The sequence below is a fragment of the Panthera pardus genome, unplaced genomic scaffold, assembly GCF_024362965.1.
Source record: "Panthera pardus isolate Hobbes unplaced genomic scaffold, ASM2436296v1 HiC_scaffold_18, whole genome shotgun sequence".
Classification (NCBI taxonomy): Eukaryota; Metazoa; Chordata; class Mammalia; order Carnivora; family Felidae; genus Panthera; species Panthera pardus.
Window position 1 is genome coordinate 18,115,193 of NW_026526743.1, and position 107,466 is coordinate 18,222,658.

Genomic DNA, 107,466 nt, shown 5'->3' on the forward strand with positions numbered 1-107,466 from the left:
TAAATGCCTGAGAGTGGAATACAGGTTAGAGGGAGTCAGAGAGCTGGAGTGGAGAAGATTGGCTGGATTTCCAAGTCTTGTATAACAGTGTGACTTTTTTGAACCTGGCTGTTCATGCTGACATGGGCCATTCTGATTCCACATGGCTTTGCAGCTGAATGTGACAGGCCCAGCATTCTGGGCTTCTCTGGGGAGGGACAGGGATGGCTGACCTTCTAGGCCCACTAACATAGGAGACAACCAGGAATAATCCCCTCTCCAGACACACCCAAAACATGGAGCACTGTCCCATAAGCACATGTAATTCACATAGATACCCAGGATCTTGTAGGAAACAGACACAGCATCATGACCGTTAAGATTAAGGTTAACTATGGACTAAGACCTTTGTTGTTTCCTTCGTTCATTATTTCCTATAAACTGCCCAACAAAATGAGTCTGTCTGTTGGGCATGAATTTCAAGTAGCAATCCCAGATGTCTGAGAAATGTAACTCTATTTTCCAGCATCTTCACTAGTTAGGGTGAATTGAGTTATGAAATAGACCAGACACGTGATGGCAAAATACGTATTTTCTGCTCAACCAGGGGGGCAGTTGGGGAAACAGTGACTGTTCCTACAGTGGTTCAGAGACCAAGGCTGATGGGAGTTCTTCCTCTCTATAACTTGTGGCCTTCAAAGCACCATGGGTGTCACTTGGCCAGTCAGCTAGGGGAAGAAGAGTATGGAGGAGAGTGCCCATGGGAGATGTTTCAAAGCCAGGACTGTTTGTGGCACACATGACTTCTGATAGAAGTGATTCCATAGAGCCAAAGACAGTCTCATGGCCACACAGGGGAACCTAGGAAATGTGGCTGAGTTGTGCTCCTGGGAGGAAAAGATGACCCTTGGTAGAGTTAGCAGTCTTTTTCACAGCTACTTAACCTCCTTTCTATTGGTAATCCCCATTCTCCTTCATTGTGGAAATTTAATTCTACTAAGTCTAGTGTTTCTGGTCTGAATTTGGGGTTGTTCGTGAAGTTAGGGTACCAGTAGGAACCCCTCGATGTTTGTTATCCATTGTGTCAGCCTAGATCTCTGTTTTCCTTCATTCAAGATGGCTCCTGTGTTATCCCTGGCTCCCCTCTGCTAGTCATTCCCACCCTGGTACTTTGCATTTCTGTAGACCCCACCTCCTTCTCACCAAGTTGAGACATGGGCTACCCTACTTGGCTGTCTAAGGTCATTTCTTCCTAGACCTCCCTACCATGCAGCATATTTTCTTTGCGACCTTGGAGCCTCTATAGGACTTATTTGTGAAGAGGTAATACAAATAGTATCTGGGGTGTTTGACACCTCACCCCTTCCTGAGATGCAACTCTCCTTAGGGTTGTACTTGCATGTAATCTCTGTTTCTCTACTTCCTCTATTCCTTTCAGGATTGGGGGGGGGGGTGATCTTCATTAGCTCTTGCACCAAATCTATTGTTTATTTCTTGAAGTCTTTCCATTCTTCCCTTAACAATTTGACTTTTGGATCTCAAAAGTTGAAGGAGGGTTCTGTTTGCCTAGAAAAAGCAGGGATATGAAACACATAGCTCCAGCAAAACACAGACACTGACTCAGAAACAAATAAACACATGCACACACATGAGAAGCTGGAACATTCCCTTCATTTTTTATTGGTTTAAATAATTTTTTTTTTTTTTTTTCTGAAAGAGCATCCAAGTATCATGGAGCTAAGCACATCTAGGGCATGAAAGTGAGGACCCTCAAGGTGGATGACGATGGCTCCAGCAGCGAAAAGGATGAAGTAGTATGATGTCCCTGGGCTAGTGGGTTGCTTGGATGTTGAGTTCCTTGGCCAATAGGTTTTCTGGCTAGAAGATGTCTTGGCTGTTGGTTTCTTGCATGGTGGCTGATTTGGTTGGTTAGGGCCTTGGTGGGTAAGTCCTATTTGAGGTGGACTCATGGACTACTTGGCCTGGCCTTCACATAAATAGGGTATAGGCATAAATGATGCCTAAACCAATGAGTATGGCAAATACATCCAGCCAGCCAGTTCGGCCTGAGTTGAGGTAAGCATCGTCCCATTCGCTGTTCTTGTTGGCCTGCGAAGTCTGTAGGGATGGGAGCTTTAGGTATGGGTTTCTGAGTCTAGCCTTATGATACCCTTGGGGAAGGGCTGGGGACCAATGGTCACTGAGGGAAAGCCCCTATCCAGGTCCCAGGGCAGAAACAGGTGTAAGGGGCAGGTAGAGGGCAGGATGGGCCATCACATAGGTGTTGTTTTACCTTGTAACTGAAGAATATAGCTATTAATCCCAGGGGAGGGAACAAAATTACGGCCAGGATGGTCAAACATAAGTAATTCGGGGCATAAAATGCCAGTTCTTCAGGTGTCTGTGTTTCCTCTGGCGGCTTCTCAGGGTCGCCTGCAGCCGGCGGGGCTCCTGCAGCCGGCGGGACTCCTGCAGCAGGCGGGCCTTTTGCAGCAGCCGCGCCTTTTGCAGCAGGTGGGGCGTGTTTTGGGGGCATGATCTTTCCACCCAGACAAAGACAGATCCTGAGTGTCTTGAAAACAGAGAGCCAAGCCCACTATACCTCCCCTAGTTTAAAACCAAGACTCCAGCATCCCAAGACTCCAAACGTTAAAGGCCACTTCTTCACAATGGAGAAACCAGTGCCTCAAGTCCTGATTGGCTGTCTGCATAAGGGGGCGTGGTCCCACAATTCTCTGCTTCTCCTGGACTCGGAGCTTGGAGCTGGGTTCCATCCTCTATCAGGACATTGGCTCCACCCGTCCTGATAGGGATTTGTTGGAAACTGTAAGATGGGATCCTGGCTCCTCCTTGTTGCAGACCCCAGTCTGCTACAGGAGGGCAGTACCAGAGTTACCTCTCTAGATGGAAGAGAGGAAGTAGACAAGCCTTGTAAGAAAACTAGGAGATTACAAACAGAAGGGAAGGAAAAGGAATAATGTCAATAACAGATTATAAAATATTGAATTAGAAAAGAATTCTTTAGTCTATACTGACTGAAAGAGAAAGAAGGTGAAAAGGGGGAAGGTCTTAAAAGTAGAATGTCATTTAATAAGTGTGGATGAAATGATGGAAATGGGAAATCACCATTGTGGTAGGTAGAGTTCTAAGATGGCCCCAAGATTCCTGCTCCCTGGTGTACACACACTTTTTCCCAGTTGTTCATTCAAGTACTAATCTATGTGCTGCTGTGGAGGGATTTTGTATCTGTAGTTAAATTCCCCAATCAGTTAACTTTAAGAGAGGGAAAATGTCCTCCATGGGACACTAATCCAGTGACTTCTTAAAAGGGACAACATCTTACTGGCAAAAATGATTCAAGGCATGGGATGGAGTGCAGTCAAGGGAGATTCTCCATTGCTAGCTTGAAAGTGGAGGAGACTACATAGCAAGGAATGCAGGCAGCCCCTATCTGAAGTGGCTCCCAACTGATAGCTAGCAAGGAAATGGGACCTCAGTTCTATAATAGTAAGGATCTGAATCCTGTTATGACCATATTTGATTGGGAGATGATCCTAGCTCCAGATGAGAACACAGACTGGTCAACACCTTGATTTTAGCCTTGTGAGATCCTGAGCATTCTAGAGAATCTAGCCATTCTGATCTACAGAACTGTGACTTAGTAACTAAGTTTGTGGTTTGTCAATGACACAGCTGTGTTTAAGCACAGGCAAAGACCTAGAAGCACCAAGAACAGCAGCAACACACACAACCCAGGGGCCAGGAAAGTCTTCGTGAAATGTGTTAGGAAAAGCGATCTCATGTACACAGTCTTCCAATATCCCCTTGCCACATAAGAATGGGTCTTGGGCCTGAAACACTTTCTGACCAAGAGATAAAGAGCCCACACAGTGTATGCAAGGCTTATCACCTTGTGTGGGAATATTTTTCCTTGTTTCAGGCTCATTGTGTATTCCTTTGTTCTGCTTAAGTACCTGTGTTCTCAGGCACAACCCCAGGTTTTAGTATTTCAGACTCCATGAAGGCGGGGATCAGGGTCCTTCCACTGTGGCACAAGAGGAGTTCATAAAGGCTAATTGCACCTGCTGCCCAGACACCCACTATTGGAGCTGATCTTGCTCTTTCTCTTCTTTATGTGAGTAAAAGTGCCCCATCCAGTACTTTACTGTGTTGTATTTTCCTTGGCAACTCTGATACCAAGATGCAGTGGGAAGAAGTGTTTGGACTTCTATTTCTGGTGGTTGGCATTGTAATGATCTTTGCTACCCTCTCCTTGTATTGGTAACTAGTCTTCTGCTTGACAGAATGAATTATCTCGGAGCATTTTAAAGGGCAAGGTGGATATTCCAGATAAAAAAAAATATGAGGTGAGGGGGGAAAGAATTCAATGTGGGTGGGATGAAAAATGTATATTGGTTTCCAGGAGGTCCCTTGGATGGTGAGAACCTTGGGTTGGTGGTGGGTTTCTCTTACCTAGTGAATATTTTGTCTGAGGTGGCTTTGGTATGGTAACTTGTCTGGGTTCTGAATTCCTGAGCCCATGTATCCCTTGTCAGGTGAGTCCTTCAACTGCAGTGATCTTTAGCTGGTGGGTGCCTTGGCTGGAGAGTCACCTAACCAACAAGAGACTGAACATAGAAACTGCATTTATGTACATATAATGGCATAAATACTCAAGAAAAGCATTTGACATGAATTTGTCCTTGCTGTGTAACAGTTTACTTCCAAGGTGCTTTCTCAATCTATTGGGGCATGATGGTAGAAGGAATGTGTGGCTTTATAGAATGAATTGAGAGAACTATTGAGGATTTCCATGAAGATAGCAGAGCCAGGACATCTCCCACCTCCAGTGGTCAGTTCTGGGAAGAAATAGTTGCAGGAATGGGGAGTGGAGAAATAGATGCTCCTGGTATACTCAGGAGGTCAGGTCTTGGGCAGTGGTGACAGTGCCCAGTCTTCACAGTGTAGACAACAGCTGGGATTTCTAAAGAGAAGGTTATGATGACTAAAGACAGTGGGCAGATTTGATGAGTATCCCTCTTTACTGTGTATCTCTTGTTTCCTGTTGTTTTCTTCTTTCATTCTCTCTTTTACTTTTTTTTTTTTTTTTTTTTTGTCCTTCCTGTGCATAGTAGCTTTCTTGGTTTGGGAAGTTGGGTTTCTGTTTCCAGAAAGTGAAGGATTTTGTCAGAGTCCTTAGTAGGAAGGGACAAGCTACCTCCTTCTGAGTTGTAGTCAGCTACAAGTCTGAAGGTATCACTTGCCTTTCCATGATTGAGATAGTCAAACTCTAACTCTATCTTTACTTTAAACTCCTGACTGGTTCATCAAACAACATGCTGACTACTCACCTAAGTATGCCTAGAGGACCTGCTTTCTGATTGGCTTCATCTTCAGGGGCAAGTCTGGAAAGGTATTGGTCCCCAGGAAGCCTCCTCCAGTACCCTTGGTGCCAGCTTTCCAGAGTGCCCCATGGCTCTGGGGAGTGCAAGAGGAAGGGAGGCATCTGGGCCAGAATTGGGAAAGGGCCAGGAAAGGTCTCAGAAAGGAGGGCATGGACAAGCATGTCAAGATACGAGGTGTATCCTCTGGATTTAAGGGCAGAGAGGTGTTAATACCTTTGGTGAAGGCAATTTCAGAGGATCAATGGGCAAGAGGGAACAGGTGCCATATTGTAGGGACCCAAATGGTTTACAAGAAGAGGGGAGTATAGGGGAGCCTGGGTGGCTCAGTCAGTTAAGTGTTGGACTTCGGCTCAGGTCATGATCTCATGGTTTGTGAGTTTGAGCCCCGTGTCGGGCTCTGTGCTGACAGCTCAGAACCTGAAGCCTGCTTCAGATTCTGTATCTCCCTCTCTTTCCACCCTTCCCCAGCTCTCTCTCTCTCTCTCTCTCTCTCTCTCTCAAAAATAAATAAACATTTAAAAAAAGAAGAGGGGAGTGTAGACAGAGTGTAGATATCACTTTCCAAAACTCTGGAGGTGAAGGAGAAAGGAAAGCCTGAGAAGAATGTGGGTTCCAGTTTCTGGGGCACAACAGGGCCAATGCCCAGTTTCAGAGAGCCATGGATTGATTGTGAGGTGTGGAAGTGGAAATGATATAGACATTTTTTTAAAGAAGCTTGTTGATGAAGGGCCAAGAAAGTCAGTAGCAGAGTAGCAAAGTCAGGAGCAGAGGAGTGAGAGTGATTTTTTTTTTTTTTTTAAGATGGGAGGGACTTGGGAATATTCCATTGGATGGAAATTCTGAAAAGATAGTAGCATGGCCCCATGTTCTGCCTCTCCTTTTGTCTCTGTAATTATGAATGAACCAACAATCAAACCCAGATTCATAGTTTGAAGGGGATTCAGGGGTTTAGGGGAGTGGGTTTTGGGGTTTTGTTTGTTTTGGTTTTGGTGGGAAAGATGAGATAGACAATGTGCCAGTGAGAGAGGGGATGGAGATGTGGGAGAGATGGTTTAGTAAAGCTGAGGACATTTGTTTGTTCTCCCTATAGCCTTAATATCTAGAACAGGAACTGACATAAAGTAAGTGCCCAATAAATGTGAACTGAATCAATATGCCTGGGCCTTGGAACCAGGCTACCTAGGCTTGAATTCCTGGCATGCCACTAACTTGATGTGTTGCCATGCGCAAGTCACTTAATCTCTTTGTGCATGTTTTCTTACCTTTAAAATAGGGTTAATAATGCAGCACCTGGATGGCTTTGTTGAGCCTCTGACTCGATTTTGGCTCAGGTCATGATCCCAGAGTTATGGGATTGAGCCCTGCATCAGGCTCTGTGCTGGGCATGGAGCCTGCTTAAGATTCTCTCTCTCCTGGGGTGCTCGGGTGGCTCAGTCGGTTAAGCCTCTGACTCTTGACTTTGGCTCAGGTCATGATCTTGTGGTTCATGGGTTCAAGCCCTGCATCGGGTTCTGCACTGACAGTGCAGAGCCTGCTTCGGATTCTCTCTCTCCCTCTCTCTGCCCCTCCCTGGCTTGTGGGCACATGCGTGCATGGGCTCTCTCTCTCTCAAAAATAAAAAATAAATAAAAACAAAATAAAATAGGGATGATAATGGTTTCTCCCTCATTTAGTTGGATTAATCCTCATTTAGAGGATTAAGTAAGCTAATGTATGTAAAATGCTTAGAACTGTGCCTGGCACATAGTGAGTATTATATAACATGGTGATGATGATGGTCATGATGGTGGTGGTTTTGGTGAAGGAGGAGGAAAAGAGGAAGGAGGAGGAGGAGGAGAATAATGTGATTCAGAGCATATGGGAACCATCCCTCACCCTCTTCACATTGGGAAGGAGGGATGGAATGTGTCTGGATGCAGGTAAAACATGGACCCTATGCCTTAATCACAGATGGTTTCATTGCAAGGAAAAAACACCCCCCAAAACTAGCTTAAGAAGGGAAGCTTCTTATAGGGCTACAGGGCCCTCTCAGAGCCATCTAAAGAGAGGATATTCAGTATAGCAGGCATATCAATCAGAGTTCAGTCAGAAAAATAGACACCATAGGTATTCCCAACAAAGGGGATTTAAAACAGGGATTGGAATCCTGTAAGAGCAAAAGGTAAAGGCTAAGGTAACTCCACTCCTACTTCTAGACCTGGAATACAATAGGGAAGAGGTGGTGTTACAGGACTTAGAGAAGGGGGAGCTGCATGACTGATGCTCAGACCTCTGAAGATAAGGTACATCCTAATGAGTAGGTAGGACCACAAGTAGTGGATGCCCTGCAGTTCCGCAGATGTCCAGTGTGTGGCACTGCTGGCAGGTGAGGGCACACAGGGTGCCTGTTACTGACTGGCAGGGGAGCATGACCTAAGGACTGATGATGACTCTAAAATATCAGTTCTCAAATATTTTGGTCTCAGGACCCCTTTCACTCTTAAATTTTTTGAGAATTCACCTGAAGCTTTTGCTTATATGAGTTGTATCTATTGGTATTTTCTGTACTGGGATTAAACTGAAAAAATTATTAATTTGAAAAATAAAAATAAAAACCCTTTACATGCTGATACAAATAACACTGTTGTCATGAAAATAACTATATTTTTCAAAACATTTGTGAACAGAGTAGCATTGTTTTACATTTTTGCAAATCTCTTTCCTGTCTGGCTGAATAGAAGATACTGGATTCTCATATTCTTCTACATTTAGTCTGTTGCTGTGTATCACACATCATGTAGCTCTTGCAAAACTCTGTATACTCATGAGAAAATGAGAGTGAAAAAAGCAAATCGACATCTGTATAAGGAAAAACATAGTTTTTCCTTCTATTTGTCTCCTTTATTGTTTACAGACCACTACACTTCTGCTATTTCTGGTCACCAAATATGTAGGGATTTTTCCCACAGCAAGAAATTCTGTGGCACCAGCTGCATGTCCTGAAATTTAATTCTCACACTGCATACTCGGACATAGCATCAGATTTCACAGGTTAAGGGCTCAGTCCCTCAAGACTGCCGCTTCTCTTCAGATGCCAATTGCAATTAGTAGGTACCCAGGTTACCCACAACTTGGCTACAAATCGGAGGTTCTTATGACCTCCTCCCTCATGGGACCTCTACACATAAAACTATGCAACATTAGTGAAATATATTAAAAAGACCTAAATACAAGGAAGGATTAGACCATGTTCATGGATTGGAGACCATATTGTAAAGATATCCACTCTTCCAATTGATCTATAGAACATTTTTTTTTTTTTTTGGTGGAGACCGTTAAGCTAATTCTAAAATGTATGTGGAAATCCAAAGGCTTAAGAAGAACCAAGACAATCTTGAGGAAGAAAAACAAAGTTGTCAAACTTATAGTAACAAATGGCCAGTCTTACTAGAATTTTATAATAATTAAGATGTTGTGGTGTTGGTGTAAGGCTAGACATGTTGGCTAATACAATACAGTCTAGACAGACCCACATATATGTGGTCAGTTGATTTATGGTAAAAGTGGCACCAGAGTTTAGTAGGTATAGGATGTTATTTTCAATAAATGATGCAGGGTGTATTGCGTAACTGTATGGGAATAATTTAATCTAGATCCAACTTCACACTATATGCAGAAACAAATTCCAGAATGATCACAGATCTGAATGTGGAATGTAAAATAGTTTACCTTCTAGAAGGTAACGTAGAAGACAATTTCAGGGTTTTAGACAAAGCACAGATGTCCTAAATAGGACACAAAACTAAACATGAGGAAAAGATTGATAAATGGACTACATTAAAATGAATAACTTCTATTCTTCCCAAAATGCCATTAAGAGAGTAAAAAAGCAAAGTCACAGCATAGGGAAATATTCTTGTGCTATGGATATAAGTTGACTTATACCTAGAAAACATGTAGAATTTCTATACCTTAAAAGCAAAAAGAAGGGCACCTTGGTGGCTCAGTTGGTTAAACGTCTGACTTCGGTTCAGGTCATGCTCTCACTGTTGGTGAGTTTGAGTCTTGCATCGGGTTTGTTGCTGTCAGTGCAGAGCTTGCTTCGGATCCTCTGTCTCCCTCTCTCTCTGCCCTCACTCCACCCACTTGCACTCTATATCTCAAAAATAAATAAACATTTAAAAAAAGACATTTGGGGTGCCTGGCTGTCTCAGTCAGTAGAGCTGGTGACTCTTGATCTCAGGGTCATGAGTTCAAGCCCCACATCGGGTGTAAAGCTTACTTAAAAAAAAAAAAAGATATTCAACAATTAGACAAATAACCCAATTTTTTAAAGGAGCAAAGGATTTCAACTGACATTTCTCCAAAGAAGATGTAAAAGTGGCCAATAAGCACATGAAAAGATGTTCAGCATCACCAGTCATTGGGGGAAATGCAAATCAGAACCACAGTGATGTATCAGTTGACAGCCACTAGGATGGCTATAGTAACCCATTTTTTTCTTTAAAGAAAATAAGCAGCATAGGTAAGGATGTGGAGAAATTAGGACCCTTATTCATTGCTGGTGCGAATGTGAAGTGGTGCAGCTGCTTCGTTTAAAATGTGGACTTTATCGGGGCGCCTGGGTGGCGCAGTCGGTTAAGCGTCCGACTTCAGCCAGGTCACGATCTCGCGGTCCGTGAGTTCGAGCCCCGCGTCAGGCTCTGGGCTGATGGCTCGGAGCCTGGAGCCTGTTTCCGATTCTGTGACTCCCTCTCTCTCTGCCCCTCCCCCGTTCATGCTCTGTCTCTCTCTGTCCCAAAAATAAATAAAAAACGTTGAAAAAAAATTAAAAAAAAATATGGACTTTATCATTCTTCAGGTATGGTGGGGCCAACAGATCAGGAGATGACTGCCATTGAAAAGATAGTCTGGTGGGGCGCCTGAGTGGCTCAGTCGGTTGAGTGACTGACTGTTGATTTTGGCTCAGGTCATGATCTCACGGCTATGAGATCAAGCCCCATGTCCGGATCTGGTCTGACAGCATGGAGCCTGCTTGGGATTCTCTCTCCTCTCTCTGCCCCTCCCCTGCTCTTTGCATGAGCTCTCTGTCTCTCTCTCTCTCTCCCTCTCTCTCAACAAATAAATAAGCATTAAAAAAAAAAGATTTTTATTCATAGTTCCTAAGAGGAGAGGGCACACCATACCATGCAGGACAACACTGGGAAGTGCCAGGGTCATCCAGGAGTCAGAGGAAGTGAGGGGAAAATACGGGCAAGAGATTCTTTTTCTTTTAGAGAGGAGAGTGCATGAGCGGGGGAGAGGGGGAGAGGAGAGAGAGAGAGAGAGAGAGAGAGAGAGAGAATCTTAAGCAGGTTCCATGCCCAGTGTGGAGCCCGACACAGGGCTTGATCCCACGGGATCCCCCTGGGGTCATGACCTGAGCTGAAATCAAGAGTCAGACACTCAGCCTACTGAGCCACCATGGCGCCCCAAGGGGCTTTCTTGTGGTTTTGGCAAGAAAGGCATGGCAAAGCATGGCAAGCTGGCTAAAGATTGACTCATTTTAATAATTTCAGTCGGCTCTGAATATAAAGGCTGTTTCTAGTCATCTGGTACATGATGCTGGGATGATGAGGTAGAGGGATAATGGTCTGGCGTGTAAGAGCCCTGTAAGAGCCCACAAAGGAGGTGGTTAGGGGTAGGCTCTGGTTTGGTTGGTTTGCATATCAAAGGCATGGTCCCAGGGGAGTCATTTGCTATCTCCAGGAATTAGCTAGCTCTGGGAGAAGTCTTTCCTGGGTCAGCAAGGCTCCAAGATGTCAAAACATCAAAATAAAAAGACATGCTTAGTACACTGCTGTACTAAAAACAGTTTGGTGGTTCCTTAAAAAGTTAAGCATATAAAAAAAAAAAGTTAAGCATAAAGTTATCATATGAAACAGCAATTCCAGTCCTAGGGATATACCCAAGAGAAATGAAAACAGTCATATCAGTATTATTCATAATAGCCAAAAAGTAAAAACAACCCAAATATCTATGAACACATTAGAAGATAGACAAAGTGTGATATTATCATACAATGGAATGTTACTCAGCCATAAAAAGGAATAGAGTACTTCTCTGTGCTATAATGTGAATGAACATTGAAAACAGTATACAAAGTGAAAGGAGTCAGACATATAAGGCCACAAATTGCATGATTCCGTTGACATGAAATGTCCAGAACAGACGAATCCATAGAGACAGAAAGTAAATTAGTGGTGGCCAGGGGATGGGAGTAGACATGGGAGTGACTAATAGATGTGAGTTTCCTTTTTGGGGTGATGAAAATGTTCTGGAATTAGTGATGATGGTTGTCTAACCTTGTGAATATGCTAGAATCCACTGAATTATCTACTTCAAAATGGTGAAGTCTATGGTATGTGAATTATATCAATACATGAATACATAAATAACCCAGAAAGAGACGACATAAATACAAAGTGGGCAAAAGGCTAGAACATCTGATATACAAAAGAGAATATAAGGGCGCCTGGCTGGCTCAGTCAATAGATAATGCAACTCTTGATCCCAGAGTTGTAAATTTGAGCCCCACATTGGATATGAAGATTACTTAAAAATAAAATCTTTAAAAAAAGAATAAATAGGTTATGATATAGTTATGTAAGGAAATACTGTACAGCAAAGAGGAGGAACAAATTTTTAAAGATATATCCTTTATGATTCCTTTTATATGAAATTCTGAAATAGCCAAATCTATGGTGATATAAATGTAAGTATATTTGTGCAGATAGTGATGGGACAAGAGCAGGACTTTTAAGATATTGGAAATTTCTATTTCTGTGAGTGGTGGTTTTAAGAGTGTGTTACTAGTGAAAGCCATACTAGCATAATAATAATAGTAATAGTAGCATAATAGTGAATAGCATAGTAGCATATAGTTGGGATCTGTGTACTTTTTACGTATGTATGTATGTATGTATGTATGTATGTATGTTAGTTATAGTTCAACAAAATGTACCTAGAAATCAAAAATTGTGAGTAGAGCTAAAGCCATATTTGGAGTTATACGTATAGCTGTGAATGCATACATTAGAAAAGAAAGCCTGAGGGGCACCTAACTGGCCCAGTCAGAAGAGCATGCAGGTCTTGGTCTCGGGGGTTGTGAGTTTGAGCCCACGCTGAATGCAGAGATTACTTACACAAACAAACAAACAAACAAACAAACAAACTTTAAAAAAGAAAAGAAAGGCTGAAAACCAAGAAGTAATTTTTGAAACATTCAAAAAGTTTAAAACAAGCTAATTAGCCCAAAAAATGGTAGAGAGGAAAAATCAAAGAATTGGAAGAAATGAAATCGAAAATACATGTGCAAAGAGAAGGGAAGACAGGGAGGATTTAAAGGAGGACAGATTTGGGGAACCTGGGTGGCTCAGTTGGTTAAGCGTCTGACTTCTGCTCAGGTCATGATCTCACCGTTTGTGAGTTTAAACTCGGCATCCGTCTCTGTGCTGACAGCTTAGAGCCTGGAGCTTGCTTCTGATTCTGTGTCTCCCTCTCTCTCTGCCCCTCCCCCACTCACGCTGTATCTCTCTCTCTCCTTCAAAAATTAATAAACATTAAAATTTTTTTTTTTAAATAAAGGAGGACAGAGAAAATTCACTAGGGACAGAAACAGTATTGGAGAGGACAGGGAGAGGGTCATTGGGTGTCAGGGAGGATTGTGGGGAACAGGAAGGATAAATCAAGAAGAGAGGGAAGTCAGGCAACTTAAATTGCATTCTAGAGGACAGTGAGGAAATGGGGCAGTGGGGTGGTGTGGGGGCCGGGCTGTCCCACCTTGGGGTGGTGCCACCTTTCAGAGTTCCTCTGATCTGCAGAGTTGGTTTAGCCTGGTCCCCATTCATTTAGGTCTCTGCTGTCCATTCTTCTGGCCACTGTGATGAGATCCTTTCCCTCACCCTGATCAACCTCAATCTGTTGCCCTCCTAGCCCTGTAGGTCATGCCACAGAACCCTGGTGATGAGATGTCCCTGGATCTCCACTTTGACAACTACTTGATTCTGTTCAGGGTGTCCCTTTTTCTGCTGCCTGCCCTTTGGGATCACAGACAGCATTTTTACCTGCAAAGTGGGTGTGGTCCCAATTCCTCCCACCCTTCTTGGTGTCTCCCTTGCCTTCTCAATGGAGATCAGCACCCCTGCTTATTTCCCCTCTCCCACAGGCAGCCTTAAACCATCTCTTCTCTCCTCCTTTGGAACTTTATCCTTTTCTATCCAACTTCTTTCCACTTCCTCTCTTTCACAGAGGAACCCTACCTTGCCTCTCTCCACATCCTTCTTTTCTCTTTACAGTGCCCCCCCTCCATCTCCACCTCTCTTTCTGAATTAGCCCCTCTTGCTTCATTCCGGGGACTCTGCCCTGCACTGGTTTCCCTTCTCCCCATCTTCACACTGATTCCCGAGGGCACCCCCACCCATCTTTCTTTACCTCCATAGACCAAGAAAGCATTAGACATGGAAGGAGCAGAAGGTGGAGAAATATTCCAGCTGGCTTTTGCCATGGGCCTCACAGCCATCATCCTAAGCCTGTGGCTCTACACTGCAATAATTTCAGTCCATTTAGCTTGATGACAGAAGTACCCACAAACCAGGAAACTTTCCTCAGAACTCCAGAGACTAGACGTCCCTCTTCATCTCTAAGATCATCTTTGAACTGGGGTGTGCTCTGACCCAGTTCCCACCTTCAGATTTTTTTATGTCAGTAAATCTTGTAGGAAGATCTACCAATGGAAGATGTTTGTGTGAGTTTTCAGCCATTACTTATTAATCCAGTCAGCAGACACTGATTGCTGACCATGCCCAGGTATAATAAAAATATTAGAGTTTCTTTGATGGGAAAGGTTATGGGAGAAGCTGAAGGATCCACCATCAAGAAATATTTTTGTGTAACTTGAGGTGCAAACAGAGTTACTTTCTGTGTGAAACACAGTTAATGAGGGGGGCTATGTCAATTATCTTAGGCTAATTTATGCTCCTAGAACAAATGACTCCTAAGTCTCAGTGGCTCAGTCTGTTTTCAGCTCAGCTCCAGGTCATCTTCATTACAGGATCCAGACTGAAGAAGAAGATGATATTTTTGATCCTGCAGATCTCAAGGTAGAGAAAAAAGAATAGCTGAATCATACAATGGCTTATGAAATGTCTGCTTAGAAATGGCCCCCATCTGTTCATTGGATTTTAGTACATTCGCAATGTTGTGCAACCATCACCACTGTCCAATTCCCGAAAAATCTCACCACCCCAAATAGAAACCTGGGGCATTTAAGTAGTCATTCCTCATTCTCCTCTTCCCCCATCCCCTGGAAACCTCTAATCTGATTTCTGTCCATGTGGATTTTTCCTATTATAGACATTTCATATACACGTACCCCTCACTTTTCAAAAGCTTGTACTACTCCACGTTGCTTTCACGAAAGATCTACATTAGTACCTGTTTTCGCTAGCCATAAGGAATCCTAAGAGGACTTTCACTTTTACAAAAAAAAGGCAAAAAGTGGAAATAGCATTCAGCATCGTTTGGCAGGGAGCCATTAATAGAGGCAGTGGGCACTCCCAGCAGCAAGAGAGGCAACCACCATGCTCCTTCCCTGGGAACTACACTCAGCGTCTTAACATCAAGACTCCAGAGCTTTGAACTATGTCTGTGAGCATCTGTGCTTTTATCTCGACTTATTTTGTGCATCCATCAGCAAGATGCATCCTAAGGTATCAGAAAAGCCTAAGAGAGGTTATTTGTTTGGATATAGGAATGCTCAAAAATTTTCTCATATAAATTAATGATAATTACTTCTTTGCTTTATTTGCCATTTCACTTTATGACACTTTTCATGGGAACACTCTGCTTTTTGAGTGACACGGGAAAACTGTAAATGAAATCATACTTTTTTGTTTGGTTTGTCTCACTTAGTATAATATCATCCATGCTGTATCATGAATCAGTACTTTAGTCCCTTTGATGGCTGAATAATATTCCATTGTATGGATATATGCCATTTTTTTAATTGATTCATCTGTTGATGGACATTAGTACTGTGTCTACTTTTTGCCTATTATGAAAAGTGCTGCTACCATATATATGTATATATATCAAATATGTATATATGTATGGACATATATAACTTATACAAGTTTTTGTTTGAACACCTGCTTTCAGTTCTCTTGGGTTTTATAGGATCCTAGGAGTAGGATTGGTAGGTCATATGCTAACTCTATGTTTAGTTTCTTGCGTGGGTCATATGCTAATTATATGTTTAGCTTCTTGAGAAAGTGCCAGGCTTTTTCACAGTAGCTGTATTATTTCAGCAGTGTATAATAGTTCCAGTTTTTCCACATCCTTTACCAACACTTGTTCTCTTCCTTTTTAAGAATTATAGACTTTATTTACACCCATTAAATATTGTGGCTTGGCTTTGCATTTCCCTAATAGCTAATGAGCATCTTTTCATGTGTTTATTGGCCACTTGTAGATCTTCTTTGAAGAAATGAATGACTTGACTGTCTATTCAAGTCCTTTGCCCATATTTTAGCTGGGTTTTGTCTTTTTGTTGTTGAGTTGTAAGATCTGTTTACATATTCTGAATACTAGTCCTTTATCAGATATATTATTTGCAAATATTTTTCCCATTCTGGGTGTTATTTTTTCAGTTTCTTGATAGTGTTCTTTGATGCACAGAATTTTTTAATTTTGTTGAAGTCCAATTTATCTATATTTTTCCCCCTGTGCTTGTGTCATATCTAAGAACCCATTGCCAAATCTAAAGTCATGCAGGATTTACCTCTGTGAATTCTTCTAAGAGTTTTATAATTTTATCTCTCACATTTGGATTTTTTATCCATGTTGAGTTAATTTTTGTATAGGGTGTGAGGCAAGTATCTGAATTCATTCCTTTACATGTGGCTATTCAGTTTTCTTAGCACCATTTATTGAAAAGACTCTTCTTTTCTCACTGAATGGACTGGGTATTCCAAAACTGACCATAGATGTGTGGGTTTCTTTCTTTTTTTTTCTTTAATTTTTTTTAAGGTTTATTTGTTTTTGAGAGAGAGAGAGTGCAAGCAGGGAGGGGCAGAGAGAGAAGGAGACACAGAATCCAAAGCAGGTTCCAGGCTCTGAGCTGTCAGCACAGAGCCCAATGTGGGGCTTGAACCCACGAACTGCGAGGTCATGACCTGAGCCGAAATCAGACGCTTAACCCACTGAGCCACCCAGGTACCCCTGTATGGGTTTATTTCTATCTCAGTTCTCCTGCAGTTATCTGTATGTCAGTGCCATACTCTATCCTTATGCCAGTGCTGAACTCTTTGTGATTACTGTAGCTTTAATCAAAGTTTTGAAATCAGGAAATGAGTCCTCCAACTTTGTTGTTCTTTTTCAAGATTGTTTTGTTTTTTGTGGTCCCTTGCAGTTCTATGTGATTTTTTAAATCAGTTTGTCCATATCCACAAAGAAGACCTTTGAAATTTTGATAGAGATTGCATTGAATCTGTAGAACAATTTGGAGAATATTACCATCTGAAAAATATTAAGCCTTCCAATTGATGAACACAAGATGTCTCAATTTATTTAAGTCTTCTTTAATTTCTTTAAGAGATGTTTTATAGTTTTTAGTACAGTTTTTAGGTACAAGTCCTGTACCTCCTTTGATTAAATTTATTTCTAAGTGTTCTATTCTTTCTGATGCTTTTGTAAATGGGATTGTTTTCTTAATTTCATTTTCACGTTGTTCATTGATAGCGTAATAAAATACAATTGATATTTATGTGTTGATCTTTGTATCCTGCAACTTTGCTGAAATCATTTATTAGTTATAATAGTTTTTTTCTGTGGATTCTTGAGAATTTTCTATGCATAGAATCATGTCATCTATGAATAGAGATTGTTTAGATTTCTCCTTCCCAATTTGGATGATTTTGTTTCTTTTCCTTGTCAAATTGCTCTGGCTAGAATTTTCAGTACAGTGTTAAATAGAAGTGGTGGGAGCAGATATCCTTGTCTTATTCCTGATCTTAGGGGGAAGGCATCATATCATTAAGTATGATGTTAGCTGTGGGGTTTTCCTAGATACCCTTTATCAGGTTGAGCTAGTTTCCTTCTATTTCTAGCATTCTGAGTAGATTTTTTTTTTTAAATCATGAAGCAGTATTCAATTTTGTCAAATACCTTTTCTGTATCAGTTGAGATAATCCTATTTTCTCCCTGTCATTCTATTAATATGGCATATTACATTGATTTAGCTTTATATGTTAAACCGCCTTGCATTCCTGGGATGAATCTCACTTGCTCATGGTGTATAATTCCTTTAACATGCTGCTGGGTTTAGTTGGCTAGTATTTTGTTGAGGATTTTTGCATTTATGTTCATAAGGGATATTGGTCTTTTTTCTTTTCTTGTGATGTCTTTGTATGGTTTTGATATCAGGGTAACATTGACCTCATACAGTAAGTTAGGAAGGAGTTTCTCCTCTTCTATTTTTTGGAAGAGTTTGAAAAAGATTCATTTTAATTCTTTAAGCATTTGATAGAATTCACTAGTGAAGCTTTCTGGGCCTGGGATTTTCTCTGTTGGAAGTTTTTGTTGTTGTTTGGTTTGGTTTGGTTTTAAACTGATTTAATCTCTTTACTTGTTACTGGTTAATTCAGAATGTCTGTTTCTTCATGAGTCAGTTTTGGTAGTTTTTGACTTTCCAGGAATTTGTGCATTTCATTTAGGGATTTGTTGGCATATAATTGTTCATAAGTATTTTCTTATAATCCTTTTTAGTTCTGTAAGGTTGGTGGTGAATCCTCACTTTTTTTTAAAGATTTTATTTTTAAGTAATCTCTATACCCAATATGGGGCTCAAACTTACAACCCCAAGATCAAGAGTCACATGCTTCACTTACTGAGCCAGCCAGGTGCCCCAATGTCCTCACTTTTGAAAGTGTTTCTGACTTTAGTAATTTGAGTCTTCTCTCTTTTTTTCTTGGTCTGTCTAGCTAAAGGTTTGCCAATTTTATTGATCTTTTCAAAGAACTAATTTTGGTTTCATTGATTTTCTCTATTATTTATCTATTCTCTATTTCATTTGTCACCACTCCAATTTTTAGTATTTCTTTCCTTCTGCTTGCTTTGGGTTTCATTTTTTTCATCTTTTTATAGTAACTTAAGACAGAAGGTTAGGTTGTTGATTTGATATCTTTCTTCATTTTTAATGTAGGAATTTAAGCTATAAATTTCTCTGTGAGCACTGCTTTTACCACATGCCCTAAATTTTGGTATGTTGTGTTTTTGTTTTCATTCATCTCAGAGCATTTTCTATTTCCCTTTGATTTCTTCTTTGACTTATTGGTTGTTTAAGAGTGTGTTAATTTATACATATTTGAATTTTTCAGATTTTCTTCTCTTACTGATTTCTAATTTCATTCCATTTTGTTTGGAGAACATACTTTGTATTATTTCAGTGTTTTATGTATATTTAGACGTGTTGGGGTCTAACATTTGATCTATGCTTGAGAATGTTCCATGTGCACTTGTGAAGACTGTGTATTCTTCTCTTGTTGGGTGGAATGTTCTAAAGATGTCTGTTAGGTCTAGGTAATATAAAATATTATTCAGGTTTTCTGTTTCTGTTATTGAAATTGAGTTGTTAAACTATCCCACCGTTATTATTGGGCTGTCAGTTTTCCTTCACTTCTGTTTTTGCCTCAAAATTTTGAGGCTCTGTGGTTAGGTGAATCTATGTTTTTGACTGGTATATCTTATTGATGGATTTTCCCTTTTATCATTGTAATTATATAATGTTCTCTTTATCTCTTGTAATAATTTTTGTCTTAAGGTCTATTTTTCTGATGTTAGGATAGTGACTCCAGCTCTCTTTTGGTTACTGTTTGCATGGAAAATATTTTCCCATCCTTTAACTTTTTTTTTTTTTTAATTTTTTTTTAACGTTTATTTATTTTTAAGACAGAGAGAGACAGAGCATGAACGGGGGAGGGACAGAGAGAGAGGGAGACACAGAACCAGAAGCAGGCTCCAGGCTCTGAGCCATCAGCCCAGAGCCTGACGCGGGGCTCGAACTCACGGACCCCGAGATCGTGACCTGAGCTGAAGCCGGACGCTCAACCGACTGAGCCACCCAGGAGCCCCCCATCCTTTCATTTTCAACCTGTTTATGTCTTTGGCTCTAAAGTGTAGGCAATATATAGTTGGAGCATGTTCCTGAACCTATTCTGCCAATTATCTTTTAATTGAAGAATTTGATTTATTTACATTTAGTGTAATTGTTGATAATGAAAGACTTTTAACATTTTGCTATTTGATTTTTTTATACATCTTATATGATTTTTGTTCTTCATTTCTTCTCCTACTGTTTTCTTTGTGCTATTTAGATATTTCTAGGGTACCATTTTAATCTCCTTCTTATTTCTCTTACAAAATATAGTTATTTTCTTGGTAGTTTTCCTGGGGATTACAACTAATTTATAACAATATAATTGAATTAATAACAATTTAGTTTCAATATTGTACAAAATCTCTTTGCTTCAATGTAGCTGCATTTCCCTTCACTGGTATTGTTATTTTCACAAGTTATATCTTTTACATTTTGTACTCATCATCACAGATTTATAGATTCTTCTGTTTGGTAATTATCTTTACATCATATAGAAAAAGAAGGAGGAACCAGAAATACATTAATGCTGAATTTTATATTTATGTATACAGTTACTTTTACAAGTATTCTTTATTTCTTTCTGTGGATTCAAGTTATTGCCCAGTGTCCTTTCATTTCAGCCTGAAGGACTTCTTTTAGCATTTCTTGTAAGACAGGTTTACTAGCAACCAACCCTCTGTTTTTGTATATTTAAAAGTGTCTTGGGCACCTGGATGGCTCAGTTGGTTAAGCGTCTGACTCTTGGTTTTGGCTCGAGTCATGATCTCATGGTTCATAGGTTTAAGCCCTGCGTTGGGCCAGAGCCGAACAGTGCAGAGTCTGCTTGGGAGTCTCTCTCTCCCTCTCTTCCTCTCTCTCTGACCATCCTCTGCTCTCTCTCTCTCAAAATCAATCAATCAATCAATCAATCAATAAACTAACTAACTTTAAAAAAAAGGTGTCTTAATCTCTCCATTTTTGTGGAATATATAGTTTTATATATATTTATGTAAAATATATTTCACCGTATAGAGAATTCTTGGTTGAATTTTTTTTCTTTCAGCACTTTGAATATATCATCCAGTGTTTCTAAGCATCCATGGTTTCTGATAGGAAATCAGCTGTAATCTTATTGAGGATCCCTTGTATGTGATGAATCACATCTTTTGCTACTTTCAGGATTCTTTGTTTTTTTGATTGTTTGATTATGGTATTTTGTTTTGTTTTAAATGTTTATTTATTTATTTTGAGAGAGACAGTGCACACATGAGTGGAGTAGGGGCAGAGAGAGAATCCCAAATAGGCTCTGTGCTGGTGGCCCCTAACACAGGGCCTGATCCCACAAACCATGAGATCATGACCTGAGCCAAAGTCAAGTGTTGGTGGCTTAACCAACTGAACCACCTAGGACCCCTATTATGGTTTTTACCAAGGTGGATCTCTCTCTGTTTTTTTAAGTTTTTATTTAAATTCCAGTTAGTTAACATACAGAATAATATTAGTTTCAGGTATACAATATAGTGATTCAACACTTTCATACAACATTTCCATATAACACCATACAACATGAACATTATATGTTCATCATAACAAGTGCACTCCTCATCACCTGTTTAACCCATCCCTCCCCTCCACTCCCCTTCTGATAACCATCAGTTTGTTCTCTATAGTTTAAAGGGTGGATCTCTCTGAGTTTATTCTATGTGAAGTTTATTTAGCTTCTTGGATGTGTAGATTTGCATATTTAATAAATTAGGGAAGTTTTTTGGCCATTATTTCTTCAAATATTCTTCACTCACTTTTGGCGAATGCCCTCAACACTCAGGCAGGTAGTTTACAACTCTGCCTTCACTATCACTTACTGCTTGTACAGGCCTAAAGTTCAGCCAGAGGCGAGAGCTGAGGGTCTTCTCAGGTCTTCTCCAAGCATGCACCCACCCCTGGACAAACACATGGACTTCTAGACTCCCAGGAATGTGTGGGAACTTTTCTACACTGTTTCCCAAGCATCTCATTCCCCAGCTTTTCTTCCACAGCTCTTTGGTTTGTCTGTGATTTGTTATCCAACTGTTAACCCTCTCACCTAGGTGGCAACAGCTAATTCACTTGTCTTTGAGACCTCCCCCACCTCTAGTAGCTGCCTCATCCCTGGGTTTGTTCTCAATAAGAGGAAATAAAGGCGAGCCTTTTGAGCTGATCTTTCAGGGGGCCACCAGACAGATCAAAGCAACAACCATGATTCTTTAAGAATTAATTTTGTATCTAGTACCTAAGTATAGGTTCTGAGAACTTGTACTGGGAATGTAAGCTGTTATCTTCAAGGCTACAACTGGGCTGGGGAGTGGGAAATGGTGCCAAGATAAGTTAAAACACCATAAAGCTCTCTTACTGACACTGCTGGGTTTTTTCCTTGATTAAGCATTCCCTGGTTGCTGTAAGCCCCTGATTCTGATAAAGCTGATTTTGACAGTTTTTGTTAGTTTAATCACTGCTTTTGTGAAGGGATGGGATTTTGAAGTTCCCTACTCTGTCATTTTCATGGACATCACTCTAAGTAAATAACCTTTTAAGAGTGGCTTATTTCCCTCAGCCTAATGACTACGATTTATCCAAGTTGTTGAATATATCACCAGTTTGTTCCATTTAATTTCTGAGTAATATTCCAATGTATTGGTCTATGCGATTTGTTCATCCACACCTTCATTGAGAGACATTTGAACTGTTCCGATTTTTGGAGATTGTGAATAGAGTGTTTATAAATATTCTCATAAAATTTTGTGTGAATGTGTTTTCATTTATCTAGGGTAATTACCCATAAGTAGGGTTGCTGGGTCATAGGATAAATGTGTGTTTAATTTTATAAGAAACTTTCAGTCTGTTTTTACAGAACACTGTACCATTTTTCATTCCCACCAGCAATGAATGAGGGTTCCAGTTCTCCATGTCCTCGTGAATACTTGATATTTCCAGCCTTTTTTTACTTGAATCATCCTAACAAGTAGGCAGTGGCATGTCATCAAAGTTTAATATGTATTTCCAGAATAGCTAATGATTTTGAATATTTTTTCTGTGCTTATTTGATGTTCTTATAGCCTCTTTAATAAAGGATCTGTTCAAATCTTTTGTCCATTAAAAAAAAATTTTAATGTTTATTTATTTTGAGAGAGAGAGAGAGAGAGATGGCAAGCAGGGGAGGGACAGAGAAAGAGGGAGAGAGAGAGAGCGAGAGAGCGAGAGAGAGCGAATTCCAAGCAGGTTCTGCACTGTTAGTGCAGAGCCTGACTCAGGGCTTGAACTCACAAACTGTGAGATCATGACCTGAGCCGAAATCAAGAGTCAGATGCTTAACTGGATGAGCCGCCCAGGTGCCTCTTTTGCCCATTTAAAAAAATTTTTTTTAAGTTTATTTATTTTTGAGACAGAGAGAGACAGAGCATGAACGGGGGAGGGTCAGAGAGAGAGGGAGACACAGAATCGGAAGCAGGCTCCAGGCTCTGAGCCATCAGCCCAGAGCCTGACGCGGGGCTCGAACTCACCAACTGCGAGATCGTGACCTGAGCCGAAGTCGGACGCTTAACCGACTGAGCCACCCAGGCGCCCCACTTTTGCCCATTTTTAAATTGGATTGTTTCCTTCCTGTGATTCTGATAAAAGTATTTTTTTCAGAAATGTGATTTTTAAACATTTTCCCCAGTCTGTTACTTCTCTTTTCAATTTTTTTTCTCTTGCAGAGCAAATATGTTTAATTTTGACAACAGCCAGTTTCAAATTTTTCCTTTTATGACTGTGTTTTTGGTGTCACATCTAAGAATTCTGTATTATCTAACTCTGGTCATGAGGATTTTCTTCTATGTTTTCAGAAGTCTGATTATGGTGTGTGTGTGTGTGTGTGTGTGTGTGTGTGTGTGTGTGTGTTTCTTTAGATTTATCCTGTTTGGGATTCATTGAGCTTTTTAAAATCTATGTCTTTCACCAAACTTGGGAAGTTTACAGCCATTATTGTTTCATGGTTTTTTTCTACAGCACTCTTTCTTCTTTCCTTCTGAAGCTGTGATGACGTGGCTTTTTGATATTGTCCTACAGGTCTCTGAGATTCCGTTAATTTTTCTTAATTTTCTTCTCTATTATTTAAATTGGATAATTTCTATTTAACTGCCTTCATGTTTACTGATTCTTTCCTCTGTCATCTCTATGGGCTATTGAGTTCATCTAATGATTTTTAAAAATTTTTTCAGTTCGTTACATTTTTCAGTTCTAAAATTTGTTTATTTTTAATTTTTTTAATGTTTATTTATTTTTGAGAGAGAGAAACAGAGCATGAGTGGGGGAGAGGCAGAGAGAGAGGGAGACACAGAATCTGAAGCAGGTTCCAGGCTTTGAGCTGTCAGCACAGAGCCTGACGTGGGGCTTGAACTCACGAACTGCGAGATCATGACCTGAGCCAAAGTTGGATGCTTAATCGACTGCACCACCCAGGTGCCCCAATCAATAAAGTATTTTAAAATTAAAGTTATGTACATCATTTTTTTCAGATACAATGGTATTGCACATTTAATAGACTATAGGATAGTATAAACATAACTTTCATATGCACTGGAAAACCAAAAAATTCATTTGACTTGCTTTATTGTGATATTGACTATTGTTGTGGTCTGGAACCCAACCTGCAATATCTCTGAGGTATGGCTGTAATTTATGAGACTATCTCTTAGTTTGCAAACAGAAATTTTTCCAAGTCTCCTTTTTGTTTACTTCCGATTTTTTGGTATTGTTTAAGGAACTCTACATTTTTTAATTTCTATTTGTAGCCAGGTTCTTGATGAATTTTATAAATATTTCTCTATAAATATTTCTATAACTAAAGAAGGTGCAGTAACTACTTTAGAGTGTAACTTTCTAAATAACTCTCTAATTGTACTTACTAGTTAAATTATTCAAATCCTATACATATTTGTACATTCTGTTTCTATTTCATTTTCAAATTTTCTAAGAGGTATATTTAAGTCCTTATATTTCTAGTGGCTTTATTAAAATTTCTTCTGTTTGTTGCTTTTGTTCTCACAATGTAGCTGATTTAGAGTTCACTACATAAATATTTGTGACAGACATGTCTTCTTTTGTGCATTGTACATTGAAAACTTTAGTTTTTATCCCATCCTTCTTTGACACTTTTATCTGCTTTTTGCTTTGATGTGTATATTACTACTTCTGCCCTGTTTGTGTTATGTGCCTGTATTGCTCTTTGTGGCCTCGTCCTCAATCTTCTGTTGTTGGTAATGTTTTCTTTAAGTGGTATACTGCTAAAGGCAACATCTAGCTAAATGTTGGTGTTTTTATTTTGTTAATCTGAAATCTCTAACTTTTAGGGGAATTCAGGAAATTCATATTCAGTATGGTAACTGATTTGCTTACTTTTATTTGTTCCATCATAGTTTATGCATAAAATGTTGCTTTCCTTTTCTACTTATTATTTTCCCTAGCTTGCTCAGCCTATATACATTCCTCTTTCCCCCTCCGAATCATTTTAAATGTCTACTGTTATTAAATTCCCTGTATTTTCTCTTAATCGTCTATAGTTTATTTAATTCCCTCTCCATATAAATAACCTTGTTTGTTCAGTTCGCCAGCTTATAAAATTCTGTCATGTCTTAGAATTGAGGATTTTGATGACAATATACTAGATTTATGTGTCATGTCGATAAGTGATTCCTAAGTACTTTCAACTTGATTTGAAAACTTAATGTCTTTCTTTGGGTTAGGTGAAACTATTTTATTATGTTTTCCCCACTGTTTATGGATATAAAACCCCATGCGGACCCAGCTGGGGAGCTTCCATACCTCCAGAACAAAGGAACATCCTAAACACAAAGGCCAGAGGTCTGAGTGAAGCTCCTAGAAGGGCCTGGGCACTTCCACTCTTTCTCATTCATTCTTCTCATCTGGGAGTTCTCAGTCTTTAGTTTGTATAAGAATTACTTGGAGGGCCTATCAAAACACAGATTGCTGGGCACCACCAGGATTTTATACTCAGTAAGTGTGGGAGTGGGCAAGGATTTGCATTTTTAAGAGATTTCTGGGTGATGTTGACACGGCTGGTCGAGGAACCACACTCGGAAAAATCACTATTTCAGATCTGATTCTTCCCCTAGAGGTCCCATCTCTTAGCTTTCTCTATCAAGGCTGGCCACTCTCTGACCCTTTGCCACCCTCCTGTCCCATGCCTCACCTAAAGTCCCCACCCTCTGCATCTCTTCCATCCTAGGACTTCATGGACTGAAGGTAGAAGGTTGTAGCTCTCAGCCATGGCTTTGGTCCCATCCCCAGTGGTCTCCCAGGGCAGACATCATGAAGGCACATCTCCTTTCCATCTCCAAAGACCAGGGGAGCTAAAAAGAACAAGTGGGTCACAGATGATAAATTTCAGTATGGACCACTTGGCTGAATATATGTGGAATAATGAGTGCTTCCTTCATCATCTTACATTTTTACATCTTTTTCTGATGGCCTGGCAAAGCCAAGAAACACCCAGCCAAAGAACTTTCAAGGCAGGGAACTGCCAGCAGAGAGATCCTTCAGCCATTCAGCCTAACTCTTCAAGGGGATGAGCACAAACACCTCACCCACTTGCTCTGGATCCCTTCCAGCACCACACAGGGCTGTTAATAGAAAGGGGATGTTGAAAACATTCAAAATGAAAAAATTCTAAGGAGGGCTTACTGGCTTGTAGACTGTGTGTGTGTGTGTGTGTGTGTGTGTGTGTGTGTGTGTGTGTGTTTGAATCTGTGCAGCTATATATGCTGTTTATGCATCTAGATCCATCACTGAGTCCAGCTACACTGCCCTCTTTAATGCTTCTGTTCTCACCAACATCCTCCCACCCCAGATCCTTTGTGTTTGCTGTTCCCCATGCCTGGAAGTCTTTCTTCTGAATCCTCTGATTATGGCTCCTCTTGTACTTCAGGTCTCAGCTCAGATGTTCCTTCTCAGAGAGGCCTTTCCTGTCCACTCAGCCCCACCCCTCAGCCCTGTGTGGCCCTCCAGAGCCCCTCTTCCTCATTTTAGTTATTCCCCAGAGCCCTTGGTTTTCCCTTAAATCATTTTGTTTATTTATTTGGACTTTTCCCCTCCTTCTCCCCCATGGGCTGTGGATTCCAGGAGAGCTGCGATCTTGGCTGCGTTAGTCACTACATGGTCCTCAGAGCCCACTGTGGGCCTAGCATACTATAGGCTCCTTGTAGGAATATCAGTAAATGTCCTGTTGCACTTAGATTCAATCTAGAAGTGAGACCCACACCCTTGGTTCTGTTGAACCAATGAAGAATTCAAACTGGGAACAACAACAAAAAGAGCAAGTAACTTAACCCAGTCATTAGGTTCATTGGGTTCATTGGGTTCATTGAATCGATTGAGGGCAGGAAGAAAGGAGAGGGGCTAAGCAATGCCCCTTACACACTGAACCAATCAGAAGCTGGGTCTGAGCACTCGAAACACGCCTATACCAGAGCAACTAATCATAATGAAGTGGTGGCCAACAGAGAAGCCATGCCCCATGATGAAAATTGCCCAGACAGCCTCAGAAACTAAGCCAAGGGAAGTCCCAGGGCCATTAAGTAGGTTTGTGAGGGGTTATTGGAAAAGAGTGGAGAGTTGAAGTGTATGTGGGTGGAGCGGGGTGAGAGAGTTTATTTTTTTAAATTTTTTTTAACGTTTTTATTTATTTTTGAGACAGAGAGAGACAGAGCATGAACGGGGGAGGGGCAGAGAGAGAGGGAGACACAGAATCGGAGACAGGCTCCAGGCTCTGAGCCATCAGCCCAGAGCCTGACGCGGGGCTCAAACTCACGGACCGCGAGATCGTGACCTGAGCCGAAGTCGGACGCTTAACCGACTGAGCCACCCAGGCGCCCCAGGGTGAGAGAGTTTAGAAGAGGAAAGTGAAGCAGCTGAAGGGAGAAATGGGGGGGGGGGGTGGTACAGAGAGGAATTATGAGAGGATAGAGGAAGATTGAATTGTGTCATAGAACCAGCAAGGGTATTATACAGGAACAAGGAGGTGTAGTGGGTTCTGGCTTGGGACAGTGTCCATTTTCAGTGCTTTTCTACGTAGAGGGGTTGGTTCAGCTGATCCTCATTTCCTGGGAATTCAGATGTTCCCTATCTGGGACCCATTTCCTGTCTGCAGATTCTGCCCGTTCAGCGTTTCTTCCTCAGGCCAACGTCCATGGCTACTGTCACTGAACCCACAAACCTGGAGTTCAAAGTCACTCCAACGCAGCCAGTCATCCTGACGTCCTTGAATCCCCCAGAAAAGGATTATTTGTTCCTCTCCATCATTGCCTTCTTCTTCTTCTTCTTCATTCTGTTGGCGATCCCAGGTCTCTTGTTCTCCCTCAAGGTGGGCACCATCTAGCTACCACCAACTCACATTGTTCCCAGATATACCTCCTCTGTCCTTTCCCCCCCACCTGTTCCTCCCCAGGGACCTCTTCATGGTCCTCCTGGAGAAGTTACTCCCTCCTTCTTCATTATATAGCTGCCCTTACTCCTCCCCAGGGCCTCTTCTCTGCTCCTCTTCCTTTTTCCACTGGGGGACTGAACCAGCCCTTACCTCCCTCACACCAGCATTCCTGGACTTACATTCCTCACCTCTCCCCTGGGTTGCCCCTCCCCATCTCACTCCACCCTTGAAACATTCCCACCAGGTTGCCTTCATACCCACAGACCTGGGAAGCCAACTTTCATGGAAATCAGAGGAAGGCACAGATAAATTCCAGACTGGCCTTGGCCTTCAGCATCTCAAGCATCCTGGTGGGCTCCATTATGATCATTTGCTCCATTGTAGCTGCAGTCTTGAAACAGAAAATATGAGGTCATACTGAAAGCTCACCTCCTTCAAAAAGTCATGAACTGTACCTCCTAGAGCCTTTGAACTTGGACATCAATAACCTATTGTAATGGAGGAAGTCTCCCCTCCATTAGCGCTTTTTAAGAGCAATAAAGTTTGAGGAGACTTGTGCTTTCTGCTCATATGCACATGTGTTCACATGCTTTTGTGTGTCCGCTTTGCTGAGTACCATAGGGCTTATCCATATATTCAGTGAACATTTATTGGGCAACCACTTTAGTGTGCCAGGCACTGTTTTAGACCTTGGTGATTCGGTGCTGATTCTGATAAATGAGGTATTTGCTTCTATAAAACTTATATTGAGGGGACACAGAAAAGAGTAATATAAAGCAGCAAGGTAGCTGAGGGCAGCACTGTCTAATAGAACTTTCAGCAACGATGGAGCCATTCTATCCAATATGGTATTTACTGGCCAAGCACCTGGAATGTGGCTAGTACAACTGAAGAACTCAATTTTTTAATTTAATTATAATGTATTTAGATTAAATTTGCCACATGTGGTTAGTGGCTACTGTCCTGGACAGCACAACTCTAGTTGGTGGTCAACATTATGAAAAAGAAAAAAAAAACAGGATAAAATTGGGTGAGCAGGAAGAGGGACTTATGACAGAGTGGCTCAGGAAAGCCTTCACTGGGGACCTAATATTTGAGCTGTGACCTGAAGTGAGAAGAGAGAGCCACAGAAACATCTGGAAGAGAGGGCTAAGCAGAGCAGTTAAGTGCAAAAACTCAGGTAGGAAGGAGCCTGCCTTGTCCCTGGAATAGAAAGATTAGTGGGGCTGGGGTGAGCCATGGGAGTACTATAAAGTGAGGTCAGAGGAGGCCAGGAGGCAAGTCACAGCATCAAGGTCACAGGAGGAAGGCTGGATTTTAAGTGTGAAGTGAAGCCATTAGAGGTATTAAACAGGGAGAACACAGGCTCTGGTTTGTTTTTGTTTTTATTTTTTTTTTGAAGTTTATTTATTTTTGAGAGAGAGACAGAGCATGAGCTGGGGAGGGGCAGAGAGAGAGGCAGACACAGAATCCGAAGTGGGCTCCAGGCTGTCAACACAGAGCCGGACGTGGGGCTTGAACCCACGAGCTGTGAGATCATGACCTGAGCCTAAGTCAGATGCTTAACTGACTGAGCCACTAGGTGCCCGGGCTCTGGTTTGTTTTTAAAAGATTGAGTTCAGGGGTGCCTGGGTGGCTCAGTCGGTTGAGCGGCCGACTTCGGCTCAGGTCATGATCTCGTGGTCCGTGAGTTTGAGCCCCGCGTCAGGCTCTGTGCTGACAGCTCAGAGCCTGGAGCCTGTTTCAGATTCTGTGTCTCCCTCTCTCTCTGCCCCTCCCCTGTTCATGCTCTGTCTCTCTCTGTCTCAAAAATAAATAAACATTGAAAAAAATTTTTAAAAGATTGAGTTCAATGTCTAAATTGAATGCAGGGGCACCTGGGTGACTCAGTGGGTTAAGCAGTTAAGTGTCTGACTCTTGATTTTGGCTCAGGTTCATGATCTCATGGTTTGTGAGATGGAGCCCCCTGTCCGGCTGTGCCCTAGGCGTGGAGCCTGCTTAACATTCTCTCTCTCCCTGTCCCTCTGCCCCTCCCCCACTCGCTCATTTGTGTGTGTGTGTGTGTGTGTGTGTGTGTATGCATGTGCACTTGTATGCACACATACACACTCAAAATAAATAAAATAAACTTTAAAAAAACACAAAAAATCTAAGCACAATATTAAAAAATGTTCATTGGACTTTACAAATTTTAAAACTTCTTCTTATGAAAATGATGTGGTTTGAAGTGGAGCTTGGCAGCCAAAGGCCAAGAAAGAATTCTTGAGAAAATTTCAGTGCAAAAGGGTGTTTTTATTATAGCACAGGGATAGGAAGCATGGGCAGAAAGAGCTACACTGTGATTGTGAGAAGTGACTGATTATGTAAGATTTTCTATCCTTTGGAGGGGAGGGTGATGTTAGGGTTCCAGGAAATTGAGTCTATAGGTTTCTGGAGGTCTTGCTATTGGTAAGATTGTTGTTTTTTTTTTTTTCTTATAAATCATTAAGGCAGTTGCAAACTGATGGAGACTCAGGTCCTGCATGACTGTGATCTCTATCAGTTAACCACTTGTTTTCCCCTTTCTTTGTTCCTGGAGAGCCAGGAATGGCACACATATCCCACCTGGGGGGAGGGGTGCAGGGTGTTAGCTTGTGCTTTGCCCTCAGCCCTCCTTTTGCTCCCTCATCAACAAGACCACTAAGTGAAAAAGCAAGTCACATGCATACACACACACACACACACACACACACACACACACACACACACAAATGAGCGAGTGGGGGAGGGGCAGAGGGACAGGGAGAGAGAGAGAATGTTAAGCAGGCTCCACGCCTAGGGCACAGCCGGACAGGGGGCTCCATCTCACAAACCATGAGATCATGAACCTGAGCCAAAATCAAGAGTCAGACACTTAACTGCTTAACCCACTGAGTCACCCAGGTGCCCCTGCATTCAATTTAGACATTGAACTCAATCTTTTAAAAACAAGGTGTGCAGGGATCTGTTTTTAGTAAGTCCTCCGGGTGGCTCTGATGTATGTATGCTCAAATTTGTGAATCACTGGGCTAAAGTGACCATTTAATAACATCTAAACTGAGCACTGTTTAGACTGGAAGGGGAACTGTCAGTAATATGCTAGTACCTGGCTGATCTGACTGGACAGCACAGGCACAGGGTGTAGTGCCATACTGGAGAGCAGGGGTGGGTCTAGGGAGACAGAGGAAGCACACAGGGTTTCTAAGTTACCCAGAGAGTGGAATATAGGGCCAGCAAGGGTATTATATGGGATCAGGGAGTGTCACGGGGTCCAGTTTCCATCAATGGTGGCCGTGGTCACTGTGGGGTGGGTATTTCCAGGGCCCTCCTGCTGATGTGGTCTCTTCTATGGCCCCCCGTTACTCAGCATCTGCTGACCCTTCTTGGTTTCCCTGAAGACCTCATTCTGTCTGCTAGAGTCCAAGCTACTGATGTCCGAGACCCAGAGTTCAAGGTCACTGTGATGCAGCCCATCTACAAGACAGCCTTCAACATCTCTGCAAAGGACTATACACTGCTTTCCCATTTTTCTGTCTTCTGCTTCTTCCCACTGGGAATACTAGTGTTCTCCTGCTTGGTGGGTGGGGATAAACCATTGTCCCCCCACTCTGGGGAGTACCCCTAACCCCACCCCATCCCCCTTTCCACACCCTGGCACCCCTTGCCCAGCACCCCACCTGCCAGATACTAGCCCCAGCCATTCAGCACCCCACCCTCCTTGCTACCCTGGGCCTTGTTCCCACCCCATTCACCACCCTGCTGACTCTGCTTCCTCCTGAAGATCCCCTCCATACCCCATTCCATCTGGTCCTGCCTGGACCCCCTGCCCCACCCTGCTTCATTGCTTCCTCCTCTCCTCCACCTAATCCCTCCACCCCCAATCCCCATTATAGTCTCCAGCTTCTCTCTTGTGGTTCCTTACCCTGTTTCACCCCTTTTTAGGAAAATATGAGCCTGTCTTCACTTCCACAGGCACAAGAAGCAAATAGTTTGGAAGACAAAGTCATAGCAAAGAAAAATGCTTTGCTGGCCTTGTGCTTCAGCATTGTGGCCTTCATTCCAAGTCTGTTAATGTCCCTGTTCATCTTTATGACACCAGACAATAGAAGAACCACGAGCCAGGACACCTCTTTGGCATGCTCTGTGCCCTCACAGTGCCAAGTCCTTCCTGCTCTCCTGGGAACCTTTGGAGTCAGGCTTGGACATTAGTGAGCTGCCCTGCCCCCTCCACCAGCACTTCTGAGATCAGTACCTACGATGCCTTCTGCATGATTGTGCATATTTGTGTGTGTGGTTGGGATATGCCCTTCCACAGCCCTGTGTACTAACAGCTCCTGTAAGTATCCTGGGAATTTCATTTATTTGTTCAGCAGCCATTATTGCACACTTTCTGTGTGTTAGGTATTGTTCTAGAGCCTAAGAATGCAATGCTGAGCAGGACAGATTAGACCACTACCTCACAAAATACATGTTATTTTGACAGAAGCTAGGACATAAATAAGAAAGTGCAAATCAATGAAATTACTCCAGAGCATCATAAATAATTTAAAGGAAATAAAACAGAGAAGCTGGGGAATGGGAGGTATACATGATAATGTGTTCAGGAAAAGCCTCTCTTAGGAGGTGACGTTTGAGCTGTGGCCTGAAGCATGAGAAGGAGAGGCCTATGAAAGTATCGGGGAGAAGAGAAATCCAAGCAGACAGAATACCAAGTATAACTTCCTGAGATAAGGAAGAGTAGGAAAAAGGGAGAAGCCAGCATGCCTGGAGGACAGCCACGGGAGTATGTTAAGTCCATATAGAATGGTCATCAGGAACAGACCCCCCCAGGGTCATGAGGTCATGGTGCTCATGCCCATGGTAAGGAGTGTGGATATCAAGTGTGAAGAGAAGCCTTTGGAGGTGTAAGCAGGAGAGCCCAAGATGTGACTTCTATCTTAAAATATCCAAATTCCATACCTGTACGATTTAGGGTCATGGAAGACCATTTTCCTCCCATAACAGTCACGGATAAAGGGATAAACTAAAAATTCACATTTTAAAGGCATCAACGAGCTATGGAATCTAAAGAGTAAACTCTGAAGAATTTAAAATCCAACGAGGGAACTATCTCTCTTAAGTAAGCAGAAATCAGCAGCTTTTCTTTCTCGGGATTTTTTCCAAATGTCTGTCCAGATGGATTAAGGACCGAGCCTGTGACAGAGAGACTGTTCTGAAGAAAGAGAAAACAGCAAAGTTTTCCAAGGCCAAGTGGGCTGGTGTGACAGATTGAGAGCTGGAGTGCCCCCAAGTTCACAGCTGATAAATACAATATCTGAAGTCAAATTATTTCCCTGGGCTTAGCAACATCCTGGGTGCAGGAGAAAAGATCAGAAAAATCAAAATCAATTTGATAGAACTCATCCAACCTGAAGCACAGAGAGGAAAAGGAAGGGGAAAAAACCGTCATAGCTGCCACTGGAGTCCTTGGGTTAAAAAATTTCAATATTTGAAGAGATAATGGCTGACAAATTTCCCTAAATCATGAGAAACGTGAACCCATAAATTCAAGAAGTTCAGAAAATCCAGAGAGAAAAACTTAAAGCAGCTGTATCAGTCAGGATTCCCCAGAGAAGTAGAACACAGAGATAGAGATGCAGAAAGAGAGAGAAAAGAGATTTATTTTAAGGAACTGGCTTATGTGGTTGTGGGGACTGGCAAGTTGGAAATTTCTAGCACAGGCTAGTAGGCTGGAAATTCAAGTGAAAGGTTGATGTTGCCCTCTGATGTCCAAAAACCACAGGGCAGCCCAGCAGGCTGCAAATTCAGGCTGGATGTCTGTTTACAGTCTTGAGGTAGAATTTCTAATTTTCCAGGAAACTGCAAGTGTTTTCTCTTGAGGCCTTCAACTGATTGGATGAGGCCCACCCACATTCTGAAGGGTATCTGTTTTACCTGAAGTCAACTGATTGTAAATGTTAATCACATCTACAAAATACCTTTACAGCAACATCAAAACTAGTGTTTTGCCAAACAACTGGGCATCATAGCCTAGACAATTTGATACATAAAACTAACCATCACAGTAGCCGCAGAAAAAAAGATACCTGGACTTCAAAGGAACAAAAATAATTAAGACTATATTTTCCCCCAACTTTATTGAGGTTTAATTGACAAAATTGTAAGGTATTTAAAGTGTAAAATGTGATGATTACATATATATGGAAAGGGTTCCCCCCCATCAAGTTGATTAACACATCGTCACTTGACATATTTATTTACCATTTTTGTGTGTAAGAATATTTACACGTACTCTCTTAGCAAATTTCGATTGTACAATATAGTGTTATCAACTGAGGACTATATTCTAATAATAATTAGAGGGGCACCTGGGTGGTTCAGTCAGTTGAGCATCTGACTTTGGCTCAGGTCATGATCTTACAGTTTGTGAGTTTGAGCCCCATGTTGGGCTCACTGCTGTCAGCATAGAGCCCCCTTTTGATCTTCTGTCTTCCTCTTTCTCTGCCCCTCCCCACTCACGCACTCTCTCTCAAAAATAAATAAACATTAAAAAAATAAATAATTAGAAACCAGGAAACAATAGAATGACATTTTCAAAGCAGCCAAAGAAAAAAGTCGTCACACCTGGAACGAAAAAGACATCAGTGGTGGGTGGCTGGCAAGCTGAGAGAACAGCCAGGTGAAAGTACCTAACATTTAATAACATAGTTTTTGTTTTCCTGTATTTATGTTTATGGTTATTCTCTCTTTATGGTGAAATAGACCATTCTTTTTAAATCATTTAAAATTTTTGGAAAGATACTGGTTATAAAGTGATTTAGAGTTCCCTTGTTAAAAAATTGTTTTTATTGAGGTATAATTGACATATAACATTATACTAGTTTCAGTATTTGTACATATTGCAAAATGATCACCCCAAAATGTCTGATTAACATCCATCACCATACACATACAGAACTTTTTTTCTTGTGATGAGTAAAGTTTCCTTTTGAAAGCAATTTATTTACCTTTTTTTTTAAAGTTAGTTAAAGAGAAGTACTATGTATGTCATAGTACAACTGGGAATAGTGGCAACTTAGACAAGATTGTTCTGCCCCATTCTATTATTCACATTAATCTGACAAACAAGAATTGTACCCAGATGAAGACATGGGCCCAGAGTGGAAAGAAGAATGAAACCCCAACAAAATACATTTCCCTTCTATGCACAATGTATAAACACACACACACACACTGCAAAAATCAGAAAGCATGTGTATTTAGCCAAAGTAAAATGTATTTAGTTGAAAAATGTCCTGATTTCTTTTTTAAAGTAGGCTCCTATGCCCAGTGTGGGGGTAGAACTCATGACCCAGAGTTGTATCTCTCTCAGCTGAGTCAGCCAGGTGCCCCTCTTGGTGGTTATTTATTTATGTAGGCATGTATGTATGTATGTATGTATGTATGTATTATTCCCAGCCTTGCACTGTGGAGTTACAGAAGTGCAGAGCAGGGGAAAGGGAAGGCCTTGAAATGGTGGAAGATACACCCCACGGTGGAGAGTGACTGGGAGGTCAGGCTGGTGGCTTCCATGTCCCTCAGCAGGTGGGTCTCTTGGGTCCTGAATAGTATACTGTTGGCTTGAATCATGGCTAGAAGTTCCCTGGCTGGTAAGCCCCTTGGCTGAAAAGTGCTTTGTTGTGCCCTGGGCTAGTAAGCCAGATACTAAGGGCAGGAAAATAAGATAGACAGCGGCTATGCTCATGGCGAGTCAGCACAAGTAAGAACCAGGGCTAGCTGTGAAAATGTCCCCACTTCCACTCCCTCACTTGTGTCATTTTCCTTGGCATCCCTGGTTTGTGGGGGGTGATGGGTAGACCTGGTTTCAGCATGCCAGCTGATGGGCGGGGATAAAGGTAGGGGGGAAAGGCAGGGCTGGGAGGCTGGAGCCACTAAGGGAAAGCCCAGGTTCCTGCTCATTACCTGATGAAGGAGGAGTTGTGGTAAGCTACAGCAGTTTCTAAAAGTTGAAGTGGTGTTAGTATTTCTATGGAAGGAAGCTAAACAAGACAGGACGGGACCAGATGCCCTGTCAACTCCTCTACGACGTATTTAGACTCTCTGTAGGTGTGCATGTATGCGGAGGAGGCTCCGTGCCACTTTCCACACTTAGGATCCCTTCCCTCCCAGGCCTCCACAGCTAGCCTGGACCTTCCAGGCTCCTGAGAGCCCAGGTGGAACCGGGGGGGGGGGGGGGGGGGGGGGGGCGGGGGGGGGGGAAGCTCTTTCTCTGCTCTGGCTCCTGATTGGCTGGAAGGCCAAGCGCTCCCCCAAGGAACTTGCTTTGGGCTGATGCCACTGGTTCAGCCCCATCATTTTTTTCCTCTTTTCGTGATTGGCTGACAGTGAACAGGGGGTGTGTCCTGGTTAGTTACACCATCCTGATTATGCTGGCTCTGCCCCATTCCTCTGCTGTTTCTGGACTGGCTGACGGTGGTGGACAGAGACGTTCTTACTGTCTTGATTAGGGTGGGCTAGCCTCACTTCTTGATTCCACCTTTGTAGTTGGCTGGAAGTTGGAAGAAACTTTGACCAAAGAAAATCCCATTCCCCCCACCACCTACGAATTTTGGCTCCGGGATTGGACGATTGGATCAAGAGGCTTGTACCCCCTTGTTAACCTTAAGTATAAAACATTATTTTACCAATGCAAATGGGTTTATTCAGGAAACACAGAGCATTACAATTTGGGACATGCAAACTATGACAAAACCATAGGCAAATCTAGCAAACAAAGGAGAGGACCGTTATTTTATGGAGAAGGAGGAGAAAGTTGGGAGGGGTTGTTTTGAACCAGTCCATTGCAGAAAAGGTGTTTCTCATTGGCTGAGTTGCAGGGGTGGTTGATTTCTTGTAGGAGATGCACTGTGCATCTTTTCCCCCTGGGCCTGTAGTTGTGATTCTTTCCTGTCGCTGTGGAGGAGTCCCCTGTTGGGGTCTGTAATTGACACTTCTTCCTGTAATTGACCTGGAGTGGTACAGTGAGAGAGCTCCACCTTCTGGCCTAACATTTCAAACGAAGTTTGCCTTCATTAATTTCCACACCTTTCATCCCTGGCTTTTGAGCCCCGTTATGAGCTTTTGTATACTTCTCCACCCAAGAATACCTTTTCTAACTCCACTTTTCTCAAGCTGCCCATCCAGGGGTGGGGAGTGCGGTGGCCTGTCCTAATCACAAAATGCAGCCCTTAAGTCCTCAGGGTTTGTATCTGTGTGAGCTTTGTCTTCAACTAGCCCATCCATGCATGCCTTCATTCAGCAGAAAGTGAACCATCTGCTGTGTACTGGGCTCTGTGCTGGGCACTGGGCACACTCAAGAAGGCAAAACACTGCTGAACCCATCCCCCTTCTAGAAGCTCCCTTTTCGGTTGCCTCCTGACCCCCCACTGCCCACCCTTTCCTGGTTCTCCTCATACCTCTCAGACTGTGCTTTTATCTTCTTTAATAGCGTGGCTCCCAGAACAAGTCCAGGCCCTGCCCTCTCCTCCTTGCTCTCCTCCCCACCCTTGCCAGAGGCTCTCACCTCCCTTATCTCCCTTTACCCTTTCTGCCCCACAAGGCCCTCATCACACTTCCCCATTGCAGCCTCTCCCGGAAGCTCCAAGACCCCTTATTCCTACACAGGCTTTAGCACTTCCCCAAACCTACCTCTTCTTCCGGGTGCCTCACCACCCCCAGGCCAGATACTTCCGGCCCCAGCCCATGTCTCCATAGGAGGTCTCCTTGAGCCTCCCTCCCCCAGTTGCCCCCTCCTCTCCCCAAGGCCCTTCCCCAGCCTCCTGCCCCAGGTTCTCATCCCAGTCTCCCCCTGAGCATCCTCCACATGGCAACTGGGGGCATCTCCTTGAAACTCAATCCTCACATGCTCCTCTTCTGATCGGACTTCAAATGCCTTCAGCTGCTCCTAGACTAAAATCCTAACTCCTCCTCCTGGTCCACAAGGCCCCACAAGAACCACCCCCTGCCCTCACGTTCTGCTACCCTCCCCTCACTAACCTTATCCAGCCTCTCTGCCTCCCCTCCTTGCTGACCCTCAATATTACCTTGTTCCCAGATCAGGGCCTTTGTTCTCCTGTTCCTTCTTCTAGATTACTCCTGGCGTGTCCTCATCCTTAGGACCTTAAGGACCTCAGAGACCCCTCTGCGATACCCAGTCTAATTCAGCATCGTCCCCTCTGCCTCTCTCCTTAGTACCCTGTTATTTTCCTTCATATTCTTCTCCCAGTTTGCCAGTAAATTTGTAATGCTGCCCCTCCTGCTGGGGTGTGAACAGGACCGTGACTGTTTATTTCACTGCAAATCCCAGTGCTTGGCACCTAGGAGGTGCTCAATAAATATCCCATAAATCATCAAGCAGAGTATAGTTTTAATGTGAGGCCTCTCTGTGAAATGGTGTCTGCTGTGATCCTGTGTGTTCACACAGGAAGACTTTCTAGCCAGGCTGCTTGGGTTCGAATCCTGCCTCTGCCACTTCCTAGCTGTGTGACCTTGGGCAAGTCATATGACCTCTCTGGGCCTCAGTTTCTTCACAGGAAAATAGAGATAAGCACAGTACCTTCCTCATAAGGTTGTTCTGGGGATGAAATGAGCTCACACAAGCGCTTACAGCGGGGCTAGGGCAGTGAACTCTCAACGAGTGTCACTGTTGCCCTGGGCTTCCTGTCATTGTGTCTGTTTGAGTCTGCCCCTCTGCTTTATGTTGGGGTAGTGCGTCTTTGGCGGACAAAGAACAGCATCCCAAGGCAGGACCACGTGTCCATGTTAGTATTTGTGGCTAGGATTGCTGCCACATACATGTCTCTGGGACCCTGAGACTTATTTTATTTCTTTCAACAAAAGTTTATTGAGTGCCTATTTGCTGTTTCCCATCAGTCAAAACAAAACACGGGTGGCTGGGTGGCTCATTGGGTTAAGCAGCTGACTCTTGATTTTGGCTCAGGTCATGATCTCAGAATTGTGAGATTGAGCCCCGCCCCAGGCTCCGCTGGAGCCTGGTTAAGATTCTCTCCCTCTCCCTGTACCCACTCCTGCCTGTAGCTCTCTCTCTAAAACAAACAAACAGACAGACAAAAATCCCTGTCCTCATGGAGTTCACATTCTATCAGGGGGATTCAGAAAACACACAAGAAACCCACTAGATAAGAGCAATTACATAGTATGTGAGAAGGTAGCTGAGACAGAGGTGCAGGGGGACCACAGGTCATAGTTCTAATTCAGCTAGTCAAGGAGCTCACACTGGGAAGGTAACATTTGTGCAAAGACCTGATGGAGGGAGAGAGGGAGCCATGTAGGTGTTGGAGGAAGAGCATTCCCGGAGGAGGAAAAGGGCACATGCTAAGGCAGGAGGCAGGAGGCTGTCTGCTGGGTCTGAGGCACAGCAGGGAGTCAGTGTGGCTGGAGTGGGGGAAGCAGAGGTCTGGGAGACCACAGGCCAGATTGTTGGCCTTGGGCACCATTGTGCAGACTTTGCTTTCAAGAGTCAGGTGGAGCTACTGAAGGGTTCAGCCAGAAGAGCACAGACCTCAGGGGTTCACGGGCTCCCTCTGGCTGTGGGTGGGGAGCAGACGATGGGAGCAGGGAGACTGGGAGGGAGGCTGCTGTGATGTCCAGGCAGGAAGGAATGGAGATGGAACCAGCATGGGAGCAGCGTAGGGAGACATGGTTGGATTCTGGATGTGATTTTAAGATCCCAGATAAGGACAGCTTGGCAGTTTCCCGAGGATGGTCAACCTTCCCACATCTGGATGAAAGTGGGAGAGGAGTAGAGCACGGGAGATGTGGCTGCCAGCTTAGCCAGGCTGGGGCCAGACCTTGTCTCTGCCAAACCCATGTGGCTCCTATACCAGCCTGAAAGGGAGCAAGAAGCAAGGTTCTCTGCCTGCTCTGCCCCTCTCTTCAGTCTTCCCAAGGCCTGGAGATGGTGGGGGTGGGGGTGGGGGGGGAAGGGTGACCTGCCCATGAGGCGAAGGGCATTGCTGAATCCACTATCTTATCTGAGAGACCAAACACAGACCAAACGTCACGGTCACAGTGAGTTCTTTCACTCAGTAAACACTCCCTGGGCTGGGTGGTACAGGGCACAAGGCAGTGACTGAGACTTCGTGGATCCTGTTCTCATGAGGCAGTGGGGGAAATGAGACCAGCCGAGAGTGGCCAGGCTTGTGATGGAGGAATTATGGGCCAGAGGGGTCAGGGCTGGGATGGGGAAGCCCAGGGGCCTGTGGGAGCCCAGGGGAGGTACTTGATCCAGCTGGCAGGTGGTCCAAGGAGGTTCCCTAGAGGAAAGGACATCTGTGCCGGAGCACAAAAGACAAGTAGCTGAATGTGGGTAGGGGGTAGGGGGAGTGTTTCAGGTGGAGGAAGCTTCAGGTGCCAAGATGTTGAAATGACAATTTTGGTAAACAGAGGGGCTGCGTGGGCTGCATCCCAAAGCTTGACAGGGGAAGGCATGTGGGAAGGAGGCGCAGCCAGGGGTCTGAGCCCATCAGGACTTGTAGGGTGCTGAGTCCCTAAGAGTGTGTGTGGTCACGATTCAGGAGACCCCCCAAAACCCACTCCACATTCACCATCCATTTAAAAGTCTATCCTCTGCCCTCTCTTTCTCAGGGGAAAAAAAAAATCACTTCTGACCATTAATTGTTCTTGAAAAAGTCTCCAGTGATCTGTGTGTCTCCGGCTCCAAGAAATCTTGCACCTACTGTGTTCAGTAGATGGTGTCACACTTACAACCTTCTTGTGAGACGTCTTTGCCCCCAAGTTGTGCCGGGAGGTGCCCACCAGACTGAGATAGACTCCACTCCGGGTCCCAACAGCACACCTCCTGCTTTACCCAGATCCTGCCTGTGGGCCACAGCCTGTGTCCCCCAGAGGCAGGGTCAGAGTCGTTTGGATGCACAATGAAAGAATAAATGCACGAGGAAAGACTCCCACAAGACGCAGACCTGGAGTGATGCCAGGGGCGGGGGGGCAGTGAAAGTATTTAACTGTGGACATGGCCAGACACTGAACAGTTGGAGTGGACAAGGCCGTGGGGCTGAGCCAGCAGCCTCTTTAAGTGGCCGGCTGCGGATGTGGTGGGGGGCTCAGGCGGTGACTGTGTTTTCATTACCGAATGCCAGCTTTGCCTGTGACAGCGTTTTGCGTGGAAAATAAAGAGATCATAGAATAGCCCTCTGGTCATTCCCTAAGCCTCTGGATATCCTCCAAATGTCTACCCCGGTCCAGATCACTTAAAGTCTCAAAAATGAGGCCCATCCTGCCACGACGCTCTGAGATGGGCGTGTATCACTGCTATGTTCCTGCTAAAAGCACATGATCTGAATCTAATCATGGGGAATCGTCGGCCAAGCCAAACTGAGGGAAATTCTACAAAATAATGGACTGATACTTTTCCGAAATGGCAAGGTCTGGAAAGACAAGGAAAGAGTGAAGAAATGTCACAGATTGGAGGGGACTGAGGAGACATGGCAACTAAAAATGTCAAGTGTGATCCCGGACCACGAAAAGGACATGAGAGGGAAAATAGGAAATTCACATACATTCCCTAGATTAGCTCATAATGTCATGTCAGTGTGAACGTCCTGCATCTGACCGTTGGACCACGGTCATGTAAGAGAGTGTCCATATTTGTGGGAGACACGTGCCTACATGTTCACGGATAAACAAGCATCCTGTCTCCAAGTTACTCTCAAGTGGTTCAGCCCAAGCTTAAAAAAAAAATCTATTCTCTCTCGCTCTCACTCTCTCTGTGTGTCATCTATCATTCCTCTAGAAACCACCAACTGATAAGATCATTCAATTTAGCTGAAAGGTAGGCAGGTATTCATTTTCTCCCTGTAACGTGTGGGTCTGAAATATTTAAAAATAAAACATTGAAAAGGAACATAGTAAAACTAAGAAATGAAAATAAAGGGACAAATGGAACAGAGACTAGAGGAAGACAGTCCCTGATTATGACAGAGGTCTGCACGTGTCGAGGGTCAGCCATCTGTTGCCAGTGATTGTGCCTTGGTCTCTCCACCTGTGACTTAGGTTGTGGTGGTCCTGAATCATATTTGCCCCAGGCTCTGGATGCTTTCGGAGGTAGGGGCCTGGTGGGCAGGGTGGAAGGGCTAGAGAGAGCAAGGGGAACCAAGGAATTCCCAGTGACTGAGACTTCCTGAGGGCCTGCCCAATACTCCGTTTTTGCTAATGAATATTCCACATCCAACAGTGTCTTCTGACCATCTACTGTGTGTCTGAGGACACTGTTCTGGGTGCTGTGTGTATAGCAGCAAACGCAACCAAGTCCCAGTCTTCCTTCTCGTGTGACAAGATCGACAGCAAACAAATGAGAATAAAATACAGTGTCAGGTTGGGACAAGGGGTGTGAGTAAAGCAGTGTCAAGGGCATGGAGCCTGATCAGGGTGAAATATTGGAAGGACTATCTGAAGAGATGACATTTGAACTGAGACCTGACGGCGAGAAAGAACCATGCAGATTTCTAAAGAAGAGAGCGTCAGGCAGAAGGACCTGCAAGTGCAAAGGCCCTGGGGCAGGAATGACCTTGGCCTGTACAAAGCACAGCAAGAAGGCCAGTGCCTGTTGAACCGTAGTAGAAACTGAGCCAGGTGAGGTGAGCCAGGGCAAGATCTTGCAGGAATGACTTGAGAGTTTATTATGAGCGAGAAGGGAAACCCCTGGAGAGTTGTAAGCAGAGGAGCGACGTGACACAAAGTGCTTCACATGTGCGGTTCAGAGAGCTGAAGCCCCCCAGTGCAAGCAGACTCATTGTAAGGGCACTCAGTGTGACTTCACCCCACCAGTCTCCTCTCTGGGGGTCCCCTGTAGCAGGAGATGGGATGACCAGCTGGGTGGGTATGGGGAGGAGGTTGGGCTGCTCAACAGCTTAAACTTTCCCAGGTGACCTGCCTCAGGAGAAAAGGACGTCGCCAGAGCGATTATCTTATCAGATATACCCGTGCCTGGCCTGAGATACACGTCCGTGCTGTGAGGCCAAGCATGAGATATCAAGAACCTGCCATTCCAGCAGTCCAGATCCTCACTGCTGCCCACAGGGGTGCCCTCCCGGGGGACCTCAAACCTGGCACCAAAACCAACATCGAGCCGGGATCCTTGGAGACGTCTTTTCCCCACTGTGTTCCTTGGTTTCCCCACGCGGGCAGGTTGGGGTGGAGATGGGAGCACCTGTAATGGCTACGGCTGGATGTGCGGGGCACCTCCGGGACCCCCTTGAACCTCTCCAGGCCTTGGTTTCCCCTGTGCACAACGGGAATGTTAATGCCGCCTGCACAGGGGTTTGTTGCAGGGACCCCCACGGTCACATGTGTGCAGGGCCTGGCTCACACTTGCCACCGACTGCTGATGTGAACTGAGGGCTTCTTCACTGGTGGTCCCATACGAGAGCCAGGCTCCGGGGTCAGACCTGGGCTGGAATCCTGCCCCTGGTACTTAGTCATCACAGCCTTAGACCAAGTCCTTAACCTCTCTGTGCCTTGGGTTCTTCATCTGTACAATGGCGGCCAATAAGAGAACATAACTTTATAGGGTGAGGAGCTAATGAAACATCCACACGAAGCACACTGGGCAGAGCCAGAACACGGGAAGTCCTCCCTAAATGACAGTTATTACAGCAACCGTTGTGAGCACACTCCCCCTCCAGGAGTCAGGCATGGGCAGCGTGGCCTGGAAGAGGACCCTGCAACCAGCCTACCTGGTTCTGAGTCCTGACCCTTCCACGTCCGAGCTTGCGGACAACAGGCAAGTGACTTAACCATCCCGTGCCTCAGTTTCCCCATCTCTGTGGTAGGGAGAGGAAAGAATAGTACTCATCTCAAAGGGATGTTGTGAGGTTACATTAGTTAATACAGGAAAGCCCTGAGCCCGGTGCTTGGCACGTGATGAACACCGTATGTTTGCTGTTCTTGTTGTTACGATGGACATCCTCAGTGGTCCCCTGATCTCAGTGGTAGGTTGAGATGGGTCTGGGCAGGTTGGGGCAGCTCAATAGGTAATACCTGAGCTGCTTAGGCCTGGAGGTCACCCCAAGGAGCCCCACAATCAGCTGTAATTGGGGCAGTCTTGCTCCACCTCCTCCCTCCCTGGGTATATCAGGACCAGTCCAGACCCTAGGCTCTGTCTCGGCAAAGGAGGGTGGCTGCACCAGGCACTATGGGGAAGGCAGTGAGTGGGGCCCGGAGTCAGGGGTCGGGAGGCTGGAGGCTGGAGGCAGGAGTTTCAGCAGGACCTGATGCTTCCCCGCTCCTCTCATCCCCAGGAGAATTACGAGATGTACTCAGTAGAGCTGGGTCCTGGCCCTGGTGGGGACATGGCAGCCAAGATGAGCAAGAAGAAGGCAGGCAGTAAAGGAGGCAAGAGGAAGGAGAAGCTGGAGAACATGAAGAAGGAGATGGAGATTGTGAGCAGGGGGCGAGGGGGCTGGGTGGGGGGCAGGAGTGCGGCCGGTGAGAGCTGGACAGTGACTGTCCTGCCCCCACCACGCAGAACGACCACCAGCTGTCAGTCGCGGAGCTGGAACAGAAATACCAGACCAGTGCGACCAAGGTGAGCTGGGCGCAGAGGGAGGGGTGTGCGCAGAGAAGGGGAGAGAGGGAGAGAGAGAGAGGAAGAAAAGGGAGAAATGCATTAGAGAGAAAGGGCCAAATAGAGAGAGGGATGGAGTAGGAGAAGCAGATAAAAAGAGGCAGAGAGGCAGAGACAGAGAGAGACAAAGAGGCAGATAAGAGAGAGAAGCAGAGCAGAGACAACAGGAAGAGAGAACCAGGCAGGAAAATTGAGAGAGACTCGGTGGAGGGCAGGGGGAAGGGGCAGGACAGAGGCAAGGATGACACAGAAACGAAGAGGCACAAGACAGAGGGGAGAAGAGGGGAAAGAGACAGACAGAAGAGCTACCCCCACCAAGGAGCGTGTGGTGAGACGAAAGCCCTTGGAAGCCACTGCGACCACCTGCCCTGTCCCCAGGGCCTGACTGCCAGCCTGGCCGCGGATCTGCTGCTGCGGGATGGGCCCAATGCCCTGCGGCCGCCGCGTGGTACCCCTGAGTATGTCAAGTTCGCCCGGCAGCTGGCCGGTGGTCTGCAGTGCCTCATGTGGGTGGCTGCTGCCATCTGTCTCATTGCCTTTGCCATCCAGGCCAGTGAGGGGGACCTCACCACCGACGACAATGTGAGTAGCAGCTGCTGTGGGCAGACGTGGGACACAGGGAACTGGAGGATAGAGAACATTGAGCATGGACTCAGGACGCGAGGGATACAGGATGGGGACACAGACACGTGGAAATGCAGTTCCAAGACATAGGTCATGGGGGGCAAGAGGAGGGGGAGATGAACGATACTGGGATATGGGGCAGACCCGATGACACAGGTCACAGGGGACACAGAGAATGTATCTCAGATATGGAGGACACGGGTGGGGATGCAAAGACGTAGAAATACAATACTTAAGATATGCAACTTGGGAAACAGAAGACACGGGACAGACCAAGGGCACAAGGGACATGGGACTCAGACATGGGACACAGGGCATAGGGACATAGGGGACAGAAGACTCAGGACACAGTGCCTAGAGAGACATGAAGCAGACAAGGAAGCACAGAGAGAATATTGAAATGTGGGATAAGAGGACATTGGATATATGACAGGGGTCAGAACAAGAGACGTGGGAACTTAGGGACGTGTGGCATTGACAGGGATTTGAAAGTCATAGGACATGTGCCACCAGATGGGGACTTAGAGGTACACAGACATGGGGAGACTTTGGACATAGGGACTTGGAATTTGGAACATGATCGTGGAGTCCACAGAATATGAAGCATAAGATCGACAGCATACTAACATGGAAATGGGGACAGGAGGGTGCACTTTGGGGCACAGGGCACATAGAGGTGGCACACAGATTATGAAAACACAGAACACGAAACTTGTAACACAGGGACTATAGGGCATGAGAACATGAGGGGACAGAGGACAGCAGACATGTGGAATACAAGACTCAAAAGGACGCAGGAAAGGATGCATGGTGACACGGGGCACAAGTCGTAGGATATGGGGACATGGGGGATGTAGGGTTCAGGACCCAGAGAATATGGGATATAGGTACACGACACTGGGAATACAGGGAAGCTGAATGTGGGACGTGGAGAACACAGGGACAGGGAACACAGGCCACGGGGAACAGTGCATGTGGTGGCTAGTAGAGCAGGGAAAACCACAGGGGTGACCCCAAGAACACCGGGGGACAGGGAGCAGGCGGGTGCCCCCGCGCAGGGATCTTCCAGCCCCTTCTCGTCAGCCTGGCCCCCTTCCTGCCTCTACCCAGCTGTACCTGGCACTGGCCCTCATCGCCGTGGTCGTGGTCACCGGCTGCTTTGGCTACTACCAGGAGTTTAAGAGCACCAACATCATTGCCAGCTTCAAGAACCTCGTGCCCCAGGTGGGTCCCCATTCAGTTCCCTGTGTGCACTCGGGCGGGCGCAGGGAGGCTCCTGGCGTCTGTCTGTGTGGGCCTTCCCACCAGGCCCAACCTGCTCCCAGCCTGTAGCCTCCCGCTCCGCCCATAGGTCCTCCACAGCTCCCTCTTTGCATCTCCCCGCCTTCCCCTGCACTCAGTGACCTCCACCCCCACCCCTGCCCACCTCAACCCTGTGCCCCTGCCCCACAGCAAGCAACTGTGATCCGAGATGGGGACAAGTTCCAGATCAATGCAGACCAGCTTGTGGTGGGCGACCTGGTGGAGATGAAAGGCGGGGACCGAGTGCCAGCGGACATCAGGATCCTCCAGGCCCAGGGCTGCAAGGTGGACAACTCCTCGCTGACTGGAGAGTCTGAGCCGCAGACCCGCTCGCCCGAATGTACACACGAGAGCCCCCTGGAGACCCGCAACATCGCCTTCTTCTCCACCATGTGCCTTGAAGGTCTGTGAGGCCCCTGCCCGCCCCCCCGGCTGACCACGCTGCCTCCACACTCCCCACGGCTGCCTCCACTCCCCTTCTTCTGCCATGTATGAAGCCACCCTGCCTGCCCACCTCGCGTGACCACCCCCTCTTCGGGGCGTCCTGCCCCTCTATCTCCCATGACTTCCCCTTCTGCAGTTCACACTGTGTGCACACCCCCATTGCCGCCCACCTGTCCCTGAGGCGCCCTCTTGGCCCCGCTGCAGGCACGGCACAGGGCCTGGTGGTGAACACAGGTGACCGCACCATCATTGGGCGCATTGCATCACTGGCATCGGGAGTAGAAAATGAGAAGACCCCCATCGCCATTGAAATCGAACATTTTGTGGACATCATCGCAGGCCTGGCCATCCTCTTCGGCGCCACATTTTTTGTGGTGGCCATGTGCATTGGCTACACCTTCCTGCGGGCCATGGTCTTCTTCATGGCCATTGTGGTAGCCTACGTGCCCGAGGGGCTGCTGGCCACTGTCACGGTGAGTTGGGGAGACAGAAAAGAGGTGCAGAGAGCTGAGAGGCTCGTCCATCTGCGTGTTCATTCATCCAGGGTTGCCTCCATCGTCTCCCTATTTGTCCTACCACCCCCTCACTTCCCACCCACACACCTTCCCACCAACCATCCTCCCCACCCCCTGTCTCTCCATCTATCCATCCATTCAGCAAACACTCACCAACGCTAGTCTGGGCCATACCCTATACCAAACGCTGAGGACTCACAGATGAACAGGACGCATCCTTGACAGGAGGAGGCTGAGGTCCAGTGTGGGCAGCCCTCAACAGTTAGCACCCAGTCCAAGACCAGCCCCAGAGGAGGTTCAGAGGATGTCTGCTTTCTCAGTTTGGTTGTGTTGATAAGAGAACCTACAGAACCTCAGCCTGGGCAGCTTAGAGAGGGGCCTAGTTATGTCTGTCTGGGCAGATTGGGGAGGTGTCCCAAGTGGAAGAAAGCACAGGCCGGAAAAAACAGAGGCAAGAAAAGCATGGGTTTTGCCGAGGAATGCTGTGTCCACAGTACTGTGGCTGGGATGCAGGCTCCCCGTGCTGTGAGAGAAGGGAAGGACTAGAAGCAAGGATGGGGCCCCCTACCTGCGCTTCTCACCCCTTCTCCCAGGTCTGCCTGTCCCTGACAGCCAAGCGACTGGCCAGCAAGAACTGTGTCGTCAAGAACCTGGAAGCAGTGGAGACACTGGGTTCCACATCAGTGATCTGCTCTGACAAGACAGGGACCCTCACTCAGAACCGCATGACTGTGTCCCATCTCTGGTTTGACAACCACATCCACTCGGCTGACACTACGGAAGACCAGTCAGGTGTGGGGGTGGAACGAGACGGGGCTGGGGCAGGATCTGGTAGACGCTAGAGACCTGGAAGGGAGCTCTGAGGTTACTGAAGGGAGTCTGGGGAGGGATCTGCATTAATGGAGTGGGGCTCCATCCCGATCGGGGCAAGGGTCTGTGAGGCTTTAGGTCTGCAAAGGGGCTTGGGATTGGGTCTCCTAGGAAACTCAGTACTGGGTCTGGAGAGAAGGCTCTGTCCTGGGGTATGAGGAGGGGTTTGGGTCCCACCCAGGTCTGGGAGGTGACCCTGTCCTGAATCTAGAGAGAGGGACTCGGTTCTGGTATGGGAGAGCGCTGCTCCGGGTCTGGGGCCCGCGAGGAGTCCCCTCGCGGCCCCAGCCTGGACGCCTGGTCTGCAGGGCAGACGTTTGACCAGTCCTCGGAGACGTGGCGGGCGCTATGCCGCGTGCTAACGCTGTGCAACCGCGCTGCCTTCAAGTCGGGCCAGGACGCGGTGCCGGTGCCCAAGGTGAGACCATAGGGTACTCCGGGGGATCCCGGGAGCCTGGTGCAGCCAGGCTCGCCCCTGACACCCGCCGCCGCTTCCAGCGCATCGTGATCGGGGACGCGTCCGAGACTGCGCTGCTCAAGTTCTCGGAGCTGACCCTAGGCAACGCCATGGGCTACCGTGAGCGCTTCCCCAAAGTCTGCGAGATCCCCTTCAACTCCACCAACAAGTTCCAGGTGTGCGCCCGGTCCCGCCCAGACCCCCTCCCACAGGGAGGACCCCGCCCATCTCAGGCCCCACCCACACTCGGGGCTGGCCTACCGCAGGGTTTCTCTCTTAGTTCCCTCCCCCTTCCTAGCCAAGCCCCGCCCACAACCACTTCGCCCCCTCCCCCCCCCCCCCAGCCCCTTAGCTGGGGGCTCACCGTCGGCTCTCAGGCCTTCCGTGGGGGTAGCTCGCAGTCCAAATTCCGTCCCAGACCAACTCCGACCCTAATTCTATCCATTCTCTGCGCTCAGGCTCCTTACTGCGTCCCTAACCCTCAGCCTCTACGAAAGACCTGTCCAGCACGCTAGCCCCTCACCCCCAGCCAAGCTGCACCCTCCAAAGGTTCCTCCGGCTGCGCCCCAGCGCGGTCAACCCCGCCGTTCTCCCAAGTCCCGCCCCCTTGTCCTGGTCCTTAACGCCGTCCCCTTCCTTGCCCGAAGCTGTCCATCCACACACTGGAGGACCCGCGGGACCCCCGGCACGTGCTGGTGATGAAGGGCGCCCCTGAGCGCGTGTTGGAACGCTGTAGCTCCATCCTCATCAAGGGCCAGGAGCTGCCGCTGGACGAGCAGTGGCGGGAGGCTTTCCAGACTGCCTACCTTAGCCTGGGAGGCCTGGGTGAACGCGTGCTTGGTGAGACCCCCAGGGCTCGGTGAGACCCCCACAGTAGATGGTAAACCAATCTGTGAGGAGGAGCTAGCACAGACCCTGCCCAATCTTCCCTGCCCAACCTTCCCCGCCCAGCCCTGACCATGACCTTTCCCATCCCTGGCTCACAGCTGACCTGCCCAAGTGCACACATTCATCTTTGACTTTCCCTGTCTCAGTCCTGACCCTTGTCCATCCTCAGTTTCTGTCTTGACCCAGCTCCTTCCCACCTGTCCTCCCTGGGACCTTCCCATTCCTGACCTGACATCCCTGGATTTTTCCCAGCTCTTGCCCCAACCTTGACCTGCTTTCGCATCCACCTGTCAGTGTCCTCCTCTTGACCCTTTGACCTCCAATCCTTGCCTCAACTCAAGACTCCCCAATCCTTGTCCTGACCTCTGATCTCCCTCAACATTTTGTCCCGATTCCTAAATTTCCCTAACCCCTGCCTCAACCCTGGAAGACACAAACCTGTGGTTCAATCCTGGATCGTTTATCTTACTTGTGTGGGACCGCTGGCAAGAAATGCCCCTCTCTAGGCCTCAGTTTCCTTATCTGCAACATAAGCATGCTAACAGTCTCACAGGTTGGTTGTAATAATAGACTCACATCATGTGAATGAAGTATTCAGCCATCTGATGATGGTCAGGCATCTGTAGGTGCTTGGTACAAGGGGCCTTGTTATTTTACTCATCACCTGGCTTTGCTAGAGAAGGGCTTCCTGGACCCCTCTCTGACTCCCCTGTTTTCTGGTCAGGATTCTGCCAGCTCTACCTGAGTGAGAAGGACTACCCTCCCGGCTACGCCTTCGATGTGGAGGCCATGAACTTTCCAACTAGTGGCCTGTGCTTTGCGGGACTTGTATCCATGATAGATCCTCCCCGGGCCACCGTCCCTGATGCTGTGCTCAAGTGCCGCACAGCAGGCATCCGGGTATGCAACCAGGAAGGGGAGCAGGCAGGGGTGAGAACAGAAGTTAGCAGTATTTGGGGGTGACAAACCCTGTGACAGAGAACTACCTGAAAGTGGTTTGAACCAAAAAAAGAATATATTGATTCATGAAACTGAAAAGTTCTGGGGAATGAAGCTTCAGGTATAGCTGGATCTAGGAGTTCAGTGTCATTAGGAATTTGCCTTTCTCCATGTCTTGGTTCTACTTCTCTCTCTGATGGCTTTATTCTCAAGCAGTCCCTGCACTTTGGTCGACAAAGATGACCACCCCCCAGCAGCTCCAACCGACATCCCACCTGTTTAGCCACCCCACAGAAAAAGAGTGCCTCTTTTGCTGTTGTCCCGGATTGGGTCACATGTTCCTCCCTGAACCAGTCACTGTGGCTAGGGGTGGGATGCCTCGGTTGGCTAGGTCTGGGGTTACTTGCCCATTCTTGGCTAGAGACCTCACTTCAACTCTGGGGGTGGGGGATGGTTCCTGAAAGACAAATCAAGAGTTGGGGAGCCAAGACTGAGCAAGCAACAGCCATGTCCTTCTCATGGTCTCTAAGACCCAGTCCCTAGAAGAGCTTGGCCCTGTTACCTTTCTAAGCTTATTGCTTAGCCACCCCCCTGCCTCACTTCTTTGTTTACTGCTTTCCAGTCATGCTGGTCTTCCCTCTACTCCTCCAACAGTTCAGGCATGTTCGCACCCCAGGGTCTTTGCATTGCCTGTTCCTGCTGTCACGAACACTCTTCCCTCAGTTTTACATGTGGCCAGTTCTCTCACCCCTTTCAGACCTCTGCTCAGATGTCACTTTCTCAATGAGGCTTTCCCTGGACACACTTAAAATTGACACCACTTTTTCCATCCAACATTTGCCATTCCCTTTACCCAGGTTAATTTTTCCCCTCTCCTAATATGCTGTATCATTCATTCCTTTACTTTGTTTATTTTCTGTCTCCCACACTAGAGTGCCAACTCCACAAGAACAGAGATTTTTGTCTGTCTGCTTTGTCCCTGACATTTTCCAGGCACACAGCAGGTGGTCACGACTGGTTGAATAAGTGAATGAGTGTATCAGTAGATGTCCACCAGGGAGGATGAGGAGAGTGGGCTGATCTGAAGGCAACAAGGGTCTGATGGTCCCCTCCCCAACAGGTGATCATGGTGACAGGTGACCACCCCATCACAGCCAAGGCCATTGCAGCCAGTGTGGGTATCATTTCAGAAGGCAGCGAGACAGTGGAGGACATCGCTGCCCGCCTCCGCGTGCCTCTGGACCAAGTTAATAAGAAGTAAGCCCCTTCTGCCCACCCCCCATGGTTCTCTCCACACCCCAGGCCGACTGAGGCCCTGGTGATGCCTTCCTACCTCCTTCCCAGGGATGCCCGTGCCTGCGTCATCAATGGCATGCAGCTGAAGGACATGGACCCGTCTGAGCTGGTGGAGGCACTGCGTACTCATCCCGAGATGGTGTTTGCTCGCACCAGTCCCCAGCAGAAGCTGGTGATTGTGGAGAGCTGCCAGCGACTGGTACGACTCTGCCGAGGAAGGCGGCCCATGGGCTGGGCTGGCCCTGGGTTGGCCTCTCACTGACCACCCCTTACCCGCACCCACTCCCTGCAGGGCGCAATCGTGGCTGTGACAGGGGATGGCGTGAACGACTCCCCAGCCCTGAAGAAGGCAGACATCGGCGTGGCCATGGGCATTGCTGGCTCGGATGCTGCCAAAAATGCGGCTGACATGATCCTGCTGGATGACAACTTTGCCTCCATTGTGACGGGCGTGGAGCAGGGTCCGAGCTGGGCTGGAGACTGGGGGAGGCAGTGTGGGCACAGGAGGAACTGGGCAGCGAGGAGTCTGAGATGTCTTCTGTAACCCCACAGGCCGGCTGATCTTTGATAACCTGAAAAAGTCCATCGCCTACACATTGACCAAGAACATTCCAGAGCTGACGCCGTACCTCATTTACATTACTGTCAGTGTGCCCCTGCCCCTCGGCTGCATCACTATCCTCTTCATAGAACTCTGCACTGACATCGTGAGTCTACAGCCCCAACGCTCCCACCCGTGCAGTGCCCACGGACAGACACTCTTGGACACAACGATACAGACGTGTGTACAAAGACAGGCAGATGCGGATATGCAGGCAGGCAGATAGGTAGTCCCAGACAGAACTACAGACGTGGACACACAGGTGGGCACTCAGGCATAGACACGTGGACTCAGACGTTAACACACATATCTGGTGAAAGTTGGATGACAGACAGACACCCTTCAACAGCCTTGACAGATAAACACTGTCAGGCCCCAAGGCAGACAGACAGAAAAAGAACCACAGATACAGGGATGTATGCAGCCAGATGCATGGCCACGTTGACTTATTTATTCAACAGCACTTGCCTAAGTGCCTTCTTTGGGCCAGACACGCGTTAATTAATTTTGTCCTCACAAACGCTCAGTGGGATGGGCTTTATTTATTATCCCCATTTTACCGATGAGCTAACTGAGGCATAGACAGGTCGAGCGGTTTGTCCCAGGTCACACAGCTAATAAGTGGCACACTGGGATTCGAGCCCAGGTAGTCAGGTGCCCCAGGGACTCTGCTCTTGATCAGTATACTCTGCTGCCATTCTGCAGTGATGGACAGATGGCGTGGGGGATAGGGAGGAGGACACAGGGACACAGAGACAGAAGAGATGCAGAGATAGTGACAAGGAGAGATAGGAACACAGGGATACAAAAGCAGAGACAGTCACAGAGAAAGAGACCAGAGACAGGGACAAAGAAACAGTAAGGGGGAGAGAGAGAGGGAGAGAGAAGGTGGGGGAGGGAGAGAGAGAGTGAACAAGAACATGCCATAGTGGAGGTAAATCCAGATGTTCTGATGGAGGTGGATATCAGGTCAGATGTGGCACGGATGTGGACCGGACAAGACAACACACCTTTGTTGGAGGGATGGACCAAACATTGCTCTGTTGGATGGACTGGCTGATCCGTGCTGTCTAGGCAGGTCTGCCTGTGTGGTCACCTGCCTCGTAACCTCAGTCCTATCTCTGTCCGCTGGCAGGAGGTGGGGGGGAGGGGGACCCCAACAGGTAGGGGGCAGGGGCTCAGGCCAACCCTTAACCCCAGTTCCCTCTGCTCCTGGCCAGTTCCCATCTGTGTCTCTGGCATATGAGAAGGCAGAGAGTGACATCATGCATCTGCGTCCCCGGAACCCAAAGCGCGACCGATTGGTCAACGAGCCCCTGGCTGCCTACTCCTACTTCCAGATCGGTGAGCGTCTGTGGGGCCAGGGAGCCTGGGGCTCCCTGCGGGGCTGCCCACCTGCCTTGGAGTCTCTAACTGGGGCTCTGGCTTGTTCTAGATCCTGGGGTCTGGATTCGATCCTGAGTCTCTGTTGTTCTCTGAGTCTGTGTCTGCCGTGATCGCTCCCTGTGTCCCTTCTCTGTCTCTGGCCCTGCTCTACATGACCCTGTCTCTGGGTGTGTGTCTCTGTCTCTCTCTGTGCCTCGTCTCTTATGTCCCTATTGATCTCTCTTGGGATCCTTGTCTTTGTGTCTCTCCATGTCTGTCACTGTCTGTGTCCCTGTGTTTGTGTCTCTGTTCCTCTCTGTGTCCCTACCTTTCAACGTCCTTGTCTCTCTCCATGTCTCTGTCTGTGTCTCATCCCTGTCTCCCTGTGTCTCTTTGCATCTCCCCCAGGTGCCATCCAATCATTTGCTGGCTTCACTGACTACTTTACGGCCATGGCCCAGGAGGGCTGGTTCCCATTGCTGTGTGTGGGGCTGCGGCCATACTGGGAGAATCACCACCTACAGGATCTGCAGGACAGCTATGGCCAGGAGTGGGTGAGCCCTCGCCCCACCCCATCCCATGTCGCCCTCATTTCCGGTGCCACCTACCTTGTGGGTGGGCCCACACTCAATCCTCCACGTGTGATTGAGCTCAGGCAGAGCATCCCAGACTCTCTGCCAGTTCTGGGTCCTTTCCCACCACTGTCTTGAGCTCCAAACTCCTGCCGCCGATGGTCACAGCTGCAGGTGTCCCCTCCCTGCCCTCCAGTAGCATGTCATCTCTGGTGTGGAGCCGGGCCCCTATTCTGTTATTGTCACTGCAGTATCATGTACACAGAGTGTTTGCACGTGTGGCGGGCTTTAATGAAGGTTTGGAGCCCGGAGAGGCTCGATTCGGTTAGCAGGTGTGTTTAGTGTGCCCTGCGGTGTTAGAGGTCAGGATATTCCCCTTAAACATTTGCCATCACGGTTAAGAATGCAGACCTTGGAACCAGACTGCCTGGATTCATGGTTTGCCACAATTCCTCACATGCTGTGTGACACGGGGCAAGTTGCTTTGCCTCTCTGTGCCTCAGTCTTCCCATCTGTAAGTGGAGATAATACTAATATCTACTTCAGGGACTTCACACTGTGGTCCTCAGGCCGACAGCATCCCCTGGGAGCTTGTCTGAAATGCAAATTCTCAGTCCACACCCCAGGCCTGGAAGGCTGTCATAACCAGCCTTTCTGAGGATTCAGAAATGCTGAAGTGTGAGCACCACCAGTCTCCCTCCTACGCTTACCGGGGGGGATTAAGTGAGATATACATGTGAGACGCGTGGTACCTGAAGCAGAGTTAGCGTTCCTGACACAATTAGCTGGTATTATGAATAGTTACACTGAAGAAATGGTCTGAAGAGTGGTTGCTCCTTTTATTTATTTATTTATTTATTTTTTAATTTTTAAAAAAAAAATTTTTTTTTTAACATTTATTTATTTTTGAGACAGGGAGAGACACCATGAATGGGGGAGGGTCAGAGAGAGAGAGGGAGACACAGAATCTGAAACAGGCTCCAGGCTCTGAGCTGTCAGCACAGAGCCTGACGCGGGGCTCGAACTCACGGACCGCAAGATCATGACCTGAGCCGAAGTCGGATGCTTAACCGACTGAGCCACTCAGGCGCCCCTGGTTGCTCCTTTTAAACGGGGCACGTGCTCTCTTCCCCATAGGCTCTTCTGGCCTACTTCACTCATTTTTGCCATCTGCCTGGGCACTGGAGTCACCGGACGTTGCAAATTCTGCCCTAGGAGCCCGATTCCCTTTTCCCAGGGGCCTTCTTGTGGGTGTCCGGAAGGTTCTACATCCCTCCTTCCATCATGAAAGCAATTGCCTGACCTACCACGTGCCCAGGTGTTGCCATCCAGGCTTGCGAGACCAAGATGTCTAGGCCCCACATTCTTTGGTCCTGCAAACCTGGCAGATCGGGATCCGTCCTCTCCCCCGCTCCAGCCTCTGACGTAAGGGAAAGAGCAGTCAGGGGTTCACGGTCCCAGGCCCTGACTGCCTGGCTGACTGCAGAGCCTCTCCATCTGGGCTCAGGATGCTTTTGCTCCCCTCTGGCCCACAGACGTTCGGGCAGCGCCTGTACCAGCAGTACACCTGCTACACCGTGTTCTTCATCAGCATCGAGATGTGCCAGATCGCTGATGTCCTCATCCGCAAGACACGCCGCCTCTCTGCCTTCCAGCAGGGCTTCTTCAGGTGTCCCCGGCCGGCCGCGCCCCTGCCCCGCCCTACCCTCCGAGCCCTGGCTCCAGCTCCCATCAGATCCTGACTAGGGCTCACTGCAGCCAGCAGACGCCAGCACCAATTTGCGCATGTGCGGGTGCCAGGTGCTACCATTCCTTATCTATAGCTGGCTCCCACCACCTGCCTCTCACCCGGCCCCTCTGCTTTCCTCAGCCAAAGGGGAGATGGGACAGGGCCAGCGTCCACTGTTGGAACATCTCCAGCTGACGTCCTTTGACCCTGCAGTGCCCTGCTTTCCGTCTGGTCCCCAGCTCCCCATGGCCTTTGTTCTGAACCCGCCATTCTGAGCCCGTCCCCTCCCGCCCACCCGCAGGAACAGGATCCTGGTGATTGCCATCGTGTTCCAGGTCTGCATCGGCTGCTTCCTGTGCTACTGCCCCGGAATGCCCAACATCTTCAACTTCATGCCCATTCGGTGAGGGGCTGTGAGCTGTGAGTGGAGGGATGGGCACAGGGACACAGACTTGAGGGTAGCCCTCACCTCGCCATCCCGCCTGTGCCTTCAGGTACCAGTGGTGGCTGGTCCCCATGCCCTTTGGCCTCCTCATCTTCGTCTATGATGAGATCCGGAAACTTGGAGTTCGCTGTTGCCCAGGGAGTGAGTGTGGAGACTGGGGGCCAGGGGGTGGGGGGCTGGAATATTCTCACAACAGCTGCTCTGATCTTTGACCTCCAAACCCTTGACCCTCCGTATCAATCAGCAATAATCACGCCTTGGATAAACCTTACTGGCTACGATACCGCCACTGAGCAAAGCTTGACCCTCCGTATCAAACCTCCACTGATCCATACCTCTGAGCACCTCCCTGTTTTCCTTTCTCTCTCTCCCAGGCTGGTGGGATCAGGAGCTCTACTATTAGAGGGACCGTGGCCTTCAAGCCATCCTCGCATCCCCCACAGCAGAGGTGGGGGGCACGGGACCCTTTGGGCAGCCACCGGAACATCAAGCAATCAAGAGCCCTAGCACCACCCGTGTCTGCTCCTGCAGCCCATGGCACCCCAACTTTGCGGGACATCCCCACTCCCCTTCCCCATCCGCGGAGAGCTTCCCCCCGTGGCAGAGCAGTCCTTGGGCCCAGTCCTCTGAGGGCGTGGGGGCTTCAGGAGGGAGTGGCAGCTTGCGGCTCCTGTGAAGTGGGGCCGTCCTTAGCACGCCAGGCTGGCAAGAGGGCTGCCTGGGGCTCTTCTTCCAACACACTTGTGCTGCGTGATAGTAATAAACCAGCTCACATTGACTATGCTTTTATTTTGTGCTGGGCACTGTCCTAAGTGTTTTTCGTGATCCCCTTTGACCTCCCACAAGCCTACAACTCAGCAGCTATTTATTTGTTCAGGTCTGTATCTCCAGTTCCTAGGACACAGCCTAGTGTGTAGTAGGTAGTCACTAAACATTCCTGGGGGAAATGAATTCCCATTCCTTTGTCTAGAGTGACAGCATTTACAGGCGAGCTGGACATGACCACAGACAGGCACCCTCAGGAGTGATGCCTTTGCCCCTCCGCTAGCCTAGACACCACCTCTGGTCTCTCTCCTCAGCCTCCATTCTCATTCTCCCCTCGGCACCTTGACAGAATGTGTCAACATCTTTTCCACCTCAAGCAGCACCGTTCCACAGCCGCCTCTCCCTTCACAGGGGTCTCCACTCCGGTTCCACTTGCTCACTCCTCTGCTGCTGCAGTGGGACTGACTCTGGAGGCTAAAGTCACAGGTCCCGTCCTCACATGCCTCTCCCCTGAAAAGTTCACTCTCCAACTGCTCGACACTGCCTTGACATCCGCCCCTCCACCCCGTCCCCTTCCTCACCTCTCTTCCTGGTTCTTTAGTAGGAGTCTCTCTGGCAGGACCCCAGGCTTCTCCTCCTCACCACAGCCCCCACTCCGCTGCCCCCATGGCCTGTTCTATCTGCAGTGGCTTCCACATCTGTCTCTGGTTCTCCCACTCCACATGGCCCAGCGATCCTACAAACACATCCCATCAGTGAGCCCTGGACTCCCTGCCCTTCCCTGGCCTAGAATTCTCCATGGTTCCTCCCTGTCCCTGCTGGCTTCCAGCCTCACAAGCCGCCTGGATCTTATTCCAATCAATTCTCGTTTCACTGGAAAGCCAGGCCTGCTCTCTGACCTCAAGGCCTTTGCACAGGCTTTGCCACCTGCTTTCTTCCCCTCGCCCCATTCGCTCATCCTTCAGTTCTCAGCTCACATCTCTCTTCCAGGGAACCCATCCTGTCCCCCAGGTTGGGCCCCCCAGCACCGCCCTGATCTAGCCTGTGCTCCCTCCATTTCAGCCCAACCGTTCTGGTCTCCCCGAGCCCCATAAAAGCTGGGATTATCCACAGATAGTTGGCCACCTACAGTGGCCCTGGATCAGAGTCTCTGCTCAGCAAATAGTTGTTGAATAGTCATTTCTGCAACTTTCACTCGTCCCCATACATGTCAAAGGCTAGGTGGGGCATGGGATGGAGGTGTGGGAGAGAGATGCTGTCAAAGATCTACCCAGCTGGGCTAGGAGTGCCCATATACTCTGTGACCAATCAGTCACTCCCCACCCCTCCAAGACACCTGTGGACAGTCTAGACTAGGGACAATGAAGAGGTGGCAGGGCTAGGTGGTGGTTTCCCCACCTGAGGGTAAATGCTCCCTCTGAACACATCAAGACTCCTAGCACAGCTGTGCTTAGTGCTTTCCTAAGCCCAGGGTTAAGCAACATTATGGCAGGACCTTGACAGCCTGGAGGGAAGAGACTGCCTAGGGGGCACTTACCCTATCCTAGGCCTTGGGAGATCCCTGTGGGAATACCAGCGCTGAGGAGCACCTTCCTGGGCGGGCAGGATTTGCATCAAGGTGGAACACAAACATGACATTAAAGCCTTGCTTCTGACACATCCCCTCTGGGATGGGGAGGGAACGGGGCAGGCGGCTGGCCACTAGAACAGGGAAGGCCTGGGGTGGTGCTGGGGGAAATGGAGAGCACGTGAACTTGACCGGTTGACCTGTGAGCTGGGAGTCTTCTCACCCCCCACAGTCCTTGAAATGTGCATTCTCTTCCACCACCCCACCCCACATGCTACCCCAAGGATATAGCCTTGACACTGATGTGGTATTAGATAATATGTGACTGAATCCAGTTAAAACCTCTATATATAAACTTTTGGGATTTGGCAGGTGGGTGCAGAGATCCAGTCATCCTGCAGCCACCAGATAAGCCTTGTATGTTTAAGTTCTGTTATTAAACTTGCCACCGACCAACTGGAGTGGCTGCCTCTTTCTTCTCTGCCCTCTGAATAATGAGGCTGGTCTCCGACTACACCTGAGAAGTTCCCAAAGAATTTGTGAAACCAGAGGTAGGGAGGGCAGCATCCAGGACGATGCCCAAGTTGGGCTCAGCTGCTGTGCTAGTTGCCTGCAGCGGTCTCTGTACTCCATACTAAGAAGACTCCAGCCAGGATTTGATCTGAGGGCTACAGAACTGAACCAAAGCACCTCAGAGCTCGTAAAAGTCTGCCACCCAAGGGCCAAACCCAGAATTCAGGTGGTTGGACTGTTCAGTATGCAATGGGGAATCCCAGAAGGTTGTAAGCAAGGAGGATGCACTAATAAAACTGGGATTTCAGATACATCCCCTTTGCCTCCATATGAAGGGTGGATTGGAAGGGGAGATTAGGGCTGAGAGTCTAGGAGGTAAGCAGCCAGGGAAGGGCCCAGGCTGTGAGGAAAAGCCTCTGAGAAATATATTCTTCGATTCTAGCTCCCTTCTATCACCTGTTCCCTGCCACTGCTCAAAGATTATCTATTCCAAGCCCCCAGTCTATCCTGGAAAAAGGAAGAGCCGGGGAACTGCTGCAGAACACAGGACAAACCAGCGTTGGCCAGTTTCCTAGCCTACCTGGCTTCAAAGCCAGAACAAGGGCCTCTAGAACCCAGTGAATATGGTATTGGTAGATAGTTCCAAAGAGAGAGAGCGAGAGAGAAAGATGGAGGCAGAAACAACTTTCCAAATACTGTTTACTTCACAGAAACCTGGAGGCAGGGAAAGGGTATGTGAATGTCTGAGACATCAAGCCTAGGAGTGCACGTTGACAACAGCGACATAGAGGGCGAGGGTGCTGAGGGCCAGCAGCCCTGTCACCACTGCTCGGGCCAGCAGTGCTGTCCAGCTGCCCAGGGAACAAAGGTGGACGAAGGTCCTGTAAGGAAACATCACAATGAGGAAAGGAGAATAGATAACCCACCCCCATTTGGACCCAACATCAAACCCCACCCAGCTCACTCCATGACAAAGGCCTTGTAGACGCTAAGGAACATCAGTAGGAGGACTGCTGGCCGAAAAGTGTGGTATAGGTCGTAGCGTGTTATCATCCAGACCTGGGCAGATGCAACGATGTAATGGACCTGCAGGGAGGTGGGAAGTCAGGACCAGGTTTTGGGAAGAGTACAGCCACCAGCAAAAAGGTGTGTGGGAGAACAGGACTCCGTACCAGACTGATGTTGGAGTCGATGCTCATCTGGATGTACTTCCAGTCAAACTCAATGCCCCGGGCTCCAACCCAGAGGGGGATGCAGCTGAGGAAGGCAAAGGGAGGGATTCTCCAGCACCCTCAGCACCCAGAGTCTGAGCCCCCACCCTCCAGCACCTCCTTAGAACCCAGGTATCCTTTCTTAGGAATCTGGGCTCCAGGCTGCTGCACACACCGGGACATAATGAGCTCGGCGGTGGCCCAGCCCAGGGCAGCAACCATGATCTTGTACTCCCCCTTGCCTGCATTCCGGGACATGACAAGGTTTAGGCCTATCAGGTCTGCCACATCCACGCTGGCCTTCATGAACTCCTGTGGGTCAGGTTGAGGCTTGAGTGAGCACAGGTGTCAGGGGGCCCCACTCCTACACTCCTGCCCCCTCCCTTGTCCCACTCACCCCAATGAAGTCATAGATGCCGCCTTCCCAGGTGGGAAAAAAAGTGGCCAGGAACAGCATCTGAGAAAACAGAAAGATCACTGCAAGGTGAGGGGAATAACCCAAGTGGGATATGCAGGAAATTAGCGTGGGTGTGGAGGGTAGAGCTCTGGGGGTTCAGGGACCCTTGTGGAAAGGGAGCAAGAGGCGGGCAAGATGACAGGATCAGGGGAGACAAGGGGGTAGGGGTCTGAAGTTTGGGTTCCGTGGTGGTCACAGGGGATCGGGTTAGGCAAGGAGGTGCCGGAGCTAGCTATAGCTACCCCGGCAGTGTCAGCAGCACTGTGTGGACCTTGGGGTTAGTTCGCGGCTCCTGCAAGTACGAAACACTCCACCACACAACTGAGTTTTCTCAATTTTACTAAACTGCTATACAAAAGTTGTTTGGAGACCTCGCCCCAAGTTCTGCCCCTTCCAGAGCCCATTTTTTTCCAGGGTATTCTCAGGGGGCCCCGGGGGCCCTCACCTTGCACAGCTGCACGAATAGGTAGGTGACCCCAGCCTGCACGCACTTCCAGAAGGCGTTGTACTCGGACCTGCAGGAGCGGGCGGTCAGGCTCGGCCCGGGCCCCCGCCCTCCCGCCCGCGGCTGCCCCGCACTCACAGGCCGCTGCACTTGTACGTGATGAAGTAGGGGAAGTAGGCCAGGGCGAAGCAGTTCCCAAAGTGGAACAGGGTCATGGCGCCGGCCGCCGGAGCCCGCGGGGCGCGGGTCTCTTCCTCGGCCGGCCTGGCGCCCGAGCGCGGGGCTAGCGCCCACCTGCCTCCGCCGCGACCCGCGCGGCCTTCTGGGAGCGAGGCCGGGCCGGCGCCGGCGCGCTGACGTCACGGCCCGCGGCCGGCGCCGGGAGCCTGCGCGGCCCCAGTGCGCCGGCGCGGAGCCAGGTGGGGCGGCGAGGTGTGGTCCCCCCCGCGGGCACCGGCGGAGCGCGTTTGAGTGCGGGGCGCGCCGTGACCCCGTAGTGACCGGCGCAGAGACACGGGCGCGACAGTGAGCACTCTGCGTTTTTATTTCACAACTGGGCGTCTTCCTTCTTCGGGGGATGCGGCAACGGGAGGTACGGGTTCCGGCCCCGGAGCCCAGGGGAACAGAAGAGGGGTCGTCTTGCTTCACCCGTCTCGGCTGAACATGTAGAGGAGCAGGTCCACCACCCGGTGACTGTAGCCGTATTCGTTGTCGTACCTGGGGAGGGAGGAGGCGGGTCAGGGGATTCCTCTCGACCACTCCCGCTCTCCCCCCGCCCCCAATCTCTCGGACTCCTTCCCCCTCACCAGGAAATGAGCTTCACGAAATTGTCGTTGAGCGCGATGCCGGCGTTGGCATCGAAGATGGACGAGTGGGTATTGCTCACAAAGTCCGTGGAGACAACCTGGGCGTTCGAATTTCAAGATAAAGTGTGGGTCGCCGAGCAAGGACCTCCAGGAGCCCAGGCTCCGACTCTTAGGCACATTGGCCATCCATTCGTTTGCAATATCTGGTGGAGCCCTGCTGTGTCCGGGTTCTGGGGATGGTATGAGGAAGGCATACCGGGGCTTTGCCTGCTGGGGGTGGCCAAAGGACTAAGAAGGCGAACACCCTCATGCTGCACCAGTAAACATGACTTCCTGGTAATGATGCGGGCACTCAGAGCGGGCCGGCACGCAGGCCCTCTCTGAGGGGAGGTGGTCAGGCTGGGTCTGGATGTCTAGGAGCATCTGGTCAACTCAGGCCCTCAGCAGTGCCTGAGGTGGAAGGAGCTACAACACAGAGGCCCTGAGGCCTTGGGCATTGTGTGGTGTTAAGGCCACAGAGGAAGGTGTTCAGCAGTCGGGGGGATGTGATCTGATTTGCTTAAAACGAGATCCCGGTGGCTGTGTGAGAGTGGACCTATAGGAACTAAAGCACAGAGGCAGCACCAAAGGTGGGTGTACAGAGATGGCATGATGGGAGCAAAGGGATGGTGACATCCTTTCTTCACAGGGAGGCCACCGGGCCATGGCCTGTCCCAAGTAAGCGTTGAAAAATGGGAGCCATTGTCTTGTTCACTAAGCATGTATCGAGCACCTGCTGTGTGCCAGTTCCCGGGAAGATGGCTGGGCCCATGGAGCTAAAAAGATAGTCCCAAAGTCCGTGCTTTCTTGTGCACGTGCTAGCAGTGCCAATAGTGACTATGAAATGAAATTTCAGGTAAGGGAAAGGGCCAGAAAGAGATTATCTTATTGAGGACAGAAATTGACATAGAGACTCGGAGGTGAGGGCAGACTATGTGGCCACCTGGAAGAAGAGCTATCCAGACCACAGGAATAGCAAGTGCAAAGACCCTGAGGCTGGGACAGCAGACCTTCCCAGCCCTGCAGTCCCTATCTTGATACATTGTGAGCAGCTCTTTGGCAATTGGACAATCACATTTCCTCCTCAGAGCGCTCCTCCCAGGGTCGCCCTCCTCAGCCCCTACCTCATCCTCGGTGTAGGCAAGGATGCCAGCCATGGGCCCCTTGGCTGCTGCTTTTATGGCATCTTTGATGGCCTTGTATGAGGTAGGCTGGGCCAGGCGGCAGGTCAGGTCCACAACAGATACATCAGGGGTTGGCACCCGGAACGCCATTCCCGTCAGCTTCCTGGAGAATCCCACATTAGGGGTGGGAGTCAGAACCCAGGGACTTTTCTGTCCATCCCTCGTTGTCTCTGCTTTCCCCTCAGTGGACACCTCAAAGATTGGGGGCCAGTCCAGTCCTCCTGGGTGCACCCCCTGACCCTGGTTGTAACTTTCTGCCCTCATACCCGCTGAGGGATGGGATGACTTTGCCCACGGCCTTGGCAGCCCCTGTGGAGGCTGGGATGATGTTCTGGTGGGCACCCCGTCCATCTCTCCAGGCCTTCTTTGATGGCCCATCCACTGTCTTCTGGGTGGCAGTGTAGGAATGAACTGTGGTCTTGGGAGAGGAAGAGGGCTGAGTTGTTGAGGCCTTCTCCTAAACTCCCATGCCTCTTTTTCCCAGGCCGGAGGTTCTAACCCAGGTGTGGAGACTGGTGTGGCCACCACCAGAGACCACAGGAGGGCCACGTGCAGGCCAGGGTCCAGCCTTGTCTGCAAGTTGCACAGTGTTTAAGAGACTTTACCACCTGGCTCCTCCTCCCGAAACAAGTCTCTCCCTTTTACCACCACACGCTAAGCAAGTCCTGGGAGGAAGGTGTAGAGTTTCCCTGCCATCCCTCCTGCTCCAGCTCCTCTCCAACTCACCATCAGCCCTTCCACGATCCCAAATCGCTCATGGATGACCTTGGCAAGGGGGGCCAGGCAGTTGGTGGTGCAGGATGCATTGCTGAAACAGCCCAGGTGTGCAAGGGCACCGTGAGGTGAGGCCCAGAGCCAGCACTACCCCCCTCACCTCTCAGTTTATGCACACAGGCCTGGTTTTGTGAAAGTCAGGATGGGGATGAGAGAGATCACTGGGGGTGCCTTCAGGCTGAAGGAGGCACCACAAGTGTGGCCGGAGAAGCTCCCCAAGCATGTTCCCCAGGAGCCGTGCCGTTCTAACAGTCTCAGAGTAATGTTAATGTGAAGGTTGTTAAGGCTTCGGGAAGGGAGATGTGAAAGCACCAGGGGGCTATTGGGAGTAGGGGTGAAGAGGGTGAGGCTGGCACGTCCTCTGGGTGCCACCCACACGCTTCAGAATGTTGCTGCCCGTTACCTGACAATTTTCATGGAGCCAGGGTTATAGTTCGTCTCGTTTACCCCCATGACAAACATGGGTGCGTCTGGTGACGGTGCGCAGATTACCACACGCGCGGCACCTGCCTCAATGTGGTTCTAGAGAAGGAGCACAGATGTCAGGAGGCTTCAAATGTCACCCCCCCCCCCACCCACCCAGCCAGCCCCAGGCACCTGTCCCCCACTTACCGAAGTTTCCTCTAACGACAGGTACACACCCGTGGACTCCACCACAAAGGGGCTCCCAACAGACTTCCAGGGGATATCTCTGGGCTGCTTGCTGTGGAGGGTGGCAGCGCTGGAGTCAGTCTTTTGCTGCATGGCCTTGCCTTCACAGTCATGGCCTGCACTGTTCAAAAGGCTGACCAGACACCTTCCTGCCTGGCCTGCAACTGTCTTTTCCCCCCACCCCATCCCTAGCTATCCCAGTGGATTTGATCCTGCTGGTTTTGCCTTTCATCACTAACCCCGCCTTGCGGGCCTCTTTTCTTGACTCTACCCCGCCTGCTATGCCTGGGTCCAAGCTGCCACCTTCCTGACTTAAACCTCAACGCGCCTAGGGGGGCCATCCCTGACTGCTCCCAGCCAGGTCAGGCCCATTCTACATATGCTGCCCAAAATGTGGGCCCCGGCAGGGTGAGGCCTGCCCCGCCGCTTCCGGTCCCCAGCCCTGGTAACCTCCCCACAGCCCTCCTAGTCCCTTGTCCTCCACCGAGAGCCTGGTGCGAGAGGCTGGGCAAGTCTCTGAAGACACTCTACATCCCTGAGAACGGATCCCAGGGGAGAACTGAAGCCCGAGGTGGCCCTGGGGCCTGCAGTGACTAGTGGTTTACATTAGAAAGTAAAGGAGATTCTGTTTGCTGTTTGAGAAGCTCACATTTCCACTTGATAGCCAATGTTTGTATTTGAAACATCAGACACCTAGCGTTTGCTGTCTTCTACTTGGCTTTAGCCAACAAGCGATAAGTGAATAAACCGCATACTGGTTTTTTCTCTCCACGGGGTTTATCACAACAGTGATATTTTCTTCTGTGGTTATTTGTCAGCATCTGTTTTGTCTTCTAGACCACTCTGTGCCACTGAGCCTGCACCCTGCAGAGGGTTTCAGTGTTGGGGTTTTTTTGTTAACCATTATACACGCCTGCCACGTACCCGTGTTCTGAGTGCTCTACCTTATTGAACTCCTTTGACCCTGGTGACCTGAGGAGTAGGCACTGTTACTGGCATTTTTCAGAGGAGCCGGCACCTGGGCAGAGGGGAGGAGAGTAGCAGGCAGAGCCGGCTGAGAGGGCAGGCGGGCTGGCCCTGGATGCACTGTGAGAATGGAACAAGCGAACGAACAAGCTGCTTCCCATCTCCCTGGACCGCCACACATGGTTCTCTCCGGTCGTCTGTTCTGTCAGGGTGCACTTTTCATCATCTGGCCCAACTAGCTCTTCTCTGCTGCCCCGTTTTTCCTGCCTTCCAAGTTGCGGTGGAGAGGGGAGCACTTCGTATTCCTCTGCCGTTGCTGAATTGGCATCGGAGGAGACCCCAGCTCCTTTTCTAGGCTGTCACGGGCCCTGCCCTCCTCTCCAGAGGGCTGTTTTGAGGATTCCATTCTTTTTTCAAGGAAGTAGAGTCTACCCAGGGCTAGGGCCTGCGTCTGCGGTGCCAAAGCCGTAATGGCGACACAAAGCAAGAGGGCCCTCCCTGCGAGACGACTGTGGCTTTGTGGGAAAACACCCTTCCCAATGTCCCCCCACACCTGTTAACTTCGGTCGTACTCCCCACTACTGCTGTGGTGGGTATGATCATCATCCCCAGCAGATACCGTAGGAAACAGGCTAGGACATTTCAGTCTCTTGCCCAAGGTCACCCAGCTAGGAAGGGGTGAAGCGAGGGTAAAACACACAAACCACATGGCTGGTGCCGAGTGCCCGAAGAACATCCACGGTGCAGTGACAAAAGCGGGCGGACAGGGAAGAGCTGCTGGAGTCACCAAGGAAGGCAGCACCTGAGTGCTGGGCGCACACTGAGGGGACAGACGGGATGGGGAAGGCAGGGAGAGTGCCCCAGGTGGCAGGAGCGCCAGGCTGAGCAAGGAAAGGACACGGGATGTCTGAGCAGTGACTGCTGTGCCGGAATTGTGTTAGGGGTTAAGATTCCAAACTTGGCTCAGGCAGCTTATACTCAGGGGCTCTCCAGTCCCGCCTCCACCCACCGTCCTGCTCATCCTGCTCGCACCCAGCCCTGAGTGCCTCGTCACCAGCCCTCCTGCCCCACGCGCATAGACACCGAGGTGCTGGGAGTGGCTGCGGCTGTCTCAAGCGGCAGCAGGGCCAGTTGTGGCTGCTAATTTACATTAGAAAGATAAAGTACGGTTGCGGTTTCCCTTTATAAATTTTTAAATTTTTTGTTATCTTGAAAGTGTTTATATTTGAAAGCATATTAAATATCTAACATTACTGCTTTTGATTTACAGATTCTAAACATATCTTTCAGTGGCAGGAAGGGTAGTGATGTCAGTGTGAACCACGTGAAATGGGTACTAAGGAGTCAGCATTGCCCAGGTGTAAGAGATACTCGTTTAGGGTCCCAAGAGGTGGATGGCCGGCTTGGCTGGGATGACATGGAAAGGCAGGGGGGAGCTAATAGTCCTGGGGGCCCCATCAGGAGCTGGGATTTTATTCATGGGGGAATGGGAAGCCATTGGAAGATTTAAGTAGGGGAGTCACCGCGTCCAGGTGATGTTTTTAAAAGGCCTCTGTGGCTGCTCTGTAGGAACCAAGTGGAAGCGGTTGGCTAGGTGGTGATGCCATTTCCTGGGAAGGGAGATGAGTAGGTTTGGGGGTTGAAGGAGAATCAGAAGTTGAGTGTTAAACATTGAGTTGCTCTGCCTGTGAGAAAACATGTAAATGTGTGCTAATAAAAAGAGTGGGTCACCTTTCTAGACTAGTGTTTTTACACCATTTTAGGGGCCAGGGACTTCTCAGACCCCTCGAGCCCAGTACCCAGAGGCACGTGCACACACAATTTGGGGGGTTCCGGGCCCCACACAAGGGGCTGGAATCTCATCTGGTCATCTCTACAGCTCCTGCGTTAATCTGCTGCAGGCATGCATCTCACAGCTTCCCTTACCACTGGAAGACGTTGATCTCCTGGTTGTCTACGACCAGCTGTCCATTCCTGAATTCCACGTTCCCCTTGTACTGGCCATGGGTGGAGTCATATTTAAACATGTACACCTGTGGGAGACAGGATGGCTCCCAGTCTTGAGTGTCGAGGGTGGAGGAGCTGGCATCCCGAGGGTGTCCCCACCCCGGTGAAGGAGCCACACGGCATCTGGGAGCCTTCCATGGAGCTCTCCCGAGCGCCCTCCCCACTCCAGTCCCACCTTTCCCAGGTCTACCGTCGGCCTGCTGCTCACCATATATTCTGGGTCAATGAATGGATCATTCACTGCCACCACCTTAACACCCTTCTCCATGCAGGCGCGAAGCACCAGGCGGCCGATGCGTCCAAATCTGTCCAGGGACAAGGGTTGTGGGGGTTGTCCTCAGAGTCCTCGCCAGCAGGCAGAGGAGGGGACGGGAGAGAAGGGGATAACAGGAGGTGCACTCTAGGGGACTGGGTGGGACTCAGTCTGGGGAGAGAAGGCAAAGTGTAGCCACTGTCATCTCTCGCCCAGATGTCCTCTTCAGCCTCTTCACTGCTTTTGCTACCCATCCAGCCCGTCCCCCTATCCCTAATCTTGTAGCTGGATGGATCTTGTAGAGCTTAGGTCAAATTATGTCTCATGGCTGGAAAACCTCCATGGCTCTTAATCAGTAGAACCAAATCTGGACTGCTTACCATGGCCTGCCAGGCCCCTACCAGCTTTCCCCTGCTCCCTGCCTCCTTTTCTCCCTTGCTTGCTCCCCACCCAGTGCCAGTGTGCTTCATGCACTGACTTCCTGCCTGTTAGCTCACTGAGCTGCCCCAACCTCAGAACTGGCTACCACTACTCTCTCCAGCCTTACTGTACCCAACTTCCATGCTGTTCATGTCATGCGTCACTAAACTGTCGTGTTCCTGATTCCCACCAGAATGTGAGTCCTCTCAGGGTGCACCCCTGTACCTTCTCCCTGTATTTCTCCAGCCAGGATGGGCAGAATGAGAGCACTGGTGGTGAGAAATGGGGAGATGCCTCAGGCAGCAACCAGAGGAAAGGCTGGGCCCTAAGCCTTCAGGAGCGGCTAGGGCCAGGCTTGACTCACCCATTGATGCCCACGGTCAGCTTCTGAACCACAGGGACCTTCTTAGGGGCAGGAGGCGGGGCTTCCTCCTTGACTGGCTCAGGTTTAGGCTCTGGCTCAGGCTGGGGCTTGGGCTGTGGCTCTGGCTCTGCCTCAACCTTGGGCTCAGGTGGGGGTGGTGCTCTGGTCACTGTTGAGGAGGGTGGGGACAATGAGCTGCGCCACCATAGTGGGAGAGAATGAACCCTTTTTGCCACCCAGAACCTGTTGCTGGTTCCAGGCCCCTAGTGGCCAACCACCTAGCCCACTGTTTCCCCAACCCACCCGATCCATAGAATGATCAGGGGGTAGGCTTACTTAAAATACCAACGCCTGGGGACGCCTGGGTGGCTCAGTTGGTTAAGTGTCAGACGCCTTGGTTTTCAGCCCAGGTCATGATCTCATGGTTTGTAGTTTGAGCTCTGTGTTGCTGTCAGCGCAGAGCCTGCTTGGAATTCTCTCCCTCTCTCTTTCTGCCTCTCCCTCGCTTGTTCACATGCACTCTCTCTCTCTCTCTCTGAAGATAAACTTAAAAAAAAAAAAAAGATACGCATGCCAGGGCCTCTCCCCTAGAGATTGTAACTCATTATGCATGTATTTTTAACAATCACTTGGAGTGATACTGTCTATGCCTCAGTTTCCTCCTCTGTAAAATGAAAATAATAGTACACTCTTAGAGAGTCACTGTGATTAAATGAGATGATATATGTGATGCTTATGATGGAGTCTAGGAGACAGTCCACATACGTTAATATTTCAAAGATTATTTCCCAAACTTGTCTGATAATTGTGCCAACCCCGTGGTCCCCAAGTTGTTCTGATGATAAGAATCCCACGGTCGGCCTCTTCCTAGGGAAATCTGATTCAATAGGTCTACACTGAAGCCAAGGACTCCTGATTCTAAAAGCACTCCAGGTGATTCTTATGCTCAGAGTAGTAGGAAATACAGGTGTATCAAAACACGAAATGAATGGAAACCCGCTCCAGCTTCCACCTCTCCAAACGTACACGCTCCCACTCCCATATGGCAATTGAAAACCCCTGTGTTTGGAGGTGTGCTAGCTGCGCTACAGATAAGGGCTTGAGGAGAGGAGGGGAGACGTAGAGGCCGCAGTCAGGGGGCCCGGCCGGCAGAGGGTTTCTAGCTGGGAATCAGGCCTGAATGTCAGCCCCTGCTCAGCCACCTGCGTGGTCTTGAGCAAGTGAATGAGCTCTCTGGCCTGTTTCCTGGTGTTGCATCTGCACCTTCTACCTGGGGGCTGCTGTGAAGACTCAGATCTCCAGGCCCAGTAGGTGCTGACCTCAGCGGAGGGAAGAGGTTGCTACCAAGAGTACTTGTGAGGAAAGGAAGAGAGAAGAGGTTGGAGAGGCCCTGGAGGAGGGAGGTGGGTGTTGCTCTTGGCGCCAGAATCAAAGGCACCTGGGAGGTGGTGGGGCTAGGAGCCGTGGGCCAGCTTGGCCTGTGGGTCTCCCTGACCTCTACGGGCTGCCGCAGTCCATGTGGTCTGAGTCTGGACTGTGGGTCTCCAGGGGCAATACCAGTTCATGAAGGTATTAAGAGTTTATTGGTGGCAGTGACCCTGTGGCTTTGGTGACCTAGGATGTTTGCATTCCTGGGGGTTCTGCTTCTGCTATCACAAAAGAGGGAGATTCGTTCATCTGGGCTAAGAGTGGGAATCTGAGACCACTCGGCGGCCTTTCGGGAGAAAACTCGGGTGGCTCTCCTCTCCCACCTGCCCCCAGGCTTTCTCTCTCCTCCCCTCCACTCCAGGGGTGGGGTGCGTGGGCTGGAGGGAAGCTCCTGCACTAGGAAGGAAGAGCCTGAAGGAGCTTCAGTGATGAAGCATCACCTGGTAGGTGAAACAAAGGCAACAGGCGCGTGCTCTCCTAATTAAGATGACGCTCCCCTTTCCTGGGTGCTGCCATGGGCTAGGTGCCGTGCTGAGCTCTCGCGGCCACCTGCTCGCTGAATGCTGTGAGGCAGGAGCGATAAATCCGCCTCACAGAGGGGAAACCGAGGCCCGAGGTCACAGGGCGAGCGCTGAGCAGGCGGGAGGTCCGCAGCGGGCAGCAGCGGATCTGCCCCGCGCAGCTCCTCGGGGGTCCCTCCCACCGCCTCCGGCCCTGGCACCCCGGCCGCGGTCAGTACGGAGGCAGCGGAAGCAGCCGGGGGAATGCCGGTTGCCCTGCCCTGCAAGACCTGGGTTCATCCGGCTGGAGTGTGGGTGCACCTATGGCTGGGTGCGGTAGGGCTGGCTGCCCAATGGCTTGGAGCAGGGGACTGCGAGTCCCAGCGCTACTATTCTGGTGCTGAGAGACCGAGAGAGGCGGCTCGCGCTCTTCCCTGCCGCTCCGAGTGGGGTCAATAAACACCCTGGTCTCACCAGGTGTTTGTGAGGTTCCAATGAGCGCACGCCTGTAACGTGCTTGGCGCGGCTCTCGCTGTGCACAGGCCGAGGAGGACAAAGCCCACCAACCCCCAAGCGGCCTTTCCGCGCTGGGCGGTAAGAGCGTCCCTCCTACGTGAAACCCGGCTGGCTGAGGTTCTTCAGCAACCTGCGGCCGTTCTCAGAAATGCGCCCTCGTAGACGCGGCTCCGCCCCTGTCCCCGGCCCCTGCTTCCTTGCTCCCACCGCGCGCTGGCGGCGCCACGGCCGATGGGGGCCGCTATCTGGCCCGCCGCCATCGCTATAGAAACCAGTCGGCCAGCTGCGCAGGGGGTAGAGACGGAGGGAAGCGGCTCCGCGGTGGCAGAGTCGCGGGCCAGCGGCGCCGCACCCCGTCTCCTGCCCCCTCCCTCGTGGACACTGGGCGGCGGGCACGCGCGCCGCAGGGGGCTCGGGGCTGCGGGGGCTCCGGCCCGCCCTTTCTCCCGTTCCCCGGGGTCGCCCCGCTGCCTCCCTCACCCGGGCACGGCTGTCGCAGTAGCTGGACAACGGTGACGTTGGTGAGGACGATGTCGCGTTTCGACATGGCCTAAGGTTTCATTGCCTGGTCGCTCCGGGAGCTGCCGGGACGTTACTGCGGTGCGGGGCGCCCAAGTTAGTGGGGCCGGAGCGTCTCGTCGTGACGTCATAGTGCCCTGTGACGTCACAGAGGAGGCGGTGCGAAGCATGTGACGTCCGCGCGCGTGCACCGCAGCCCCCAGGCCGCCCGCCACTGACGTCTAGAATAGAATCCAACTTTTTACACTGGTCCCCAAAGCCCTGGTCTCTCTCTCTCTCTCTCTCTCCCTGGGCACACTGGCTGTGTGCTGCTCCTTGACCCTCTTCTGGTTAGTTAGCTGCCTAGCTGCGGTTTGCTTGTTTGTTTTTGCCTGGAAAGCCGTGTCCTTGCTCAGCTGCCTCCTGGTTTCCCTCCGGCGCCACCCTTTAAGAGAGGCCCTCCTGACTCCCATCTGAAGTTCTGTCCTGCCTCAATCACTACCGACCATCGCCCTCACCCCCTCAACCCGCCTATCTCCCAGAAAGCTTTGTCCGACTTCGCTCCCTGAGTTAGATGTTCCAGTGTGCAAAACTCCATCGTTATACTCCCTACATTTTAATTTTTCTCACAGCAAATGTCTCTCCCTAAAAATCATCTTGTTTATTCGTTTTCTTGCCGGGTGTCTCTGCGCCCTAGACTCTTGGAGGGCAGAATGCTTGTCTACCTTCACTGTTCTATCCCACTGACTAGAGGAAGGTTTGGCACCTACAGTGCTCACTCAATAAATACCAGAGTGAATACAGAAATACTATATCCTCACATTTCTTCTGACTCCCAATCTTAAATTTAAGCGACCTCCAAGTCAGATCCTCTCACAGCATCCCATTCTTCTTGTGGCTTTTCACATAGTTTGTCATGATCTAGTTATTCATTGACTTGCTCAGTGTATCCCCTGTCGTTCACCATGGGGCCTCCACCACCTAAAACTGTGCCTGGGGCAAAGCAGCTTCTGGGACAGATGGACAGATGGCTCCTTTCCTCTAAAGCACTGGGGGTGGGGGCTTGCTTGCACATCTGTGACTCACAGGCAAGGGCCTTCACCTGCAGGGCTAGCTGACACACAGCTGTGACCAAGATTTAGGGAGTGTGGGGGTTTGGGTCAAGAGGGAGTCACCATCTCAGAGAGAGGTGTGGAAGCCAGAAGAGGCAGAATGACACCATAACCTCTTCCTTCCCCAAGCCTTCGTGGGAACTCCATTTGCCAAGCATCTGCCACGGGACAGGGTGAAGGTGAGGCTCTCCTGTTTGGATGCTTCAGGGAAGGGGAACTGAAAATAAATTGGGTGTACAGATGGGGAAATTTCAATGACTCAAGACCAAAATACAGGTATTAATTAAAAGGGGGACAAACTTAACATGTATGATGGGGGCTGTGGAAGATCACCCAAATTAAACCAGGACTGAAGAGGGGCCAGTTTTGTACAACTTTACAATGACAGATGTGGAAAGCTAGATGCAATTAAAAATTTTCTTAGAAAATATAAAGGGGTGGGGCACCTAGGTGGCTCAGTCGGTTGAGTGACCGACTTCAGTTCAGGTCATGATCTCATGGTTCACAAGTTCGAGCCCCACGTGGGGCTCTGTGCTGACAGCTCAGAGCCTGGAGCCTGCTTCGGATTCTGTGTCTTCCTCTCTCTCTGCCTCTTCCCTGGTGCGCGCACGTGCTCTCTCTCTCTCTCTCTCTCCCCCTCTCTCTCTCAAATATAAACATTAAGAGAATATAAAGGATCAACAGTGATGTAAAAAGAAATGGCAAATCTGAGCCGGCCAATAACAAAAGAAGAAACAGAGTTAAGATTTATCCTCCCAAAGGCTGACCCAGATCCAGATGACTTTATGGGCAAGATCTACTAAAGCAGAGGTGCCTGGGTGGCTCAATTGGTTAGGTGTCAGACTTCGGCTCAGGTCATGATCTCGTGGTTTGTGAGTTCAAGCCCTGTTTCGGGCTCTGTGCTGACAGCTCAGAGCCTGGAGCCTGCTTCAGATTCTGTGTCTCCCTCTCTCTCTCTGCCCCTCCCCCCACTCACACTGTTTCTCTCTCTTTCTCTCTCAAAAATAAACATTAAAAAAAAAGAATAATTAAAAAAAGATCTGCCAAAGCCTCAGGAACAAGTGTTCGCCAGCCCATAGGAATGGTTGCAGATCCTAACCAGAGCGGGGAGGCCCTGGGCAGGGCATGTGCTCTCTGAGACCGTGTGTGTGTGTGCTCCCACCGGTCCCTCCCGGGGACTGTTTGCTGTGACGCTGGGCCACAGAAACCTCTTTGACTTGCTTTAGAGAAGCAACAGGGCCACATGACCAAAGCCAGCAGAGGACAGCAAAGGAAGGACGACTCCAGGCCAGTCTCTTATGGCGCCAGATGCCAAAGTCCTGAAACAAGTAGTGGCAAATGGGAACGGGCCTGAGAAGCACTGGGGCTGCTGGGAGATGGTGGGATGGGCAGAGAGAGGGGTGGAAGGATATGATGGAGTGCATTTCAAAAGGAGAAACCCCACCTCTCAATCTCAGGGCGGATTAGGATTCTGAAGTTCACCACCCGCCCCTCCCCACCCTGCAATCTCCTGGCACGGGAAACTCCCTCATTTAGGCACCGGACAAGGGCAGAAGAGCCACACCTGAGTTTGCCCAGGGATTTGGCTTTGTCCCTGGAGCGTGAAACTGGGAGACAGATTTAAGGAGTTCAAGCTTGGAGACGTGGCACGGTTTGTCGCCCTCTACAGGAGTGCCTAGAAATGGCAGAAGCCCCTGGGTCTCTGGGCCTGGGCGTCAGGACCCCAGGTGGCACCATGGGTCCTCCAAGGGGGGTGGGCCTTTGAACAGAGCTGACAACACGTGCAGATTCTCACCACACCTGGGCACCCACGCACATAACTCTGCCACCCCCGCTCACTCACACCCTGTACATTCCTTCCCGTGAGCCTTCCCACCGGGAATCCCACCTCCACCCCCTCTCTGTCTCTCCCTTTAGCATCAAAACCCAAATCTCTTTCACCCCTGCACCCAACTTACCCACACACTGGCTCTCATTCTTCTGGTCTCCGCCTGCCTCTAAACTAGCCCCAGATAACGATGCTGCCACAGACCGACCGGCCACCACCTGCCCTTCCTTCTGGTGACCTTTGTCATGCCCAGGCTAGACTCCCGGCTGTTCCCCTCCAACCCCTACCACCATGTGAACGCTTGGGGCTTTAGGCTGGGACCGAGGAGGACCCAGGGGGAGGAGGGAAGGAAGGATGAGCCCCTGGCCTCCAGCCCAGGTTCTGGCTGACACTCTCTTGCTGCCCCCGGTCTTCGGCCCCTCCCCGTGGCTGCCTCAACCGGCTTTTCAGGAGACACTGCGTCCTGTCCCAACGCATGGCAATCAGTCCTCTGCCCTTGCCCAAGGCCTAGGAAGCAGGAGCCAAGGTTCTGTTATGAGAATGTGTCCTGGCTCCAAAATCTGTAACCCTCCCCAAGGGGCCCTATGCTGCTCTGGGGACCCAGGCACCCCTCTCTCCAGCGCCCTCTGAGACTCAGGCTCCCTTAGCAAGCATACTATGTGTACTTACATCACATACTTTTGGGGAGTGCTTCTTTTAATCCATCCACTTGTTTAGCCTGGAAATATTAACTGAACCCCAGGCAATGTTCTAAAAATTGAGGATGTGGCAGTGACCAACACAAAAGCCCTGTCCTCTGGAAGTTTACAATCTGATAGGTGATGCAGACAATATAAAAGATAATTTTGGGTCATGGTAAATACTTATAAAAATAAAAACAAAAGGATGATATCATCCAATATAACTGAGAGATAACCAGGGAAGGTTTTTGTTTTGTTTTGTTTCGTTTTTTGTTTTTAGAAGGCGACATTTGAGTCAAGAGCAGAATAAGGAAGAACCCACCATGTGAAGATCTGAGTTGTGCATTGCAGACAGGGAAGACGGCAAGTGCAAAGGCCATGGAGGCAGGAATAAACCTGGTGTGTCTGAGGACCAGGGAGAAGACCCATGGGGCTGGGACGCGGTAAGTGTAGGGCAGGGGGCATCTACTGGAACAGTAAGAGCAAGGTCTGATGACTCCTTCAACTCCCTAAGAGTGCTCTCCTTCCCTTGACTGCACCTCCCATCGCCCCAGACTCTCACTACTGGGGAGACGATCCTTCCGTCCCCCAAGAGGAGTGAAGAGCCAGGCCTGGGTCGTGAGGATGGGGGTGCTGGAAGGTGGGGTTGGGAGAGAGGAGACCTGGACGGTGGGGGAGGAATGAAAAGAGAGGGTGGTTGGAAGGGAGGCCATCTGGGGTTTGGGGTGGAGGGCCTGAAATGGGCAAGAGGCGAAGATGCCACGTGAGTGTTCTCCATTCATGACTCACCCTCTCTGCCTCCTCCTCTTCATTGCTCAACTCAGAGCTCTCTGGGAAATACCTCCCTGACTGGGGACCAAGTCAGTGCCTCACAGGGTAATTGAGTCATGAGGGGTGGAGAAGAGGGAGGGAGGTAGAGGATAAATAGCAGCTTTGCTTCTCTGGCTCCTCTCTGCATCCTCCCCACCCTGCCAACAACATGCACCTTGCCAGTTTGCTCAGCTCCTGCTCCCTCCTACTGCTCTGGGGGGCCCTTCCTGGATGGGCGGCCAGTGATGACCCCATTGAGAAGGTCATTGAAGGAATCAACCGAGGGCTGAGCAATGCAGAGAGAGAGGTGGGCAAGGCCCTGGAAGGCATCAATAATGGAATCACTCATGCTGGAAGGGAAGTGGAGAAAGTTTTTAATGGACTTAGCCACATGGGGAGCCAAGCTGGCAAGGAGCTGGACAAGGGCGTCCAGGGGCTCAACAACGGCTTGGACAAGGTAGCCCATGGGATCAACAATGGCATCGGACAAGCAGGAAAGGAAGCAGAGAAGTTTGTCCATGGGGTCAACAACGCTGCTGGACAGGTTGGGAAGGAGGCAGACAAAGTGATTCAGGGGGTCCATCATGGGGTCAACCAGGCGGGAAGCGAGGCAGGGAGGTTTGGCCAGGGGGTCCACCAAACTGCTGGGCAGGCTGGGAATGAGGCGGGGAGGTTTGGCCAGGGGGCCCATCATGGGGTTAACCAGGCTGGGAAGGAGGCAGAGAAGTTTGGTCAGGGGATCCATCATGGGGTCAACCAGGCTGGGAAGGAGGCAGAGAAGTTTGGTCAGGGGATGCATCATGGGGTCAACCAGGCTGGGAAGGAGGCAGAGAAGTTTGGTCAGGGCATCCATCATGGGGTCAACCAGGCTGGGAAGGAGGCAGAGAAGTTTGGTCAGGGGATGCATCATGGGGTCAACCAGGCTGGGAAGGAGGCAGAGAAGTTTGGTCAGGGGATCCATCATGGGGTCAACCAGGCTGGGAAGGAGGCAGAGAAGTTTGGTCAGGGGATGCATCATGGGGTCAACCAGGCTGGGAAGGAGGCAGAGAAGTTTGGTCAGGGGATCCATCATGGGGTCAACCAGGCTGGGAAAGAGGCAGAGAAGCTTGGTCAGGGGATCCATCATGGGGTCAACCAGGCTGGGAAGGAGGCAGAGAAGTTTGGTCAGGGCATCCATCATGGGGTCAACCAGGCTGGGAAGGAGGCAGAGAAGTTTGGTCAGGGCATCCATCATGGGGTCAACCAGGCTGGGAAGGAGGCAGAGAAGTTTGGTCAGGGGATCCATCATGGGGTCAACCAGGCTGGGAAAGAGGCAGAGAAGCTTGGTCAGGGGATCCATCATGGGGTCAACCAGGCTGGGAAGGAGGCAGAGAAGTTTGGTCAGGGCATCCATCATGGGGTCAACCAGGCTGGGAAGGAGGCAGAGAAGTTTGGTCAGGGGATGCATCATGGGGTCAACCAGGCTGGGAAGGAGGCAGAGAAGTTTGGTCAGGGGATCCATCATGGGGTCAACCAGGCTGGGAAGGAGGCAGAGAAGTTTGGTCAGGGGATGCATCATGGGGTCAACCAGGCTGGGAAGGAGGCAGAGATGTTTGGTCAGGGCATCCATCATGGGGTCAACCAGGCTGGGAAGGAGGCAGAGAAGTTTGGTCAGGGGATGCATCATGGGGTCAACCAGGCTGGGAAGGAGGCAGAGAAGTTTGGTCAGGGCATCCATCATGGGGTCAACCAGGCTGGGAAGGAGGCAGAGAAGTTTGGTCAGGGCATCCATCATGGGGTCAACCAGGCTGGGAAGGAGGCAGAGAAGTTTGGTCAGGGCATCCATCATGGGGTCAACCAGGCTGGGAAGGAGGCAGAGAAGTTTGGTCAGGGCATCCATCATGGGGTCAACCAGGCTGGGAAGGAGGCAGAGATGTTTGGTCAGGGGATGCATCATGGGGTCAACCAGGCTGGGAAGGAGGCAGAGAAGTTTGGTCACGATGTTCATTATGCTGCAGGGCAGGCTGGGGGAGAGGGAGACAAAATAGTCCAAGGGGTCCATCCTGGAGTCAACCAGGCTGGGAAGGAGGTGGAGCAGTTTGGCCAGGGAGTCCAGCACGGGGCTAATGAGGCCTGGAAGGAGGCAGAGAGGTTTGGCCAGGAGGCCAACTACGCTGCAGGACAGGGTGGGAAAGAGGGAGAGAAAGTGGTCCCAGGGGTCCACCAGGGAGTCAACCAGGCTGGGAAGGAGGTGGAGCACTTTGGCCAGGTCGTTCACCATGCCGTTGAACAGGCCGGAAAGGAGGCAGACAAAGTGGTCCAAGGGGTCCACGATGGGGTCAACCAGGCCGGGAAGGAGGCAGAGAAATTTGGTCAAGGGGTCAACCACGCTGCCGGCCAGGCTGGAAAGGAAGCGGAGAAACTTGGCCAAGGTGTCCACCATGCTGCTGGCCAGGCCGGGAAGGAGGTGGACAGGTTGCAGCAGAATGTTCATAATGGGGTCAACCAAGCCGGCAAGGAGGCCAACAAGCTGCTGAATGTAGGTGAACAGGGGTGGGGAACTGGGGAGAAGGGGCTGGGGGGAGGGAAAGTTAAACCCTTGGGACATTTGGGTAGTCCATGTAGCCTCGATTCGGTGAAAGAAGCTTGGGCAGCTCCATGGCCACGCTCCTCCTCTGGGCTCAGCTGGTCAGATGGAGGAAACCACCTCATGGCAAAGCCCCGTATCAGACAGCGTGAAAGGGGCCCAGCCCCACCTTCAGGGAGCTGCCCTCCCAGTTGAGGAGGTGTAAAGAGAGGCACACGAAGCCTCTCCTGGGGAACAGGAAGTGGTTACTGAGCCAAGATCTGTGGCAGTGCAAACAGAGTGAGTGTTGAGAAAACCCAGAGCATCAGAGGAAGCGTGGGGAATGGCTTCTGGAGACAAGCCCTTTTCTGCTTCATTTTCATAACCAGCCTCTGAGGTAGGCAGGGTGAGGGTGCTGACTCCCTGATTCTCAGATAAGGAAATGGAAGCTCACTGAGGTTTTCGGGGGACTTGCCAAGGTCCTGTGGCTAGCACTCAGCAGAACGGGCACCAAGGAGGGGGCATGGGGACCAGAAGGCTGACCCCTGCCTGCCTCAATTCCCCACGCTCCAATCTCCACAAAGAATCTTTAGGACACCATCTTGAGGACTGACCCAGACCTCGACCTTGAAGCCGACAGCCACATCGGCTGCCAGGCAGGGACCCAGGGGTGGGTGGGGAGGAAGGGACTCTGCAGAAAGTATATGGGGTGGAGGGGTGGGCTCTGGGTCAGACAGCAGTCTTCGTTGGGAAGAGGTCAGGAGGGGGAGGTTTGTTGTGGGATTCGAGGCTGACCACAGCAGCAGAGGCACTGCTGAGTATCTGGGGATAAAATTAGGACAGGGATCAACCCACGTTAGGGATCAGGTCAGAGGGGGTAGAGCCGAGGTCGGGCTGAGGTCACACTAGGATCTGTGTGGGTTCTCTGGGTTCCCTTTCCAGTCAGGGCCTTCTCAGCAACAGGGCATTCATTCAGTGAAATAAGAGGGAATTGGGGGAAAACTAGTCAGGAGGGGGCAGACATCCTTCCAGGCATTTCTTCTCATCTCACAGAATTCCCACAGCAACATGGGCTCTGGGTTTTCCTTCTGGACAGTGAGGGGGCAGGGGGTTAGCCTATGCCTCCCACCCCGGCCCCTGCTACAGGGCAGCAGGTCAGCGGTGGAAGATGAACTTGGAACCCCTCAAGGGCTGACGGGTTATAATGACAGTCTGGGCTTCATCCACAGGGCACTCATCCAGGCGTTTCCACCGGCCAGCACGGAGGGGGCGCAACCACAACATTAACATCTGGAGTAAGTCTCCCAAGCAGCATGAGGGAGGGGAGGCCCCGCTAGGGGGGGCGGTGGGGCACGTGCTGGTGACCAACCCTCTTGTCCTTGAATTCCAGGCCTCGGTCAACAAGGCCTTCCTCAACTTTCCAGCTCTGTGGCAGGTGAGTGCCCACGTGGCTTCTACATTGTGCTCTTGGCCTCTGGAGACATAGTCACATCCCTTCCCACTGCCCGTTCACGGACAATGTCACGGTGGGCAGACTCTCAGCCTTGCAGAGGCCATCCATTCGACCTGTTTCCCAGCTCTGGCCTTCCCTTCCTTTGCCTGCTCTGTGTCCCTCGCCCCCTCTTGTGGCTCCTTTCCATTCCCGTGGAGGTGGACATAAGCTGGCAAAAGAGACTCACGGGGGGCCAGCGGGGGAGGCACTGCCGAAACCCTCCCCTCTGTGCCCAACACTTCTCACCAGCTTTCCTCCCTCAACGCACTGTGAGTCCCTCTGCTGCCCAGCCTCTGCTGCCTTACAGCCATATGCCGGTGGGAGGCGGGGGGAGCCTGCCGCTCTGTCCATTGCCTGGCTGATAGGCACCCCCTCGCCCCCCAGTATAAAGACTCCTGTGGGACCCTGCTCCCTACTCTGGGCCCAAAGCAAAGTCCTAGCTCTTCTCTTTGCAATTAGTACCTGAGCCGCAAGAGACTGGGACATACGGATGAGGGTGGGAACAGCCCCAAGGCACACCCTTGTTTATTCCTGGGCCGTGGGGGTGGCAGGGGATCCTCTGAGGCAAAACGGACAAGGCCCCTGGGCTCCCACAGAGGCCCCTGGCACCTCTGCCTGGGAGGGCTGGCTCCCTATTCTTCCTGAATCTAGGAGTCTAGGACATAAGCAAGTCCGAGGTCAGAGAAGCTAGTGTCAATGTCCCTCTCATTTTCTAGGGGGCTGAGGACAGAGGCCTTGGTCCCCTCAGGGCCGCGTTCCCTGCATTCACTCCCTCTCTCCTCTCTTCCAGAGCGTCATCGCCATCATTCCCTAAACTGATGCACTGGCCTTACTCAGCAGACTGACTTTCCTGTTGTCATACTAGCTGACAGGACCTGGAGGAGCTGGGGGTGGGGGGACAGATTTCCTGAGTCTCGCAAGGGGTCTGTACTGGGATTTGTGAATAAATACGACGCGCTTTTACTCTCATCATGGTCCGCCGTGCTCCCGGAAGAGCGGTTGGTTGAGGGGAGGGGGGAGGATTCTCTTTTCTCTTCTTGCTACTTTGCTGAAGGAGCTGGGGGAGGGGGTGACACACAGCGGGGCTGAGCTGGAGACGTCGTCGGGCTGGTCAGAGGCAAGAGGGCACTCAGAGGGAGGAGCCATGCCTCGCTGGCGTGCAGCATCGCGCATGCTCAGCACTGAGAGGAGCATCCGGGCCGAAAAAGCGGGCAGTGGGGGAGGAAGCACGAGGAAGAGAGTGGCGGGAACCTAGTGCAGCCCCAGGGAGTGGCGTCCTCATTGGGGGGTGTGGCCCGGAAGGAATAACAAGGGCAACTTGTATTTATTGTGCATTGCTGGGCTCCCTGCTGGGTGCGTGACCTCACTAGGTAAGAGGTTCTGTCATGGCCCCTTTTACTAGAGAAGCACATGGAGGCTCCCGCAGATTAAGAAACATGGCCAAGGTCACATAGGAAGTGGAGGAGAAACAAGAGCTACAAAGCATGTTCTTAACACAGTCTTTTCCTGTTTGGCACCCGTGTGTGTCAGGGGGTGGGGTGGGGGGCATCCGTGCAAAGGAGAGAGGGAGGAGTTGCGTGTGGGAGATGCTTGCACGGGGAGGAGGACCAAAGGCTCAGGTGGCAGGCACACCGATGACAGGAGGGCGGGCCTCTTTACAAGACATGAACGGTGACGCGGAAGGCCGGGCTTTCGGATGTGCGGTAGCAGCTACTGCTTACTAAGCACTTACTAGGTTCCAGTACTGTGTGAAGAGCTAGAACCATTTAAGCCTCTCACAACCCAAAGGCAGAAGTCCTCTTGTGATGCCCATTGTATGGATGAGGAAACGGAGGCTCAGCGGGGCCAGGGCCTTGGCTGCCTATTGATAGAACCTGACCTTTCCAAATTGCCTGGAAAGTCTCCAGAATGCACTGGCCTGGGTGCTGGGACACCTGCACTCCTCTTAGGATCAGATGCCTGCGGGCAGCTTCCTTTCCTTCCAGGGGCCAGAATTTCCTTCTATATGAAGGGGGGCGGGGCATCTGCAGGGGAGGACTGCAAACATGGCTTCCGGCTCCAAAATTCCATCACTTGTGGGGCCAAAAATTAGAGACGAAAATTGCCCTCGGGGAATTTACAGGCTTCCTGGGGATACAAGGCATATAAACAGAATATGAAAACAAATACAAAGCAATGCCTCGGTGAGAACTAAACGCCACACCAGGAGGGGCGGGGCCTGCATGGTGACCTTCCTGACCCTTCTGGTTAACTGCATTTTTCCGGATTTGCAGAATACCATCATTTTTATCACATAGGGTCCTTCCCTTCTCCGGCGATATTTTGATTTGAAAATATTTCAAATGTAAAGATTTTTTTTTTTTTTTTTTGAGTGAAAGAGTGTGAGCTGGGGAGAGCGGCAGAGGGAGAGAGAAAAAGAATGTTAAAAAAATTCTTTTTTAATGTTTATTATTTATTTTAGAGAGGGAGACAGAATGTGAGCCCGGAGGGGTAGAGAGAGAGGGAGACACAGAATCCGAAGAGGTTCCAGGCTCTGAGCTGTCAGCACAGAGCCTGATGCAGGGCTGGAACTCACAAACTGTGAGATCATGACCTGAGCCAAAGTCGGATGCCCAACTGACTGAACCACCCAGGCGCGCGCGCGTGCACACACACACACACACACACACACCCACAGAGGATCTTAAACAGTCTTCATGCTCAGCTGGGGCCTGATGTGGGGCTTGTTGCCATGACCCTGGGATCATGGCCTGAGGCAAAATCAAGTCTGATGCTCAGCCAACTGAGCCACCCAGGTGCCCCCAAGATGAAAGAATTTTATAGTGAATACCTGTATACCCACCATTTAAAATCTGCCATTAACATTTTACTCTGCATGGGGTGCCTGGCCAGCTCGGTTGGCGGAGCATGCGACTCTTGATTTCGGGGTTGTGAGTTCAGGCCCCCCACACCGGGTGTGGAGCCTACTTAAAATAGCTTTAAAAAAGTATAAATTCATTTTACTCTGATTGCTTTCTGACACATCCATCTGTCACGTGTCTATCCATCTAGCCACACATCAATATGATTTTTTTAAATGTTTATTTTTGAGAGACAGAGCGCAAGTGAGCAGAGGAGGGTCAGAGAGAGAGGGGGACAGAGGACCTGAAGCGGGGTCCGTGCTGACAGCAGAGAGCCCGATGTGAGACTCAAACTCACGAACAGAGAAGCGCGCGTTCATATTACGCATCTACTGAGGGTCTCCTCTGTGCTGGAGCTCGTTTCATACAAACTGGAGGAGTCCCTTCTGGAAAGGGCATGTTCAAGGGCATCATTCTTTCCTAAAGGCAAAGCTTTCAGTGCTCTTATTTGTGTGCACATTTTCTTGCTGGTCTGCCTGCATGGGTCCTGAAGGTGCCAGGGATATGGGATAATCATGTGCGTGGGGAGTGTCAATCCCGAGAGGCTTCTGGGAAACAAGGGCTTCTCAGGTTTCGAAGAGGCATGGCTCACCTCGGCCTCGGCCTCGGGCCTGGTGTGCGGTTCCCTATGCTGGGAATATTCTCTGTGGCCCTCCCATCCCCTGCGTTGGCTCCTCCTTACCCTTCAGGTCTCAGCTACCTCGGCCACACAAGCCACCTTTGTTAACGCTCTCTCGTGGCTCACCGATCTCCTCTTCATAGTGCTTGTGTAAGCACAGTGTGTAATTACATGTCTACTCGTCTGACGTCCGTTCCCCCCCAGACTGACATGTTCGAGAGGAGAGGTGGAGCCCAGGCACCAGTGGCCGGCAGCTGGTAGGGGGGAGGCTACCGCCTCGAGCAGACTTGGTTTCCCTCTCGGCCATGGAATGAGGGGGGCAGGAACGAGGCGCCTGAGAGAGGCAGGTGGAGGCAGGCTAGGGGGTGAGGAGAGGAGGGGCCGGTTTCTGCAGCCGGGGAAGTACAGGGAGGGGAGCTTGGGCGGGACCCTCACAGCCCTCTTTTACTGGGTGCTGACTCCGGCTGTGCCGAGCGCTCACCCACATGATTCATCCCGCGCTCACAAGCGCCCACGTGAGGCAGGTACCGTGATGGTCCCCCTCCCGGGCCGAGGCCACCCAGCTGGTAAGTGGCAGTGGCCCGGCTCCTAGTCAAGAGCGTCTCCTTGCTGGTGGTCGCTGCTCGCGAGGTGGCCTGCTTCCCGGGGACCCTTGGGGAGGAGGAGGGGACTGCTTCAAAATAAGTCCTTTTAAAAATTAAGTTTCTTTCTTTTTTTTAATTTCTTTTTTTCTCTTTTTTTTTAAAGTTTATTTTGAGGGGAAGAGAGTGCCAGCATGGGAGGGGCAGGGAGAGAGAGAGAGAGAGGGAGAGAGAGAATCCCGAGCAGGCTCCACACTGTCAGCTCAGAGCCCTACCTGGGGCTCAACCCTTGAACAGTGAGATCATGACCTGAGCTGAAATCAAGAGCTAGACGCTTTTTTTTTGAGAGGGCACAAGTGACTGAGGGGCAGGGGGACTGGAGAGAGAGAGACTCCCACGAGGGGCAGAGAGAGAGAGAGGGAGAGAGAGAAGTGGGGCTCACCCAAAGTGGGGCTCGAGCTCGCCTGATGTGGGACTTGCGCTCACCAACCGTGAGATCGTGATCTGAGCTGAAGTCAGATACTTAACGACCGAGCCACCCTGACACCCCTCTTTTTTTTTTTTTATTTTTAGAGAGAGAAAGGGAGAGAGCGTGTGAGCAGAGGAGAGGGGTAGAGGGAGAGAGAGAATGAGAATCTTAAGCAGGCTTCACGCTCAGTGCGGACCCCAACGTGGGGCTCGATCCCACGACCCTGGGATCATGACCTGAGCTGAAATTAAGAGTTGGACACTCAGCCGACTGAGCCACCCAGATGCGCCGAAAAAATCAAGTGTCTGCTTTGGGCCATTTCAGGAGGTGCGTGTGTGCCTGTGTATGTGTCTCAAAGTTAAACCGCCAAGAGAATATTCCAACATCAACATGCCCCACGCTAGCAAGAACACATATTGCATTCACCTCACCCTCACGTTCCCGCCTCTTCCAGACAAGGAAACCGCTGCACAGGGGGTGAAGATCACAGCTAAGAAGGGGCGGGCTTAGGATTTGCAGCCAGTCTCCGGGACAGGTGCTGTGCACAGGCGAGCCAGTCAGATGCCAGTCGGAGGCCCAGGACACCACAGAGACGCCACCCAGACCCAGGGCTTCATCTCCTCTTTCTACTGGAGTCCAGCTTCCGTCCTCCCCCCGCAGCCTCCTTCCTGGTCTCTGTCCCCACATCCTGCCCCCTGTCCCCCAGAGGGACCCCGTTAACACCGAGTCAGACCCCAGCCTTCCTCAGTCAAAACCCTCCGCTGTTTCTACCTCATTCAGAGTCAAAGTCCTCGCAGTGGTCCACGAACCCTCACTGTCCGGGCTGGTTTCTCTTTGACTTCAACTCTTCCCACTTCCCCCTTGCTCTAGCCACGACGGTCCTCAAATGGAGTAAGCAGGCTCCTGCCTCAGGGCCTTTGCACTGCTGTCTCTCTGCTTGGGATCATGGCTCGCTCTCTCACTTCCGTTGGGTGTCAGTTCATAGGTCACATCTCTCAGAGCCTTTCCTGAAATGCTCCCTCTGTCTTCTCTAGTCCCTCACCCCACCGTATTCTCCTCCATTGGTGCTCACCACCCGACGTGTTTATTGTCCCACCTCCTCACAACGAATGGGAGCTCCCTGAGGAGACAGATTTAGATGATCTCCTTCCACCCTGAATCCCCCGCGCCTAGAGCAGCTGTAACGCACAGTAGGTACTCAATAAGGACTTAGTGAATGAATGAAGTAGTGACTTAGAGAGGACCCGCAATCAGAAGGTCCTGGACATGAGGTCGGGCGTGTCGGATTTGCGGCTGTGACGAAGTACAAGAGCAAAGGAGGCTTGGTGACGTAGGAGAGAAAGCTGTTTGGAGGCAGACAGACCTGGGTCAAATTCGGACAGCCCCATTTTGCCATGATCCTTTCTCAAATACGCTATCAGGGGTGTGTTTACCAGCCCTGGGCCTCAGTTACCTCACCTGCAAAATGGGAATAATGCCCATCCCCCACGGTGGTGATAAGAAGTAAGTGAGATTGTGCACGTGGAGGCACTTGGGTTTCTGTTTGGTTCACAACAGGTTCTTTCATCAATATGCCTTCAGACGGTTTCAGGTGGCTTCTCTGGCCCAGAGATGTCTGAAGGTAGTTTTCCCCAGCAGGTAGAACATGGGACTGCATGGGACAAATGTAGGTGGTTCATGAACATGACTTTGAATAAGTCTGAACCGCCCAGTGAGAGACGTACCCTTTTCTCACTTTTCTCCGAAGCTTTCTGATTATGTTAAAGAGGAAGGCTCAATTTCTGTGCTGGCGTTCCTTGACCTCCCTCATACTTGCTAATCTCCTCTTTTATTTTTTTTTTTTAATGTTTATTTATTTATTTTTGAGAGAGAGAGAGAAAGCAGGGGAGGGGCAGAGAGAGAGAGAGAGAGAGAGAGAGAGAGAGAGAGAGAGAGAGGGGGGCATCCCAAACAGGCTCCATGCTGTTAGTGCAGAGCCTGATGCAGGGCTGAACCGTGAGATCATGACCTGAGTGGAGATCGAGTTGGACGCTTAACCGACTGAGCCACCCTGGTGCCCCGCTAATCTCCTTTCTTAACAAAGGAGGTACAGGAGCTGCAGCCAGCTACAATGTAACACCACTGTTTGCTTCTCGCCCTGTTTTCTGGTACTATCTGTCTAGGGGTAAGCGATCCTGTCTTTCCTCCTACAGAAGCGACATAGAATACACTTAAGAAAGTAAGCTGGCTTAAGGAAAAATATTAGTAATAGAGCTAGGATGGAGGGCGGATACATGCCACTGTGAGGGTGGTGTCCCAGGAGGAAAGTGTGGGAGGGAGTCTCTGAGTCAGGGAGTGTGCCGACTCCAGCCCCACGGTCCTGCCCTTGGAAATGGAAGCAGCAGGCTCAGGGGCCGGTGTCCATCCGGAGGCCTCAGATTTACTCCAGCTCCCGGCCCCCCCCCCCCCCCCCACGAGGCCCCGGGGCAAAATCACAGCCAATTCTATCCGGATGAGAATGAAGGTTTTGACAGGCAAGGGGGGAGGTCTGAGACAGATGATGACAGAAAATGCTGGCAGCAGGGCAGGCCTGGGCTTGGCTCTGGCCCTACCCCACACCCACCCCACACACTCACCGCTCCCCTCTGAGCCCCAGATTCTTGGTCTCTACATGGGGTTACAGTGAGACCAGCTCCCAGGGCTGTGTGAGCCTTGAAGTGCTTAATCCAGCACCGGGCACATAGAAGGCCCTTGACAAACTGAAGTTGCCACGATGATTATATTGTTATTCCCACTGCCACCATTATGATTATCATTAAACAGAGGTAATGACAACAGGTAGGGCTGCCCGGGACAGACCGGGACCGTGTTTACACGGTGAGACGATGTTACAAGGTGGGGTGCGGGTGCTGGGGTGGAGAGAGACTGACTGAGAGGCATTGAGAAAGGCGGATGGAAACCGGCCCCTCCTAACTCGGTGATGAGTCCCAGTGATACAAGGCCAGGGACAAGTGGGAGGACCCCGGGCCCTGGGAGCAGAGAGGCGGCCCCGGGTGCTACTAAACCGGGTGAGAGGGCAAGACGCCCAAACTCTGTGTCCTGAGCCCAGATGTGGGGGGGTGGGGGGCCCTCACGCCGACCCCTCCTCCCTTGCTGGTGCAGCCCAGGCCCGGCGGAGACGGGTGGGTGGGGCGAGCAGCAGTCCAGGCCTCCCAGGAGGCTGTGAGCTCACACACGTGCCCCCAGTGGGCCAGGTAAACAGGATGGGTGCCTGGGTCAGCTGCTTCCTCCCACTCATTCCCTGGGGGTGGCTGGCCCGCCCAGCTCCCCTGCTCCGCACCCAGCTTTCTCAGCCAAGAGCAGCCCGAGTGCTGAGACGCCCTGGTGACCGCTCTGGGGCTGGCCACTTCCTTCCCCGGCACCCGGGGTCCCCACTGAGGGCAGCCTCACAGCTCCCAGGCCCTCTGCGGGCTGGAAGGTACAGGAGAAGGTGAGGACAGTCACCTTTAGGTGACAGTATGGGCGGGAAGACAGATGGGAGAGACAAAGGCCACCAAAACCAAGGCAGCAAGGCCAAGAAAGGGCACCTGCCTCTCATCCTGGTGCCCCTGACCCAGGCTGGCTTCCACCTAGTGGGTCCCGCCCCACTGGGTTCCTACGCTGGCCTCCCTGGTTGGGTCCTGCCTGTGGTTCCTCTCTCCTCAGTCCCCTCCATCCCACCACCTCTAGGAGACGCCAACCACCTGTCTCCTCGGATGCCCCCATCCCCACCCTGCGCCCCAAATTCCTAAGGTTGGGAAATCGGAACACTTTTGCACCTGCCTCATCCCATGTCTCCCTCCCTCCCTGATGCTTGGGCTCCCTCTCTGTTTCAACACAGATTCTCGGACTCACAATTACAGCTCATTACCCTATCGGTGGCTGGCCCTGAGTCACGAGGGAGGGACACAGGGCTGCCCAGCCCTGCCACCTTCTCCCAAGCTGCAGTATAAGGAGTAGAGGCAGGGAGGAGGACTCTGGGAAGGCAGGGGAGTCTGGGAAAGGAGGGAGAAGGCTGCACACCTAGAGGGAGGGAGAAGTCCGAAGGAAGAAGAGAACAGAGGAGACCACGCAGCAGGGAGGAGGAGACAGGGCAGAGAGAAATAAATTCGGGTGGGAAGAAGGCAGGAGGGAGAGAAGGAGCGAGGCGGAGATGAGGTTGCAGGGCTCCCTGGCCTGCCTCCTGCTGGCCCTGTGCCTGGGCAGCGGGGGGGCCGGCCCGTTGCCAAAAGAAGGGGAGGGTGCGGGAGCAGGTGTCGAGGAGGCCGTGGGACACGGGATGGGAGACGCCATTGGAAAGGGGGTGGGAGATGCCATCAGCCAAGGAGTCGAAGAGGCTGCTGGCAAAGGGACCGGAGAGGCCTCCGGCTCTGCAAGCAGGGGGGCCACGAGCCGTGGCGCGGAGGAGGCAGCCCACGTCCTTGGGAACCCTGGGGGTGAGGCAGGCAGGCAGGCTGAGAACATCATTCGCCGCGGAGGAGATGCGGTTCACAGCTCCTGGCAGGGCGTGCCTGGCGGCAACGGTGCTTGGGTGAGTAGCGGGAAGCTGGGTGTGGAAATGGGAGGCCGTGGGCCCCCGGGCTGAGAGTCTTGGAGCGGGTTGGAAGGGTGACCCATGGGAAGGAAGGTCTCTTACTTGTGGCTGTCTGCGGTGGTTTCCCTCCACGTGATGCGGCCTTCCTCTGCCGCCTTGGGGTCTCCGTCCCCCTGCCTCGGCCTTTGTCCCGCCCTCCCCTGTCACCAGGCGGATGGTCACGCACACTAAGTGTGGGCGCGTTGCTCTTGCAGGGAACCCATGGCCAACCTCCCTCTGGAGGCCATGGCATCTTTGGCTCCCAGGGTGGCTTTGGAGGCCACAGCCAGGGCAACCCTGGAGGCCCGGGGACTCCTTGGGGCCAGGGATACCCCGGAGGTTCAGATGGCAGCTTCGGAACCCACTCTCAGGGAGGCGCCTGGGGCCAAGGAGCCAACGGAGGATCTTTGAACTTGGGGCCCAACGCTCAGGTACGGTAACCACCCCAGCCCTGATGCTCGCCACCTCCCGCCCTTCGAGCCCACAGTCCCCACGCCTCCCTCATCTGCTGGTCAGTCCCCATCAGTCCCCCGCTCAGCCTGCCCCTCTCTGCAGGGGACCGTGGTCCAGCCCGGGTACAGCTCAGTGAGAGGCAGCAGCAACTCACACACAGAGGTGAGGGGACGGGTGTGGGCAAAGCAGAGGGTGTTCGGGTGCGTGGGACAGAAAGGAGGCGAATTGAAGAGGAAAGAAAGAAGGATTGGGGCGGGGTGGGGGGAGCGGACTGAGGGACAAGGCAGCTTGGACAGGGAAGAGGCGGGCCGGGCCAGGTGACCAGGAGGAGGGGAGGGGAGTGGGACGGGGAGTGGGGGAGAAACACGTGGGGAAAGGGGCCAAGCCGCAGGAAGCGGGAGAGCCCGGCCGCGAGGGCAGGGGCTCTGACTGAGGTCTGGAAACTCTCCCCTGCAGTGCACCAACCCCCCGCCGTCCGGCTCAGGCGGAAGCTCTGGCAACTCCCGGGTAAGGGGACAGGCGACTGGGCGGCTGGGGGCATTTTGCACAGCGGATGATGGAGTCTCTGCTCCCCTGAGACCGTGCAGGGAATGTGCCTGAGCAAGAGGGGGAGGGCGAGGGGGAGGGGAGCAAATGATCCTGATGTTCTCGACTCTGGTTCTCACTCTGGTCTCTTCCTGCCCCTCAGGGAAGCGGTGGCAGCGGCGGTGGCAGCGGCGGTGGCAGCAGCAGTGGCAGCGGCGGTGGCAGCAGTGGTGGCAGCAGCGGTGGCAGCGGCGGTGGCAGCAGTGGTGGCAGCAGCGGTGGCAGCAGCGGTGGCAGCAGCGGCGGCAACGGTGGCAGCAATTATGGGCCCAGCTGGGTGAGTCCTGCTCCCCCTTGAAGGCAGAGGTGCAGCCCGGACCCCAGCGGTCCCTGCGGAGGAGACAGCCTCCAAGGTCTTCCCGAACGCTGGCATCGCTGTGGCCCCGTCCTGGGCCCCTCGGCCCCTGCACCCCACCTTCCCGGCCTCAGCAGGCGGGGTTCCTTACACACACCCCCTAGGTCCCCACAAGGGGTGCCCTGCCTGCTGCCAGCTCACGGGGCTCCCGTGTCTTCTGCTCCACGCGGGTGGGGTGCTCTCCCTCCCGTCTCACCCACTGCTGTGCCAGTGTCCACTGGGCAGATCTGACAAGAGACGGGGATGGCAGACGGAAGGAGAGGGGTGGACACGGGAAAACAGGACACCTGCTTGGGAAGCTCCCCGGGGAACAGGGGCAAGCCTGTCGCACACATGGAGAGAGGACATTTATGGAGCCGTGGTGTAGATGACACTGATACATACGGGACACGTGGGGCCCCTACAAAAGGGGTGAGGGGCCAGGAGGGGACCACGGGCTCAGCGTGGGCTCTCCCACGGAGGGGTCTGCCGTGGGGAGCACCATCGGCTTCCTTAGATATCTGGGAAAGGTGTCAGGCCACAAGAGGGAGGTGACTAGGACGAGCCAGGCCACGTAAACTGCTGTAATTTACTGCTCCTTGTACTACCTGCTTCCCCATCCAGGACCGTCCCTTAGAAAATTCTAGGAATTTTGATCAAAGCAGCTACTCAGGCTCCCAGGTAATTACGGATCTAGGGGTCCCTTCCCCTTTCCAGGTTCCAGGAGAGGGGGAGAGGAGGAGAGTCAGGAGGACAGACGGAGCCCCTGGGTGCCAGGGTCAAGGCTCTTCACTTCTGGCCTGTGGGGTGGGGGAGGGAAGAGGAGACAAAAGCTTGGAATCCCCAAACTGGCCCACATTTCCAAATACACTTGGCCACACGGACCTTTGTGCCCCGAATAACTTCCCTCGGTGACTGGCTAGCTAAAGACGGGAAGAGATGGAGGCTGGGGACAGGGGAGTAAAGAGAATCATAACACCCTGGAAACGATCTGGTTCTGGCTGAGTGCTTCGGAGACCCCGTATGGACTCTTGCTTTCCCTCGTAGGGACACACTTCTGGCTCTTCCTCGGGTAGCAGTGGCGGCGGAAGCGGTGGTGGAAATAAACCCGAGGTGAGTGTCCGCTGCGTGCACACCTGCACAGATCTCCCTCCTTTCCCCGGATGGGAGGGAAAAGAGGGGGTGCCGAGGCCCCTCGAATGACGGGAGAGTTGGGAGAGCGACGGCCAGAGCTGAGAGGGGGTGCGCTGCTGGGGGCGGGTGTGGGCTAGCCTTGGGGGTAATGGGGGCTGGGATTGGTTTCCAGGTGGCAACAGAGAGAAAGCCTTCTCTCTCTCTCTCTCTCAGTGTGACAACCCAGGGAATGAAGTCCGCGTGTTTGGAGGATCTGGGGGTCAGGTAAGAGCCAAACTTAGGACTGTGCCCACCCCTGCTCAGCCCCAACTCCGTCTGTGGGGAAGAAACCGAATCTCCAAAATAATAATGACTGGCAAATCCCCACGTGGTGTGCCTCACTTTATACCATGGATGGGGCGGCGAAAAACCACATAGAAACCGGTCCTTTTAGAAACGTCATCATTTCAAATGACCTACACCCACCTGGCCAACAAACAGAGTCCCGTGACCTCTTTGACAGCGTTGGAAACCGTGTGTCGAAAGCGTGCGCTTCCCTCCTGGTTATTCTGGAAATCTGGGCTTTCTGTCAGCACCTGCAGCACTGACGAGAGGAAGTGTTACGCTAAGGTCCCCACCAATCACCTACGGTTCTTGAGGTTCTGAGTCAGCAGGCCTGGGGTGGGGCTGAGATTCTGGTTTCTATCAGGTTCTGGGCAAAGCAGATGGGGCTCGACTGTGGCTGGTGCGAGCGCGGCCGACCATCGGGGAGAAGGCTCCCTGAATAACAGGCTCTTCGGATATTAGAGATACTAACCTCGATGGGTAGACAGGTGTCAGAAAAGCTCCCAGCCTGTAATTCTGTCTCTAGTTTTTTATGTAGCAAAGTCTTAAATATGTAGTCAAACATATCAGTCTTTTCTTCTATGGTTTCTGCTCTTAAGAACACAAAGGCTTTTATTTTCTTCTAGAACTACTTCTATAATTTCATTGTTTCTATTTAACTCTTTAATCCATCTGGACTTGACTTTGCTGTATACAATCTAATCCAGTTCCTCAGATCAGCTGGACTCAACAACCACACTTTGGATCAGAGCTGTGGTGCTCTCTTATGAGGGGAAAATCAGATAAAAACAGAAGGGAGGGAACCAGTGAGGTATAACTGTCCCCCTTACACCCTCCCCCCCCAAAATACCGAACTGGTGTTCCCAGCTGTGTGCACTGAATGATTTCTACCACTGATGTAAAAATGCTGCTTGTAAATACCTTCATATTTTGGGAGAGCTTCTGCAGGGGTTGTACCTTTTTTTTTTTAAGTCTATTTATTTATTTTGAGGGAGAAAGTGTGAGTGGGGGAGGGGAGAGAGACGCAGAGCATAGGTGGGGGAAGGACAGAGAGAGAGGGAGACACAGAATCTGAAGCAGGCTCCGGGCTCTGAGCTGTCAGCACAGGGCCCGATGAGGGGCTTGAACCCATGAACCATGCGATCATGGCCTGAACTGGAGTTGGATGCTTAACCGACTGAGCCACCCAGGCGCCTAGGGAGCTCTACTTGGTTAAACGGGCTCATCTGTGCTGGGCACTGCTTTCTTTATGGCACATGAATATCTACCAGTGCAGGTCCTCCCTTGCTGCCTGTCTTTTCCAGTGTTTTCTCACCTATTCTTAGACACTTACTCTCCCAGATGAATTCCAGGATTATTTTGACATGTTCCAAAAGAGAATCCCATGAGCGTTTATAGAAGAATTGTATTAAATCGGCACCAACATTTGCAGGGATGGACCCAAGATCTAAAACAATGACCTGTGTTTCGTGTCTCATCCTTCAGGGCTTCCAAGGAGGACAGGGAGGGCCCGGCAGCTCTGGTGACATCAGGGTAAGGAGATGACAGGCCTTGAGAGTAGAGACTGGTGGCAGGAGAACGGGATGGTGATCACCTCTGCAGTAGTGATACCAACAGGGCAGATAGTCTCACGTCGCAGCCCAGTCTTGACCTTGGCCCTGGGAATGCATCTTAGTCCCGAGGAGTGGGGGTCTGGAAGCGCCTACCTGTCACTCAGGAGGAGACAAGCCAGGCTACTTCCGGGCCTCCTCGGCTCCCACTGACTCTCCAGCTAGTGTCACCCTTCTGACCAAAGCAAAACATCAGCCCAGCCTGGGCCCTGCAGTTTGAATCACTCTAGTCCAACGGTCTGGCTGGCTTCCACCTCAAAACCAGAGGATAATTCAGATGCTTTGATGGCAAGGACCCTTCCTGGTGGATTTTGGGCAGTTTGCAGACATGAACAGAAAGAGGTGGTTATGTCACCTGTAAGTATCTTAAGTGTGCAATAGCCCGGTCGACAAGAAGTTGAGGCAAGATTTTCCAGGGAAGATGGAGCTGCCCGGGGAGAAGAGCCTCTCTGGGGGTCCCGGGAAATCTCCAGTCCCGATTCAGGAGACCCTTGCCCACATTCTGCTCTCCTGCCCTCTCGTCCCGCATCTTCCCTGCTTCCCCACCGACTCTTCTCCATTTTCTGTCTCCCCAGGAAATAAGCAAAGAAGGCAGTCACCTCGTTGGGGGCTCCCAAGGCAATTATCAGGTGAGCTTATCTCGGAAAGGGACAGCTTTCCGAGAAGGGACGGTGGGGGGTGGGGACAGAGTGCTAAGGGACCAGGAAAAGAAATAGAAGCATCGGTGTCTTCTCGCTTCTGCTCGGAGTCTGTGGCGGGTAACTGTCGGGAGACCAGATGGGGGTCTGGGATCCCTGTCTCCTCCATTCATTCATTCTCTCCTTCCTTTGAATGGCCGTCAGAGCCACGTTATCACTGTGAAGGGAAGGATAGCCGGAGGTAACAGAGGGGTCAAGGGGCTGTATTTGGGAACCACACTTAAGAAGGCAGTGTTGACAAGTGGAAAGGCAGTGAATTTTGAGGTAGTAGTTGGGGGTTCAAATGACAGCTGTATCACCTGTCATCTGTGCATCTTCAGACTGGTCAGTTGACCTCTCTGAGCCTGGGCCTCCTCTTGGGTCAAATGGGGCCAGCAAAGCGAGCAAACTTGCTCACCACCCCCCCACCACCGCCTGAGTTACGGCAGAACTTTCTGCGACCACTAAGGTGGTTCAGAATCTGGACCCTGGAGGCCAACAAGGAGACAGATCCTGAGGCAAGCTGCCGACGGCTCTGACTTTAGTTTCCTTGTCTGTACAGTGGAGACATCTCCACGCAGGAACGTGGCAGGTTAAGGCACCGTGCTAGGCGCCTCGTGGATCACACGTCACATACCAGCAGTGTTTGGGGGGCAGGCTATGCGGGGCTGGGGGGGGGGTGGTGGGCAGAGTCAGAGTGTGAATATGATTCAAGGGACTGGGCAGGGTTATTCTAGGAAGTGGCAAATAGTCCAGGAAGGGGGGCTTCCTAGCTGCTGTGTGAAAAAGAAGAGAAGGTGGCTTTACAGAGAGTACACAGAGCTTGAGCCAAGGCAGAGGTGGTGAGCCAGGAGCAGGTGGCCAGGTGGCACGCGTGACCGGAGGCACAGGCTTTGAAAATCAGTCCCCCTTCCTACCCAGTGGCAAGGGTCCGGTGGTGAAGCTGTCAGTGGGATCAATACCTTGGTGAGTGGAGGCATCACCCCACCTTGGGTCCGGACCGTGGTGTCAGGCAACCCACGGGTCCCCTCCTGAGCCCCAGAGCGCCTGCCCCTGCCTCTGGCTCACAAGCCGGCTTCCCACTCTCATCCCATTTCTCCCTGATGCCTTAGAACTCTCAGACATCTCCTGGGCTCTTCAACTTCGACACTTTCTGGAAGGTGAGTTCGGCCACGTGGCTCTGCTCACTCTGTTGGCAAGGCAAACCCCTGTCCCTCTGCCCCGCAGGCTGAAGTCCTCTTTCCATAACCAACCACCGTCAGTGGTGGACCTTGACCTCTCCTGCCCCGAGGCCCTGAGCCAATTGCATTATGACCCAATTTGCCATTTTCCTTTTTTTTTTTTTCTTTTCCTCTGCAGAATTTTAAATCCAAGCTGGGTTTCATTAACTGGGATGCCATAAACAAGGTAAGGGCTGGAAGGCTATGCCATTCCGATCCCCAGGAGAGAGGGGACTGGAGAAGAGGTGTGGGGACCTGGGGAGATGATGGTGGCCACTAAGGGAGCGTTTTGTCCAGTGCTTAAAAAGAGGGACAGGAATGACGAGGAAGGACAGAGGGGTGGGCTGGGAGTCGGGGATGAGGGAGTGCCTCTTTCGGGTCTCAAGCAGAGGGAAGCTTGAGCTTCTCTGAAGCTCAGTTTCCCCTACGAGACCTGGAAGGTTAAGGGGAGCGTGAAGAGGCCTAGTCCTCGGGAAACCGGAGAGGCCGCAGAGGCCGGGTAGGCGGCGGACTGCACCTTAGTCGGGAGGACCGGGAGGGAGGACCGCCGGCTGAGAGAGGAGGGAGTGTGTCCCAGGTGCCTGCTAGGGGCCAGGCGTGGTGGGCTCCGAGCCTGCGTGATCTTAGGAGGCGCTTGGGGCCCTGAACCCCCTTCTGCTTCCTCCCTGCCCACGCCTTCCACGTTCAGGGGACCCCCTGGCAGGTTGATTTGACACCCGAATAGCAGAGGCAGATAAACAACCCACACAAATACCAAAGGCAGAATTTGCAAATGACGGTCGAGCCGGTGTGCTTTGTTTGATCCACTCTTTTTTTTTTAATTAAATGTTTATTTATTGAGAGAGAGAGAGAGAGAGAGCTCGCCTGCGCGCCCGTGAGAGCATGAGCGGGGTAAGAGCAGAGAGAGAGGGAGAGGGAGAATCCCAAGCAGGCTCCACACTCAGCATGGAGCCCAATGTGGGGCTGGATCTCACCAACCATGAGATCATCACCTGAGCCAAAATCAAGAGTCGGACGCTTAGCCGACTGAGCCACCCAGGTGCCCGGTGATCTATTCTTTTTTTTTTTTTTTTTTAAAGCATTATGAACTAGTTGCCAAAGTTTAAAAACTGAGAGATTTTACAAAATGACTTGGAATTCCGGCTTCTCTTGAAAAATGTGGCAACGCGGGGCCCCTCTTTCCTCGAGCTCCCAGAGACAAGAGCTGAGTGGCCACTGCTTCTTGTGTGTGTGTGTGGGGGGGTGGGGGGGTGGGGGGGTGGGAGGGGCTTGTTCTCCAGGAGCCACAGGCCCCCTGCCTGTCACAATCTCCGAGTTCCTGACCTGTAACAACAGAAACAAGGCGAGGGCCCCTAACCTCTAAAACTGGCAGGGGAACCGAGGTGGCGGTGGCGGTAGGCAGGGAGGCGAGGACAGAGCCCCGCCCTCAGCAAGTCCAAGTCTGCCCCCTGGGGAATAAGGTGGGACAGTGAAAGATACAGGAGGCAGAAGGTCCCAGCGGCAGCGCGGGTCTGGTTTGGATGAACCGCAGGAGCAAATGGACTGTTTCTGTTTTATAGAGAAACAGCCCTCCCCCCCGCAACCCCCAACCCCTATCACGGGGAACTTAGGCCCAGAGGCACATGCTCATACTTCCCCGGGTCCTGGAAGGCAGTCGACATTCTTACACATCTAGGGGGCCGGTAAAAGGAGAGCGCTCACGGTTAGGCAGGATCCATCTGGGGCGGCTTCCCCAGGAGCAGGTCTAGGAAGAAGGGCAGGACAGAGATGGGCAGAGAAGAGAACAGAGAGCCCATCTCCTTCACAAGGAGGGCCAGACTGACCAGTGACGACGAGGAGAATATACGTAACAGTTCTTGGCACGTATGAGGTTTTCAAGCCCAACTGGAATATCCAGATTTGACTGGATGACAGCCGTGGGCAAAAAGATCCCTGCGGATTTCAGCAGCGGAGGCCCGATCCACCCCTGACTTGGCCCACTACGGCCTGATTCCTATTCCTTGAGCTCCCTCTTAGAACTTATTTCTCTGCCCAGGACCAGAGGAGCTTTCGCACCCCGTGACCTCCAGACAAGGAGCTACCAGATGGATGGGAGCCCCCCTCCCATCCCTTCTTAAAACATTGCTATCCCACCGTTAATCTCAACCCTTACCCTCGAAATAAACCTTAGCTGCCCCACACTCCTGGTCTCTGCTCCTTTCTTACGTCTCCACTGTTGTTCCCCAGGGTGCGGGAGGGGGGTGTCTGGAAGGATCAAAGTGCAGCTCTCAGCTTTGGGAAATGGGCTGGAGGCGGAAGGGAAGGTAAAAAGGCAGGAAGTTCTGGGGACAGGTCCTGGTCCTGAGGTTCTGAGTTCTGGCAGAGGCTGGGGGAACAGGGATAGTCAAGAGCATGCGGTATGCGCCTGGGGAGGGGAGCTGGTTAGTGGCGCCCAAGAGCTAGCCTTTCTCTCCCTCTGCTTCCAAAAGCCATTTTCTGGTGTCCCTAAAGACACCCGGCTTCTCTCAAACCTTAGTCACGATGAAATTCTGAAGACCGAGCAGCGGTGGTAGCGGGAACAGGGGCCTAGGTGAGCAGGGGGCCGGGCTCCGTGCTAACCTGCACCCCGCCTTTCCTCTACAGGGCCAAGTCCCGTCCCCCAGCACGCGGGCCCTCCTCTACTTCAGCCGGCTCTGGGAGGTAGGAGACCTCTCACTTTTCAAAGAACTGGGGATCCTGGTCATCTGTCCCTGTCGCCACCTCCCTCCAGCTCCAGCCGCTGTAACAAAATTCACCCTCTTTTCACTTTTGAGATAGCAATCTCACCCATATACCAGAAGCGCCAACACCCTCGAACTCCCCTGTGCTTATTTTCATCTAACCCCCGAACCACACCCAGGCTCCAAAACCCATTCCTGCACATCAGCCCCCAACTTCCCACCAAGCTGCAGCACTCCCTGCTGAGGCCCACTCACCTCTTCTCCTCCCTCCAGGATTTCAAACACAACACCCCTTTCCTGAACTGGAAAGCAATTATCGAGGTAAGGGTGGCAGAACCTTTGGGGTCGGGTGCTCAGCTCTGGGGACGCGGGATCTAGGCCCTGGGCAGGGACGTGTAGACTCGGTCCCCGTTGTTCACCCTCCCTGCTGACGGAGGGTGCCTCCCTCCCTTCCCACTCTCCTCCCTTTCTGCAACGCTGAGTGGGGGTGGGTTGGGAGGGAGAAGCCGTGAGTCACTGGAGAAGGAGTAGGGTGGGCGGTCCTCCCGCCGATAAAAGCTGAGGCCCAGGGCTGGGGCCTCCACAGGCCCAGGAACATGAGGCCAGCCACCGTCTCTGCTCTGCTGCTTTTCCTGCTGGGTGTGGCCTGGCTCAGGGGGAGCCACAGCTGGGTGGGTACTGCAGGGTGAGCAGGTGGCGGGGACACGAGGTGGGGAAGAGGCAGGGGCCTGGAGCTGGGGTCGACTCTCTTCACTGGAAATGGGGCTTTAGGGAGGAAAGCTGGAAGAAAACAGGGAGCACAGGGGGAGAAGGGCAGGTCATGGTCAAGAGCAAGCAGGTGCAGTGAGTCTGAATATCTGGGTTCTGGGAAGGATGGGCAGGACCTCTGGGTCCTGCAGGAGGCCATACCTTGATTCTGTGTGGCCGAGAGCCTTTGGGCTCTGAGGCAAAGGTGCACTCACTCATGCATGTGGGCCAGGCAAGTGAGGCTGGGCAGACGGGGCCATGCGAGGGGGGAGGCCAAAGCCCTTCTGCTGTGTACAGCCACGCGCTCAGGGATGGCCAGTGTGCCATGCCATTTGATGGAAATCTGATTTTTGTTTTATTTCTTTTTTTTTTTTTTTATTTTAGAGAGAGAGAGAGTGAGAGCAGGGCAGAGGAAGAGAGAGAGCACGAGCAGGGCAGAGGGGCAGAGGGAGAGAGAGAGAGAGAGAGAGAGTCTTAAGCAGGCTCCATGCTCAGCACAGAGCCCAACGAGGGGCTCAATCCCACGACCCTGGGATCATGACCTGAGCCACAATCAGGGGTCTGACACTCAACTGACTGAGCCACCCAGGCGTCCCGGAAATCTGATTGCTAGCTGTTCGCAATTAATTTAATTTAAAAATGCAGACCAAGCAAAAACTTTCTGGAGGCCTGTGGTCAAGCAGTTTGTGACCTCAATGTTGGGGCTAAGAGTGGGGCTAAAAATCAAGGGAGTCAGGTGAGAGGAGGAACATCCTAACCCTGTGTGGGGGCAGGTGAGAGTGGGGGCTCCAGGTGGAGGAGGGATGGTCGCAGAAACCGATCTCCTCTCCTCCCGCTGAGAATTCTCCTCTCGCCTTGACTGTGGAGGGGAGACGGCCGCGCACCTGTGCCTCACCTGGCTTCACGGGCTTCCTTGTGTTTCTCCCCTTTCTCTCTGGCCCAGAGCTAATCTAATCACCCCGCTTTGCCTCCATGTGCTGAGGGTAAGAGCCCGTCCTTCCAGGAACCCTGTGGGAACAGCGTTTGTGAACAGGGATTGCAGGGCCCAAGGAAGGAGCAGGGCTTGGTGTTGGCAGAACGTGGGCTGGGCTGAGGTGCGCGCCTGCCCCAAGGAAGCCCGTGGGGGCACCGCTCGCTTGCCATCAGTCCTGCTCAGTCCCGGGCCAGTCTGCCTCAGCCCCAGCTGCACGGTGGGGGTGGTGTTGCCTCGCTCCCCCACACTCAGTGTGGAAACCTGTCCTGTATCTATCGGGGCCATCAGTTTCCTCCGGGCTCCCTGCCTTCTCTGTAGGTAGCGCTGATCACGGACCACGGACAGGGGTGCGGTGGGGTGGGCGGGGGTGGGTGCTCCGGCACGAGGGCCGAGCCTGGGCAGCAGGCTCGACTCTGGCAGGGCCGGAAGGACCGTGGACGAGGCCACCCTAACTGTGGCTCCCTCTCCCTTCCAGGGCGCCGATGCGTCATCGCTCCAGAAGAGGTCGGGCGGCGCCGGTCAGGTGAGTCCGCCCTTTTACCTGCCTTCGACGGCCCTTGGTCCCTCTCGGTCTTGTTCTCAGCGCTGGCCAATCTGAAACCCTCTCTCCTTCACACCCCCATTCTGTCATTTTCTCAGTCTGGCACGGGATGGCAAGAGGTGGCGGCCGTAACTTCTAAGGTAAGACATCCGTCACTGGGCCGCCGGGTTCAGGCCTCACTTATTTCCTTGGTGTCCTGCCCTCATCTCCTAAGTGACACTTGAGGAGCTGGGAGAGGTACCGGGAAGGAGGAGGCAGGGCCATTCGGGAGACGACCGCAAAGTGAGGTGAGGCTGCGGGCTCTGGCTGGCCCGAGGAGACTCTATAGAAAAGAACGCATGACACAAGGAAGCAGGGGCTCGGGGACAGCTCTGGCCCAGGCAGGGAGGTGGGGTGTTTATTCCACAGCAAAATGCCCTCCCCCTCTCCTGCCCCCCGCCCCCGCCCTCCTCCCCACTCTCTGGTTTTCTTTCCGCAGCACAACTATAACCAGCAGGCACACCCTACTCCTTCTGGTGGGCAGTACTCAGCCAAGATCCCTTCTAAGGTAAGGCTCCAAGTGCCCCGTTTCCTCACTGGGGTGGCTGCCAGGTTTAGCTGAGGCCGAATCCTGTTTGTTTTGAAAGTCTTGTCTGCGAGGAGACTCGGGCTCCCTGAGAGCACTTTGGAAGCGATGGGTGAGAAGAACACGGAATCTTCCACGGAACATTCGGTGTTCTTCACACGCACCCACTCGGAAAAGGTTACAAGGTAGCAGTGGCTGCATTGCAGGCGGAGGAGAAAACTGGGAATGAATATCCTCTCAAAGAGGGATATAAAAGTCACATGACACACAGGAAAAGGAGCAGCCTTTGCTTTTTTGTTTTTAACGTTTATTTATTTTTGAGAGAGAGATAGAGTGTGAGCGGGGGAGGGGCAGAGAGGGAGGGAGACACAGAGTCCGAAGCAGGCTCCGGGCTCCGAGCTGTCAGCACAGAGCCCGACGCGGGGCTCGAACCCACAGACCGTGAGATCATGACCTGAGCCGAAGTCGGACGCTTAATTGACTGAGCCTCCCAGGCGCCCCAGCAGCCTTTGCTTTTAGTGTCTGTTTCCTCCACCTCTTTGCTGATTTCGTGGAGGGTGGGGGGAGAGGAAGGCACACCAGCACTTGGGCGGCTTGGGGGCGGGGGGCTTGCCCAGAAACTTTTGGCTGGTGGGAAAATTAATGCTTCATTCCACAAAAGAAGTAATAGGAAACAAACAAACATACAAACAAACCCTGAGAAGGGGCCCCTGGGTGGCTCAGTCTGTTAAGCGTCTGACTTGGTTTGATCTCACAGTTTGTGATCATGATCTCACAGTTTGTGAGTTCGAGCCCCACCCCGGGCTCTGTGCTGACAGTGTGGAGCCTACTTGGGATTCTCTCGCGCACTCTCTCTCTCTCTCTCTCAAAATAGATAAATAAACTTAAAAAAGTAACAACAACCCTGAGAATTTTGTTTCATTCAGTTACAAGGGAAGCCATCTTACAGACTCAGTAAATGAATGTGCTAAGTACTAATTAGGCTGGTGAAAAAAAACAGGCCCTATTCCCCTCCAACTCTCAGAATGAGGAAGCCCCTGCCCTCGCGGCCGGACTTTTACTGAGAGATCAGAAGTCACCTACTGACTGGAAGCAGGTGACAGAGCAGCCAGCGCTGCCCGTGGGTGCCCACTCGCCAATTTCTACCCGCCCAGTGACAGGGGGCACCCACCTTTCAGTCTGCCTGGCCAGCGTGTGTCATCTTGGGTCAGACGTGTGCAGGCTGATGAGTCCGCTTTGAAAAAAAAGTCCGTGGGCTGAACGTCCACAGTCAGACCCAAGGACCTTTGCCAAGATCTTGGTCTGAGCCCTCCCCTGCCCTGGGGTCCCTCCTGAGCCCTGAGGACGAGGCCGAGGACACGGAGGGCCCTGTGGCGCCCCCATCATCTCCTCTGATCTTCTCTTTACAGGGGGTAGCCACGCCTTCTTCCTCGGTGAGTACCAGGGCGGGGAAAACGTGGCTCTTGAGACAAAGGGTCTGAGGCCAGAGGGTGTGCAGGAGACAGGGTGACGTCCACTCAGACGTTCTCCTTGTCCCGCAGGCTTCCCGGGTGCAGCCTGGCCTGCTGCGGTGGGTGAAGTTCTGGTAGGTGAGTATCCGAGCGAGCCGCACGAGCCATGGTCACCCGGGGGTGCACTGAGGTCCCTGCATCTGCTTTGTTTTGCGTGGAAGCTCCACGGGCACTGAGGAGGAGCCCCTCGTGTGGCCTGTGGAGGAAGACTCATAAGGAAACGGGAGCACCCTCTGAGTGCCGAGTGCGGGCCTGACAGGAGGAGAGGTTGAGGAAGGGTCTGGGGTGACAGGTGCGGAGGAAGTGAGTCGCCAGGGCGGAGGTGGTACGAGATGACCTGGGCAGAACCACAAAATCTGTTTCAGGGAGGAGCAAGAGCGAGGGGACCCGCAGGCGAGACAGGTGGGACGCCGCGAGATTTCGGGAGCACCGAGACTGGATGAAGGGGACACCTGGTTTCAGCAGATTCCGGAGTAGCCACGGGCTACCGTTTGCTCTTTTCTTTTTTAGAAGATTATTTCCAGTCATGACTGAGGCCCCGAAAAACGTCAGTCTTCGAGGAGCCCGACCGGCCCCGTCCCTAGCTCTCCCCTCCCTGTGTCAGGCTTGGTCTAGGTGCCGACACCTGTTTTTTCCAGGTTGGGGACCAAGTCTGTCTGTCCCTTGTATCTTGCAACCGCACTGTGGGGTCTCCGTGACCAGCAACTTCATCAGATAAACCCGCCACTTTTCTTCACCTACTCCGTTTTGTGACCTGAAGTCGGTGTGACAGTTCTTCAGAAGAAGCTTCTTCTCCTCCTGAGTTTCTTTATGGAAATAAAACCCGAATCTTGTTTCCCTAAGATTTCTCACACTGTATTCTTTAATGTTGTGCTGGTGGCCGGGACCAGGGAGGACGGAAGTGATTTAGGGGTAGATGACGTGGCTTCCCGCCGACAGTGGCATACCAGATGGGGGGGTGGGGGTGGGGCTACTGACAAGCAGTAGCTAGCTGATGCCACTGTGCCTCAGTTTCTCCATCTGTAAAAAATCATCTTTGTCCAGTCTGCGTCCGAATGCTGTGCCCCTGAAGGTGAGGAACTCACAGGTGTGTTGCTAGCCTGAAAAGGCAACACGGAAGCGATTCACATCAGGAGGTTGGGGTAAAGAGCTTTTCAAGAGAGGAGGCCAGTCCCAGAGGGTCAGGAAGGGGGCAAGAATAGGGGCCGGGGGCCTAGCAGAGCATATGCCTCGTAAACACAAGGCCTTGTCTGCCTTGTAAATACACTGAGGTGTGGATGAATGAGGTCGTGTGCTTAGGAAGTTGTGGGCAGGAGGCTCATACCCAGTGCTTTAGCTCTGTGTCTCTGGGAGGCAGAGGGGGTGGTGGAAACTTCTACTCCATTAACGTACCAAGGAAACAGGCAGAGGTCCTTGGTGCAGGCGGAGGCCAGGCTTATCACAAGCCTACGAGCTCTGCAGACACGGCCGGAGAGTCTGTACTCAGAGTCTCTGAGCCAAAGTCTCATCCAGGCTGTAGAATGTGCCCCAGTTAGGGAGTCCCCACCAATCATCTCCCACATTCCTGCGGGGACCCAGGAAGTAAAAGAAGGACAGGAAGCTCCCTTCCAGCCTCGGTGACATCCCCCCCCCCCCGCCCGCCACCTCCAAGACCCCAGGTTCCCTGAGTGCATGGTCCGACTGCCTCGGTCATTGTTCCGCCCCCGCACTGACCACAGGGCCTTGGCACAGGCGAGGCCTCAAATAGTCGATGAATATATTTATTCATTTATTAAAGATATATATATTCATTTATTAAAGAATATATTTATTCTTTTATTAAAGAAACCTGGCCCAAAATGGACCTGGGGAACCTGTCTTGATCAAAGCCATCTGGCTGAGAGAAAGACGAGGACTATTCCTATTTTCACGTTTGTCCTGATTTGGGGGCTACCGCTTTATACAGACATACCTCATCTGATCGCGCTTGGTGGCTGTTACATTTTTTACAACTTGAAGGTTCGTGGCAACCCCACCTCAAGCGAGTCTATTGGCGCCATTTTTTCCGATAGCATTTGCTCACTTTGTGTCTCTGCATTACATTTTGGTAATGCTTGAAATATTTCAAACTTCTTCATTATTCTTATATTTGTTTCGGCGGCCTGTGATCGCCATGTTTGACGTTACTGCTGTAATATCGTGGGGCAGGTACCATTGGCGTCACCCCTAGAAGACGGCAAACTTAAGCCGTAAATGTCGTGCGTGTACCCCACTGACGGCCGTTCCCCTCTCTCCCCTCCTTGGGCCTCTCTCTTCCCTGAGACACAACAATATTGAAATTAGGCCAATTAATAACCCCACACGGGCCCCTGAGTGTCCGAGTGAAAGGAAGAGTCACACGTCTCTCACTTGAAATCGAAAGCTGGAAATGATTCAGCCTAGCGAGGAAGGTAAAAGCCAAGACAGGCTCTTTCGCCAGTTGGCCATTTGCGAACGCGAAATAAATGTTCTTGAAGGAAACGAAAAGTGCTACTTTAGTGAGGATGTGAACAAGAAGGCAGACAGCCTTGTTGCTGAGGTGGAGAAAGCCGGAGTGGTCTGGACAGAAGGTCAAACCAGCCACGGCATCCCCTTAAGCCAAAGCCTCATTCAGAGCGTTCTCTTCGATTCTCTTCAATTCTGTGAAGGCTGAGAGAGGTGGGGAAGATGCAGAATAGTTTGAAGCTGGCAGGGGTTGGCGCATGAGCTTTAAGGAAAGAAACCTTGACACACAAGTGCAAGGTGAAGCAGCACGTGCTGATGTAGAAGCTGCAGCACGTCCTCCGGAAGGTCTAGCTAAGATCATTCATGAACGGGGGTACACTTGACACATTTTCAGTGTAGGTGAAACAGCCTTCTCTTGGAAGGAGACGCCGTCTAGGGCTTCCTGGGCTGGAGAGAGGTCAATGCCTAGCTTGAAAGCTTCAAAGGACAGGCTGACTCTCTTACTGGGGGCGAGCGCAGCTGGCGACTTTAAGTCGAAGCCACTGCTCATTGACCATTCTGAAAATCCTGGGGCCCGTGAGAATTCTCCTCCATCTACTCTGCCGGTGCTCCGTAGAGGGAACGACAAGGCAGGATGGCAGCATGTCTGTTTCCGACATGGTTTACTGAACACTTTAGGCCCAGTGCTGAGACCTACCGCTCAGAAAAAAAAAAAGATTCCTTTCAAAGTATTACTGCTCACTGACAATTCACCTGATCACCCAGGAGCTCTGATGGGATGTGTAACGAGATTCATGAGGTTTTCATGTCTGCCAACACAATATCCCTTCTGCAGCCCATGGATCAAGGAGTAATTCTGACTTTCGAGTAATATTATTTAAGAAATACATTTTGTAAGACTACAGTTGCCATAGATCGTGGATCCTCTGATGGATCTGGGCAAAATACATTGAAAACCTTTTGGAAGAGATTCATCATTCCAGATGCCATTAAGAACATTCGTGATTTGGGGTGCCTGGGTGGCTCAGTTGGTTAAGTGTCCGACTTCAACTCAGGTCATGATCCATGGGTTTGAGCCCCGTGTCGGGCTCTGTGCTGACAGCTTGGAACCTGGAGCCTGCTTCTGATTCTGTGTCTCCCTCCCTCTCTCTCTCTGCCCCTCCCCCACTCGCTTATGCTCTCTCTCTCTTTCTCTTTTAATAAACATTAAACAAAAGACTTTTTTAAAATGCTAGTTCCTCGAGGGGTGCCTGGGTGGCTCTATCGGTTGAGCGTCTGACTTCAGCTCAGGCCATGATCTCACAGTCTGTAAGTTCAAGCCCCATGTCAGGCTCTGTGCTGACAGCTCAGAGACGGGAGCCTGCTTCAGATTCTGTGTGTCTCTCTCTCTCTGACCCTCCCCTGTTCATGCTCTGTCTCAAAAATGAATAAACATTAAAAAAAATTTTTTTAAGAACATTCGTGATTCAAGGGAAGAGGTCAAAATAGCAACATGAACAGGATTTTCGACTTCCAACCATGGTGGATGACTTTGAGGGGCTCAAGATTCCAGTGGAGGAAGTAATAGTGGATGTGGAACAAGGAGTGGAGGCCGGAGACAGGACCCCGTTGCTGCAATGTCATGACCACACCGAAGGGATGAGGAGGTGCTTCTTAGGAATAAGCAAAGACAGCAGATTCTTGGGGCACCTGGGTGGCTCGGTCAGTTAAACGTCCGACTCTTGATCTCGCGGTTTGTGGGATTGAGCCCCTGGTCGGGCTCTGTTCTTATGGTTCAGAGCCTGCTTGGGATTCTCCCGCTCTGCACGCTCTCTCTCAAAATAAATAAATAAACTCATAAAAAAAAAAAAAAAGAAAGAAAGAAAGAAAGAAAGCAGTTTCTTGAGATGAGGTCTACTCTTGGTGAAGATACTGTGAAGATGGTTGAAATGACAACAA

The 107,466-nt window shown here is 50.9% G+C and overlaps 6 protein-coding genes and 2 long non-coding RNA genes across 14 annotated transcripts; 4 read left to right on the forward strand and 4 right to left on the reverse strand.

Moving 5' to 3' along the window:
* Positions 1-1,631: 1,631 nt before the first annotated feature.
* PMIS2 (PMIS2 transmembrane protein) lies at positions 1,632-2,636 on the reverse strand. The gene is made up of 2 exons (XM_053906433.1): positions 2,273-2,636; positions 1,632-2,097 (listed from the first exon to the last, which is right to left on the reverse strand). The coding sequence occupies exons 1-2, from the start codon at positions 2,513-2,515 to the stop codon at positions 1,969-1,971; spliced, it is 372 nt and encodes a 123-aa protein (XP_053762408.1). The 5' UTR covers positions 2,516-2,636; the 3' UTR covers positions 1,632-1,968.
* Positions 2,637-24,145: 21,509 nt separating this feature from the next.
* LOC128778072 (uncharacterized) lies at positions 24,146-32,157 on the reverse strand. The gene is made up of 4 exons (XR_008423466.1): positions 31,935-32,157; positions 28,260-28,385; positions 24,743-25,922; positions 24,146-24,674 (listed from the first exon to the last, which is right to left on the reverse strand). It is a non-coding gene; the product is annotated as an uncharacterized LOC128778072 (long non-coding RNA).
* Positions 32,158-44,331: 12,174 nt separating this feature from the next.
* Positions 44,332-57,479, forward strand: ATP4A (ATPase H+/K+ transporting subunit alpha). The gene is made up of 21 exons (XM_053906439.1): positions 44,332-44,469; positions 44,556-44,615; positions 45,033-45,236; positions 46,389-46,502; positions 46,731-46,983; positions 47,229-47,497; positions 48,133-48,331; positions 48,718-48,827; positions 48,908-49,042; positions 49,514-49,706; positions 50,479-50,654; positions 51,814-51,950; positions 52,038-52,188; positions 52,282-52,450; positions 52,542-52,696; positions 53,811-53,934; positions 54,364-54,509; positions 56,063-56,196; positions 56,558-56,659; positions 56,751-56,842; positions 57,076-57,479. Exons 1-21 carry the CDS (start codon positions 44,341-44,343, stop codon positions 57,102-57,104), a joined length of 3,081 nt encoding a protein of 1,026 aa, XP_053762414.1. The 5' UTR covers positions 44,332-44,340; the 3' UTR covers positions 57,105-57,479.
* A 2,748-nt stretch (positions 57,480-60,227) lies between these two features.
* TMEM147 (transmembrane protein 147) lies at positions 60,228-61,988 on the reverse strand. Its single transcript, XM_019423227.2, has 7 exons — positions 61,798-61,988; positions 61,660-61,729; positions 61,155-61,214; positions 60,933-61,069; positions 60,719-60,803; positions 60,511-60,632; positions 60,228-60,427 (listed from the first exon to the last, which is right to left on the reverse strand). Exons 1-7 carry the CDS (start codon positions 61,872-61,874, stop codon positions 60,304-60,306), a joined length of 675 nt encoding a protein of 224 aa, XP_019278772.1. The 5' UTR covers positions 61,875-61,988; the 3' UTR covers positions 60,228-60,303.
* An 82-nt stretch (positions 61,989-62,070) lies between these two features.
* On the forward strand, positions 62,071-73,908 carry LOC128778075 (uncharacterized). The gene is made up of 2 exons (XR_008423471.1): positions 62,071-62,184; positions 73,307-73,908. It is a non-coding gene; the product is annotated as an uncharacterized LOC128778075 (long non-coding RNA).
* On the reverse strand, positions 62,186-72,312 carry GAPDHS (glyceraldehyde-3-phosphate dehydrogenase, spermatogenic). Its single transcript, XM_019423179.2, has 11 exons — positions 72,048-72,312; positions 69,124-69,292; positions 68,295-68,391; positions 68,006-68,112; positions 65,075-65,165; positions 64,866-64,984; positions 64,415-64,496; positions 63,955-64,106; positions 63,629-63,791; positions 62,466-62,563; positions 62,186-62,376 (listed from the first exon to the last, which is right to left on the reverse strand). The coding sequence occupies exons 1-11, from the start codon at positions 72,112-72,114 to the stop codon at positions 62,304-62,306; spliced, it is 1,218 nt and encodes a 405-aa protein (XP_019278724.1). The 5' UTR covers positions 72,115-72,312; the 3' UTR covers positions 62,186-62,303.
* Positions 73,909-76,608: 2,700 nt separating the features above from the next.
* SBSN (suprabasin) lies at positions 76,609-81,501 on the forward strand. The gene is made up of 4 exons (XM_053906327.1): positions 76,609-79,013; positions 80,270-80,335; positions 80,431-80,475; positions 81,323-81,501. Exons 1-4 carry the CDS (start codon positions 76,665-76,667, stop codon positions 81,344-81,346), a joined length of 2,484 nt encoding a protein of 827 aa, XP_053762302.1. The 5' UTR covers positions 76,609-76,664; the 3' UTR covers positions 81,347-81,501.
* A 7,500-nt stretch (positions 81,502-89,001) lies between these two features.
* DMKN (dermokine) lies at positions 89,002-103,907 on the forward strand. 7 transcript variants are annotated; one of them, XM_053906378.1, is made up of 22 exons: positions 89,003-89,650; positions 89,908-90,123; positions 90,248-90,307; positions 90,602-90,652; positions 90,834-91,007; positions 91,689-91,745; positions 92,112-92,177; positions 92,412-92,462; positions 94,008-94,055; positions 94,708-94,761; positions 95,731-95,775; positions 95,922-95,969; positions 96,169-96,216; positions 98,652-98,708; positions 99,002-99,049; positions 100,924-100,971; positions 101,088-101,129; positions 101,468-101,536; positions 102,964-102,987; positions 103,096-103,143; positions 103,431-103,467; positions 103,576-103,907. In XM_053906378.1, exons 1-20 carry the CDS (start codon positions 89,273-89,275, stop codon positions 103,141-103,143), a joined length of 1,632 nt encoding a protein of 543 aa, XP_053762353.1. In that variant the 5' UTR covers positions 89,003-89,272; the 3' UTR covers positions 103,431-103,467; positions 103,576-103,907. The 7 variants fall into 7 exon arrangements, with proteins under 7 accessions (XP_053762354.1, XP_053762353.1, XP_053762355.1 ...); XM_053906379.1 differs by lacking the exon at positions 103,431-103,467 and having other exon boundaries at positions 89,002-89,650; XM_053906377.1 differs by having other exon boundaries at positions 89,004-89,650; positions 103,431-103,907.
* The last annotated feature ends 3,559 nt before the right edge of the window (positions 103,908-107,466 follow it).

Bases quoted from the DNA above. Each gene is read 5' to 3' on its own strand.
- PMIS2 (XM_053906433.1), bottom strand. From the start codon at position 2,515: ATGCCCCCAAAACACGCCCCACCTGCTGCAAAAGGCGCGGCTGCTGCA. The intron at 2,098-2,272 runs GTAAAACAACAC...CCATCCCTACAG, and splicing joins CTATATTCTTCAGTTACAAG to ACTTCGCAGGCCAACAAGAA.
- ATP4A (XM_053906439.1), top strand. From the start codon at position 44,341: ATGTACTCAGTAGAGCTGGGTCCTGGCCCTGGTGGGGACATGGCAGCC. The intron at 48,828-48,907 runs GTGAGACCATAG...CGCCGCTTCCAG, and splicing joins ACGCGGTGCCGGTGCCCAAG to CGCATCGTGATCGGGGACGC. The intron at 56,843-57,075 runs GTGAGTGTGGAG...TCTCTCTCCCAG, and splicing joins AGTTCGCTGTTGCCCAGGGA to GCTGGTGGGATCAGGAGCTC.
- TMEM147 (XM_019423227.2), bottom strand. From the start codon at position 61,874: ATGACCCTGTTCCACTTTGGGAACTGCTTCGCCCTGGCCTACTTCCCC. The intron at 61,070-61,154 runs GTGAGTGGGACA...CCTGACCCACAG, and splicing joins GCATCTATGACTTCATTGGG to GAGTTCATGAAGGCCAGCGT. The intron at 60,633-60,718 runs GTACGGAGTCCT...ACCTCCCTGCAG, and splicing joins TCGACTCCAACATCAGTCTG to GTCCATTACATCGTTGCATC.
- GAPDHS (XM_019423179.2), bottom strand. From the start codon at position 72,114: ATGTCGAAACGCGACATCGTCCTCACCAACGTCACCGTTGTCCAGCTA. The intron at 68,113-68,294 runs GTGAGCAGCAGG...TGTCTCCCACAG, and splicing joins TCATTGACCCAGAATATATG to GTGTACATGTTTAAATATGA. The intron at 62,377-62,465 runs GTGAGGGGGAAG...CTCCCTCCCCAG, and splicing joins TTCGTGAAGCTCATTTCCTG to GTACGACAACGAATACGGCT.
- SBSN (XM_053906327.1), top strand. From the start codon at position 76,665: ATGCACCTTGCCAGTTTGCTCAGCTCCTGCTCCCTCCTACTGCTCTGG. The intron at 79,014-80,269 runs GTAGGTGAACAG...CTTCATCCACAG, and splicing joins AGGCCAACAAGCTGCTGAAT to GGCACTCATCCAGGCGTTTC. The intron at 80,476-81,322 runs GTGAGTGCCCAC...CCTCTCTTCCAG, and splicing joins ACTTTCCAGCTCTGTGGCAG to AGCGTCATCGCCATCATTCC.
- DMKN (XM_053906379.1), top strand. From the start codon at position 89,273: ATGAGGTTGCAGGGCTCCCTGGCCTGCCTCCTGCTGGCCCTGTGCCTG. The intron at 91,008-91,688 runs GTGAGTCCTGCT...TTCCCCATCCAG, and splicing joins GCAATTATGGGCCCAGCTGG to GACCGTCCCTTAGAAAATTC. The intron at 92,178-92,411 runs GTGAGTGTCCGC...TCTCTCTCTCAG, and splicing joins GTGGTGGAAATAAACCCGAG to TGTGACAACCCAGGGAATGA.